The sequence below is a fragment of the Pleurodeles waltl genome, chromosome 7, assembly GCF_031143425.1.
Source record: "Pleurodeles waltl isolate 20211129_DDA chromosome 7, aPleWal1.hap1.20221129, whole genome shotgun sequence".
Lineage (NCBI taxonomy): Eukaryota > Metazoa > Chordata > Amphibia > Caudata > Salamandridae > Pleurodeles > Pleurodeles waltl.
The window spans coordinates 1302558570-1302680465 of NC_090446.1; the positions used below are offsets into that span (position 1 = coordinate 1302558570).

At 46.3% G+C, this 121896-nt stretch overlaps 1 protein-coding gene across 3 annotated transcripts; it reads left to right on the top strand.

Annotated features, from left to right (window-relative positions):
- The first annotated feature begins 59435 nt into the window (after positions 1–59435).
- ATG12 (autophagy related 12) lies at positions 59436–121620 on the top strand. 3 transcript variants are annotated; one of them, XM_069200604.1, is made up of 5 exons: positions 59436–59613; positions 72658–72794; positions 83858–83920; positions 85513–85543; positions 87071–87678. In XM_069200604.1, exons 1-4 carry the CDS (start codon positions 59475–59477, stop codon positions 85519–85521), a joined length of 348 nt encoding a protein of 115 aa, XP_069056705.1. In that variant the 5' UTR covers positions 59436–59474; the 3' UTR covers positions 85522–85543; positions 87071–87678. The 3 variants fall into 3 exon arrangements, with proteins under 3 accessions (XP_069056705.1, XP_069056704.1, XP_069056703.1); XM_069200603.1 differs by lacking the exons at positions 85513–85543; positions 87071–87678 and adding an exon at positions 120178–121620; XM_069200602.1 differs by lacking the exon at positions 85513–85543 and having other exon boundaries at positions 59438–59613.
- The last annotated feature ends 276 nt before the right edge of the window (positions 121621–121896 follow it).

The following is a 121896-nucleotide window of genomic DNA, read 5'->3' on the forward strand; positions in this document are numbered from 1 at the left end:
CCACCCACTGTAGAGACTTGTGAGACTGTGGCTTTGCACTCCCCAGGATTGATCAGTGGGCAAACCACCCACTGTAGAGACTTGAGAGATGTGGCTTTGCACTCCCCAGGATTGATCAGTGGGCAAACCACCCACTGTAGAGACTTGAGAGACTGTGGCTTTGCACTCCCCAGGATGCAGCAGTGCGCAAACCACCCACTGTAGAGACTTGTGAGACTGTGGTTTTGCACTCCCCAGGATTGATCAGCGGGCAAACCACCCACTGTAGAGACTTGAGAGACTGTGGCTTTGCACTCCCCAGGATACATCAATGGGCATGGAGGCCCCTCGTGGATCTGGCGTCGTGCACTCATCCGGCTGAGGTGCCCCCCCTTCCACCTGAGGTGCCTGCTGTATTTCTATCTGATGCCCCTGCAGCGTTCTCTCTGTTTTGATCTGGTATCGTGTGTGGGCCTCGATCATGCATTTTGGGACCAGTGGTCCATGGACTATGAACGGTGCAATACCTGGACTAATACTCTTGGTGTATATTTTGTTAATAGTGTATATATGTATATTTTTGCTTACTGATTTTTCATATATTACAATGGTTACACTCATTTCCTTTTGTCTTTGCATTCTTCCGGGGAGGTTGGGGGGTGTAACTATAATGTATAAATATGTATTAGTGTGTGTGTTGTCATGGGTGGGGGTGTTGCGTGTGTGTATCACTGTTTTTTCCCTCCCCTGTGTCGTAGGTGCAGTACTCACCGTGGTCTTCTCCACCGGCGTTGGTGCTCCTGGTACAAGAGCAGGAAGACAATCGCAGGGAGTATTTGGAGTTCCGGGTCCATGGTGTCCTTCTTCCTCGTGGAGTGTGTAGAGGTGAGCGTTTTCCCTTCGAAATTTCTGTTTCCGCCGTGTTTTTATCTGCGGTGTATCCGCCCCGGAAAAGGTGGCAGATTGGCCTGTCATAATAGTGTGGGCGGTACATTGTCCTCCGCCTATCTGTTGGTGGTGACCGCCGAACTGTTTGTTTGTACCGCTGTGGCGGTCAAAAGTGGCTGTCTTTGTTGGCGGTGTCCGCCACGGTCGTAATTGCAAAATGTTTACCGCCGGCCTCTTGGCGGTCTTACTGCCGCTTTAACACCGTCCGCCAGGGTTGTAATGACCACCTTTGTTTGCTTTTAAAAGACTTAAGACACTTTTTATCACTTTTCAATATCTCAACATATACTTATTGCATTTTAATCGTTTTGACCTGCATCTTATCAGATAAATATTATATATTCTTCCAAACACTGTGTGGTGTATTTTTGTGGTGCTATATGGTGTTAGGGTATGATTTATTGCACAAATACTTTACACATTGCCTTCTAAGTTAAGCCTGACTGCTCAGTGCCAAGCTACCAGAGGGTGGGCACAGGATAATTTGGATTGTGTGTGACTTACCCTGACTAGAGTGAGGGTCCTTGCTTGGACAGGGGGTAATCTGACTGCCAACCAAAGACCCCATTTCTAACAAGTCTCGAAATACATATGGTTCACAAAATTATCAGGCATATCATATGATGCAGTAGAATCATGGTACACAGCTCATACATATGGAAATAATGGCTTATTAGTGAAATCTCATCCCCTTCCCTCAGTTTTAACATGGAAATCTAAACGCATGCCTCAGCGAGTCTCTGTGATATTGACATCTGACTATGCTTGTCACTAAAAAGCCACAAAAACTATCCATCCAATTGCCAAGAAGGTGTTGACTGTGCCACTATATATTCCTTACTTTTATTTTATCAACATCACAAAATATCTCTTCATTCTGACAATTCATACATGGGTGGTCAATGCCAGCACTAAAACTATGCAATAGATATATTTCCCATCTTGTGATGCATCATTAAATAAACTTTTCCGAGCATCTAAGGGACTTGAAATGGCGACTTCCTGACCTCCTATAGGAAAACGACCCGCGACTGCCAGCAGAAGTCATCATGGCGGTAGGCGGATATTGCCATTGGAACACATTGCTGCCTTTGGCGGTCTCTGGCCAATGGCGATGGCCGTCGGCGGTGACGGTCTCTTATCTAGTGGATGTGTCTGCCATTGCATACTTCATCTCTCACTTGACTCCTGACACTGCTGCCAGCAAAACCTCCATGACCTGAGCTGCTGTGTATTGCTTCTGGGAGCAATCATGCCACATCCTACAGATGATAGGGCCCCTGCCTTCTCACACGAGAAGCTGGAGAAGCTGGTGGAGGAGGTCCTACCCCTGTATGAACAGCTCTATGGTGCACTAGAGGCGCAGGTAAGTACACCATGTGCACCTATGTGTCATTAGCTCGAATATTCTTTGATATGCTAAGCAAAGGCTGATGGGCAATGCTCCTGATTGTGTCCTTAAAGTTTTTTGGGTGCTAATGTTGTGCTAGAATAGGTGACTTCCTGGGTATGTACTTATGTTTGGTGAGAAAGAGTCCTGAGCCATTGTGGAGAGTGTGTAATGTATGTTTCCTGACCCACCTTGTGACTGTTGCACATGGTTACTGGAGGTTGTATGCCATAATCCGCCAGAAAAATCCCATATTCATGTATGTTTGGTGTCTGGTCATATGTGATAACATGACTGCTGGTGTTGTAGATGCATGTTGTCTGCCTGTTTCGAGCTCACATATGTCCTAACTGTATATACTCTTACATCAGTGGAGAGGATGTACAAGACAGTCTGTGTTTGGCTTGCTGTACTAAGTTGTTGATAAATCTGCCTATTTTTGTGTGCTACATATGGACATGACATTCTTTATTATCTATGTCATCCATGCAGGTCAACGCCTATCAGAAGAAGGGGATTTGGAGTGTCTTTGCCAAGAAAGTGCAGACCAGGGGGTCCACAGCCAGCGGAGTGCACACTGAGACGCTGGGCCCAGAAGACCACAGAGGCCGAGCTGGGGATGTCCTCCCAATGAGGATGGGGTGCCCCTCGGACCCTGACCCCCTAATGGCCTGCATTTTGGCAGTGGTCTACCCTGAGTTGGATGGGTGTTTGAAGACAGCACAGCAGCCACGGTGGGGGTAATTACAGAGAAACACATGTTTGCCCCTTTAGCAGGTGTTTGTAGGATGTAATACACAATCAACATGGTAGGTGCAAAGTGTCACAGATCTCCTGTGAACACACTGATGTACAGTAGACAGGTGTGCACATACAAATGTATTTTGAGACGTTACTCTACTATGTTGTCCCCTCAGTACAATGGCACATAATGGTGGATATATGACTGTGACATATGTGAACCAATACACAGCTTCTTCTTCCCTGGTGATTGTTACTTCTCACCAACAGGTCAATCCTCCCAGTGTCATAATGGTAAGGTGTGTAGGTCCTTGCTCTCTGTCCTCTGCAATGCCTCAAGATTCATGTCTCTATGCAACATAGAGTCAAACATATTGAAGTCATCTCTGGTCTTCTAAGGGTTTCTGAGAAGTGACAGCATCATGTGAGGCTGTGATGTCCATCTGACATGTCACATGTCATACAAGGTTGACATCTTCACACCTGTTGCAAGATAATCCCCCTTGGTAAGTGTGGGATGTGTATAGACATTTGTGATGTCTCATCAGAGTACACATAATGCATGTTGGATACCATTGGAGTGTTGCAACATTTCTCCAGACACACATATGTTGGTATCAGAGGTTGAAATGTAACTACCATGTTAATTTTCTGATGGTGGAAAGTGGCCACAAAGCTTTGTCTTTATGCATACTGTTGTAAGTATAATACATGGGCAATGGTGGCCTATTCACAGTTATGGCACAGGCAGTTATTTGTGGACATCATGTGTCAATGGAAAGGTTCAGTCATGATTCATCATCGGTATTTGTAATGTGTAACTGCTGTTGCTATGAAGGATATGTCAAATGAGGCAGGCTGATTTGGAACCTCATGTTTGCCATGACACCTATTTGGTGCAGTTGTGGTAGTTATATACACCTGTGAGAAGGTTGGTAAGTGTGTCCAGGCTGTTGGCTTGCATCATGGTTGGTTTAGCAGTTATGTTAGAATCACATTTGATTTTGCTCTAGGATTCCTCCATAGACAGATGTCAGGCTTGCCATGTCTGATGTGTGGGTAGTGATGTTGTCACTTGGTCAGTGGCCTGTTAATGGACTAATCGCTTAGTTATGTAGAACTGGTTCTCACCTTCCTGCACAGTACAGTACTCCATTTGTTACATACACATTATTGCCAACTTGTGATTGTGTGTGGGACAGTGGTCTGAGCTTACTTGGTCCTTACATGACTGATAATGTTCTTTTTCTGGAGACCAAAGTCCTAGATGCCTTGATCCACATTGTATTTTCACTTTTTGGTATATCACAATTGGTGCATGTGTGTGTGTGACATATGTTATTATTCTTTGAGCTAAATTTGACATGTGTGACAATTTGAGGTGCTACATGTTGGCATTTGTGCACAGTGTATGCTAGCAACAATGTGACATGAAGAAGGTATGACTTTTTTGCACAAGCTTGCTTGCTTTCACTTAACAACATGCCATTGCCTGGTACATAACATCAGGGTAAAGTATTTTTGTGTTAAATATGTGTTTAGGATTTGTGGTAAGCTATCTCACATTTCTGAACTGTTGCTGGATTGATGCTTGAATATGTTGTTCTGGATAGAGAACCTGTATCAAGGTGGCATAGTCACCTTGTAATGGTATGGTCAGTGTGATTGAGCAACTTAAATTACAGTATTGTAGGCGTCTGTTAGGTTCCTTTGCCGGTGTATCACAATGTACATTATGAGGGACACACATTACATTTTGTTGTGACATGTTGGCACTATACTGGCACTTCCTGAGGGTGTTAGTGAATAGGATGTTATGAGACTTATGTGTAATGTATGAAGGAAGTATTATCTTGTGAATGTGATGATCCAGGTTAACTATCTATTTCCAGCATCAGCACCAGCAGGCAAAGGAAAAGGGGGCACAGCCGAGTGGGGAAGCTTCTGGCCACAGGACCTCTAGTCATGACACCACTGACAGCGAGGGACCCAGTGGCCCGGAGGTCGGGGGAGTGCCACGGGGAGACTAGATCCACTACATCTTCTTTGGAATCTCTCTCCAGTGGCCACTCCCTAGTGGTGGCAGAGCCATCTGCGACCACCCCAGTACCATCTCTGTCTGCCATCCCCCTTTCTATCACCGCCCTCCCTGTAGCTCCCCACCCAGTTAGCCGTGCCCACCCATCCAGGAGGGTGGGCATCTCCTTTGCCGCAGGCACCTCTGCCCTAGCTCGTTAGCCCTACTGCCCTCAGTGAAGAGGCTATTGACCTCCTGAGGTCTATCTCTGTGGGTTAGACGGCCATCGTGAATGCCATCCAGGGACTGGCAATGCAGGTCCAACACAGCAATTTGTTCCTGGGGGGCATTCACGGTGCAATCTCTGGATTACAGAGATCATTTCAGGCTCCTCACTAACGGCAGCCAGCCACCCCTTGTCTATCGTCCCTCCTCCACCTTCCTCTTCCCAGTCCAAGTCCTACATTCCCTGACCCAGCCAAAGAACACAAACAGACAGGCATGCATCCAACTCAACATCCACGGGTAGCGCAGACAAACATAAGCACCACAAGACACACCAAGGGCACGCACACAGACAACATCCACCTGCAAACACAGCAATATTCACAACCTGCCTTGACATGCCCAACCCCCCAGCATCACAGACACAACACCTAACCCACCTGCAGACACCACACCAACATTCAGTGATCCAGGCACCACACCTATCCTACCTGCAGACAGCACCGCAGCAGAGCCTCAGACATCCACTGGTCACCACACCTGCAGACAGCAGAACCAGACACGCCTACATGCAGCACATCCACCATACCTGCAGTCACCACCCCAACAGACAGACACCCACCCACCACGGCATCCCCCACCACCTCCGCACCCCCCTCAGCCCAAGACACATAAACGCCCTCACTCACCTACCCAACACACACCCACCACACACAAGCACACCTCCCACGAACATGCATCCAAGACATCCACACATAAATGTCAAAAAACCACTGCCTCACCCTCCACACCCAAACATCTTCTGATGACCGTCCCAGTGTGTCAAAAAAAGTTTCTTTTCTGAGTTTGACTTTTCCCTACTCCTCCCTCCTGTGACACCCCTAAAATAACTGTTACCCTCACCAAGACCATCCCTTCAACTGCCAATGCTGCTTGTGCTTCATGTATTGTTACAGCAGTATGTGAGGTTGTGTGCAGTGCTCTGGACTCCCAGGGACAGGGTGTGTGTTGTGTGATGGGTTATGTATATGTTGAAAAATATGTTGTTGTCATGCTATTGTGTTGTATTTGTGTTGATATGTGTTTGTTGTCGTGCTGTGTGGCTTTGTGTGTTTTGACTGTTTGAGTCTGCATGTATCGTGCATGGAATGATGTGTTGTGTGTTATGTGTGTGTCAATTGCTATGTTGTCTGATGGTGTAATTGTGTGTGTTCCATAACAAATGGTTGTTCATTGTGTTGCATGTGTGTCAAGTTCTTGGCCAGTGTTGGTTGTGAGTGTGTGACATATGTTCATATTTGTGCAGTTGTAGTGTTGTTGTGACGTGTTAGTATGTTGTATGGGAAGGTGTGAGGCCAGGCCTGTGTTGTGTTGCCGTGCATAACTGCGTGTTATTGAAATGTGGTGTGTGTGTGTGTGTGTGCCAGCTGCAGTGTGCGTACTGTGTATGTGTGGGTGTCTTTGATGCAGCATGTGAGTGTCACTTTACTGTTACGTGTGTGTACAGCCTTTGCACCCGCCTATGGGTTATATTAAGTAACTGAACAGATTTTGACAATTTACAAATGTAACAGTTAAGTCTGTATATTTACGGTTGTTATCATCCTCGTCGGCAATGATTCCATTGTCTTTCGGTGAGCAGCGGGATGACGTCTAGTTGTGGTTTCATGGCAGCTCCGTATGTGTATGGCTTCCTGGAGGTGAGGGTCTCCTTTTATACTGTTCGTTTCCGCCTGGTGTTTGTGGTGCTTCGACCGCACAGTTATGTTAGTGGTGTGCAACGTCGTAATTATTCTGGCGGAAACAAGGTCTCAGTCTGACTGTTTGTGCTTCCATTCCACCGCAGTGGTCAGTACTGCCTGGGGGTGCCAGCAGTGCTGTGGCGGTCTTCTGTATGTACAGCAGCCAAAGTCATTATTTGGTGGTCTTCTCTGCTAGCCTGTTGGTGGACAGACTGCCACTGCCAACATGGCAGTCAGAGGACCGCCAAAGTCATAATGAGGCCCTAAATCCAAAGGTAAAACTTTAACCGAGGCCTCCTGCGCACTGTAGCCGAGCAGGGCTCCATCGCAGTCGGCCTCAAATTTTGACTTTGTCCCGGCCGAGTGCAACCAGATGTCCTGATTGGCGCTTTCAGTTTCTATGCGCTCAAATTAATTTTGGCCCTGATTTTGACTTTGGCGGTCTTTTTTAAAGACCACCAAAGCCACGGGTGCCAGAAGACCGTCAATGCTGGTGGTCTTCCACCCACCATAGTATGAGTACTGCTGGATTTCCACCACATTTTGGATGGAAATTCAGCAGTAGTTGTGCTGGCGGCAGGAGGAGCATGGGCGGTTCCACCACCGTCCCGCCCTACTAAAACGAAACCACCAGCCGCATTACTACCAGTAATACGGCCTGGAGGTGTCCTGATGGCGGGGCACTGCCGGTGGTGGAAGCGCCTGTTCCCATTTTCTGCCGGGCGACCTCCTCGTCAGATAAGGTAGGTCGGGCATCCGACAGGGGGCGGGGTGTTGTGTGTGCACTGGGTGTATGTCTGGGTGTGTGAATGTAAGTGTGTATGCGTGTGGGTATGGGTGTGTGCATGCATGGTTGAATGTGTGTATGAATGTTGAAGTGAATGAATGTATGGATGCATGTGAGTGAATGCGTGTATGTCAGTGTTTGTCAATGAGTGTATGCGGGGTGCTTGTGGGTGTCTGTGTGGGTGTGCATGTATGCGGGGGGCGCTGTACCTGAAGGGGGGGTGGAGGGTTCTAGTATGGAGGGGGGTTGGGGGATTTGTGCTTGATGGGGGGGTGGGGGAGTCGTCTGCCAGTGACAGGGAAGGAATTCCCTGTCACCGGTAGCCTTTCCGTCTGGGTTTTCGTGGCGGTGCTACCACCGCGGAAACCCTGGTGGAAGGCCGGCTCTAAATACCGCTGGCGGTCTTGTGTGGACCGCAGGGTCAGAGATGCTAATCTCCGGCCCGGCTGTCCAATTGCCCTGTCGGTATGAGTGGGGATGTGGCAGGTGGGCAGAGGCCAACCCGCCACACTCATAATGTGGCGTCTTCACTGCTAGCCTGTTGTCAGAAGACCTCCAGGGTCATCATGAGGGCCTTAATCTTTAAAAATTAATATCTTCGGGTCTCTTTACTGGAGTTTTGTCATTTTTGTGTCATTTGAAAGGTAAAAATATAATCTATTTTCATAAATTGGTGTTGGATGTTTATTGTGCTTTGTGTTATACTCATTTACTGTTTTGTGATTTTTAAATGATTTACACACCTATCTCCTAAATTAAGCCTAACTTCTTGTTGCCAAGCTACCAAGGGTTGAGCTTGGATTAATTTATTGTGATACCTAAAGGGGGTTAGTAGTCTATTGCTAAGTGTAGGTACCTACCTACTCTTACCAATAATCCACTTTCCAACACTTGTTAAACACTTGTCAATGAAAGACACCATGAATCCATGTCACAAACAGAACACCATCCGATCACTTGCTCTTTTTTAATCTCTGAAGGTATTGAGCTGACTGCAGCCCAAACTGACTGATTCGAGCTTCCTTAATTCAGCCCAAACTGACTGATTAGAGCTTCTTTAATTCAGTCATAGTTAATTTAATCAGCTACAGGCATTTTCTCATTTATTGCCACACTTTCTATGGGAAAGCAACTCATTAAAGAGACTGACTTAGGGCCTCATTATGAGTTTGGCAGTCTAATGACCGCTGCACTCCTTGTGGTTCGACTGCCAGATTACAACCCTGACGGCCGGATCACCATGGGACCTCTACCCCCACACCCAGGGATCATGCATCCTGACGGCGTAGCGGCGGTCGAGTCGTGGTCAGCCATGGGTGGTGCCCATGACAGCACTGCAATGCTGATCATGAGTCCACTTTCCGCCACCCTTTCCATGACGGTTTCACCACCAAGTACACTGAAGGGTGTTAGATATCGGGCTCTGGCCATGTCTATCAGCGCACCCACACAGCCTCTGCTGGAGAAGCCACAACGCCAGGGCCAGGGACGGTGCAGATGTGGGCACTGCTGGGACATTTTGTTACTGATGAGGTGACGAGGGCCCTACCTGGGCTGATGCAGATTTAGCCGGTGGTCAGGCTGACGCAGTATTAAAGGTAGCAGTCTCGATTGAACCAAAGGTAGGTGCATCAATGGTTAGGCCTGCAGCAGTCATGCAGTTGGACACATGGCAAACACACAGTTGTAGCCCTCATCAGGGCTTAAGACAATTATGCATTTGCAGTCCCAACTAGGCATATGGTGAGGATAATGTAGCAGTTTCCATTAGATGGAGGCCAGAGTGTCCTCCGGAACATGGGTCCTCCCTAGTTTGCTCTCAAGTAGTCTGCTTTAACTGAAAATACCACAGCCACCAGGGACATGCTGGCCTGCTCCCTGCCTCGGCAGTCTCTCCTCAAGTAGGGTCAGTCAGGTTCCTTCCCTCTCTCAGCAGGCAGGCATATTTGAAGGTGCTTCATGTCACATCGTCTGTTTCTCCAGTAGAGAATTCACACTTTGGCTGATGTACCCTAACCTCTGGGAGATTGGTTGTCAAAAATACACCAGCCCTGTACAGCAGTTTTCAGAGTACTCAGTAAAGCATCCCCCCTCTTTGGTGATAAAGGACCTGGAACTGGAACATAGTGGTGTGGTTTGGGTCCCACTTTTATATACAATTTACAGAGACGGCTGTGGATACAAACTGTATTACTGGCTTGGGGTGGTTCTCCTTTCAAGAGTCCTCCAAGGGCTGTTCTCAGGATACAGCCTTTGTGTAAAGTGATGTGTCTCATCGCAGGTATCACTAGAGCTCTCGCCCAGATCACCTGCATCACGGGCACAAATTGGTGTCAGGTTTCTGCACCTGGCTGTCATCAGCCCAACCGAACAAGTATTCAGACTAAGGGGTGGGTCTCACCTACAAATGTTCTCACCTCTCCCAACAGTCTGCAGCCCTACCCATCACAACTACCTTCTCAAAATGCCTGTGTTGAAGAGGACTTTTTGCAACTCTTTGCTATCGGAAAGGCCTCATAGAATTTCCAAATGTAGTCAAGTCCCATCCTCCTCACTTCTGAATATCCTCTCACCAGCTACAGGAATGCAGGTAATACACTCCCACTGTATGGGAGTCAAGTCCACACCCTCCATCTTGGGCTAGACCAGGCAAGGTATATTTAAAATAGATCCCACTAGCTTCCTTTACCAGGGATCACTGATACAGAGCTCGTCCCCAAGCCTGTGTTACACTGACTACACAAGCACACATAAGCCCAGCAGAAGGTTCTGGAAATACACCTAACAGCAGAACTTTACACATGTGAGCATTAATCCTCACCCCCAAACACAGAGATAAAAAGGTCTGGTCACACTATTGATTTCCTTTTCAACACATTATGGTGCCACCACCGTTTTATGTGCTATAATCATGACATGGACAGAGGTGAACGGAAAGGAATGGGGGGGCATGCTTGGTGTACCACTCAATGTCACAGGACAGACCCAGGTCTTCACGGTCAGAAACAGGGCTATGCCTCTGCACACATGCTTAGATTAGTTTGATAGCAGCCCCATTGGAAATGCAAAAACATTACTGCCCGTCCCAGTTGGTGTTAGCAAATGAGTGGACACTGTCATCTCAACAGGAGTCATCCCTAACAATTGATAGACATTGTTAGAAATGGGGTCTTTGGTTGGCAGTCAGGTTACCCCCTGTCCAAGCAAGGACCCTCACACTAGTCAGGGTAAGTCACACACAATCCAAATTATCCTGTGCCCACCCTCTTGTAGCTTGGCACTGAGCAATCAGGCTTAACTTAGAAGGCAATGTGTAAAGTATTTGTGCAATAAGTCATACAATAACACAATATAGCACCAAAAAAATACACCACACAGTGTTTAGAAAAATATATATTATTTATCTGGATATTTGCAGGTCAAAACGATAAAAGATGCAATATGAAATTGTAGAGATATCACTGAAAAGTGATATAAAGGGCCTCATTACAACATTGGCGGCCGGAAGCTGTAACCGCTGTGCGGCGCTCCCGCGGTGCCCATTTGGACATCCCCGCTGGGCCGGCGGGGATGTGGGCCGCAACATGGGAGCCGGCTCCAAATGGAGCCGGCGGTGTTGCGGCCGTGTGACGGGTGCAGTTGCACCCGTCGCGCTTTTCACTGTCTGCACAGCAGACAGTGAAAAGCCGCATGGGGCCCTCTCAGGGGGCCCCACGACTCCCCGTACCGCCAGCCTTTTCCTGGCGGTTCAGACCGCCAGAAAAAGGCTGGCAGTCGGGGACTCGTAATCCCCTGGGCAGCACTGCCCTGGCGGATTACATCCGCCGGGGCCATTGTGGTGGTAAACTGCCGGCCCCGGCGGTGAGACCGCGGCGTCAAAATATGCCGGGAGGCACCGCCAGCCTGTTGGTGGTGCTCCTGTCATTTTGGCCCTGCGGTTATAATACTGCCATGGTCATAATGACCACCAAAGTGTCTTAAGTCTTTAAAAAGCAAACAAAGTCTCTTTCAAGCACAAAGTACCTGGGTTGGAGTGGAAAATCTCCAGAAAGGGCCGCAGAGGAGGAGATGCGTGGAAAAATGGTGTGTGCGTCGGTTTCGCCCCTTCACACACGGACTTGCGTCGTTATTTTTCACGCGGGGAAGACGTGCGTCGTTTTCCGGCACGCGGACAGGTCTCCTCTGTGGGTCGCGGGATTCTCAGATGTCCTGGGGTCTGTGCATGGAATCCTGGGCTTGTTATCCGGCTGCGCGTCATTCCGGGGTGCTCTGCGTGGAATTTTCTCCCTCACGGCAGGTGTCTCGCCGATTTCCTCTCTGGAAGTCGGGCGGCGTTGTCCAGGCGGGCCGCGCGTCGAAGTTCCGGTCGCACTGCAGGCTCAGTGACGATCTTTTCCTTGCGGGGTCGAGCGGCGTCTTTCCTGGTCGGTGTGCGGTGAATTTTTCACCACGGAGCAAGCTGTACGTCGAATTTCTCCGCGCACAAGGAGTCCAGTTGAAAGATGGAAGTCCTTTTGGTCCTGAGACTTCAGGGAACAGGAGGCAAGCTCTATCCAAGCCCTTGGAGAGCACTTCTGCAGCAAGGCAAGAGTTCAGCAAAGCAGCAGGCCTACAGCAAGGCAGCAGTCCTTTGTAGAAAGCAGTCAGGTGAGTCCTTTGAGCAGCCAGGCAGTTCTTCTTGGTAGGATGCAGGTTCTGGTTCAGGTTTCTTCTCCAGCAAGTGTCTGAGGTGGTAGGGCAGAGGCCCTGTTTTATACTAAAATGTGCCTTTGAAGTGGGGGAGACTTCAAAGAGGGGCCTAGAAGTGCACCAGGTTCCCTTTCAGTTCAATCCTGTGTGCCAGGGTCCCAGTAGGGGGTGTGGCAGTCCTTTGTGTGAGAGCAGGCCCTCCACCCTCCCAGCCCAGGAAGACCCATTCAAAATGCAGATGTATGTAAGTGAGGCTGAGTACCCTGTGTTTGGGGTGTGTCTGAGTGAATGCACAAGGAGCTGTCAACTAAACCTAGCCAGATGTGGATTGTAAGGCACAGAAAGATTTAAGCGCCAAGAAAGGCTCTCTTTCTAAAAGTGGCATTTCTAGATTAGTAATATTAAATCCAACTTCACCAGTCAGCAGGATTTTGTATTACTATTCTGGCCATACTAAATATGACCTTCCTACTCCTTTCAGATCAGCAGCTACCACTTCGACAATGTATGAGGGCAGCCCCAATGTTAGCCTATGAAGGGAGCAGGCCTCACAGTAGTGTAAAAACGAATTTAGAAGTTTTACACTACCAGGACATATAAACTACACAGGTACATGTCCTGCCTTTTACCCACACAGCACCCTGCTCTAGGGGTTACATAGGGCACACAGGGGTGACTTATATGTAGAAAAAGGGGAGTTTTAGGCTTGGCAAGAGCTTTTAAATGCCAAGTCAAAGTGGCAGTGAAACTGCACACACAGGCCTTGCAATGGCAGGCCTGAGACAAGGTAAAGGGGCTTCTTAAGTGGGTGGCACAACCAGTGCTGCAGGCCCACTAGTAGCATTTAATCTACAGGCCCTAGGCACATATAGTGCACTCTACTAGGGTCTTACAAGTAAATTAAATAGTCAATCATGGATAAACCAATCAACAGTACAAATTACACAGAGAGCATATGCACTTTAGCACTGGTTAGCAGGGGTAAAGATCCAGAGTTCAAACGCCAACAACAACAGGTTAGAATAAATAGGAGGAAGGAGGCAAAAAGTTTGGGGATGACCCTTTAAAAAGGCCAGGTCCAACAGACATACAATGGGGTTGAGAGAATTCAGGAGCTGGCTATATGACATGGGCTCGGAGTATGACCTCCCATTACCTATGGCATCATTAATGCAAACATGAAAGAGGGCTACAAAACATATCACATGTGGGGATAAGGTGAAGGTGGAAACACAGCAGAGGAACAGAGAAATATAAAAGGAAGCAGGGAGGCAAACTGGCTTCGGAACATGGGATACAACAGGTATACCTAAAGTAGGCACTTGGGAAGGGAGGAAAATTAAACTGTTTGTGATGCTAGCGACAAAGTTCTTACTGCACCAATCACAACCTTGCAAATACTTATGAATGAAACACACTATGATGACATATAATAGCAAGCTGGCTGATATCCAAGAATGATCCATGCTAGGATACAGGGTCCTATCAGAATTACTCCTGAACAAGGTGGTATCCAGAATACAGAAAACACTAATCAATGACAAAGTCAGACATTTAGGGAAACTCAGAAACCGGTTTCTACTATGTTACAGTGTGGGAGAAGACGTGCTGTCATCTAACAGAAGTGGCAATAGAAGAAGGCTTCTGATTGGTATATCTGAAAATACTACACTGTGTGTGTGACACTTGCATGCAATTGGTTCAGTTTGGTGAGACACAGCCTGAGGAATCTGTTGGGTACTGAGAACTTTTTCACATTTCTGGTTGAACTCATGAGAGCAACGGGGATCACAGCCAAACTGACATGCAGGATGGTGTTACTGAGGATATACGTTGAAAACACTCCAGCAAGATATGTAAAATTATTATACAATATATGACTGGTAGGGGCAAAGAGAGACAAGGCAGGTTATGGGGTGCTAAAACAATGCCAAGCCTGAAGATGTGGAAAGATAATATCAATTGCTATATATTGGCCACAAAAAGGTGTACGAGGAAAACGGATGTCCAAGGAAGTTTGGGAAGATATGGGTAGATAGGGAGAAAGGGTTACAGATGATTCAGAGTCCTGAGCAGATGTATCCTCTCTGAGAAGTTATATGGCACAACCACACAGACCCCGAGAGTAGACTGAGAACTGGGAGTAGGATATAGGAATGCCAGTAGTAAGGAACTATAAAGTGCTAGCTAGAATGGGATAGTGTATTAATGCCTCCATTGTCCCTATGCTATGAACTGTGCGATGTGCTATATATGATGACTGCTAATACATTGTTTGGTTAGAGGTTCCAATAAACCAAATAAGAAATTCAAAAAACACTCTGAAGTTAGAATGGTCAGACCACTTCTTCACTCCTTTCAAAATCCTGACCTTAATACACCATTCCCATACTATATCGTAGATGGAAATGTTAAAACCTGTAGACCTCAAACACATGTATCACAAGAAGGAGTTTGACAGCAAACACTGCACTCCTGCAGTTTTGCCCCTGGGACATACAGATTGTAATGCATTAAGCAACAAAATACGCATGTTAATCCTCTTTTTCTGGGAAAAATCGTTATTGGACGTGATAACCTCCAACTGATCAGTGTTGGATTTTGTAAGGTTTAGTCAATATTGGTCCAAAAAACGCGCCATGAAGGCTAATGCAGAAATGCACAAACACAAACTGATTATTTGTGAAGGATTTATGTGCTACTTGTCTCTTTCTGTGCTCTGTTTTTTAATTCACCAAGCTTGCAGATAGGGCTGATAACCGACCAATATTCTACTGGCCTAGTCTGGATTTTCTTGGTAAAAAGGTGAGGAAAATCATGAAACCCAGTATTTTCCCTCTTTAATACACAAACTAAAAGCAGCAAACACTAGGTAGAACATATCAAGAGTTGCAATGCTGTCTAGGCTGTTCCTAAGTAACTTTGCAGAATTGCTATATTAAGAAAGAATATAAACTGTTATTGGAGTATCATCCAGTGGCCCTAAGAGAACAGCAAAACATGCACTTCATAGATTATCCCCAATGCTGGTATGTGTTGAAATGAAAGAACAACTAAGAAAACACGCATCCAAAATAATATTTAATATTTTTAGGGTTCTTTACATTTTTTTGTTATTAACATGGTTTCAGCGTCATCCACACCACCTCTTCAGTCTCTGATGTGAGGGATTGGGTGGAATTTTTCTTGTAAAAAAGCAGTAGTTTAAATAGAAATAAAGGGCAGGTCAGACTGCATGTTAGAAATGGGGTCTCTGGTTGGCAGTCAATCTGCACTCTGTCCAAGCAGGGACCCTCGCTCTAGTCAGGGCAAGGGAGATATTCACTTAAAATAACCCATGCTCACCCATTTGGTAGCTTGGCATAAGCAGTCAGGCTTATTTCAAAGGCAATGTGTAAAGTATTTGTACTAACACACACAGTAATGCAGTGAAAACACTGCAAAATGGACACCACACCAGTTTAGACAAATAGCCAATATTTATCAAAATCAAACAAGACCAAAATGACAAAAATCTAACATACACAAATCAAGATATAAATTTTCAAAAGCACTGATTCTTACTCCATAGAAAATAAGAGAAACGTTGTTGTTACACAAAGTACCTGCTTTGTGTCAAACATAAAGCCACACGGACAAGCATGCGTCGAAAATGTCAGTAATGTGTAGTTTTCTGACTCGCAAGTGAGGCTGTGTGACGTTTTCCGGACGGGACACCTCTGGTCTGCGCCGGTTCACGTTGATTTTGATGCCCAGCAACGATGCCTGCAAAATTCAGCCGTACGGTGATGGAAAACCGCACTGCATGGGGTTTGCATTGTTTTTGGCAGCCGCAAGCAAGTGTTGCATCGTTTCTCCAGCCACGATGCAGGTCATGCGTCGATTTCCTAGCCACGATGCCGTGAGTGAGTCGATTTCGTGGAGCAGGTGGTGCACCGTTTTTACATCTGCACTGCAGGAGGTGCGTCAAAGTTTTCCCTGCATGGCTTCCTGTGCGTGGATTTCAGTCCTTGTTCTACCAGCTACACCTTTCAAGGGCCCAGGGACTGGATAGGGCACCACTTGGCAGGGCAGGAGCCTCAGCAGAGAGTCCAGGTGCTGGCAGAGGAAGTCATTGATGGCCCTGAGAGTTCAAAACAGGAGGCAAACTCAATCAAAGCGTTTGGAGATTCTTCACAAGCAGGAATATATCACAAAGTCCAGTCTTTGTCCCCTTTCACAGGTAGAAGCAGCAACTGCAGGATAACCCAACAAAGCACAGTCACAGGCAGGGGCAGCATTCCTCCTCAGCTCTTTAGCTCTTCTCCTTGGCAGAGGTTTCTCTTGGTTACATAAGCAAATCAAAAAATCTTGGGTTGTGTGTCCACTACGTATACCCCTTTCTGCCTTTGAAGTAGGCAAACTTCAAAGGAAAGTCTCTGTTGTTCACAAGATCCTGCCTGGCCCAGGCCTAGCCCCATACACACACCAGAGGGTTGGAAACTGCATTGTGTGAGGGCAGGCACAGCCCATTCAGGTGTAAGTGACCACTCCTCCCTCCACTCTAGCCAAGATGGCTCATCAGGATATGCAGACTACACCCAAGCTCCCTTTGTGTCACTCTCTAGAGGGGATTCACAAACAGCCCAACTGTCAGTCTGACCCAGAAAGGGAATACACAAGCAGGCAGAGTCACAGAATGGTTTAAGCAATAAATGCCCACTTTCTAAAAGTGGCATTTTCAAACAGACAATTTAAAAACCAACTTTATTAATAGATGTATTTTTAAATTGTGAGTTTGGGTACCCCAAACTTCACATCCCTATCTTCTCTCAAAGGGAAACTAAACTTAAAAGATATTTAAAGGCAGCCCCCATGTTAACCTATGAGAGAGATAGCAACAGTGAAAACCAAGTTTAGCAGTATTTCACTGTTAGGACATGTAAACCACATCAATACATGCCCCACCTTTAACATACCTTAGGGGTGACTTACATGTATAAAAAGGGAAGGTTTGGGCCTGGCAAGTGGGTACACTTGCCAGGTCGAATTGGCAGTTTAAAACTGCACACACAGACACTGCAGTGGCAGGTCTGAGCCATGTTTACAGGGCTACTTGTGTGGGTGGCACAACCAGTGCTGCAGGCCCACTAGCAGCATTTGATTTATAGGCCATGGGCACTTCTAGTGCACTTTCCTAGGGACTTACTAGTAAATCAAATATGCCACTCATGGAAAAGCCATTTACACACACAATTTACACAAAGAGCATATGCACTTTAGCACTGGTTAGCAGTGGTAACGTGCCCAGGGCCCTAAAGCCAACAAAAACTGGTCAGAAAAAGTAAGAGGAAGGAGGCAAAAGGTTTGGGGATGACCCTGAAAAAGGGCCAGGTCCAACACTGCAGATTTCTGAAAACTCCAAATGTTGCAAGAAACAAAGCTGCTAGAACTGAAATTGGAAGGATTAAAAGTGTTGTGTCTTTTTAGACAGAGCAAAATTAATGCATCACCTAAGGAGAAGGAATCCCTACCCACAACAATGTGTTCCTCCTGTTATAATCGGGTTTGTACTATTAGCAAATATTAGCATGAGAGGAGATAATCGACAAAAACATGAAAGCCACAAATCTCAAATCCAACTCATCGCAAATGACACTCGGAGATATTGAACTCAGGTTGACTCTCAATTACAGCATACTAAATGTTACTCCTGCTGGGAAGGGCTAGAACCTAATCTCCAAATATAAATGGTCAGAGCTCTGCTCTTTGTACAGCAGCTCCTTGGAGCTGAAGCTTCGGGAAGTGACAGCTTCTTTTGACATGCTGTCAGGTTTTCAGTTTCCTTATGGGTGACATTTCCGGCTCTGCAATGTGATTATGTGAGACATTTCAAAACCTTATGAGTACCATTTTGAATGGCACTTTATCACATGTTGAAAAAAGCAGTTGTGTTCATGCCATAAGACTTATTTCAGAAATTAGTCCTGCATCACTGCTCATCGATTTGCCGCTACCATATGCATACCTCTACTTTGCCACAACTTATATGCTCATTGTAGTATCTAGCATGATTTAGAAAAAAAACTTTATGGCTCTACGAGGACGCCGTATCAGTGTGTGATGTAATCACTAAAACAGAATGCATGAGAGTGTACTTTAGAATGTTGGAGTTTATAGGTACACAAAGAGGAGTAAAGACAAGTGATTTACAGCTTCGCTTGTGTCCTAGTCACTCGGCGGGCACCAAGTTGGGGAACGCGCTATACTCATGATTACCTAAGTTACCCTGAATCATCTCAACCCTTCAGTGATTTTGTGGGAACCGTGAAAGTCAAACATTTATATCACTTATGTTCTGATGATGATGACCCTCAATTTAATAACAGGTTGGAACACCATTGACACTATGGGCAATTAGAATAGGAACATTTTGTTCCAGATCCGATTTGTGTTTGGGGCAGAATCAAATTGGCTTCACCAATGCCTCCCTCCCCACTTTTTATCTGTTGCCTATGTCCCCTGTGTACACATGTCTACTCATTTATACAGTGTCCCTGTGTGAAAACTTCAATACCAAGCACTTAGTCACACCTGTGTTGAAATGTTCTTTCCAATAATGTATAATTCATGCCAAAATTTATAACAATGTTAAATTTCCTTTTTTAAAGAACTCGCTACCTGGCTTAATATATTTTATTTTACAAATAATTCTCTATAGCATTGCTTGTGTATTTGTGTACAAGTAATATGTAAAATATATCATGAATCGATTGAAATGAATCAAATATAATTGTCTAGAAATATACCACAGTGAACCATTGGTGCTTAAGGTACAGACTTAAATGTGGGGTTAGACTCAGGGTGCATAATGCAGCTGGCCAGCTGTAACAATAAAGCATCTTGATTTCCTGTGACAGCACAACACAAAGGGGATGAATTACTTTTCACTGGCCTAGGCCAATTGAGTAACATTTCCGCTGCAAACATTACAACCTCAACTTTCCCGGACCCTTGGCCCTACCTAGGCATTGGCAGCAGAGTACAGACTGAAGGAAAATGAGTTCTGAGCTCAGCACAGGTAATAGTACACTGGTCAGGTAGCTGAGGGTGACGTGGGAGACACTGGAGATCTGAATTGCTGGCATAGAGCCAGATTACGACCTTTGCGGGTGGGATTTGTGACAGATATCCCGTCCGCCACATTACAAGTTCCATAGGATATAATGGAATTTGTAATACGGCGGGTGGGATTTCGGAGTAATCCCCTTCGCCAAGATCGTAATCAGGCCCATAATGTTTCTCTGCAGTAATGTGGGGACATCTATGAAAATGCATTGCTCTGTCGATGAATGACACTTGGTAAAACTGCAGAGTGGTGCTACTCTACTTTTGTAAACTATAGGTGGAGGTCCAGGCTTATTATATTCATTTTACATTCTCTTTTATCATTAAATTGAGCTGATTGAAATGCCTGGTATCCTTCCACTGTTCACTTTCAATGAACTACATTTTTTTCCTTTTGCCCTTACTACTCCAGGGGAATGCATATGTTTTCTTGCTCTCTGTCCCTGGTCTGTTGCTTCCCACTCCCTCTCCGTCTCACTTTTTTTAACATTTTTTAATGTAAACACCCACCTCTTCTGTCGCTTCCCCACCTTGTGCAGGAGCACTTCTCCACCTGCTCCACTGTTGCTGGCCCACCCCTTCCTGTCATGTATTTTTTAGGGGCTCCGACAGATGTACTTTGCTGCCAGGTGGCTCCTTTTTTAAAACACATGTACGTTATTTTTCTTTTACTGCTCAGAGATTGTAGTTCGCAGTAGGGCATGTCATGCTGTATGCAGTTATTTATGTCATCACACTTGGTCACCGTAGCGTTATGACGCATGTGTGCACGTGTGAGTACGTGTCTGCAAAGAAGCATTTTTTTCCAATGCTGAATTGCAATGGCAAAAAGCACTGGTGAAGCCGCTAGGTCTTCATTAGTAAAGCCAAAAGGTGAGACATGTTGGCTTTGCTACTGTATATTTGCACGGTGCTGTAGACGTGAAAAGAGGGTGACCCCACTCAGGTCTATGGAGGTATTTTGTTTGTCTAAAGTGTGTGAAAGGAGGGTGATACGCCCCCAGCCTTACCAAGTGCCAAACATCACGCGTTAGTATGGCGCAAACTGAAGTAATCTCTGCATATAATGTGATCAATCACGCATACCAACTCTCTGAACTGATACCATGCTGAATGTTTTTTTCCAAATAATTGTCTATCTACCTAAGTAATGAGAGCACGACAGACTGCATGTAGCAAGCAGCATTTTCTTTCCTTTCATTCGGTAGAGGGCACATTGCATATAGACAGAAATAATATATTAGCACTAACAAAACCAGAAAGAAAGAGGAACTCGGTGGTGCTGCCCAGCTCCTGCTTGTGATAATACAGGCTTTGGGAAAGAATGACGACACCACGACTTGTTTCATGTGTGTGTAAAATGCCGCTTTATTGGAACAGGTGCCCCTGACAACTACCCCCCTGGGCCTTTGCCTTACAAAACTAAAACCTCACTAGACATAGAATAACCTGTCCCCTGCCCCACCCCCTCCCTACTTTACCCTCCACCTCCCTACACTCGTTCTGTCTTTTCCTTCTCCTCTCATTTCCCTAATTTCCCCTGTTCTACCCGCTTCTTTTTGAACATGTCCGCTAATGAGCAGTCCCCTGCCTGTCCATGTCTAACTAATGCTCCTTCCCCCTCTAATACCTGAATTGCCCTGCCAACTCCGTCCTCCACCCGAGCTTTTAATAGCTGCCCTGCAGCTGTCACCGCCACCAGGAAAAGTCCCTGACTTTTTCTGCCCCCCCTCCCAGGGCTCCTTTAATAGTGTTTTCACCTGCTCCCTAAGCTGCAGCAAGTACAGCTACATCCCCACAAATGAGAGATGAACCCCATCGTCCCATAAGAACTCTGCATCCTCGAAAAATAAGTCCACATGCTCCAAAAAAGTCAAACCCCACTCCACGCAAAAGCCTTTCATCTCCTTATTCAATTTTCTCCTGGCCCTTTCTATAGCCCCCGGCTTCCTAGTCCCCCTCCAAACCTGACGCGGAACAAAGGCAGTGAAAATCACGTGACAGCCCCCCACCACTGTTCTACTAAATCTGTAAGTCCTTCTTCATAACTTTCAAGATGTTAAGCCCTGTGGTTACCACTAGATCATTTCCCCCTAAGTGAATACACAATAAATCCGGGCAATGGCCCTTCCCCTTAACGCCCGGTAAGCGCTGCAAAAGTTCGCTCCATTTCATCCCCCCTTTCCCAAACCAGCGGACACAGTATCTCCCTGGGTCCAGACCCAGATTGTCGCCAAGCGCAGTTCTCTGAGCTTGGCGCTGAGCCCATTTGATAAAGGAGTGGCCGATCACCCATATGGACAGATACTTCGCTTCAGGACCCAGGACCACACCTGAAAAAGAAAAAATAAGTGAAGCCACTTATCAAACTACACACCAATCCCCTCAAACTCAGAACCTCGCACATACCTCTGGAAACAATCAGATCGCCACCTCCCCAAAGCCATCAACTCCTCCCGACCCCAACCTTTACTTCCTGCTTCTGTCGCAACCCCTATATGAAACGAATGCGTACCAAATTGGGCGGGATCCAACCCCAGGTGAGACAAACCCCTGCGCAAGACGCCTAACAGCTGAGAAGCTGAAACCCGTGTCCCATCGGCGTGACAGAAAAACGGCCCGTCCACAGGCCCTGACTCTTTGCGTAATTGCCCTTCCAATAACCCCGGACAAATAGTCCTGATGGGGTAGCGGCGCAGAAAAACCGTTGTCCCCACTCCCCTCCGTTCCTTCTTCGACCTCCTGATGCCCAAAACCACTTCGTCCGCTACTGGCCGAACGTCACACCACTGAATTCCCGAGCGCCCTGGTAGTCCCAGCAACTCCGAAACCCGGAAGGCCCCAATAAATAACCAGGACATCAATGTCTGGAAAATTAGCACTTCCCGTGCATCGTGGCAGCTTTCCCCCAAAACCGGGAGCAGGTGCTTTAACAACGCCACCCATATTGGACGCCTCACCCGCCCAGTAGCCCCCAATTCTCTCGTCCACTCGTCGAGGATCCTGTGCCCCAATTCCCCCGCAGATGGCGGGTAGCCCCAAAAAAGTTTACCCATAAACGCCAGAGCCGCTAACTTACCCGCTATCATAACTCTTGTTTGACCTTTTTCGATCAAAACCATAATAAATTGAACTACGTCCTCCACGAACTCTTCCTGCCTCACCCGGCGCCGTGCCCCGGATCCCATGAACTCCTCCCAGGCTTTCGCATCTGCCCTCCTTGTGGACGGCGCCAAGGAATTCATAACCAGTCGTAGCATCCTGCCGTGCCTATTCCCCACGTCGTGGCGGGCATGCAAATCCTGCGCAGCGCCACACCGGTGGCTAATCCATGGAACCGCTCCCACTGAGAAAGAGACAAAGCATCGGCAATGTCATTATTAACGCCTGGCACGTGCCTCGCTCTGAAAAATATGTCATTCCGCGCTGCTTGCCGATTGACCATCTGCACCACCGCTAAGTTGTCCACGCGAAAAAGAACCCTCGAGTGCTGAAGCTCAGTACCCCACAAGCACACTGCCACAATCAAAGGAAAAAGCTCCAGGAAAGCAATACTGCGACCCCCATTTTTCCATTCACACGGCCACTCCTCCGCACACCAACACCCTTCCCAATAGAGACCAAATCCCTACGACCCCGCTCGTCGGAGAAAAGCTGCACATCTCATTCACAGTCACGCCACACTCTCAAGGGGATCCCGTTAAACGGTTCCAAGAACTTGGCCTACATTCGCAAATCCTCGCGCACCCCCGCACGTGATGATGGGGAAGCGCCCGACCCTAGAACACCAGCGCTAATCTTCTGCAAAACGTCCGTCCCGCTCTCACCACCCTACAGGCAAAATTGAGATGTCCCAACACCTGGACGTCCCGCACTGTGACCTTACACCTGCCCAACATGTCATTGATTCTGCGCACCATGTCCCGTTTCATGTCTGATGGCAACCTGGCCATACCCACCACCGTATCCAGTTCGATCCCCAAAAATGCGCTGTACATGGCTGTAGACGGGTGCTGTCCCCCGCGTCTCCACTTACCTGCGAGGGGCACCGCCCGCGTGCCTGGTCCGATCCTGTTCCGCGTCTCCAAGGAGACGCATGGAGACGGGACGCTATTTTGGCCCCGGATTTCCGGGTCGCCGAGGTGGCAGAAAAAGAGAAGACGGACGACCGTGAGAGGGAGGAGGAGACCGGAAGGAAAACGCGAGACGAGGAGACGCGCCGGGAAGAGGACGCAGGTCAAGGGAACACCGAGGAAGAGACAACCAGTCCGAGCCACGGGGCCGGGAGAGACCAGGACGGCAATAAACCCCGCCACGACCCAGGAGGGTCGTGGCTCTTCAAGACCCGCGGGGAGGAGCCGAGAATTCGTAGTCCGAAGACCTCACCACCTAGGAAAGACAGAACATTAAGGAGTCAAAGAACAGCAAGACCTTTACAGAAGCACCTCCAATAGTCAAAAGGACGCGTACAGACGACAACGATATTGCTATCCTGAATAACACCCTACCCCAATTAATTAAATAAATAAATACTATTTATATTTCCCTTTGGGAACTCACTTAAAATACGGGTCAGAGTCCTCTGTATCGCCTCGCCTTCCACAATGGCCCCACTGTCTTGTCGGGAGCCAAGGGCACACCTAGGTCTCCCATGATCGCCACAAATTGGTCCAGCAACGCCGCACAACGCGGGCTGGCCGCCGGTGCCACAAAAAAGAAGTCATTCAAGTAGTGTGTTACCCATTGGTGACCTGTTACTCTCACAAAGATCCACTGTAAAGCCGTACTGAAACATTCGAAGAGTGCGCAAGAGCTGGAGCATCCCATGGGAAGCACCTTATCCACGTACCAGTCCCCTTGAAACTGGATGCCCAGAAGCTCAAAATCTGCCGGATGGACGGGAAGCAGCCGAAAGGCAGACTTAGTGGCCGTTTTTGCCATCAATGCCCCTTGGCCACCATAGCAACCGCCACGTCCACGGATGCAGAGGACACCTTAGTGTACGCTTCTGGTATGAAATCATTAACCGACGCCCCCTCCGGCCACGACAGGTGATGTATCAGCCTGAACTGGCCACTCTCTTTTTTGGGCACAACTCCGATGGGTGACACAATGAGGTTCTGCATCGGCCAATCTAGAAAAGGGCCAGCCATTCGACCGTCCGTCACCTCCTTTGCCAACTTCTGCCGTACCATCTCCTCCTTACTGCGTACTGAATGCAGATTCTCTGCCTACCGACGCACCCAAGGGCCCTCATACCCCAGCCTAAAACCGTCGTGCAAACCCCGTAAGAGCAAGGCCGCGTCCTCAGGTCTGTCATTTTGTGCCAGATACGACTCAAGCCAATCCACGTTAACCAGAGTACGAGCCCTTTCCCTCAACCCCCTGCCACTGTCGCTGACCATCACTGCCCCCGTAGCTTAGAGTTTGCCCGCCGCTGCCATACTGCCCTTGGGCCCCACCTGTCCACTGCAGCTTCTAACCGGATGACATCCTGCGCAATTTGAGCACTCATGCCGGAACTTACAATATTTCCTAGTACACAGCCCTTTGTTGTAGTCCCAGCACGCCCCGGAGCAGCCTGACCCTGAATTGTTGGATCTCCCCGGGATAGAGCCCCCTGACCTCACCCCTTGGGTGGGGCGCTCTCGAAAGGGCCGATAAGTTATAGGCAAACCGCTAGCCGTGAAGACTGTCTTCCCAAATTTGGCCGGGCCCATAGTGTGTTGCCACAGGTCCGAATCAATCTCACCCCACTGTACCTCGGGGTCCGTGGCCATGCGCGCCCGGAACTCCTCGTCGTATTGCCTCCAAGCGTAACCCCCTTAATTGAGGTGAGCCTTCCTAATAATGTCCATATACTTAAACAAGGCCACCGCCCCCTCGGGAATGCGCTCACAGTAAACACTAGCAAAAATCAAGAAGGCGGCCGTCCAGTTTTCGATGTTCACCGGCACCTTAGGCCTTTTTGAAAGCTCCCACTCCTCTTCCTTGGAGCCCTCTTTCGCCCTCACCTCCCGGTGCAACAATTTTAGCACATCCACATATTCCCCTTTCCATATTTTCTCCTTTGTGGATTGCATCAAATGCGCCCCTAACAGTTTCGCCGTGCCCATGTAGGGCAACTTAACTCTTTTGGGGGCCGGCTCACCTTCGTTCTCTTCCTTCGCGCTCTTCGCCGTTTGTCCCATTCGCTGATCCCCACTACCCGCCGGCCCGTCATAACTTCCCTCCCCTTTTTCTGCGTCCTTTGCCAACTCCCCGTCGCCCCGGCCTCGGTGGCCACGCCCGTGTCTTGCACATACACACCTTTCACCAAGCGCACCGAATCCTCTCTCGCTTCGCACGCCACCAAAACCATAGAACACGATGACTCCTTACTTGGAGAGAGCAACGGTGGCCGCTCCTGAACTGACCGCGCCTCCACTCCAGCACGATCCTTCCTCCGTCCCCCGCGCTTCGCCACCTGTAATGACTTAGGAACAGGGTTAACATCCCCCAGCCCCTTCCCGCGCTCGCACCATTCTGACTCAATCTCGCTATTAACCAGCTCTCCCTCTTCCAAACTCGCGTCCGACTCCACCACATGCCAAGCAACCGCACCCTCAGCACCACCTTTACCACATCCATCGCAAACCGCACAGCCTGCCGCAGCAAATCTCTTCTGCCCCCGAATACCTGATGGGCCCGGACGTTGTCCCCCCCACCGGGCGGTGGGGTCGGGGGGCGCAAAACCCACTCCGCCACACCACCCCTAAGGAACTTCCGCAGCTTCCCGCCATCCTCCTCGCCGTCCTGCAGACGTTATCCGGCCGGCCGCTCCAGGCCCCACCTTCACTTCTTCCCAGGGTGACCGAGCCGCACATTGCTCACCTGGGTCCTCCTCTTCGAAATCCAACGTATCCTGCCCAATAAGGTCCGGTGTGCCATGGGGTGAAAAAACCTCCACTACCCCCTGCTCCAAAAAACCACCCTCCCCTAGGGGATAGCCGTCTCCCCCCGCCTTGCACCTGTCCCCTTTCTCGCCCTTACCCGGGCCCCCATAAGCCCGCCTGGGGCCCTCATGGGCCCTGCCCACTAAATATTCCTCGCCCGACCACTCACCCTCCTCTGGTTCCGGCCCCCCCTCCTCGTCACTGCTACTCCATTGTAGCATAGTTGGCCATTTCTTTGAAATAGGAACCCTCTGGTCCCTGGGGCCCTTTAGCTCCCCAGTAAAACCCTGCCCTCCATCCCCCTTTGCCTCCCCTGCTCCTGCCACCCGAGTTGCCCCAGCCCCCAGGGGTACCGGGGAAGAGATCCCCCTACTGCCCTCCCCAACTTCCCCCTCCCTGCTCCCCGTTCCACTCGTAGGCATTGAGAGCCCAGCCTTCCTGTTCCCCTTAGCCTTACTTTCCTTTTCAGCTGGGGGGCGCACCGATGCCTGCGCACCCCTCCCGCTGCGCTGTGCCGATCCTAATCTCTTGCCCTGCAAACGGGGCGCCCCACCCCCGGGGAAGCCCCTGAGACTCTGACGCCCCCTTCCCGCCTCCCGGCCCGCCCCATGCCCTCCCAGGCCGCACCCTCGAGTCTCGGGCCTCCCGCCCTCCTGCTGACACTCCTTACCTGTCCACACGTCGCTCCAGCGCGCGGAGGCGAACACGCCATTACCGCCGCTGCAACGTCGTCCGAGGCCCTGCGCGCCGGGTGCCTGGTCGCGAGGGCCTCTTCCCTCAATAAATCCATACGGCCGGCCTGCGGAAGCAGTGCCAAGGCCGCTTTCACTTTCTCTTCCTGAGACATCCTGCCGGAATGCTGGAAACGCCGCCTTGATACCTCCACCAACTACCAGTAAGCGAGCGCCGCGCACACACTAATCCCCCACCTTCACACACTGTTGAACTACCAACAGTATCCCACTCCTTAATTCCCCTTATTCTTTCTTTTTTTTTTTTTTTTTTGCTATAAAGCAAAAGCGCGCCAATCTCTACAAAAAGAAACCGGACCGACCACCCGCCCTGGCCACCAGGTTACCTTCTGTAAAATGGTGACCGTGGCCACAAAATGTCTGGCTTTATTGCCGGACCACCCACCCAGATTGACACCCCCGGCGCCCAACCGAGTCGCGGGTCAAACCATCTCTCCCAAAATTCCCTGGGGGGGGAACTCCTCGTTCCTCCTCCTCCCCCCCTGGGGCCCCCATTCTCTCAACAGCTCCAAGAGCTCGGTTGCCTCTGCCCATTACTTTACTGGCACTGGTTGCAGTCATTTGTCCTGCATTGAAAGGACAGCGTTCTTCCATATCCATCAGAGGAGGAGGAGCTAGGGTGATTCAAGGGTTAGTCACCATTGGTGCTTGACTGCTGCATTGGGTCTGCTTTACAAGCCTGACTAGAGGAAGTTTCAGTCTATGCAGCGTATTTCGCTCTGCTGAAGTCAGCAAGAGCACCTGAATGTCCGCAGTGTGCTACCACTTACACTATTTGACTCCTCCTAAAATTAGTTTTAACATTGTTGTGGGAATTGAAGGGGAGAGAAAGGACAGGGCAATACTGGTTGCTGAAAGCAGAGACATCACACTAAGTGGCGCAGGAAGAGACTTGTGACAAGTGGGTAAATGAATAGATGGCAAAGATATTCGCCATGCTTTCACATGAGGATGCATCAAAGATTTTAAAACATTCGTGTACCTAGAACGCTATTTAAAAAGAGTTATGTAATGGTTACCTTTAGTTCTTGTACTGCTGCGTTTATAGAGGGAAAATTAAAAAGCAAGTTCCAGAATACAAGGAAATAACAGCAGGATGAACTACTTGTATGTTGTATAAAGAAGCAACTTAAGACCTCCTCTGCAGGGTCTGCGCTCTTGGTTGTGCTGAGCAACTAGTGAAAGGGAACATTTTGAATTAAATCCATCTCCTGCAGTGTCAAAGGAAAATCATGATGATGCATCATTTTGGAACCATCAGTAAAGCCAGCTGCGAGGATAAGTCAGTGGAAAACTTTGGTGTGATTGTCTACGTGTGTTGTATCGGTATCATATGAGGTATCTGTTTAGAGGACGTCATGCTGCAATTAAATGACACTTTAGGCGCTGTATCATCTGGACAGAGAAAAACCATCAGCAAATAGGTTTTACCTTGATACTACTGAAGATCAGCTCAGCATCTTAACTAGAAACTGGAATGTGCCCTCTACTTATTCCTGGAGAATGGACTTGTGCTCTGGTGCTGTCTTTAAGAAGTCCTCACATCATATTGATGCAGGGGTTGTTAATAAGGATATCTTGGCTTGGTAAAGGACTAAGGGGGGGATTCCTGTGAGAGTTCCACAAACAAAACCCGTTATGGATGGCAGTAAGTGGGACTTAAATTGGGAGTGAGGCTTTATTTATGGGGGCTTCACAGAAAGCTGCAATAAGTTTGACATACGTCAAGGGCAGCACTGGCTAGCAGGGGTCACAAAAGTGCTTTACCCTGCAGTGCTCTCTGTTAGCGCATCTGACCTTCATAAGTAAACTTACAAGGGGGCGCAAATAGGTCGATGAACCTTTTGACTAGCATTTAAGATGTTTTTACCATAGCTCCAGTACATAATCAATAATCAATACACAATAATCAACATTAATAATCAAGGGAGTCAGTAATTGCCATGCACCATGACCTTTCAGTCATGAATAACCTGACCTTTTAGTGAAAGTTAGAATATTTATTTCCCTATATTAACAATGCTAAGGTCGTGTAGCTGAATCTCGAAATCAAATGAAACACATACAGAAACAATACTGGCTGTCCAAAGTGGCAGAAGAAACGTAATCTAATCAAAGCTTGAACTGCAACACATTCTAAAGTTATGGCGCAAATCAGTAACAAAGTCAACTGCGTCGAAGTAATTTTATACATTAGGTTTAGCTGAGAAATTCATCAAGAATTAATCCCTAGTAGCATATTTCATTAGTGAGGATCCTTAACTAACACCTGATTAGCATCAGCATGTTGGGCTTCATGCAAAACAATTTAGTAACACAAATTTGGAAAAACATCTAACTGTGACTCTATCAAACAATGCAGTTGGTACCTAGAAAGAAAAAGCAAATGCATAACAATCAACAGTCTAGGTCACAATACATATCCTCAGTGTGGATCAGCAAGCAGAGTCAGTCTTCGTCCTCAGGACGTCAGTCAATCAGCAAGGCATCAGGATTCAGCATCAAAGTTCAGAAAACGCAGAGCCTCTAAGCATTAAAGTTAAGCACGCCTCTTGTCAAGACGCACAAGAAATATTGACCTTACAGCCAGCAAGAAAATCGGCAATGGATCTGTGGCAAAATGGAATATGCTTAAGAAAAAATGCACAGGCAGAATGTCTGTCCCTTCTCAGTGTAGTCCTGTTAAGTCAAAACTGCTAAAACTACTTCCCAAATCCCTATTGGTCAGTTAATCACATGTTCACACTTTGTCCAATAAACCTGAAATCCCAAATCTATGAATTCTACTATTACTTCGTTCACATGTTGTTAATTGATTTGTCTTGCAATGTCCTCATCATCCGGCTTCTCAGATAACAATATTGTTGCAGCTTCCACTCTAGTCAGTATCTCGATTGTTCTTGTCCTGAGAAAGTCAGTCTCACACACATTACACATAAAATGTTACATTAACATGAACATCATCTTCGTTATTATTCTGCTGAGACAGTCAGTCTCACACACATTGCACATACCATGTAACATTAACATAATCTAGCAGTCGGTTCTCATAAGAAAGCTTCCATTATGAGCACATTTAAACAATTCAATAGAAATCACAGTTTAACTCTCTAGGACAGCCATTTTATTAAACGTTAAGAAATACAGCTTTTACATGACGCCTGGCAAGTAGGCCAAGACACTCGTTAAGTTAGGGCCTACAATTAAAAAAGCTAAAGCTTACTGCATAACCCTTAATATGGCATATTACTACATTAATCTAACAAATGCTCAATATTTAAAATTATTAAATCATTGATTAGTACATTTCGTTAACATTGAGGGCCATTCTTCGTGATCACATTTTCAAATGTGTGCATTATTTTTCTACGTTATTACATTTTCTACACAAACTTATTATTCAGAATAATAATAAGGCCCATGGCCCATCCACCAACCCCCCCCCCACATGAGGACTTCACACACACCACTCCATACATTCATGCCCCATGCATTTTGATCACAATGTACTCACCTGTTGGTCTGGAGGCCCATAGAGCAGTCCGTACTGGGGTGGACCCCATCCACTAGTCTCTCCAACTCCGCTGAGGTGAAGGCAGGGGCCCTTTATCCATTCACACGGGCCATGGAAGGTTCCAGACACAGGTCACAGCAGCACATGCAGGGTAGGTCCTCTCCTGTTGAAGGTCAAGTAGGGGTGCTGGCTTCCCTGTTCTCCTGTGCCACTGTCCCCTGAACTGTGTGCCCACTGCCACTGACCCCAGGTCCGTGATTGTCTTGGGTTTGTGGTATGCCCTGGGGTCCCTGTAGTGGTGGACACACTGGTGATTGACGTGTCCTGGGGACAGAGGCATGGGTACGCTGAGTGGGTGCTGTGGTGGTGTTTCCTGAGGGGAGGCTCTGTTGTGGTGTCTGACTGTGGCTGGGTAACCAACTGTCTGGAGGTCCCTGATGGGCCAGTTTGGGGCATCCATATCCAGGCGAGCAGAGTCACTGTCATCACTGTGGGCCTCTTCTGTGGGAGGACTGGATGTTGCTGGTGCCTCTTCTCCGGTGACATTGGCTGAGATATCTGTGAGGATGTAAATACAGTGTTATTGTTTCTGTGTGTGACATATTGTGCATGGATGATTTGCCCTCTATGGCTGTTTTTGCCCTGGCAGCTTTCACTTGTGGTCGTTGGGGTATGGTGGGATGATTAGTTCTCTCTAGTGTGCATGCTTTAGGGATAGGTGTCCATGCAGGTCTGTGAGTGGTGTCCATGCATTGGTGGTGCAAGCAGGGCTTGGCATTGGGATGAGTGAGATGTGATGGTGGGGTCTGTGTGAGGTGGTGGAGTGAAGGGAGCGAGGGTGAGGGTATGCGATACCACACATGTAGCGGTAGTAGTATAGAGTTGACTTACCAGAGTCCAGTCCTCCTGCTACTCCTGCCAGGCCCTCAGGGTGCATGATTGCCAAGACTTGCTCCTCCCATGTTGTTAATTGTGGGGGAGGAGGAAGAGGGTCCACTGCCAGTCCTCTGTACAGCAAGTTGGTGTCTTGCTGCAATGGAATGTACCTTCCCCCGTAGGTCGTTCCACCTCTTCCTGATGTCATCCCTTGTCCTGGGGTACTGTGCCAGGGCGTTGACCCTGTCCACGATCCTCCGCAATAGCTCCATCTTCCATCTATCTACTGCACCTGTGCTCCAAATAGCTGTGGCTCTACCCGGATGAGTTCCTCCACCATGACCCTTAGCTCCTCCTCAGAGAATCTGGGATGTCGTTGTGGTGCCATAGGTGTTGTGTGAGTATTGTAGGTGAGGGTGTGTAGGGTGGTGATGTGTTGGGGTGTGTGTTGTGAGGTGCGTGGGTGGTGTATAGGTGATGGTGGTATGTGGCTCTGGTTGTGTGAGTGGTCTTGCTGTCTCTCTCTGGTGGCAATTGTTTGTAATGGTAAAGGGTTGTGGGTAATGTGAGTGTCTGTTTTATAGGGGTGTGGTGTGTGTATGTGTGTCAGGTGTGTGTAGTTTGAATTGACCAATGTAGTGTTATTTTGTTTGAGTGTGTATTTTAAGTGCGGCGGTATATACTGCCAATGGTTTACCGCCATTGAATGACTGCTGTGGTGATTCGTGGGTCATAATGTTGTGGGCGCAGTTCTGTTGGCGTAATGGTGTGGGTTTGGATACCGCCAGTTTAAAACTGACCTTTGGTGTGACGAACTTGTGTCTGTGGCTGAATAGTGACAGATTGGTGTGTGTGTGTGTCATAATATGGTGAACGGATATCTGCCATGGCGGCAGTCAGCATGGCGGTAAGTGAGATTTACCGCCAATGTCATAATGAGGGCCAAGGTGTCAGTACGCAATTTAGGCCTATTTATACAAAGTGTCCCTACGTCTTGCACATCTAAAGCTAATTTCCCTAGCGTTTTAATTGCACTATAAGCATAATCATTCCTGTAAGTCCTTTTTGCTAAGCCTTTTTCTAATTTCTCCATTAATGCCTCTCTCCTGTCATCTGTGTGATCTAAGAAGCTTTTCTCTAAAGGTGTAAGCAAGCATGTCAGATTATTTCTATGTGCGTAAGCTGTGCCAAACATCAATGCAGGTTCAAAGAAACCTCTATTACTATGTCATTATCTCTAGCTATACTTCTCCAATACCTAATTATAGGAACAAATGAAAACACAACATCATAATTTGATGTAACTTGAGTAAAAGTACAGAACGTACTCCTGGTTATAAAATCTTGTTAATAGCAGACTACAACTTATTCCATAAATTAGTGGCAGACTATGGTATGTGACTCCTTCATTGACTGATAAAGGAATCTGTGTACACACATAATAATTCTTCGCATCCATTGTCTCAACATACTCACTCAACAAGCGAAAGAAAACATTAGAAGAAAGTTCTCCTTGTGCATTAGTATCGCCATGCAAATATTTCTCATCTAGCCTAAACGTCTCTATTGCCATTAGTGCAGTAGTCATCTCAAAAGCAGAAGTATGGTTGGCTTCACTCTTATCAAGAACAGACATACCCACAATCAAAACCACAAACAATATCACACACATAATCGCCAAACCAATGCTCATATATTTACAGCACCTAGCATTCCTACCCTGTTGACTCATGATCTTTAAAGAATCAGAAAGCAGAAGAAAATTCAGAAAAACTTGCAGCAAAAATCAAAAATAGGCAACTCTTCTTTCAGCAGTTATTTACATCTCTTAGGCCCTAATTCTAACCTTGGCGGACGGCGGAGGCCGTCCGCCAAGGTACCGCCGTCAGAACACCGCACCGCGGTCGAAAGACCGCTGCGGTGATTCTGACATTTGCCCTGGGCTGGCGGGCGGCCGCCAAAAGGCCGCCCGCCAGCCCAGGGCAAATCAACCTTCCCACTAGGATGCCGGCTCAGAATTGAGCCGGCGGAGTGGGAAGGTGCGACGGGTGCAGTTGCACCTGTCACGTATTTCAGTGTCTGCTAGGCAGACACTGAAATACTTTGTGGGGCCCTCTTATGGGGGCCCCGCGGCACCCCCTACCGCCATCCTGTTCCTGGCGGGCGAACCGCCAGGAACAGGATGGCGGTAGGGGGTGTCAGAATCCCCCATGGCGGCGCAGCAAGCTGCGCCGCCATGGGGGATTCTAAGGGCAGCGGTAAACCGGCGGGAGACCGCCGGTTTACCCTTTCTGGCCGCGGCTGAACCGCCGCGGTCAGAATGCCCTGCGGGGCACCGCCGGCCTGTCGGCGGTGCTCCCGCCGACCTTGGCCCCGGCGGTTAAGACCGCCGGGGTCAGAATGACCCCCTCAGTCTCACTTCCAGGATCCCTTGTCAAAATCGGTTAACAGCTTTGTCAAAATCAGGTTTCAAAAGTCAAATCAGGTTATCAATGTCTCTTTCGGTTACTTTCAACAGTCTCTTTCTCATTTACATCAACACTAAAAGCAATGCGTCAAGCCATTTCAAATTTGTGGACGCACACATCTTTGTAACTCTTGACTTCAAGGTACCATTCATCTGTTCCACTAGTCCTGATCCATCAGGGCGGTAACTACAATGCAACTTCTGCTCAATGTTCAATGCGGCACACAGTAATTTAATGACTTCATTGTTTAAGTGACTTCCCCTATGTGATTCTAAAGAAATCGGAAAACGTGGTATCAGTTCCCTAAGCAGTAGTTTCGCTACTATGAGACTATCATTTCTTAATGCAGGGTAAGCTTCAATCCAGTGACTAAAAATGCATACAATCACCAACACATATCTCAAACATCCACACACAGGCATCTCAATAAAATCCATCTGCATTCTACTGAATGGACCTCCCGCTCTTCCAATGTGGCTCAAATTAATCACTGCCCCTTTCCCTAAGTTCAGTTGTTGGCAAATGACACAACAATGGCAAACTGCTTCAGCAACTTGTCTAAACTTTGGGTTGAACCAACCATGTTTGAACAAACAAATCATTGCATCCCTCCCAATATGTGCTTGACCATGATAGTACCTCGTCATTTGAGACAACAGACTATTTGGCAAAACCAACTGACCTTCTTCTGAAACCCACAATTCATCTTGTCTTTGCACACATTTCTTTTTGCTCCATGAACACTTTTCTTCCCCGTCAACGTTATTTTGCAAAGTTTTTTATTCTTCCAAAGTGTCAATTATTTTCAATGCATAGCTTGTACAAGTTTCACCTTCTTCAGGTAACAGCTCCCACTTGTCTTTGAACGATATACAGTTCAATACGCAAAACCTTGCAACTTGATCCCCATATCCATTTCCCAAAGACACAAAGGGGGTCATTACAACATTGGCAGTATAAGGCGCATACCGCCGTGCAGAAGACCGCCAATACACCGCCGCGGCCGTGGTAGACCGCCACAGCTATTATGACACACATCACGGAATCCGCCGAAATTCAGACACCCACACAACTCTGCCACACCAAAGGTCAGCGATAAACATGCGGAAACAAATCCTCCACCTCCACTCCAACAGAAACACGCCCATGTTATTACGACCCACGAATCCACGCGGCGGTCTTTCAACCGCGGTATTCCATTGGCGGTACACACCGCCGCGCTCAAAATACACACACTTCCATAAAACACCTCCACATTGGACAATTCGAATTACACACACCTGATACACATACACACACCACTCCCACACACCCAACACAATATAAAATACACACCCACATCACCCACAAAACCCTACGACCAGCAATTCTGAGAGAAGGCCAGAGAGACAGCACAGCAATTGACAACCCCATCACACAGAGGCACACAACACCATCACCCACACAACATCCACGCACAAAACACCACACACCACTACACTCACCATACTCATCACCACATACACCACCCCACACCTCACCCACACCACCCCATGTCACGCCAAAGACACCCCCGCTTCTCAGAGGAGGAGCTCAGGGTCATGGTGGAGGAAATCGTCCGGGTAGGGCCACAGCTATTTGGCTCACAGGTACAGCACACATCAATAGCCAGGAAGATGGAATTATGGCGCAGAATAGTGGACAGGGTGAACGCCGTGGGACAGCACCCAAGAAATAGGGAGGACATCAGGAAGAGGTGGAACGACCTACGGGGGAAGGTGCGTTCCACGGTCTCCAGGCACAACATTGCGGTGCAGCGGACTGGCGGCGGACCCCCACCTCCTCCCCCACAACTAACAACATGGAAGGAGCAAGTCTTGACCATCTTGCATCCTGAGGGCCTCGGAGGAGTCGGTGGAGGATGGGACACTGGTAAGTCAAATCTTAACTATCATATCCCCCACCCTACCTGCATGCTATCACACACCCCCACCCTCACACCCTCCCCTATCACTCCAAATCCTCACTAATGTACCCATAACACAAACCATCCATCCCAACACCAAGCCCTGCATGACACAACTAAGCATGGTCACCCCTCACTAAAGCATGCTCACTGCACATACCCAGAACACCCCCCCAACCATCATCACACAAGCCCCCACACAGGAATGCTAGCACTGGGGTTCACGCACACCCACCCATTGCACACCATAACACACACACATGCAATAATCATGTTCTTATGCCCCTGCAGGAACCTGAAGGACCGTCACCACACCAGAGGGTCCAGACAACACCACTCCACCCCCAGAAGAGGCCCACAGTGACGAGAGCAGCTCTGCCCTACTGGATCTTGATGACCAGCCCGGAACATTGTGGGCCTCAGGTCAGTCGGTTCCCCTTGCACAAGCACAGCCCAACACTGACCTTCAACCCTCTGGTAACACCAGCACAGCACCCACCCAGCGGGCCCAAACCTCCCTACCCAGGACAGGTCAATCAGCTGTGTGTCCACCACTACAGGGCACCCAGGGTAACCCACCACCCCAACAACAACAGGGACCTGGGGGCAGTGGTAGTGGGCACACGGTCCAGGGGACGGAGGCACAGGAACATAGGGGAACTGGGAGGGCTGCTGTGCGACAGAGGGAGGACGGGCCAAGGGAACCAACTCTCCACGAGGCCCTCTCCTCCATCATGGGAGCATACCACCACTCCCAGGAGACGATGGCGACGGTCCTGGACAAGTTGCAGGAGACGCTGCGTCTGCAGGAGGAGCAGTATTTGGGGTTCAGGGAGGAGCTCAGGACCATCGGCTCCGCCCTGGGCACCATCGTAGGGGTGCTGAAGGACATACAGCAGACCTTGAGGGACACCGTGGCACTCCAAGGGGCCCCTGACACTAGCCACGACGATGAACTGCCCACCACCTCCGCCGGCGCTAGTGGACAGGACACCCCACCACAGGACCACCACACCAGCACCCCACCCCCTGCAGACGGACAACCACCACGCAAGCGGTCCCTGAGATCCAGGAACAGGACAGAGCAAGATGGCAAGACCCCCACCAGGAAATAAGACCACCCTGATTGTCCTCCCACTGTCCCACTTTGTTACCCTGTCCATATTCGAACTGCCCCAGCTCCACTTCCTATGCCCAGATGGGCAGTGCACCTGTGAGACTAATAGACTGGACTCTGCCATGGACATTCCTCCACCATCCCCCATCACCAGTTTACAACCCCCTTCATTTTTTGAGCACTTAAATAAACACCCTTGAAACACAAAAAAATCTGGAGTCAGTCTATGATTTGGTTCTTTGTATTATCAATTACAGTGTCATAATGGGTTACCCATTGTAAGGCTAACATACCTATGTCACACATCACAAGCCCTTGAAGGATGCAAGCAGTTGACACGTAGGTTACCACAATTGTGAAACTGAAAGGGTACAACTCAATTAACAAATAGTGATTGAAATGGAGGAACAGGATAGAGGTAGACGTGTGAAAGTTAATGTAATGTTAAACCAGAAAATGTTCTCACCTGTGTCTCACTGGAAATATTGCTGTATGACTGACTCCCTGTTGTCGTTTTCTTTTTCCTCAGCTTCATCCTCATCACTGTCCATAGGCTCCACAGACTCCAAAGCTGCTACAACACCGTCATCTGGATCATCCTCCTGCAGAAAAGGCACCTGGCGTCGCAATGCCAAATTATGGAGCAGGCGACGATGATGTTGCACACCTTCTTCGGTGAGTAGAATAGGGATCCACCTGTCATATGGAGGCACCTGAACCTGGCCTTCAGGAGGCCGAAGATGCGTTCGATCACCCTCCTAGTCCGCCCATGGGCATCATTGTAGCGTTCCTCTGCCCTGGTCCTGGGATTCCTCACTAGGGTCAATAGCCAGGAAAGGTTGGGGTAACCAGAGTCCCCCAATAGCCATACACGGTGCCTCTGGAGTTAACCCATCATATCAGGGATGCTGCTATTCCGCAGGATGTAGGCGTCATGCACAGAGCCAGGGAACATAGCATTTACCTGCGAGATGTACTGGTCTGCCAAACAGACCATCTGGACATTCATGGAATGATAACTCTTCCTGTTCCTGTACAGCTGTTCACTCCTGTGGGGGGGGGACCAGAGCTATATGGGTCCCATCAATGGCACCTATGACGTTGGGTATGTCCAAGGGCATAGAAGTCACCTTTCACTGTAGGCAAATCCTCCACCTGAGGGAAAATGATATATCTCCTTACGTGTTTCAGCAGGGCAGACAACACTCTGGACAAGACGTTGGAAAACATAGGCTGGGACATTCCTGATTCCATGGCCACAGTAGTCTGAAATGACCCACTTGCAAGGAAATGGAGCACTGACAGCACCTGCACGTCAGGGGGGATTCAAGTCGGATTGCGGATCGGTGACATCACGTCTGGCTCCAACTGGGTACATAGTTCCTGGATAGTGGCACGGTCAAACCGGTAGGTGACGATGACATGTCTTTCTTCCATTGTCAACAGGTCCACCAGCGGTCGGTACACCGGAGGATTCCGCCATCTTCTCATATGTCCCAGCTGACGGTGCCTACGAAGGACAACAGCGAAGAACCAGTCACTATTTCTCCAGGTATGTACCCACAGTTACACACAAGACTACACCAGACACAAAACCCTTCCTGTATGTGTGTTGAGTGTAGGCCTAGCTATGTGTGACGCAGTAGTAAATGAAGCCATGTGGGCCCCTGAAATGGCGGCTGCCTGACCTCTAAACTGGGACAATGGGATTGTGGGGTAACTGCGCTGGCATTGCACACCGTCGCGGTAGGCGGTCGTAGACCGCGGCACAATGCTGCATTGGTTAACATTGGACCCTATGGGTCCCAGGAGCCAATGAACAGGTGCGCCGGCGGTGATGATGCGCACCGCTGCGGACGTCACCAACATTTTCTATCTGTTCAATCACTAGATACCTTACCTTTGACAGGAGAGGACCTACACTGCTAGTGCTGCTGTGACCTCGGTCTGGAAGCGACGATGGCTGCTGCGTCTGGGGAAAGGGTCCCTGCCTTCACTGCACAGGAGTTGGAGAAACTTGTGGATGGGGTCCTCCCCCAGTACACGCTACTCTACGGTCCTCCAGACCAACAGGTTAGTACACAGGGAGCACGTTGTATGGGCTAGGCCTGGGTGGAGAAGGCTGGTTGGAAGAGGGAAGGGGGCAGAGTTCATAGAACATTAATGCATGGGAATGAATGGGCCACATGGCTAGAGTAGGGAGGGGGCCACTCACATTGACAGTGCAGTTGGTAATGACTGTTCCTCTTCCCTTGTGCATGTCATGTAGGTCAGCGCCCACCAGAAGAGGGACATTTGGCGTGCCATCGCCAAGGAGGTCCGGACCCTGGGGGCCCACCAGAGACGGGGCACCCACTGCCGTAAGAGATGGGAGGACATTTGCCGCTGCAGCAAAAAGACGGTGGAGGCTCAGCTGGGGATGGCCTCCCAACGTGGGAGGGGTGCCCGTCGCACCATGGCCCCCCTGATGTTCCGGATCCTAGCGGTGGCCTACCCGGAGTTGGATGGGCGCTTGAGGACATCACAGCAGACACAAGGGGGTGAGTACAACCTCATTCTGCGGACTTTGCGTGCAGTGGAGGTGTCTGGGTGGGGGAGGTGGGCTGTGGGTGTCCCTAGACCAGGGAGAGTTCGGTAGGCAAGGCCCCTCCGTAATGTAGGCTATGTGGCACTCTACCCCACCTCAGCAGAGTGCCAAGTCGAGGTATAGTTGCCCCTGTGGCATCCATGTGCGCAGATGTCCACCATTGCCATGTAGGCCATAAGCCAGAAATTGCGTGTGCAGAGTGCAGGAGCACGGCGTTATGCAGGGGGCTGCTGCGTCTGTCTTGTCCGCCAACGGTAGCGGAATGCCATGCACTAAAACTCTCTTTCTTCTGTCGCCCCCCCTTTTCCTGCTCTCCCTGTCCTTTTGTACATCAGCATCATCAGGCGGAGGTACAGTGGCACCGGAGCACGAGGGAGCTGCATCCCACATGGCCATGGAGGGCCACACCACGGACTCTGAATGCACCAGTGGGACGGAGGGCGAGGGGAGCTTCACGTCGGCCACCTGATCACCAACCAGCGAGACGGACTCGTCCGCCGATGGGAGCTCCCCTGTGGTGGCGGCACCATCTGTGCCCCCCACTTCAACAGGTACAGCCGTCACCTCCCCTACCAGCACCGCCCTCCCAGCAGCCCCTTCGCGTTCGCCCCGTGCCTGCTCACCCAGGAGGGTGGGCATCGCCTTCGCCCCAGGCACCTCAGGCCCTGCCCCAGTCACCCCTGCTGCCCTCAGTGAGGAAGCAATTGACCTCCTCAGGTCACTCACTGTTGGGCAGTCTACCACTGTGAATGCCATCCAGGGTGTAGAACGAGAGTTGCAACACGGTAATGCATTCCTGGAGGGCATTCATTCTGATCAGGCTGTCCTTCAGCGAAACCTGCAATCTCTGGCCTCAGCACTGATGGCAGCCATTGTCCCTGTGTCCAGCCTCCCCCCTCCAACTTCCTCCACCCAGACCCAATCCCCTGTACCCCAGCCCATCCTAAGCACACCGACAGACCAGCATGCACACAAATCAACACCCAAAAGTAGCTCAAGCAAACATAGGCACCACATATCCCACAGGCACTCACACAAGCATCACACCCATACAGACACAGAAACATCCACTGTCTCCACTGTGTCCCCCTCCTCCTCTTCTCCCTCCTCCGTCCCAGTCTCGTCTACACACACACCTGCATGCACCACATCTACAGGCACCATGAGTCGCACAAGGAGACCCAGCACCCCATGCCGCTCACCTGCACTCACCACCTCCACTGCCATTTACACGTCCTCTGTGTCCTCTCCAAGTGTATCTGTGACGCCCCCTCCCAAAGTACACAAACGCCGGCAATCACTCACCCAACATCCATCCACCTCACGACAGCCTCCAGTACCTGCACCTGCACCCAAAACAGCTAAAGTGACACCTCCGACAACCACCTCCTCTTCCTCCACTCCCAGACCCCCTCCAGCTACTCATCCCAGTGTTCGTCAGAAACTGTCCCTCTGTCAAATTGACCTTTTTGCACCCACCCCCCCTCCAATTCATCAGTCCCGTCGTAGCGCCTCAGCCAAAAAGCCTCCAATACCAGTGGTGCGTGTTCAAGGCTTGTGGAGTGCACTGGCCACTAGGGCAGGCAGTAGGACCCGGAGCCAAGGCACTGGCAGCACACCCCCGTAAAGGCTCTAAAATTGGAGAGTGGACGACGGGACCGTGTTAAGACTCCTGGTGGGAAAACAACTGACATGGGTTCGAAGGGGATTGGTGAGTCAGCTGTAACTCCAACAAAGGTGGGGAAGGTCCAGAGGAAGTCTGCCCAGCCTGTTGTGAGTGTCACGGCGGAGAAGTGCGCCATCATTTCCGGCGGTCTAGACTCAACCGCCAGCACAGTCGTCACTGGTCCAGAGACCACCGCCGGAGTCACAGCCCAGGAGGGCTCAAGTATCGTCACTGGTCAGGAGACCACAGCCAGAGTCACAGCCCAGGAGGGCCCAAGCATCGTCACTGGTCCAGAGACCACCGCCGGAGTCACAGCCCAGGAGGGCCCAAGTATCGTCACTGGTCAGGAGACCACCGCCGGAGTCACAGCCCAGGAGGGCCCAAGTATCATCACTGGTCAGGAGACCACCGCCGGAGTCAAAGCCCACGAGGGCCCAAGTATCGTCACTGGTCGGGAGACCACCGCCGGAGTCACAGCCCAGGAGGGCACAAGTATTGTCACTGGTCAGGAGACCACCGCCGGAGTCATAGCCCAGGAGGGCCCAAGTATCGTCACTGGTCAGGAGACCACCGCCAGAGTCACAGCCCAGGAGGGCACAAGTATCGTCACTGGTCAGGAGACTACCGCCGGAGTCATAGCCCAGGAGGGTCCAAGTATCATCATTGGTCCAGAGACCACCGCCGGAGTCACAGCTTAGGAGTGCCCCGGCTGCCACAGCCCCACTGGGCAATGATGGAACGTCATGCCACACACCAATGCCCAGTGTAGAGAACGTCATGCCACACACCAATGCCCAGTGTAGAGATCGTCATGCCACACACCAATGCCCGTATCAGAACTGCCATGGCAAAGCACCGCTGAACAGGGCAAAGACCGCCATGGCAAAGCACCGCTGAACAGGACAAAGACCGCCATGGCAAAGCACCGCTGAACAGGGCAAATACCGCCATGGCAAAGCACCGCTGAACAGTCCAGTACCGCCATGGCAAAGCACCGCTGAACAGGGCAAAGACCGCCATGGCAAAGCACCGCTGAACAGTCCAGTACCGTCATGGCAACGCACCGCTGAACAGGGCACAGACCGCCATGGCAAAGCACCGCTGAACAGTCCAGAGACCGCCATGTCCAAGCACCGCTGAACAGGGCAAAGACCGCCATGTCAAAGCACCGCTGAACAGGGCAAAGACCGCCATGTCAAAGCACCGCTGAACAGGGCAAACACTGCCATGGCAAAGCACTGCTGAACAGTCCAGTACCGCCATGGCAAAGCACCGCGGAACAGGGCAAAGACCGCTATGGCAAAGCACCGCTGAACAGTCCAGTACCGCCATGGCAAAGCACCGCTGAACAGGGCAAAGACCGCCATGGCAAAGCACCGCTGAACATTCCAGAGACCGCTATGTCAAAGCACTGCTGAACAGGGCAAAGACCGCCATGTCAAAGCACCGCTGAACAGGGCAAAGACCGCCATGTCAAAGCACCGCTGAACAGGGCAAAGACCGTGTAGGAATGAAAAGGCCGCCACATCAGGCATCCTTATCCCATGTGGAGCTGGGACAGTGACAGGACATGAACTTTCACGGGGTGACTCATCCAGTCTGGGCACCAGTCCCACCCAGTACCAGTAGAGAACTGCATCTACTTGAAAGACTGTGGCTTTGCACTCCCCAGGATGGCACAGTGGGCAAACCACCCACTGTAGAGACTTGAGAGACTGTGGCTTTGCACTCCCCAGGATGGCACAGTGGGCAAACCACCCACTGTAGAGACTTGAGAGACTGTGGCTTTGCACTCCCCAGGATACATCAATGGGTATGGAGCCCCGTCGTGGATCTGGCTTCGCATTCATCTGGCTGAGGTGCCCCCCCTTCCCTTCCCCCTGAGGTGCCTGTAGTATTTCGATCTGATGCCCCGGCAGTGTTCTCTCCGATTGTGCTCAGGTATCGTTTGTGGGCCTCGCCCATGCGTTTTTGGACTGTTGGTGCACGGACATTGTTGTGTACATATCTGCACTACTTCTCGGATTGTATATATAATTATGAGTGATTTTGAAATATATATCTGTATATTTTTGTATGACATGTATATTGGCACATTACAATGTTTGACCGAATATCGCATTGTCTTTGCATTCTTCCGGGGGGGTTGTGGGTTGTTACTGTGATTTTTGTGACTGCATTGGTGTGTATGTTGTAATATGCGAGGGTGGGTGTGTTTGGTGGGTGTCCCCCTAACTTTTGCCTCCCCCCTCCCCTGTGTCGTAGGTGCAGTACTCACCGGTATTTTGCGCCTACGTAGCTGTTGGTCGTAGAGGAGCAGAAAGACAAGGGCAGGGAGTATTTGGAGTTCCGGCTCCATGGTGTCCTCCTTCCTCATGGGATGTGTTCAGGTGAGCGTTTTCCCATAGCAAAAGCTGTTTCCGCCGTGCTTTTATCCACGGTGAATCCGCCCCGGAAAAGGTGGCGGATTGGCGGGTTGTAATACTGTGAGCGGTACATTGTCTCCCGCCTGTCTGTTGGAGGTAACCGCCGCGCTGCTTGTCTGTACCGCCGTGGCAGGCGGTGTGTTAAAGTGGTTGTCTTAGTTGGCGGTTTCCGCGAGGGTCATAATTCCCTTTTTTTGTCCGCCGGCCTGTTTGATGTATTTCCGCAGCTTTAACACCGTCCGCCAGGGTTGTAATGACCACCAAAATCCTGTGACTTCAGATGTGCACTGCATTTCACCATGGCAATCTTTTCAAGCATTTGAAAAGCATGTAACAATTCTTTAATTCTCTCATCATTTTTCACTGGTGAACCAGAAGAGGTCAGGAAACCTCTCTGTCACCACAACTGGCCAAAATCATGGACTATTCCAAATCCATACTCGCTATCCGTATAGATTGTAACTTTCAACTGAGCAGAAACATGGCATGGTCTAGTAAGGGCTACCAGTTCCGCTACTTGGGCAGAATACACTCCTCAAAGCCAGGAATCTTCCAAGGTACCTGTAATTGTGCACACAGCATATCCTGCTCTCAGTGTCCCTGTATTGTCCCTCAGACAAGAACCACCGACAAAGATAATTTGGTCATTTTCTTCAAATCGGGTATCTCTAATATCAGGTCTCGGTTTTGTGCACAAGTGAGTTACTTCAAGACAATCATGCTCAACTTCTTCCATTTTCTCAATTTCGACATTTTAATTTGTAAGTAATGTTGCTGGGTTCAGCACTGTACATCTTTTGAATGACAAATTTGGTGACCCTAGAATACTCGTTTCATATCTGGTCAACCTCGCACCAGTTAGATATTGGGTTTTCGTCCTTGTAAGTAAAATCTCAATAGAGTGAGGGACCATTACAGTCTGGGGATGTCCCATCACAACATCCTCACACTGCGTAAGGCTATGACCAACTGCTGTAACTGCACGCAAGCAACCCAGTAAGGCTGCTGCAACTGGGTCCAAAGAAGCTGAAAAATATGCTACCGGGCGATTTACACCTCCATGGACCTGGGTCAAGACAGACAAAGAACATGCATTCACATTCATGACAAAACAATGTGAAAGGTTTCGTGTAATCAGACATGCACAACGCTGGAGCCCTGCACCGACTCTCTCGTAATTCAGTGAATGCTTTAATTTCAGCCTGGTCTAACACTATGGGATCAGTAACTTCCTTATGAGTCAGCTTCTGCAATGGTCTCGAAATGACTGAAAAATTTGGAATCCATTGGCGACAATAAACTACGATCCCTAAAAACATCTCTCTGTGTGGTCGGGGGATTTATCTGTAATATGGTTGTAATCCTTTCTCTGGATCTTTCTCAATGTGATGACCCAAATATTTCACTACTTTCTGACAGTACTGCAATTTAATCAGAGACACTTTGTAACCATTCTTTCCCAAATGGTTCAACAGAGCAATCGTATCATACTTACACTCGTCTCTTGTTTTGGACGCATTCAGCAAGTCATCAATGTACTGCACCAAGGTCGATTGGAAAGGCAATTCCAATGACTCCAAATTCTTTTTCAAGATCTGATTGACTATGGAAGGTGACTCGGAAAACCCTTGAGGAATCCTGCACCAGCAATAAACTCGATCCAGGAATTTGAAACAAAAGAGAAATTTACTATCCTCATGAAGAGGCACAGAAAAGAAAGCTTGCGACAAATTAATGACAGTAAACCACTCAGCATCACATAGAATCTGGAACATTATCACAGCTGGATTTGGCACCACTAGGGCAACATTTGACCACAATCTCATTAATTTTTCTCAAATCCTGAACAATTCGAACGTTACCACATGGCTTTTTCAAACCCATTATTGGTGAATTACATGGACTGCTCAATACTTCTTTCAGAACCCCGTGTTTTACGAAGTCTGCAATTATCTGGGCTACTTTCATAAGGACATCTTGTGGCATGGGGCACTGTGGAAGTTGAGGGAAAACTGAATTCGGCTTCACAATAACTTTAACTGGCTCAAATCCCTTTATCAAAACTACTTCTTTTCCTGTCAAACCCCACAGTTTCTCTTTAACCGTTCCCTGCAAATCAGGATGAAGCTCTTTCATTGAAAACATTGGGAAAATTAAATTAGAGAGTATTCCTCATTTGTAGTTGCACTTTGTCTCTGGGGCATGGTCATCTTCATCATAACTATTCATCTGAATCTCAATTCCATCATTTGAACAAGTAATCAAACACCTCGTTTTTCACAGCAAGTGTCTTCCCAGTAGGACTACCGGACTTGAATCACAGACTACAAATGTATGCAATCCCTGGAAGTTGCCAATTTCAACTTGCACCGGATCTGTAATCGGGTTTGTCATTACTGGCTTGCTACTCCCACAACCTGAACTGTTCTACCTGAAAGGGGCAAATTTGGAAATTTAGCAGTTCTGACAGTAGAGCGTGTGGCTCCTGTGTCAACCAAAAATGAAATTCTGTGACCTATAACGTTTCCCTTCACATAGGGACCTCTTTGATCTACTTCTAAGGAGGTTGCAAGCACACACGGCTCCTCGTCTGAATTGTCACTCGTCTATTCATCATTTATTCCATTCTCACTGTGTAACGGGAATTGGTGCACTGTGTTACTACTTCAGTTATGCCTCTGACCTGTGACCTGGTGAGAAAGCATTATCTGTTGCTGTTCCATCAAGGCTTGAGGTATTTTAATCTGTTGTCTAGGTACCATGGGAACATGCTGTTGCATCAGCTGCAACTGTGACATTTGTGCACGTGTCATTTGCACCTAATGCATGGGTTGAAATCTTTTCGCTTGATTCACATTATTCTGAAAATGTGGATTAGGTCCTCTCACTCTTGGTCCTCTCACATTCTGGAATCAATTGATGTCATTACTCTCCTGAACGACACCTTCCCGCACCATCATTGGACACCCCTGTTTCCAATGTCCAACAGCTCTGAAAATGTGACATGGCAATAACTTCTTCATTCCCTGCACATCATTCTGAACCACTACAGTATTCAAGTCTGGACCACGATTCATATTTCCTCCATGACCGCTACCTCTCATCTGAGGCTGAAACATCATGTTTCCCTGCTGCTGCGGCAACTGCTGTGGAAAATTCCCTTGCACCAGTGTTTGAGCTGTTTTATTCTGCATCACCATCGCCTTCTCTTTCAACTTTTTCTGCTTCAGCTCAATTTCATAACTAAAGTATTTTGCATACTGCAACACTTCATCAATTGGCTTTGCTTGCCAGCAAATAAAATGACTCTTAATCTGGCTAATTTCAGGTCTCAATCCTTCCTGAAATCTGAACACAAAATAAATCATGTCTTTTGCCTCAATTGTCTCTGTACCACTGTAATGCTTGAATGCCTGCAGCAATCTCTTTTAGTACGCATGTATTGACTCCGTTGCCTCCTGGGCTGCCCTGTCAATCCTCCGCCAATCGATATTCTTAGGCGAAATTCTCATTTTCAAAAATTCAATCACCTTACAGTAATATTTCATTACCTCAGGAGACGGTGCACCTGTATTCTTGTCCCTCTATGGTTCACTTGTTGGCCAATCTACACTCCTCTTACACTCGATTCACAGATCAGCTGGAACCACTATCTGTATTAATGTGTTCAAATCTTTCCACAAACACTTTGCAAGTTTCACAAATCTGTCTGTCTGCTGATACCAACTACTGGCATTTCTCTCAACTCTGGATAATGATTTGTGAATGACAGAATGCCACTTCTGCTCAACGGAACATGAACAAAATTCCCCCCTGGAATCTTCCTCATTGGTAAAAATTTTACTGTATCTTTATCCTGCTGCACATTTGCAGTCAGCTCCAAAGAATCCATTTTTCTATTGTCCCTTTTCTTTACCCATCTGCCTTCCCATTTGTCTAATGCTCCCCAGGTCTGAGCACTTTGAAGCAATTCCTTAAGGTGTGCCTTCATTCCGGCAGATCTCATGTGCTCAAAATCTTTACCCTAAAAATCTAATCTGTAACTTCTTTTCAAATGCTTAATTTTCTCTATTTCTATGCCGTATTTCTCTGCCAAGTGTGCTACTTTCTGATGCACATTGCTCACTTCTCTCGTAATCTTCGGGCACAAATATCTCAACTCTGCCTCTGTGTAGGATTCTAACCTATTCACCCCCATAGTTCCCTCAATGAGTTCACCCGCTTCCATGCTTAGCCTGGTATAATTCAAATGCTCCTCTCCTATAGGAGCACTCTGTGGGGTATTCAGTTTGTGTAACCATTCAATCGACTGCTGAGCTGTCAATCCTTGTAACAAAATGTTACTCACTTGGACCAGTGGCACCTGCTGTGCCACTAAATTTGGGGTCTGCGGTGTCAGTAATTTTAAATTCTGATTAACGTTTGGCCCTGGCACAGTATCTCAAAGGGTTACAAAGGGACTAAGGTCTAGTAATGATCTTGATCCGTCAGAAGTCTGTCCCACAGGAGATACTACCTGAACATTTTCATTATGTCCTCCCCTCATTATATTCTGGGACATTGCTCCCTGTTCACCTACAGTAGGTTTCTTCTGTGCAAATAATGGTACAGCTAGACCAACAGTAATAAGTAGCAATATAGCATCTGGGGCTATTCTAGCACTTACGCTCTGTGGGAGAGTAATTCTCATATTTTGATTCATCAGACTCATATCTGACTGTGTCCCTGTTACTGGAGTAAATCTTAGCGTTACCTGCGGCTGCACTTGAGGCAGTAAAATTGGAGTTGGTTTAGTCTGAACCAATATCAGTCTTGGGTAAACCTGTTCCATTGGCACCATTAAGTTCGAAGTTGTTTCCATAATGGGCACATCAGGATAAATTCTCTGAACCTGTGGGGGTTGCATCTGGTTCTGCACTACAGGAGTGGTAGGCACATTAAGACCACTCTGCATTGCGTTCTGTGTCAGGGTAGCATTAACCTGCACCGGACTCATTGTCTCAATAACCTGTGTTGGAGCTGCGGGATCAGCACTGGTACCTGGACCACTCTCATGTACTGTGTGTGGTGGTGGGCGATCTCTAAATAATTGTGTAATAAGCGTATCATCGTCCAATTCCTCCTCCACTGTTGAAGACTTTCTAGCCTCCCTACTCTCGGATGGACTTTTGTTAGTCTTTCTAGTAGCTTTCCTTCCTTCTTTCTCATTGTCTTGCCTAATTGACGGAAACAACTTAATTCCATGCAAAGTCTCCATCCTCCAGACTTTTTGAACATAGTCCCATCTAGCCTCTGCTAGAGTCTTTTCTGCCTTTCTCATCCTCCTCTCGAATTTCTGTTGCTGTTGCTGTCTGGCTACTAACTCCCAAATTGCTAATGCCTCAAACTGTACTGGTCTCGGAAGGGGCTTCGATTCATATAGCACCATCCTTAAATGCTCCTAAACCCTCAAATTGAACATCCCATTTGTAGGAAATGCTAAGTTCCCGTCCTTTTCTGTCAATTTGCACAACTGCTTTAGACAAAGACATGGCATGACACCTTTCTCTTCCATTACAATGTAAGCCGGTGTACCTTCTGGCGGTGTAGCCTCGCCTACACTTGTTGGAATATACGTATCTCCCCTTAGGGCACTTTTTAATGCTTTGAAGAATTTAATCTTTTCTATCTTTTTGTTATTCAAATCAAATCAGGAAGTGACTTTTAATCCCAAGATTCATTTCACCTGCGTTCTCAACCAATTGCCTCTCACAGACGGTTTCCAATCCGTGCGCGACCCTTCCCACTTTCTGATCTATCCCAGCGTGGCTCCAATGACATTACACTCACACGTCCTGTGGCTGACAAAGTCTTGCGGCTTGTCTTCCCAAACTCTGATTCACACAAACTAATGCAAAAATTGCGAGCACTAATCAAAAATCAAAAACAAATCTGCTGGCTTACTACAGGAAAGGTAACAGAATCACTTCAGAAACTTTAAGGATTTTCACTGTTTGCTCGTCCTGCACTTCTAATTGCTCCTTCTTTCTCGGTCTCCCAAATTCGCAAACAGAATTCGACCTGCAAATTTTATTCTCAACTAATCAATGGGTCTGTCCTGGTGCACATAGGACTCGCCAAATCTCAGTCGAAGTTTTTCTTTCACTCACTTTACTCACACTCTGACTCGTTGACCACGCCAGATCAACCTACTAAACCAAACAGATTACAACATAAAACATTAGCATAATTGAAAAATAAAATCCAAATCTCAATAATAATGAATTCTACTACCACCTCTGGGACCTTCAATCCTGCTACTATTTATGTTACAAGCTTTCCAGGAGATAAACCATAACTTCCCTAGTCTCTGGTCAACTATTATTCAATACCGAACATCTATGGTAAGCTCTTAAGGAAATGAACCATCAATCTCTTACCATCACCGATAACACCTGTCACTCTGTACCGGACGTCTATGGCAAGCTCTTAAGGAGACTATTTATTACCTGCTACCATCTCTTTTAGCGTGTCTGACCTTAATAAGTAAACTTACAAGGGGATGTGAATAGGTTGATGAACCTTTTGACTCGCATTTAAGATGTTGTTACCATAGCTCCAGTAAATAATCAATAAGAAATACACAATAATCAACATTAATCAATAACAATAATAATCAATGAAGTCAGTAATTGTCACGCACCATGACCTTTCAATCATGAATAACCACACCTTTTAGTGAAAGCTAGAATATTTATTTCCCTATATTAACAATGCTAAGGTCATGTAGCTTAATCTCAAAATCAAATGAAACACATACAGAAACAATACTGGCTGCCCAAAAAGGTGGAAGAAACATAATCTAATCAAAGCTTGAACTACAACACATTCTAAAGTTATGGTGCAAATCAATAACAAAGTCAACTGCGTCAAAGTAATTTCATACATTAAGTTTAGCAGAGAAATTCATCAAGCATTAATCCCTAGTAGCATGATTTAATTAGTGAGGATCCTTAACTAACACCTGATTAGCATCAGCATGTTGGGCTTCATGCAAAACAATTTAGTAACACAAATTTGGAAAAACATCTAACTATGGCTCTATCAAACAATGCAGTTGGTACCTAGAAAGAAAAAGCAAATGCATAACAACCAACAGTTTAGGTCATAATACCTATCCTCAGTGTGGATCAGCAAGCAGTCTTCGTCCTCAGGACCTCAGTCGATCGGCAAGGCATCAGGAATCAGCATCAACGTTCAGAAAATGCAGACTATCTAAGCATTTAAGTTGAGCACACCTCTTGTCAAGACGCACAAGAAATATTGACCTTGACCTTACGGCAAGCAAGAAAATGGACAATGGATCTATGGCAAAATGCAATATGCTTAAGGCAAAGTGCACAGGCAGAATGTCTGTCCCTTTTCAGTGTAGTAGCATTAAGTCAAAACTACTAAAACTAATTCTCAAATCCCTATTGGTCAGTTAATCACATGTTCACACTTTGTCCAATAAAACTAAAATCCCAAATCTATGAATTCTACTATTACTTCATTCACAAGTTGTTGATTGGTTTGTCTTGCAATGTCCTCATCATCCAGCTTGTCAGGTAACAATATTGTTGCAGCTTCTACTCTAGTCAGTATCTCCATTATTATTCTGCTGAGAAAGTCAGTCTCACACACATTACACATAACATGTAACATTAACATAATCTAGCAGTCGGTTCTCAGGAGAAAGATTTCGTTCTGAGCACATTGAAACGATCCAATAGAAATCACAGTTTAACTCTCTAAGACAGCCATTTTATTAAATGTTAAGAAATATAGCTTTTACATGAGGCCTGGCAAGTAGGCCAAGACACTCGCTAAGTTAAGGCCTACAATTAATGAAGCTAAAGATTACTGCATAACCCTTAGTATGACATATTTCTACATTAATCTAACAAATGCTCAATATTTCATATTATTAAATCATTGATTAGTACATTTCGTTAACATTGGTGGCCGTTCTTCGTGATCATATTTTCAAATGCGTGCATTATTTTTCTACGTTATTACATTGTAGGAAGTTGCCTCTGTATATACTATTTCAAAGTAAGAAATAGCATGCACAGAGTCCAAGGGTTCCCCTTAGAGGTAAGATAGTGGCAAAAAGAGATAATTCTAATGCTCTATTTTGTGGTAGTGTGGTCGAGCAGTAGGCTTATCAGAAGGTAGTGTTAAGCATTTGTTGTACACACACAGGCAATAAATGAGGAACACACACTCAAAGACAATTCCAGGCCAATAGGTTTTTGTATAGAAAAATATATTTTATTAGTTTATTTTAAGAACCACAGGTTCAAGATTTAAAAACAATACTTTAAATGAAAGGTATTTCACTTAGGAACTTTGAATTAGCAAAATAGCATATACAGTTTTCACACAAATGGCAATAAGCTATTTTAAAACTGGACACTGCAATTTTCAACAGATCCTGGGGGAGGTACGTGTTTGTTAGTTTTGCAGGTAAGTAAACCACCTACAGGGTTCAAAGTTGGGTCCAAGGTAGCCCACCGTTGGGGGTTCAGGGCAACTCCAAAGTTACCACATCAGCAGCTCAGGGACGGTCAGGTGCAGAGGTCAAAGTGGTGCCCAAAACACATAGGCTTCAATGGAGAAGGGGGTGACCCGGTTCCAGTCTGCCAGCAGGTAAGTACCCGCGTCTTCGTAGGGCAGACCAGGGGGGTTTTGTAGGGCACCGGGGGGGACACAAGTCAACACAAAAAGTACACCCTCAGCAGCACGGGGCGGACGGGTGCAGTGTGCAAACAGGCGTCGGGTTTGCAATAGGATTCAATGGGAGACCCAGGGGTCTCTTCAGCGAAGCAGGCAGGCAAGGAGGGGGCTCCTCGGGGTAGCCACCACCTGGGCAAGGGAGAGGGCCACCTGGGGGTCGCTTCTGCACTGGAGGTCGGATCCTTCAGGTCCTGGGGCTGCGGGTGCAGTGTCTTTACCAGGCATCGAGTTCTTTGAAGCAGGCAGTCGCGGTCGGGGGGAGCCTCTGGATTCCCTCTGAAGGTGTTGCTGTGGGGGTTCAGGGGGGTCAACTCTGGCTACTCACGGGCACGCAGTCGCCGGGGAGTCCTCCCTGTAGTGTTGATTCTCCACAAGTCGAGTCGCGGGTGTCGGGGGCAGAGTGCAAAGTCTCACACTTCCGGCAGGAAACGTGTGTTCTTTAAACGTTGCTTCTTTGTTGCAAAGATGTTTCTTCTTTGGACCAGAGCCGCTGTCCTCTGGAGTTCTTGGTCCTTTTAGATGCAGGGTCGACCTCTGAGGCTTCAGAGGTCGCTGGACCCTGTGGAACACGTCGCTGTTGCAGTTTTTCTTGAAGTGGGGAGACAGGCCGGTAGAGCTGGGGCCAAAGCAGTTGGTGTCTCTGTCTTCTCTGCAGGGTTTTCAGGTCAGCAGTCCTTCTTCGTCTTAGGTTGCAGGAATCTATCTTCCTCGGTTCTGGGAACCCCTAAATACTGAATTTAGGGGTGTGTTTAGGTCTGGGAGGGCAGTAGCCAATGGCTACTGTCCTTGAGGGTGGCTACACCCTCCTGGTGCCTCCTCCCTGAGGGGAGGGGGGCACATCCCTATTCCTATTGGGGAATCCTCCAAAATCAAGATGGAGGATTTCTAAAGGCAGGGGTCACCTCAGCTTAGGGGCTGTCCTGACTGGTGGGTGACTCCTCCTTGTTTTTCTCATTATCTCCCTTGGCCTTGCCGCCAAAAGTGTTGGCTGGGTCCAGGGGGCGGGCATCTCCACTAGCTGGAGGGCCCTGGGGCATTGTAACACGAAGCCTGAGCCTTTGAGGCTCAGGGGTAGGTGTTACAGTTCCTGCAGGGGGAGGTGTAAAGCACCTCCACCCAGAGCAGGCTTTTGTTTCTGTCCTCAGAGAGCACAAAGGCCCTCACCACATGGGGTCAGAAACTCGTCTCTCAGCAGCAGGCTGGCACAGACCAGTCAGTCCTGCACTGAACAATTGGGTAAAATACAGGGGGCATCTCTAAGATGCCCTCTGTGTGCATTTTTTAATAAATCCAACACTGGCATCAGTGTGGGTTTATTATTCTGAGATGTTTGATACCAAACTTCACAGTATTCTGAGTAGCCATTATGGAGCTGTGAAGTTCGTTTTTGACAAACTCCCAGACCATATACTTAATATGGCCACAACTGTACTTACAATGTTTAAGAATAGACTTAGACACTGTAGGGGCATATTGCTCATGCAGCTATGCCCTCACCTGTGGTATAGTGCACCCTGCCTTAGGGCTGTAAGGCCTGCTAGAGGGGTGACTTACCTATGCTACAGGCAGTATTTTGTGTGCATGGCATCCTGAGGGGGATGCCATGTCGACTTTGCCTTTATCTCCCCACCAACACACACAATCTGCAATGGCAGTGTGCATGTGTTATGTGAGGGGTCCCTTAGGGTGGCACAACATATGCTGCAGCCCTTAGGGACCTACCCTGGTCACAGGGCCCTTGGTACCACTGGTACCTTTTACAAGGGACTTATCTGTGTGCCAGGGGTGTGCCAATTGTGGAAACAATGGTACATTTTAGGTAAAAGAACACTAGTGCTGGGGCCTGGTTAGCATGGTCCCAGCACACTTCTCAGTCGTCAGCATCAGTATCAGGCAAAAAGTGGGGGGGTAACTGCAACAGGGAGCCATTTCCTTACATACATTTTCTACACAAACTTATTATTTAGAGTACAACAATTCTCATTAATACATTTTATTAATGCACCTGCGCTAGCTCTCTTGAAAAAAGTACTGAGGCATTGCTATTATACAGTTTACTTTGGACACGTTGCTTATTGCTTGCAACATACATATTATATATCTCAAACATAACTAATGGCATCATTAAAAAAACACATTGAAAACAGAACAAACATTTGCAATTATTAGTGGAACATTCAATATGCAGTTGGGTGTTAATGTTACACTTTGCTGCATAAATGTCACACATGAACACACTGCAAATACGAAAATGTTACACACGGGCAATCCAAAAACTTGTCAGCCAGGTGCACCAACTCTGGGTGTTGAAAGGTATGTCCTACCATAACCTTAATCTTGCTCATTTGGAGGTAAGGGTGAGCTCTCACTCACAAAAAGCTAAATGCCACACTTGCAAACAAAATATAGAACCTAAACTCTATATGTGATTCTATTCAGTGTTGTGGTGTATGCGGAAGAACTTTTTAGAGTTGCAAATGTTTCCGGAAGCCATTCCATCAAAACTGGAGCCCTTTCATAGACCCCACTCCTAAACTCTAATTGTGACTGTATTCAGTGCTGTGGTGTAAGTAGAGGAACTTTCTAGATTTGCAAATGTTTTTGGAAGCCATTCCACCACAGGGGGAGCCCTTCCACAGACGAAACTCCTAAACTCTAAATATCACTCTATTCAGTGCTGTGGTGTATGTAGAAGAACCTTTTGGAGTTGCAAATGTTTCTGGAAGTCAATCCACCACAAGGGGTGTCCTTCCACATACCCCACTACAAGAATTCTGTAGTGATGTTTTGTGGATATTTTATTTACTGTTTGTTTTCATTCTTCTTGTATTGTTTTATAGTAAATTATTATTTCAGTGATGGAATACATGTTGTATTCATTAATTTAACTGTCTCACATAACTTTATATGATGTAGCTAGATCAGCTGTCTCCAACCATTCAATGATCCCGAGCTACCAGAAGCTCTCTGACACCATCAGAGGAGGTCACAGTCTTGACTTCATTTTTAAATAAGCATAGCATCACATCTCCTTTTACACCTGAGGGAAGGCTGCGCTTATTTTCCATTATTATCTTTGGGCTGCAGATAGCAGGGCCTGATAATAAGCCTCATTTATGACCCAAGGCACAGAGGTAAGGAACTGAGCACATAGGCATTTAACTCTTAAATAAAAGTCCTTGTCAACTCAATATTGGAACCTGAGAACAAAATTATATTCTGAATGTTTTAAATGGGTTAAAATGCAAATGAAACGTTACCTTTATGAATAATGCTTCATTTTATTTTTTCCCATTTGAAACTTTTGCATTTACAAGCAGCAGGCATTTTGCTCCCAGTGGCCAGCAGATACTGTGCCATGTTTATACCTTTAAACTACTGTTGTTTTGTTTTTTTAATTGGGAGAAATTTAAAGTGGTGACAAATATTTCTATGAAACATTAAGTAAACATGTGTACACATATTTGCAAATGTTAACAATTTGAGGCTATGTATAACACTCCCAGAATGCTCTCTGATTAGATGCAAATATTTTCGGAAGCTTGAAAACAAGACTGATGACTGCTTTAAAAATAAAATGTTTACAGCAAAATATAACTGGAAAAATATGTGTTGCCAAACTACTGTGCAATGTTAGGTTCCATTTCTTTGAAGCATCATTTAGTAATATGTGCTGATGTGGGCTAGTATTTCCAAACTATATTCATAATGGAAAGTCAGTGTGACCAGTTTCAACAACATTATAGGAAACATGAAAATAGACAAGCGCTGATAAAGCCAATAGGTCCGACGTTGGTGGTCATTCTTTTGCTTTTATCAATGTGTGTCTGGTTTTGACATGGCTTTTGTAAACCTTTATTGCTGTGGGAGGTGCTGGATCCTCACTATTGAACAAACATTGGAAACAAGCAAATATATTTTTGGTCTAAAAAGGCACACTTAACAACAGTAGTTCCTAGCACTGGACTAAACTATATTGTGTTCCTTGTGAAAGAGTAGATTGTGATTATTCATATTGAAGCCAGCCAATAGAGAGAAGAATTTTAAAAAAAAATAAAGGTATTGATTATTGCCAGACCTAATTTGGGGCTTAATTCTTAAAGACAGTCACAAAAGTGCACCCATGGTGTTTGTCTTTGCATTAGTGCAGATTTACATATTTCATGAATTCACAAGAATTTACTGAAGTATACCAGAAAATTGTTCTTCTGGAAAATATTTGTGAATTGTATTTAAGCACAAGCAAATATGCATGTATAGATTTACTCATGTGAAAGTCTGTTGAGAGTTTACAAGTCCACTTTTCCTCCAACCACTTTTTTCCAACCCTGGAAGAAGTTTAACTTCTGCCCCTTGTCAGGAGTAAATTTCAAACCTTTCTCAGTATGGGAAAAGATTAGAGAAGAGTTGGTGAAACCCTTAAAACATACATGTTAGTAGGCTTGCACAGACTCAAAAGGACATTCTAACCCTGGAACTACTGCTTCCAGGTACCTCTAGCCCCAGTACTTATATCTGCAGAAAGGCAGCATAATAAGGAAATTGCTAGTATTCGAGCCCTTCTATAGTATTGGCTCTGGTATAATTAGAGAGGATATTATCAAAGCGCTTATATAAGATTGATGCACTACATGGAACTAAAGGGACAAGTAGAATTTTTTGGCAGAAAAGTAGAATTATGAAGCAACCATCCCATCAACTAGTAGATATTTTATTAAATTCCACACCCCTGAGTGAAGCATGTTTCTTTACTAATCTCACTTAAACAAATGGATGTATTTTTCTGTTACAAATAGGGCAACCTTCCTACAGACCACTGGGAGCAAGATGCCTGGTGTTAGTAAATGTGACACTTCTAAATAGGAGACAATGTAAATGAGAAGTTTTATCCATCTAAATATGAAGTTAACTCTTCAGTTTAATGTTCTCCCATTTTAAAGTGTTACCTTCACAAATAGCTGCCATCTTCCTCCCAGTGGCTGGTAGACACAGTGCTGTATTCATAACTGAGAAATACAGCCATTCTTTTAAGTGGGAGAATTTTAAAATGCAGAAAAATGTTGCATATTATGAACATTTGTGTAGAACATTTTTCTGCACTTTAAAGTTCTTCCATTGGAAAAAAATGGTTGTGTGCTTGTGTTAAACATGTAACGGTGCCACATATGGCAAAAGGTATGTCCTATGCCACAAGTACATATGTAACAGGCTCTCAGTCGCTCATACGCATATATCCCATTTATGCACACACATGTTCATACATCCTCAAAGATCATGGTCTCACATACACACATGGCAGCTCTGTCGTAGCGCCCCTAGTCAAAGTATGTGCTTAAAACCAGAGTTTCTTGTTCTACAGACATTAGGTTTAAAATTAATTAAGCTACGTGTGGGGCTGTCTAGTAAAAATGTGAGTTTCTTAGCCTTCAGTAGCTTTCACAAAAGTAGCTATCACTACAGAAAAGATTGGAGACCCCTGTGATAGATTCTCCAAAAAAAATGTTCACAACCTGAGAATTTACAAAAATGTGAGCACTCTTGAGCCGGCCTCTCCATGGAAAGCAGCAGGGTCAGATTGGGAAGGCAGGCAGTCGGACACTGGGTGGTGCGTCAGGGTTCTCTGTGGGCTGGTTTTCAGGGCCTCTGTAAACCAGCCCAAGAAATGTACTTTCTTCCCCGGTCCTCGCGAGGGCACTTTAACGTGGTGCCAGTATCTTGGTCACTCCCCTGCCATGCTGTGAACTGAGGCTGTGGGCCAAGTGTTGGTTTCCCTGAGGACATTATCACCTTGGCACTTTGCCTCATGTAGCCTTCCCGGACAGAAACAATGTCATCCACTGCTGGGCCATCGCGTTTAGGCCACGGTGTGGGGAGCATAGAAGTATGCAGGGGCCCCCTGGAGCAGCAATGCATTTTTTTTTACACCTCCCAGGCCAGGTCATTGCCTTTAGGCTAAAGAGGGCTGGGGAGAGGAAGAGAGAAATGGCCTCCCTAGCTGCCAGGTGTTGTCACCTCAACCCCAGTATCTTTTAGGCTTTGCTGTTAGGAAGGAGAGGATTGCATAAATTTGGATGTAGCGCTATGGCCAGAGCTGAGATGCTGGAACTAGGTTCAAGTCCCAGTGCAAGCTCAACATCCTGGGCAAATCACTTAATCTCTCTGTACCCGAATTAAAAATGAATTTGAACTTGTGTATGTAATACGCATGTATAGTGCTCCGGTGCCTTTGGGACAAGTTCATACTTTATAAAACTATAAAAAAAATAAAAATCAACGGCCAAATTCCAATTAGACTAACCAGATGCTGATCCATGAAAGGGACGATGAGGGAATGTGGGCCACTTCTTTGGGACTGCCCGAGCCTAACTGTCAACCCAGAAAACCCCAAGAAAATCACGGGCTGTTCAATGGATCGCTAGCTGCATCTATTGTTGAAAAGATCTATTCTGGTTGGTTATCTGCAGTGCTTGAAATGGAAAAATTAAAGTGCAGGTACTCTGTGCCAGAGTACCTGCTTGTTTCTGGGTATTACGTTTTTCTTGCCATGTGCCGGTACTCCCCCTCTCAAAATAAAAAAGCGCCGGTACTCAGTACCGGCCCGTTTAAAGCACTGGTTATCTGCCAAGGTTTTAAAATAATTATACTACAGCATGAGGGCTACGAAAGGTAGGAAACCGGAATTCTAAATATGGGCGGGAATATCTACAGCCAACAATTTGATGCTAGAAACGGAAATACGTTTTTCGCCATCTTGGATGCTGGCGGCAGGGACGATTGGTCCCGCCTACCTTTTGCCAAATGCCAAGATGGCCGAAGCAGCGAAGAACCTGGAACTTTCACCTGGAGAGGTACCAGCTGACGCTCCTGAGGCGACAGTGGAGCCTCCGACAAGCGCTGCACTGTCGCCCACCACCGAGGAAACCGTCAGTGAGACTAAGAAGAAAAGTAAGTGTGCGGTGATGATCGCGTAGGAACCGCAGTGATGAGCGCTCCACTTCCTGGTTCGCTACAGGGAAGGCGGGGCTTAGGTTTTAGATTGGCAGTGTTAGTAGCCAATGCCAATGGATGCTAAGGCTTTTAAACTACTTGGTGGGTAAATGCAGAAGAACGAAATATACAAAGAAGGGTCGAGATAGAAGAAGGACACAGTATACGTGAGACGCGCACAGCTACCATTAAAGGATTTGGACTATTCTTGGAAACACTTTTTATAACTGATTTCCGAGAATAATTTATTTAACAAGATAGAAGACGATGGGCTACTGGAAACATGTAATGAAGGTGCGATAGGTGCTCAAAACGATACCGTAATAAGTAGATTTGTCTTCTAGAACCAGAAAGCGAACAGTACATTTATTTAGTTATTGCACAGGTAGACTAATTATTGGGTAGATTAATTAGAATTGAATAATGACTTGGAACAAGTCACAGACTTAAAAGAATGAATAGAGAGGTATCACAATAATTAGAATAATGCCTGAGCAGGTAATTTACGTGGAATATTTCGCATCCTAGCTGTCCTTTAGCTAGAGGAATGACTGACCCTTCAAACATTCAAGCTAAAATGTGTATAATAAGATTCCATGAGCAAAAATGACCAAGCAGATAATACTAGCATACATTCAATAAATGTACAGTTTACATAGACTTAGTTAATGCCTTGGTAACAGACGTAGAAGAGTGACAAGATATGTTACAAACTACTTAGAATGACTAAGCAGCTTGCATAGAGGTAAGCGTATACGTGTACACAACATATCGGAAAATGCAGAGATGCGATTGAAATGCTAAAGTTGGATTATTTGAAATGATAAATAGAAATAGTACCATGGACAGATGGCACACATGTCGACAAATTATTGGTTGATGCATGTAGACAGGTTCATTACTGGAAAAGGATTGTCAACCTACACATTATATACCTAGAAGGAGCCTAGCCGTGGAATCCCTAGTACAGTGTATATAATCTGGAACGGTTGAAAAATGAGAGTGCCTACCGAGTTAAAGAGCACTAGACTATTTTTTTGCATGAATCTTTTTATTGTTATGTTTGTCTACATTAGCAGAACATTACATTGCATTCATGTTGTTCCCCATAGCATGACAACACATTAGTCACATCTCATGAGATACTCAATGAGTAGTATAATAAACCGTGTCTAGAATGAAAAACAGTTATGTTGGTTACCAAAGTGTGCGAACTACATATTGGAACCAGTAGTGCCTGTGGAGGCCTTAGTAGTGGTAACTGATGCATTGACTGATTGACTACGTGGGTTGAAGAATATATATATTGAAATATCTAGTAACTCTGTTGCTCTGCTAAATGGCAGCGTGACTATGGATTTGTATATAAATGCGGACTCTACGGCAATGATAAGCAAAACCATGAAATACAATAACAAGGAAATACAATTGTACATGGAGCCCAAAACAATTGTCTCAATACCCCCTTAGGCAAGGAGTTGCCCGGCATAATTACAGAAATGCCCATACATACAATAATTAGCTTGTGCCTAAATATAAATTGCCACCAATAAATCATCCTGGATCTTTGTATAGAAGTGGTATAAGTGAGTAATTTACCAATGACACTCAAAACACACTAAAACATTCTATGACTGCAGTGCTGCTGTGAGTAATTGAGTTGTTGTAGTGGGGACAATATCTGCCTCTGGATCACACAAAGATGCCAACATCACCCCCCAGCTATCAGATAGGGGATACTTACTTAGGCCTAGTGTATCCTCCCGCCTCAGTGCCACCCCTTCAGCCTCCGCCCATGTCAGAAAGGAGTGTTTTCAAGCTAACGCAGATGGTGCCTCAGCAGCTTTCCATCTCAAGGTTATCAAACGTTTGGCTGTTAAAAGCCCGAGGTCTAGGAATCGGATGGTGGCCTTGCAGTCTGTGCTTCTAGGAAATAGGCCTAGCACGCAGGTTTCCCAGTTGTGTGGCATCGAACGCAACGTGCATGTCGACAAACATGTCATGATAGTGCTCCAGTACCTATGTAAGGAGGGGCAGGACCACAACATATGGTGAACATCCACATTTATTTGTTTACAACGGGGGCAGGCTGCGTCAGCACAGTGGAAATATCTATGAATGCAGGCTGCGTAAGGTATACTCTATGGATGATATAAAATTGGATGAGACGGAATCTGGAGTTGCAGGGGATAGTTGTATGGCTGGACAGGACTGATCTCCACTGAGCATCTGTAAAGGGAATTCAGGAATCTCCCTCCCATGCAGCGTACTGTGATCGTGTTGTGTATGAGTTCGAAGCCCGTCTGTGAATCATCTAATCAGATGTCTGCCCTGTCCCATGACCTGAATATATTGTATTAGTAAATGAGTTCGAGGTGCGATTGTCAGGTCCACCCACCTGTTTGATAATTACCTCAGCAATGTATTATATAACAGGAACTGCCCTGCCGGAAGGCCCGTTTCAGCCACCAGTGCAGGAAATGGAGTCAGTTTGTTATTGTTACAGAGATCGCCCAACGTGTATAAGTCCTCAGCATGCCAAGATCTGAGTTCGATGGCAGATGTGACTCCCAGGCCACAAGGTGTAAGCAGAGGCGCCAAAGCCGGAGCAAAAGGGATGGTCCCCTTCGTAAGGTGTAGGCGCCTGCGGTAACAGCGATAGGCTACATTAAGTAAGAGCCCCTCAGGTGGCACAGAGTGTGTGAGTGGGTGGAAAAGGTACGTTAGTTGCACAAGTGTCCAGGGCTTGGAGGTGGTCGACGTGTCAGAAAGCTGAAGTTCCGGTAGCCACCGGGACACCCACTGAAGCTGCGAGGCCAGATAGTAATGCTCCAGATTCAGCGTCGAAAGGCTGTCGTGCTCCAAAGGCGAGTAGGGTTTTTTTCAATGCCACTCTACAACAACCCTTATTCCAGAGAAATAGAAATTCTCGTATTCTGGGCTCCAGTTCCCTAAAAAAGCTGACTGGGAAATAGTATGGTAGGTTAGAGAAGTAGTATAATAAACGCGGTAGCACTATTATATTCATAAGGGCGATTCAACCCGCAACTGAAAGTGGCAGCTATTGCCAAAAGGACATTTGGGAGCGGCTGGATGTCACTGCCCTTCTAAGATTTCCGTCATGTAGATCCTCTCTTCAATGATTTTTTTTAGGTGCCTAGATAATGGAATGTCCGTGGTTGTCAAGGGACTTCAACACCGGAAAGACACAGCTCCGGATTCGGAAGCTCTGGGTCGAAGGGGAAAAGGCATCATTTTGCCCAGTTGACTCGCAGGCCCAAGAGAGCTGCAAAACGCAAGAGCACTAGACTCTTATGAGTAATTCAAAATGTTAGATTGTGGATCCTATCCTAATTTTTCTAAATGCCAGTTAAAAACATAAATATACATTTCCAGGTTTTCTGTTTTAGAATGGACTTGTAAACAAGATGCATTCTCATTGCATCAATCCTGCTCGATGGTATTTCATAAGGTGAAGTGTCATATTTAGATGTCTATAGTCTGTTTTGCTTCCAGAGCTCATGGTCAGACTTGTAGTTTGCCAGGATTATTAAACCGACATGCATTCTTCTGTTTGGGGGTCAGACACTGTCAGAGCTACAGTTTTACATTTAGAAAATGCTTGGAATTTTTGTGGAGGTGAACCGTGTCTTTAACCAGGATTCTGAGAGGTCTAAGAGAAACATATTTTATTTATAGACTACTAGTTCTAAAATTCTTATTCAATATTGTCTATGTCTAACTGGATCAATGTTTTTTTTTTTTATTTATAATTGTAAGACTTGTTCCATTGCTGTTGCCTAGATCCCACTCTTCATATTTGGAGAGGATGGCCTTCAGATTAGCTACCTGTTCGGCCCTGCTTTTTTATTTAGAAACAAAAAGCCATCTATACCGATAAAGTAAGTTTGGTTACTTTCGATACTATAGTAGTGAAGGCTGTGAAAGGAAATAACTTCCAGGTAATTTCTTTTTAGATTTCTCCTCTTAAGGTATAGTAAGGTCACATTTCTGCAGGGAACCTAAGGTGCTTAATGTTATCAGTGGAAGAAATCTGATTTTTTTTTAAACATGCATATATAACAGACATCAATTCAGTTAATTTCTCAGCCAATTACCTTAAATTCTAGGGCAGGCAGTTCCATTATGCTTCTTTACCTCCAATTCAATACCTTTTTAGGTCTCTCTTACAAAATATATTGTATTCAGCAATGGGATTGGAGCCCTCTTATCACTGAACATGTGTTGGCTTCATTGTCACTCTTATTTGCTGCCTTCTGATTGGCTAGTCAATACCAGATTCACATACTGGAGAATGTACCAAATACTGATTGATTCAGCTTGATTGCTGTCTTTCTGCTGATTGTGCTGTGATTGCAGTGCTACTTATATTTTATTCTTCCCTGTCGTCCTTGTTGAACCTCTTGCCATTTGTGGCCATGTTTTACTATGCAACGCACACCTCGGATAAGCCAATTTCTCCTTGAAAATAGATGTTTATTGTCACAACAGCTGTTATCTGCTTTTATTATGAAAACAGATGTTATCTCCTTCCAAATGCATTTTTACTAAGACAAGGACATAGTCTTGATTGTATTCTTTATTTGATAGAATGTTTTGCCAAATGTCATATCTTTTTCATGCATGAGGAGATTAACTGTTGTTCTCAGAATTACGGGGGCGTTGTGCATGAGACCTAAAAAGCATTGGTAAACCCAAGGGGTCTTGCCTTCGAGAATATTGGCTCTATCATTTCAGTATGTTAATGCAGTACAGCATGGGCATTGCCAGGTTTGGCAATGATTTGTAGTCATGCTACATGGCAGCTGTGTAGCATGGTTAAAATAATAAGAGAAGGGCTATGATGCATCAAGTGCTAATGTATTATTTTTAAAAAAACAGTGCTGGCTGTGTCATAGTGCTTTTTAAAATTAGTTTTAGCCACACTGAAAAGCATGGCTACAAAGCACTGCCAAAGCCAGTAGCTCTCATAGGTGAGACCTATTGGCTTTGCCAATGCTTGTTTAATGTTAATTGAAGCTTTACTTTTAGGCAGTGCTTAATTTGTGCCGATGGTTGGCTCTAACACTTGTTCTGGGTTCTGGGACATATTTGGCCCATCACATGGTGTCTCTACCTGCATGCTGCTAAGTGCATTCTATGTGTACCCCTATTCTCTTCCCAGTGGTGCTCGCTGTAGATGGAAGGAGAGGCACACACGTCTCTACCCGTTATCCAGCCCAGAAAAATATCCTTTGGATCCTTTCCTTATTCAACCAGAAGAGAATGGAGACTTAAGCTCCTCCTAGACTAATAACTGAGTGCCTCTCAAATGAGGTCCAGGTCGAAGCTTTGCCACATTAATCAATCATAATGTGTTATTACTTTCAGCAGGTTTTGTTAACTCACTTAGACACAATAGGGGTTTAATTAAACAATGACTTTTTTTTTATTTTTATAGTCGTCCGATTTACAGTGGTGCTAGGAACTCCAATGTGTACAAACTGCACTTTATTGTTTGGCCGTGTTCAGAGCCATTAGGAGCATCTAGAGTCACCTGCTATGTTGACGTGCTAGTCTTTATACTGTACTCCATCTTGTTGGAATTAGAGGTCGTGCTCAGGTTTAATTACAAGCGCCATTTTGGTGCGCTCCAGGCTTTTTCCTCACCCGGCTGGCCCGGTATTTAATGTAGGCTGTAGCGCAGATGTGCCGCTGGCATGCCAAAGGAAAGCCAGTCCGCATCCAGGGGCCACAACAATTACCTCTCTATGATCAGCTCGCCTTACTTTTTCAGTAGAGCAACTAAAATTGCTTACCCCTCCATTAAATCATATCTGCAAGTACTCAAACCCTGGGGGTATGCGAGCATTGTAACTGGAACAGTAGAAAATATGGACAAATTACAGCCGTGGGTGGGTCTAACCCTTCCTCTGCAACAAGCACTGAGCTCCGTATAATGTTGCTTAATTGCAAGTCCACTCCTAAACACAGTCTAGAGTTGGTCACTTTGTTAGAAATGGAAAACAAAGTGGGGGGGCGATCTGGGTTGGGGGGTGGCGGGGGGGCAAATTTATTTTAGGCCATTTCTGCCCCCCTGGGGCCGGCTGAGCTAGAGGCCAAAATCCACAGATAGGCACTTTGCAAAAAGCACCTCTGTTTTCTGTGAAACAATGTGATGTGTCCACATTGTGTTTTAGGCCATTTCCTTTTGTGGGCGCTAGGCCTACCCACACAAGTGAGGTACCATTTTTATCGGGAGACTTGGGGGAACGCTGGATGGAAGGAAAATTGTGGCTCCTCTCAGATTCCAGAACTTTCTGTCACCGAAATGAGAGTAAAAAGTGATTTTTGGGCTAAATTTTGAGGTTTGCAAAGGATTCTGGGTAACAGAACCTGGTCAGAGCCCCACAAGTCACCCCATCTTGGATTCCCCTAGGTTTCTAGTTTTAAAAAATGCACTGGTTTGCTAGGTTTCCCCAGGTGCTGGCTGAGCTAGAGGCCAAAATCCACCGGTAGGCACTGTTTTCTGTGAAAAAATGTGATGTGTCCACGTTGTGTCTTGGGCCATTTCCTTTTGTGGGCGCTAGGCCTACCCACATAAGTGAGGTACCATTTTTATCGGGAGACTTGGGGGAACGCTGGATGGAAGGAAATTTGTGGCTCCTCTCAGATTCCATAACTTTCTGTCACCGCAATCAGTGGAAAACGTGTTTTTTTAGCCAAATTTTTAGGTTTGCAAAGGATTCTGGGTAACAGAACCTGGTCAGAGCCCCACAAGTCACCCCATCTTGGATTCCCCTAGGTCTCTAGTTTTTAAAAATGCACAGGTTTGGTAAGTTTCCCTAGATGCCGGCTGAGCTAGAGGCCAAAATCCACCGGTAGGCACTGTTTTCTGTGAAAAAATGTGATGTGTCCACGTTGTGTCTTGGGCCATTTCCTTTTGTGGGCGCTAGGCCTACCCACATAAGTGAGGTACCATTTTTATCGGGAGACTTGGGGGAACGCTGGATGGAAGGAAATTTGTGGCTCCTCTCAGATTCCAGAACTTTCTGTCACCGCAATCAGTGGAAAACGTGTTTTTTTAGCCAAATTTTGAGGTTTGTAAAGGATTCTGGGTAACAGAACCTGGTCAGAGCCCCACAAGTCACCCCATCTTGGATTCCCCTAGGTCTCTAGTTTTTAAAAATGCACAGGTTTGGTAAGTTTCCCTAGATGCCGGCTGAGCTAGAGGCCAAAATCTACACGTAGACACTTTGCAAAAAACACCTTTGTTTTCTGTCAAAAAATGTGATGTGTCCACGTTGTGTTTTGGGGCAGTTCCTGTCACGGGCGCTAGGCCTACCCACACAAGTGAGGTATCATTTTTATCGGGAGACTTGGGGGAACATAGAATAGCAAAACAAGTGTTATTGCCCCTTGTCTTTCTCTACATTTTTTTCCTTCCAAATATAAGAGAGTGTGTAAAAAAGACGTCTATTTGAGAAATGCCCTGTAATTCACATGCTAGTATGGTCACCCCGGAATTCAGAGATGTGCAATTAACCACTGCTCCTCAACACCTTATCTTGTGCCCATTTTGGAAATACAAAGGGTTTCTTGATAGCTATTTTTCACTCTTTATATTTCAGCAAATGAATTGCTGTATACCCAGCATAGAATGAAAAAGCACTGCAGGGTGCAGCTCATTTATTGGCTCTGGGTACCTAGGGTTCTTGATGAACCTACAAGCCCTATACATCCCCGCAACCAGAAGAGTCCAGCAGACGTAACCGTATATTGCTTTCAAAAATCTGAAATTGCAGGAAAAAGTTACAGAGTAAAACGTAGAGAAAAATTGCTGTTTTTTTCACCTCAATTTCAATATTTTTCTTTTTCAGTTGTTATTTTCTGTAGGAAACCCTTGTAGGATCTACACAAATTACCCCTTGCTGAATTCAGAATGTTGTCTACTTTTCAGAAATGTTTAGGTTTCTGGGATCCCGCATTGGTTTCACGCCCATTTCTGTCACTGACTGGAAGGAGGCTGAAAGCATAAAACAAACGTAAAAATGGGGTATGTCCCAGTAAAATGCCAAGTTTGTGTTGAAAAATTGTGTTTTCTGATTCAAGTCTGCCTGTTCCTGAAAGCTGGGAAGCTGGTGATTTTAGCACCGCAAACCCTTTGTTGATGCCATTTTCAGGGAAAAAAACACAAGCCGCCTTCTGCAGCCACTTTTTCCCATTTTTTTGGAGAAAAAAAAAAATTCACTGTATTTTGGCTAATTTCTTGGCCTCCTTCAGGGGAACCCACAAAGTCTGGGTATCTCTAGAATCCCTAGGATGTTGAAAAAATTGGATGCAAATTTGGCTTGGCTAGCTTATGTGGACAAAAAGTTATGAGGGCCTAAGCGCAAACTGCCCCAAATAGCCAAAAAAAAGGCCTGGCACAGGAGGGGGAAAAGGCCTGGCAACGAAGGGGTTAAAGCTTCCTTTGATGAGGTGATTCCCCCATGAAAATGATGGGAACGTCTCACCCCAGAAGTGTCTGCCCATTGTTATTCCAGCAAGCTCAGGGATTTAAAGATGGAAGCAAAGATAGCCAAAAGACAATGGAGAAAAGACTACAGTGTGCAAAGAAATAAAGTATATAAAAAAGCAATAAAGACATATCAGTACAACATTAGAGAGGCAATGATATCTCATCTCAATGAAAAGATAGAAAATGCATCCAATACGCCTAAGGAATTGTTTAAAGTAGTGAACAATTTCATGAAACTAGTAAAAGTCCATAAGGTTCCAGTTCCTTCCGTGGAGTGGTGCAACACCTTAGCCAGTTTCTTTGTGGATAAGGTGAATAACATTATTTTCACTCCCCCTTCTGATGTTAAGAAGGATCCTTTTAATGATATCATGATTTGTACTCGTGCTAATCCGCCACTCGCCACTTTTTCCCCATTACATACAGAAAGAGCCAAGGAGATTCTTAACTCAGTTAAATCTGGCTCTCAAAAGGACATTGCGCCTCCCGAAATAGTAAAAAATGGAGGTGAACTGTTATTAGCTGTATTTACAAATATCCTGAGCTGCTCTCTGGAAATGAGCTTGGTCCTACAGGCATGGAAACACGCAGCAGTAAAACCTCTTTTGAAAAAGCAATGTTGAATCCTTTGCTGGTAGAGAGCTATCTTTCCATTTCCCTTCTCTCTGGAGTCAGTAAAATCCTTGAAAAATATGTGAACAAACTTCTCACCAATTATTTGGAGACTCATTCAGTTTTGCATCCCACTCAGACAGGTTTTAGACCAGGTAACAGTACAGAAACAGCACTTTTAGTTGCCACAGAAGAACTAAAATCAGCAACTTGTTTTCGGCTCTTGCGTGCTTTCAGAAAATTCCTTTGCTGGCTTCCCGTCACCCTGCGCAGAGCTGTAGTCCAGGCCTTTATCAGCTTGCTCCCGGACTATGGTAATTCTCTCTATCTAGGCAGTCCTAAATCAAACGTCTCCAGGTAAGAGAGGCGGCAGGTACTCTTTGTAAAATCTCTGAAAGTGCCTCAGCAGCCCCTACTCTAACAGCGCTGCATTGGCTGCCAGTCCAGAAAATAATTTATTTTAAAACCTTGTGTCTGGTTCATAAGGCGGTACAGAGGAAAGGACCAATGCCGATTCAACTGACGCTTGTTCCTTATGTTCCAAAACGGACGCTACGGTCTCAGGGTCAATACCTGCTCAAGGTTCCCAGGTTTACTAGAGTGAGAAGAGGAGGCAGCTCCTTCACATATGTGGCCCCAAAGCTTTGGAATGAGCTTCCTCTACATATTAGTAAGGAATAATCAGAGTTGACCTTTAGGAAATTACTTAAAACATATCTATATTAATGTTAACAAATAGGTTTTATTGAGACTCACCAGTGCTGGGACGTCCGTAGGGTAGCCATGCGCTGTATAAAAACCGGTAAATAGAAAAAATAGCTTTCCACTTTCACTGTATTCCATGGGGAGGTAAAAACAAAAACACTGAACCTCATTGTATTGCTGTTTTTATCTATCCCTGAGACAATATGCTTAGAGTTGAAAGGAAGGGTGCAGGTGCCTATCCATTAGGAGTTCTAGTTTGACAAACATGCAGTACTGCGCCTAAAATGCTGTAATTTGCGGCCACGGTGATGCTGAGACTTCTCGGTGCAGTTCAAATTCATGTTGTATGTTCCATGTCCACCTACGAGGGGTGTGAATAAGGACACGGACACAGTTTGGTGAGTATATTTGTTCTTTTTTTGGGTGCAACCTAAATTATATACCTGTTTGTCTGTGAACTAGGGAACTTGCCTCATGCTGTGCTGCCCTTCGCCTACGTCTCCCTAGAACTGCCCTTCAGCCCTCCTCTTCCTTCTCTTCACTCTGGTCACTACCTGTCCATACTGTCAGGAAGTGGTAATTTTACTAAGGCCTGTCTGTGTTAAGCTGGTCTTACTGTCCCTAAATCTGTTGCGTTGCTGTATTGCTCTTTAGTAGCATGCTGCTGTGTTGTGCACAAAAGGCCTGACCTGCTAAAGCTAAACCAGGTTTTCAAGTTGCAGCAGCCTTCAATTTCTGCACCTCCTGTCACCTGGGTTTGGAAGAGAGGCAACACATCATCCTAGCCAGCAAGGTAATTACTGACAATAAAAAAAAACAAAAAACAACAAGGTGGTGGACTGAATGCTTGAATTAATCCCAGCCACTGACAGTCACTCAGGTCGCAACCAAATACATTGTTTTTCATCCATCATGCCATTTCAGTTTGGGCCCAGAAATATGCAAGTCAGTTTTCACCCTTCTTCTTATGGGAATAGCCCAGCCCCAAACTGCCAGACCAGGTCCCCCCTGAACCTGAACACAAGCAACCCAGGACTGGTTTCACCATTATTAGGACTCGTTACCCAGGGATAGCCTGGTTTCACAGTGGTTACAGTCAGGAGGTCTAGACTGCTAAGTTGTTACTAGCAAACTATTTAATACAGATGACTCAGTCTGCTTTTGAAATTGTGTTTTTTTGCAAATACAGTACATTGCCTCAGAGCTACAGGGGAGGGGGTTGTGTGTGTAACTTTGACCTCTGAGCTATGATGTATGATAGCAGTATCTGATTTTGATTGGGATGTCAAAGCTGAATTGTGTTCCTGTGGTCTAAATTGGAGTGTTCTCCAGTACTATCTGAGAACAGTATAATCAAAGGACCTCTTGAAGTATTTGCTTAACGTGATTAAGGGCCACATGTACAAAGCTTTTTTTTCTCATCGCAAATGGCCCGATTTGCAGAATTGGGCCGTTTGCTATGAGAAAAAAGCATTTTGGATTGTACAGACCCATTTTTGCAATTCGGTAATCTATTTAACGAAGCGCAAAAATGGTTTGTGAGTCGCAACTAGGAAGGGGTGTTCCCTTCCTAATTATGAGTCGCACTGCTATCTATGATTGTTTTGTGACCTTGAATACCCATTCGCAAATGGGAAGGGGTCCCCACAAGACCCCTTCCCCTTTGTGAATGGTAGCAAAAATATTTTTTCAGAGCAGGCAGTGGTCCCACAGACCTCTGCCTGCCCTGAAAAATTGAAAAGAAAACTTTTCATTTTTGTTTTTGAAATGCATCCCGTTTTCCTTCAGGGAAAACGGGCTGCATTAAAAAAAAAAAACAAAACAAAAAAAATGCTGCTTTATTTAAAAGCAGTCACAGACATGGTGGTCTGCTGTCCCCAGCAGGTTACCATCCCTGTGAGTACCGCCATTCCCAATGGGGTCGCAAATTGCGACCCACCTCATGAATATTTATGAGGTAGGCCATTTGCAACCCCATTGGGAATCACAAACCGTGTCAAGGACACTGTTGTACATCAGGTTTTGCGAGTCGCTAAGACTCGCAATTTGCGAGTCGCAAAACCTGATATTTGTACATGTGTCCCTAAGTCTTTAAAATGAGTTGCTTGGTCAACAACAAGCCAATCATTAACATATTACATGACATACAATAATTTTTCATTCAGTAATTGAACTGTGTAGATATGACTATACAGAACAGCATACACTGTGTCGTTATAAAAAAAATTAACTAATTTTAATAAAGCAAAACTATTTTTTTTTTTTTTTTTTTCAACAATAATTTACTCATATGTTTTTGTTTATTCCATATTTTGTTTTGTCAATACTAAATAGCATCCATGTACCAGTATTTAAGCAGACAGTACATGGGTCACAACAGAAAGTACACACCAACAAGGTAACAGTAATTGGTATGATGCTCTTGTTCATCTGGGCCTTGAGTGATATAATTGCCACTTACCCATATTTCAAGCGCTGATGTTGAAGCGTTCTCGAGGTTTGGTCTCCCAAAGTAATCAACCCTGGAAATAATATTCAGGACAATATGTCAGAGAACAATAATGGTGGGTGTTTAGTTACAGGGAACTCGCAGGTGTCATAGTGTGACAAATAAATGGAGAGGTCCTTACCACGAGCAGACAAGTGAATTCTAGAAAAGGGAATTACTCTGAAAAATACAGGCAGGTTGCGATAAATCTTCGTAATGGGTTGAAAGAATGCCAGTAGGGGAATGCATCTGATGCAAAAAGGAGTGGTAGGGATAATACTATATCTGACATAGTTCAATAGCATGGGTGGATAAATTGCCTATAAAAGCACCTATAAATGAAACTATTTCATTCCGATTATTTCCCTTTTCTAGAATCTGATAACTAATCCACTGACAATCTAGCTGTATTTTCTTTTGGAACCAGCCAGGGAATATAGACCAATCAGTATCAAATGTGGGGTTAGATGCGCCATATCTTGTCCCCACAGAGAAAACATCTAGTCATGAAGCCTAGTTCTTGTGGTCAATAGTTATACATTCTGGGGGCAGCTGCTGCTAAGGCAGCCTCTTTTCAGGTCTTGATGTAAGACACTGGTTTAAGTTTAACATGCTGTTATTATTGTTCGATTCTTTCCTGGGCCTACCTTTCATGTATGTTCTGTGTTTTTTGCAGTCAGCGTTTTGTTGAAAGCTGTGGGTGACACACCAATCATGAAGACCAAGAAGTGGACAATAGAGCCTTCACGGCGTATCCAATGGCTCATGGATTTCATCAAGAAGTTCCTCAAACTAGAGCCATCTGAGCAGCTAGTAAGTTACCCGACCCTTATGGCTTCTCATTTGTTTAATTTTGTGTTTTTTCTACTTCCCTTCTCTCCCTTCGTTGTGCCAGTACATGGTTCACTCTGATGCCCTTCTTCTATCGCATTGACACACAAGCCCTGCTAGATACGGTGGCTGTATTGTGGAAACGTAAATGTGAGTAGCATGTTACTTGATGCTAGCTAATGTTAAGGCTTTTGGAGTGCTGCAGTGTGCAGGTTGTCAAACTCCCAAAGACAATGAAAATGCCCTATAGGGTTCTCAGAGTCAAGGTGCTATTCTTGGTGTCAATCATCTGCCACCCAACTCATGTTCCAGGAAATGTTACCCAGTAGTTCTATTGAAGAGGAAAGCTGGGATATGTTGGTTTCTAATCACTGAGGCCCTCATTTTGACTTCCGCTGACGCTGCTGCAGCCAACAGACTGCCAGTGCTGGCGGGTCTGCTGACCGCCATATTAGGAGTCATTGGAGGGCTTCCGCCTATTTATGGGCGGAAGTCCGACTCTGAAGAGGCGGTTGTATCGCCAGCACCGTCACAGCAGCAAGACGCCACCTGCCATATTACGAGCTGTAATATGGCTTGGCGGAGTCTTGCTGGTGTGGTGGTGCTGGTGATGCAAGACCGCCAGGACCAAACCCCTCCTGGATGAACTCCTTGACGGAGAAGGTAAGTGATCGTCCGAAGGGGGCTGGAGTGTTGGGTTCATGTGTGTGGTGTGTGCATGCGAATGGGGGTGTATCAGTGCATGTATGTATGCAAATGAGGGTGTATGAGTGCATGTGTGTGAGTGAGTAGGGATGTCTGTGCAAGTGTGCGGATGGGGGTGCGTATGTGTGAGTTTGGGTGTGTAAATGGATGTGTACGGTTGGGGGGGTGTTTGTGGGTGCGTGTATGCAGTGAAGGGGGGTGTCTGTCTGCGAGTATGCAGTGGGGGTGTAGTATAGAGTGCGAGTATGCAGAGGGGATGTAGTATGAGTGCGAGTATGGTGAGTGCTGGTGGATGTGTGCATGTATGTTATTGAATGTATGTGTGTGTGTGTGCGCGTGAATGGGGGGGTGTGTCTGCATGTATGCAAGTGAGTGGGGGTGTGTCTGCATGTATGCGACTGAATTTGGGGTGTGTGTCTGCATGTATGCGATTGAGTGGGGGTGTCTGTGTGAATGTATGCACATGCCGAGGGGTGTAAGTGTGTGGATGGGTCAGGGGATGCCTGCATGTGTGTGGGGGTGCATGTGCCGTCAACAGGAATGGGGATTCTAGTTGGCTGGTGCGTTTTTGCCAGGGCTTTCATGGCAGGGTGACCGCCACGGAAAGGCTGGCGGTCTGCAGCCTTGTAATCCGGCCAGCAGGCTGAGGCCTGCCAGCGGGGTGTAGGTGCTCCGCGGCGGTGCGACCGCATTGGCGGGCCAGGCAGTGTCGTGGAGGTTTGGCATCTGCCAAACCCCACAACTTGTGATGCAATGGTCTTTACTGTGGATCTGCGGCGGTAAAACCGCCACGGCGAGGCTGGCAGTCTGATGACCTCCAGCCTCGTAATGAGGCCCTAATTGTTCGGTTACCAATTAGACGGCAATTTTTGTAAGATCAGCTTTATTTCCTATGTTTCTCTGCTATCACCTATTAATATTTGATGGTAAGTCAGTTGCTGCTGTTACTGGGCACTTTTCTGGAATAAACTATTTGCCCTCTTTGTGTACTCTCCATCTCTGTTCTTCTGTGTTTTTTTTATTGTATATATATATTTTTTTTGCAATGGCAAAGGATCAAAGTATAGATTAACATTTGAAAGTTAACTCAAAGATGCAGTATACATTTTACCTTCTGGTCTTACTTGACTCCCACATGAGCATAAGAGATAGTGATATGCATAAACAAATATTATAATGTACAAAAATAGCCCAAAAGCTGTTTTACCACCAAAACACTTAATTCAGTTGGCCTTCAGATGATCTCATCTGTGTGCAGTACCCCTCCTCTCAATACAGGTATTTTTTGTCTCCAGTTCTTTGTAATAAGTTGTGAATGTCTGGGCACCATATCTCTTCAAATATATATGTAGTTGATTATTGTGCAGTGCCATTATCAACTTGGCTTCCATACAGTTCTTTCAGTGTTGGAGGAAAGTTTAATTTTCAGTGATGTTGTTTGCGTGTTTTAGTGACGCTAGTGCTGAATCAAGCCATCTTTCCTTGTCCTTGTTAATGCCCACAATTTCTTGTATATCGTGAAAGAGTGCAAGTTCCAATGAAGGGGGTAATTTGTAGGTCACTTGAAATCTGTAACTGGTACCAGACAGATTTCCAGTGGGTGTTCAGTATCAGATATTGCCAAACAATATGAATTGTGTGTCCTCCCAGCATACCTCAACAATTGCAACTGCTTTCACAAAAATTCCAGACACCTCAGCTCATCTGGATTCCCACTAGCACAAATCCCACACATACAGAAAATCAAATTCAGCGGTCGACCCTTCTCCTGTATCTGTCCGAAAGCATGAAATGACCTCCCACTACACATAAGAGCCACCTCATCACTTCTTGAATCCTGCAAGAAGCTGAAGACCTGGCTTTTCGAGTAGTCCCACAAGGCCCTAGATGTGCCTAGTCTCCCACTTGCTAAGGGCCCGGATACCCTCCTGGGTGACAGTGCACACTACAAATCAACATAACATAACCTGATTAATGATATCTGCAAAAGTTAGAAGTATGTGTAAGTTTAGCACTTTGAAATTTATAGGGGTACCAGTATCAGTTTTGAATGATCTTGAAAAAACTGGATTTTAAGAGATTCTCATTGCCCCCGTCATACTCATACATGAATTCAGACCATTTTTTGATTAGTGTGTTTTTTTTAATCTTCATTTGTTCAATAGAGGTCTTACAGTAGGTTTAGAATACAGTTCGTCAGTCATGGTGTCATAAAGACTCAACACCATCTTTTAAAAACTTCTCCAGCATTATAGATATGTATTTAAGGTAAGGCTAGTCTAATTCAGGGGTCTCCAACCTTTTCTGTAATGCGAGCTACTTCTGGTCAGTGAAAATCATTGTGAGCTACTAAAGGCCAAGCAACTCGCACATTTTTCCGAGAGACTCCCCCACGTCACCTGCAGGAAGCACAGGCCTCTGCTCCAAGCGCTATCACCAGCTCCTCGTAGGGGCGTAGCTTCAGGGGGGTGTTTGGGGTGTTACACCTCCCCCAATAAATGTATTTTCTGAAGACTAGATGGTTACAGTTGGATATGGTGAGGTGTCTGTCCGATTTCACCTGGCATTTATGCACACACACAGACAAATATACACTCTCTCTCATCTCTGTTTTGAGAGACCGAAAAAAGTTTCATTATTTTGTAGATAAGAAAAGTTATTGTGTTTCACTCACTTAGCCTTCCTACCAATTTGTATACCTCTCCCTTTCCACTGCCTCTTAAGCCCCTTTCATGCGTCCTGCTTGTCATATAATGTATTTTAACATTATATGCCAACGTGATTGTGTGGAAATCTGCAGGTCACACCCCCTCCCCTGTCTTACTGACTAAGCATTGCCCCTGGCTTCTCACTTCCAGCAGGGCACAGGGTGGCTCTGAAGTACACCCAGGCCTTGTGAGGAGCAAGCAGCAGCACTGGGCGCAGGCCTCTCACCTCTGCCATGGATATAAAAAAAACACTCTTTGTACCCCTGGCATGCGTGACAATAATTCATATGAAATACTGGCCTCAATGCTGCTGATGCTTACAGAAGTTTACTACGCTCTTTGTGGCCCTGGCACGGGGCGTGAAAATAATGATTATTGTCACGCCGTGTGCCAGGGCCACAAAATAGGTTTATTTTTTATTATCCATGGAACACGTATAATTTATCAGATAATAAACGATACGCGTTCCATGGATATTAAAAAGAAAACACTCTTTGTACTCCTAGCGCGGTAACAATAATTCAGATGACATACTGACCCCAATGCTGCTGATGCTTACAGGAGTTAATCTCCTGTAAGCATCAGCATCATTGGGGCCAGTATTTCATATGAATTATTGTCACGCATGCCAGGGGTACAAAGAGTGTTTTTAATATCCATGGAACACGTATCGTTATCTGATAAATGATTTGCGTTCCATGGATATAAAAACAACAAGCACTCTTTGTGGACATGGCACGCGTCGTGAAAATAATGATTATTGTCATGGCGCGTGCCAGGGCCACAAAAAGTGTTTGTTTTTTATATCCATGGAGCGAGTATCGTTTTATCTCCTATAAGCATCAGCAGCACTGGGGCCAGTATTTTATATGATTATTGAATAATCATTTAAAATACTGGCCCCAATTCTGCTGATGCTTACAGCTGATTAGAAATGAGCTGCCTCGCCTTATACACAACTAGGCCAGGGCCGGGTCTCGATACGGGAGCAGAGCTTATCTGAGTAGCACAGGGCTGCTTTAAACTTTACCTGCTGGTCCGATCAGTGGCAGGCTGAACAAGGCAAGTGGCGTGGGCCCTGGTAGCAGTTCAATACTGCTTGCGCCACCTACACTTTCCTGCTCCGTCTACTCTGCTCTGCCAAACCTGCTCACACTGGCACTCTCACACAGGATGAAAAGTGCTGTGCTAGGGTGTGAAAGGCAGGCGGTGCAGAGACGGGGCCAGAGAGGAAAACGTCATCCTCTTCAGCCTGCCCCGCCCCGCCCCAGCTAACCTCAGTTAAGCCAATCTGAGCAGCTGGTTTGGGTGAGGGCGGCCAATGTCGCCTAAAAAAAGCCTATATGTTTTAATACTGTTAATGGGCTACCAAATTGAGGCGCTTCTGCGCGAGCTACTCAAGGCGTCTCGGCGAGCTACCGGTTGGAGACACCTGGTCTAATTGAATGGTAATGTGCCTAGTTTACTTTTCAAACAGTTTTCAATATGTAGGAAATAGCAGAATTGGTTAGGGTCAATTTGGTATTCTCCACACATTTTCTCAAAGATTTTTAAAGAGCCATCAAGTATTAAATGGTTTATACATCTGAAACGTTTTGGTTAGCATGCAGGCCAGTTAAAGATTTAACCTTTAATATGCAACTCTGAATTGTTAAAGATGAGAACTTGTAGATTGAGGAATCCATTTTGCCTGAAGATGTTGTGACTGTCTGACTATATTTTGATAGAGCTTGTTATTATTGGATTTTCTTCAGTCCTCTTTTGCTGGACATTTATAGATTGCTTGTCGACCACATGTACCTCCATGTAAATTATTGTCCAATCTGACCCAATCAGGTGTTCTCCATTTCAGGACTAAAGTGATAGGCCAGTTGTGAAAGATGTTGCGCCGCATGATACATTTTTGTTTTAAGCAGGCATAATCCTTCAGAAGTTGCCTTGTGTAGCATAGACCTGGCAAGCCTCAGTTTATCTTAATGCAACACGTTCCTTGATCTGGCAATCTGTATTTTTTAGTATAGAGCAATGGGGTTTAATCTGTATCTTGACACATAGAATTAAAACGCAACACTACTACTTCTTGATTGGTTGCATTCCGCCCCATAAAAAGAGATGTTGTTTCTCCCATTGTACAAATCTCTCTGTAGTTGTTCTTTCAAGATTTTCAGATTGTCTGTCACCATGGTGTAAATATTGCCACTCCTAACATTCCTAAATACTTAATTTTAGCTAGAGCCCGTTTTACAAGTTGCCTCAAAGGGCTTGACATGTTGGCTGTGTTGTAATCAGCATTGCTTTGTGTTTTGTTCCCAGAAAACTGTGAAAAATCATAAATTATCATTATTACAGCTGGTATAGGGGAAGCAATTGAGGCTACTGTCATCAAGTATTGTCTGCATTTAACAGCAGCCCAAGGTTACCTGCTGATATAAAAATACCTGTGATTTCTTTAGAGCGATGAATGGTGTTAGCTAAGGGCTCTAGCACCAACAGAAAGAGAAGGACTGAAACGGGCACCCATTTCATGACTCTCCTAATCGCAGTTTTCTCAGACAGTATGTTACTACAGTTTATTATAGTGGTAGAAGTTTGTCATTGCAATACATTTCGGCCTTAGATCTAGGCTTGACAATGAGTCATAACATGTGGATGTAAAATGAGAATGAAAATGACTAAGACTTGTAAATACACCTAAATATACACACAATCTAGCTTTTTGCTTTGATGTAGCTTAGTCAGTGGCATTTGGAGGTGTGAGTCTGAGATTTCCTGACAATCAAGGTCCTTGCAGATCTGTGGGATAAATCTGCCACCTGCTTTCTACTGTCCTTAGCATTGCCTTCATAATGGTACCTTATCACATTTTCCCCTAATGTGGTGCCCGTTTTTTAATTGGTTTAAGGCTCTTCTTTGTCCATTACCTCTATAAATTCACTAAACAAGGTCATCTGGGCGCCTTTGAGTGTTTCCCTTAAGTTCTATCTTCTTAAAGTTTGTTTCTTTATTCATATTCTATTTATATAGTTTTTGTAACAAAAACCTGGTTAAACAAAACCTCTACTCTGGACTTTTTCCTTGCTATTTTGCCAGGTTATAATTTGTTCCATAAGGACTGTATTAATAAAAGAGGCAGTGGCTTGACTATAGCAGTTAAGAAGCCTGTCGTATCTCCATCTGTGACAATAATTTTTCAAGCAGCTGAATCGCTTCTGTTTACCATTTCTTTTTAATCCCATTTTTCATTTTCTACACTTTTTTTTTTCTATCAATTTCCATGCCCTCTACCAATTTTGTGTCTTTACTAGCAGACTTTGTGATTCCCTATATATTGAAATTTGCTAATTTGGTGATCTTAGTAGTCTTAAACTTGTGTATGGACGACATTAACCGCCCTGGCGTGTCTTGATTCTTTTACCACTTTGGAGGTGAAACTACAGATAAATTTGTTTACACATATGGCTGGACACTTTTTGGATCCTATTTTTACTTCTAGTGAGTACTTCGCCATTCCAATTAACATTACAGTTCTCTTCACAAAATTTTGTTAGTCAAACCAAATTTACCCCCTTTAGTTAGGTCCTGGCTAAATCTACTACGAAGAATTTTGCAGTAGCTCTTTTACAGGCTAGTTCCTGTTGTCCAAATAGTCTGCCCAATGGTGAAGTTACATAAGTATGCAAAACAGTGATGGAATTAGTCTCAGCCACTCTTAATCACTTGGGCCGCATTCTAATCCATTGTTATTTTGCACACCATGCCACTTCAGTTGTGGCCCAGCTATATGCATATCAGTCTTGACCCTGCTCCAATAAGAGCAGTCCAGCCTGAAATGCCAAGCCAAGTCCTCCCTCAACCGGAACACAAGCAACCCAGGACTGATTTTGCCCTAGTTATGGGCCCACAAGCTGGGTATACCTTGGTTCTAGTGACAGTGTGCACAGGACCCATGCCTGGGCATACCCATCCTGCTTGGGGTGACATATAAATATACCGAACATTGATGGATGGAATGCTTGAATTATTCTCAGCCATTGGTAATCACTCTAGGCCACATCGGAATCCATTGTTATATTGCACACCATGCCTACTCAGTTTGAACTCAGCTATGCGCAAATCAATCTTGACCCTGATCCAATAGGAGCCGTCCAGCCTGAAAAGCCAAGCCATATCCTCCCTGAAGATGGTGAAGTTACAGCAGCAGGATTTAAGGATTGAATTATAGTCACACTAGATATTTTTACTCCACTGAAGAAGTCTAGACGCTCTTCTCCTTTTGCTCCCTGATTTCCCTTGGAGTTGGCCATTTGCTGCTTTACATCATGGCTACAATCCAGTGCATAAAATCATATGCATGGAGGCTCTGAAGCAATATTAAAAAAACGATTAAGATGCTTGTACTATTATAAAATATATTACATCATCCAAGAATTCCTCCCATGAGATTTTTGTGTTCACAATTTTTTTTGATCCTTCTTATATTGAGGTCAGTATTGCTCCATTCCAATTGCTCTATGATGCACTGTCATCCATTTTTTATTAGACCTGTAAAGTCACTACTCAATTTACTTCTTTTAAGCCAGTCACCCAGATGATCAGTCTCCCAAACTGTAATTGAAATGAGCCCTGATAAGGTGCTAGTCATAGAATTCACTTCTATATCAGTTGGTAGAACTATACAAATCTTCTTTCAAATTAACTCTTGCTAGCCTCCTGATCCCTGTCCTCCTCAAGCTCGTCCGGAAGATTGTAATGAAATTGCACCTGTTTTGGCTGATGTCGGTAAATTGTCTTTTGGCTCTCAGTTCATTCTCTCCTGATAAGAACATGCCCTAAAGCCATCTGCTGACCCTATTATGCTTAGTAATCTCTGCCAAGCAGCTAGACGGGCTGTACAAGGATAGAGCTCTCTGTGAGACTTCTGCCTGTGACCAGGATAAGGGGCCAAAGACTGCTAGTCTCCCTTCTGGGTGACGGGCATCACCCCGGGAACCAAAACCACCTGCCCTGGAGCCACAGCACCTGCCTGCTTTCCAGGACCAGTGGAGGAAGAGGACAGCATTGAATGGTGCAAGGTCCAGTGGGTATTCCTACCGAGAGGACTCTCTGAGTGCGGTGTGAGGAAAACGGTTGTGCACTGATCAGGTTTTTGTCTGTGTGCAAGAATGTTATGGTGGCCCCCGTATGCCAGGAGAAGGCTACTGTGATGTGAGCCATGTAAGGAGCGCTGTGTAGAAAGCGCCAGGCCTGCACCGCCTCATTGCGGAGAGTACCCCTTAAACAAAATGCTAAAACTGGGGGGAAAAAAGATTTTTCTTTTTTACAACTCTGCTTGTTCCTGAAATCTGGGAAAAGGGTGATCTTGGCACAGCACACCCTTTGTTGATGTCATTTCCCTCAAAACAAAAGTTCACTTCGTCTGCATCAGTGCTCCTGGGGTTATCAGAGCACCCTCCTCCCCCCCCCCCCCCCCCCCCCCCCAACCCCCCACGAGCACAGATCTAGACGGGTGAGCTATCTTTGGAAAGGGGACAATCTCCCATTTCCAATGATACCCTTCCCTAATGGATTCCTGCTTTCCTGCTTGGGGATCGCCGAAGGAGAACGATCTCCAATTGAAGATCCACTCCACTAGACCCCAGGGAGGGGGAGTGGCCCCTTGGACAAGGTCCTTTGCTCCTTTTGTATAAATTCAGTCTTTCTGTCCCCCCAGGGAGGCAGAAAGCTCACTAGGACACCAGGGATTTTTATTTAATTAATTGGTATAGGGGTGGGGGTGGGTCATGATGGCTCTGTCAATGCCCCCCCCCCCCCCCCAAAAATGAAATGGGCACAGTCTTTCTGCCCTCCCCCTCTTCTCTTGGGTGCAGATGGGGGTAGTAGTGCCCGATGTGATCCCCCCGCAGAAAGCCCATTAGGCACTTAGTGTAGGGGTGGGGACTGCCCAGTATGGGCATGGCAGTGCCCCCACCCTAAACAAATAATGGGCCCAGTCTTTCTGCCCCCAGGGAGAAGGGGGGGGGGCAAAAGCATATTGGGTACCAAGGACTATTAGGGGTGGGGACTTCCCAGAATGGGCATGGAAATGCCCCAAGCCCCAAAAATAGGCACAGTCTTTCTGCCCCCCTTGCTGACTAAAACATTTCATCAGAAAGGCAAGGGAAAGGAAATTTGACTCTTTTCAGTCTTGATTTCATTTATGGGCCAGCAGAGCTTGGCTAACTTCCAATATCGTACCACTTGCAGTGGTGAGCAGCTGCACTTTTTGGGCTTGGGTAGGCTGCTATCTGGAAAAACCTACAAGACGCAGTCACTTCTGAAAAGTAGACATTCTGGGAAGTCCAGAGTGGTGTTCTTCAAATGCACCCCCACACCATTTTCTTACCCACAATGCCCTACGAAACTCCAATTTTGCCTGAAATCACGCATTTTCCCTACATTTCAGTGATGGAAACTTGCGGAATCTGCAGGATTCCAGACAATTCCTACCACCCAGCATTGCCCCAACTGTGGTGATAAAAACTCTGCCCCACTTGTTTTTCACCATCTTGAAACTTGTGAGTCTGCTCTGAGTCACAAGTTTATCCCAATGCATAGAATGTTCAAGGTACCCCAAGAAAATTGCACTAAATACTGCGCATTGCTCACGAGTCATAGCTGACTCAAGAGGTCACCAGTGCCCATATTAGGTTTTCAATTTTTAACCATTTTGAGCGTTTCAAGAAGCGTAAAAAAAAAAAAGAAACTTATATGCAAATCCAAACACTAAAAGGAGTGTATGGTTTTTCTTGGAAGGCAAGATGCAGAGAACAGGGCCTGGCTATAGGCTACTGACTTTGCACAACTCCTGCTAAGCTCACCCACTTGAGGATGGTCGTGGTCATCCAAAGACCCTGCGAATCATGAGTTTGGTGGCCAAGGCAGGCTGGGCACAGAGCCTGGTGCCAGCCAGGCTCAATACCAAATCCCAACCATGCACTGTCAAATGCGGTGGCACAGACACTACAAAAACCTAATGGAACAGCATGGTGGGCCCAGGAAGTTGTAGTGTCTTGTGTAAATTCATAACCATAACTGGTGAATTTCTGTGGTTTTACGCTTTTAAGACAAAACTCTCCATCCATCTGTGTGAATGGAAAAGAGAAGAAAAAGCAAGAAGAGTTCCAAGATTTCTATTATTGAGCAACTAATTGCTGGAAATGTGTTTTTTTCTATATATTTTTAAAGAAATGTAAACGTTCGTATGTTTCCATCTGTGGATAAACTGAGCTTCATTTTCACCTGTGGAAAATGTTGACTGTTGAATAAAGGCTATTTAATTTCTTCTTTTTGTGTCGAGTGAATTGCAGTGTGATTCAGCACCATCATGTTCTTGCTTTGTATTGTAAACTAAGATGTTAATGGCAGAACCAGGAATTGTGTTCTGACTGACCTTGACATTAGGTTTCTGCTTGTAATTCCAGTGCTTCTTTGTGATGTAAGTGAAAGTGAGACTTAGTAGAGTGGTTAGTGCTGCAGCAGACACAGATTCATGTAGGCTTGATGGGCAACCATTCACCTCACTCAGTGTCCATGTAGGTATTGATATCTGCTGTAAGCATCCCTGGCCTGACTAATATTTTTTTTCTCTTACAGTTCATATATGTGAACCAGTCTTTCGCTCCTTCTCCGGACCAGGAAGTGGGCACCCTCTTTGAGGTATGACCTTCTACTAAATAGGTGCAGACACATTGCCTTTGGTTTGGACTTGAGGTTTCTTTCAGGTAGCTGCTTCAATTATATATTAGCTGGATATGTCTTGAGTGTACTGAGAGAGCCCTAGGTTGACAAAGTAATTAAATGTACAATTTTTATGTCGGCAGTAGTAGACACAATGCCTGAATGTGGGCTACATTTGGAAACTTTAAAACATCCTTTATTCACGGAAGTAAATACAAAAACGTTGACAACTAAAAAGATCCACTGATTCTGTTTGTTTATCGTCCTCTTTACAAGCATTTCCTCTAAGATCTCAAACTTTATTCAGGCGGCTGGTGCATGAGGGTCCCCTTTCGAAAATCACGAGGACTGCCAGCCTGTCTTCAGGCTACATTTTAAAAGTCCAGCGCCCTGATTACAAATAGTCGTAATTATGATGTGGCCAGTAAAAACAGTTACCGGTTGTATCGGATCCACAGATCTGTTTATTTTCTCATGAGAAAAAAACAGGGAAAAATAAGGAATTACTGTGGAATCAGGCCTGGAATTGCCAATTCCTCTGGTAATTCCTCATAGCTGAAGAGACCAGATTTTACTCCCGTTATCGATAACTCTGAGTGTGTTGAAAATCTGGGCCTTTTTCCAGGCCATCATAAACGGGGCCTACTTTTTTAGAGTCAGATTTACTCCCGACACGACATCCATCAAAAAGTGACGAATGTCCAGTCTGCTAAAATGAGTGCATTGATGTCATTGGCACTCTAAGTAAGATGGGTGGGTTATATGGCACTTTTGGGTGGATGTCCCAGTCCAGCAGCTCTAACTAAGGCCCTAAGTAGAATATTTCTGCTTTTAAAGAAGATTTAGGATACTAACAGCAAGCACGGCAGGCAAGCTACAAGCTCAGGTACGTGGCAGATATTTTTATGATTTATTTGAAAGGGCACCTTTGCTACAGATTACTTTGGAATGAGTGCACCACATGTACAACGTGGAGCTGGATTGGTGGCCCTATTGTATTATCACAGACTTTCATAACCTCAGAAATTAGGTGCAAGTGTTAACCATACTGGAGGATTCTAATGGACCATACACAGAAAGCAACAATATATAATGCCATGTGCAGCCAGACAGCTCATATCACTGGTTCTCACTAACCTATTATGGACATTTTAGAAGAGCTGTGCACAAAGGATGGCAAAAGAGGATTTCCCCCTTTTGAATGTGTTTCTCCATTATGTTTGGTTGCCATGGCATCAGCAGGATATTAACATTGGTGGTTAACGCTGACTAGATCTTCGCTAGGTTAAGTCCTTTGCCCTCCTTGCAGTCCCAGATTCTAAGAACTGGCGCCGAGCATGAAACGGTAATAGGTAACAAGCATCAGCAAAGCCCATTGGGCTCGCCTATTGGCTTTCTAAGTGTTTTTTTGCCATTGTAACCAGCATCCATGAGGTTGCTAAAGACAGCAAACAAAAAAAGGCCCTGTGATGCAGTGCCTACAAAATGACGCAAGCGCATTTATAATTTATTGAGTTGGGTTGGTAAATTAAAAACATTTTAACACAAAAGTGTTTTGGTTTTTTTTTCAGCTCTGGTAGGGGGAAGCAACACAGGTTGCCGGTGAGTAGAAGCATTAAAATAGACAATGGTGGGAGCAAGCATCACAAAGGGTGCTGGTAAGGGGAAGCATCACAAAGGAAAAAGGAGGGTGCAGGTTTTGGGAAGCAACATGAAGGAGTGGGGAACAAAAACAACATAGGCCACGGGGGCAGGTGGAAGAAGCAGTGAGCTAGAGAGAGCAACGTGTGGGGGGGAAGTGCACGGGTAAAAGAGCAACACGGAGTGTAGTAGTTCAAGAGGGCAAGTGCAAACATGCACATGGGCGACCGAGCGAGGCCGGGGCAGAGAACTACAGGAGGGAGACAGCTGGAAAACAAATGCACTCTCATACAGTGCTAAACACAAAAGGAAAAAAAATAGTACTTCAAAAGCAAACAGAGGAAGGACACAAATAATACATCCATGCCCCGGGGGCGGAACAAAAATAAGAGGAAAGAAAGCCCGCACAGCTAGCAAATGAGAAGCTAGCCAATGAGAGTGAAAGCAATGCTGATCATTGGTAAGCTGTAGTCACGCTCTAAGGCCACTGTAAGCTAACAATAGGTCTTTTCACCAACAAACAGCTTTTGTTGTTTGTTAGGCGAGACCTACTAATGCCACCCAGCAAGCAGTGTGCTTTTTGCTGCCTATCACCCTTATCTTCCCTAAGGAATGTCAGCGTTTTGAGATTATGGAATGCTTGCTAGGTCAATCGCTAATCATTTGAAAGTTTTTTTTTTTTCGTTTTTTTTTCTCATTTCTTTCTTGTTTTTGGTTTGTTATTGTGCTCTTCTTGTCCTCTCTTCTATGTGATCTAATTTCCACCTCCTCTGTGCATCTTACCACTTCACTTTCTCTGTCTTGGTCACATTTCACTGTCAGTATCTTGTGTTTTTTATTTCTTTCGTATATCTGTTTTCTTTTCCATGCCTTCTGTTTTCAGTCTATCTCTTTGTCCTCATCATTGCACTCTCTCTTAAATGCTCATTTTTTAATTGCATTTGTTACTCTACGTTCTTTCTCACACTTCCCCTTGTGATATCTTCTCACCTATTTCTCCTCCTTTGTGGTCGCACACACTTTTTCTGTATGTGTCTTTCAATTTCCTATCCATTTTCATCTCGCTCACTTTCACTCTCGTTGTTTCTCACTTAGTTACACTCGCTGTCCACACTGTTTTTTCGTTCTCTCCAGCTCTCCCTATATATAGCTAATTATTGCAGTCCTTCTCTGTTTGCAAATCCATATGTCGCTCCTACTCCCTCTTTTATCCCTTCCTCTTTCTATTTTACATCCATATTATTCACAACTTAAACGTTTTATTTTCTTCCGTTCTTTTTTTTGTCCCGACTGCAAACACACACCTTTCACAGTTTCTAAATTGTATGTTTTGCTCTCTCACTCTGTCTCGCTTTGTACTCCACCATTCTCTTTCCTTTTCCTTGTTAGATCACCTATTTCTGAATGTCTCGTCTTTCGATGTCAACCACTCCTGTTTTACCCACTCTTCCTCTTTTTTTGTCTCTCATCCTTTCTCTTTTTTTACAGTGCTTTGGCAGCGATGGGAAACTTATCCTTCATTACTGTAAATCTCAGGCATGGGGTTGAACACCCCGGTTGGAGACACAGCAGCCCACTAAATGTTATTTCAGGCAAGGACACTCCGAGGGCCCTGCCACCATCCCTGGACATGTACTGGAGCCTGACTTTTCTTTGTCCTCACAGTCTGCAGCTGCTGGAACCATATTTCCTTGGCTTGGAGATCTGGCTGTGGATGGATGTTTGGTAAAGAAGTCCCCCTCTTAGGTTCTTGTGCTCTTGCCTTTTGAAGACTTGAAAACTTTCTCTCTCTTCTAAGGGTCAGATGAAGGACCCCTGTTCCAGTTGTGACAAATATGCACTGTGAACGAAGTACGAAGGTAAAAGTGTATGGATCTGCGATGAATGCGAGCATACTGCTCACCAAATGCAGAAAAATGGAGAGTCAAACTGAAGTATGCATGCCAGTAAAACATGCTTTAACAGTATATTAGCAGGTTGGTAATAAAATGCCTTCAAACCTGACGAAGGAATCCTGTAGTACATCATTGAGGTTTTGTGTGGTGGTCAAACATCAGGCATAGCTGATTTAATAAAGTTTATTGTGGCATATGCTACCCTGAATTGATTTTCACTTGAATGGAGATGTAATGCTATATGTCCGCTCAGTATTTACACAGAGAAGAGTGGTCATGTCTGAGCCCCATATTCTAGCTGTGATCTATAACAGAACACTGATATCAAGATTTGTTTCTCAACTGAGAGGTGAAACACTATGTTTGGTCTTTCTAAACTGATCATGTATGGTACACTCTGTATTCGCTCCTTCTTTCAACATTTTTGCAACACAGACAGACCAGCACAAATCGGTTCCCAAACACGCGGCCACATGGATGGTAGATTAATTGTCCTAGCACGCACAGAGGGAAATCAACCACTTCTTTGAAAAGACATGTCTTCAATGCAGGCAGATAAACAGTAAGGTTTATTCACCAAAACATACAGTGTAGTTCTGTTAGCCCCTTTCAGGCAGCAAGTGCCAGATAAGGAATCTTAATGGCTAATAATCAGAAATCGAACATCTCCCATGCAGTAAGGAGCATTCCACTTGACACTTAAAAAAAGAGCAAGGTAAGGGAGCAATTCTAAGTAAGAATCACAGCGGTACAAGACAGTCACATACTGACATCTTGGATATTTGTCTACTTGAACAACGTCATTCATCACTTTGGCTTTCACTCATTTCAACGCTTTTGCCCTGTACACTTTGACCTTCTTTTCCCAACTTCCTACACACCATCTCCCATTTTCAGCAGACACTACCAGCAACATACTTTTATTTCACATCTTTCCATCACTCATTACTACAGCTGCAACTCCTACTTCAATCATTGTTGGGTCCTGACTGCCACCTTCCATCCTACTATCTTCTTTGCTCGCAAATTGTCCCTAGTCTAAAGCTTCACCTTCCTTCCCTTTGCACTTCAATCGCCAACCTTCAACAATAATCCAGGCATCAACACTATGCTAAGCGTAACAGTTTCAAAGATTTGACATGAGGCACTGTGCACATTGACCTCTGCATATCTGTCAATATCTGTTATCAGTTTACTGCATTGACCAAGGTCAGTTGTAGTTGATCCTCCATCACCACTTAAACCACTCAAATAATGGTAAATGGAACTTTTGGTATGCCACTTAATCACAGAATCAAAATAAGTTTCCATTTCTTGTGACGCTAATTCCTCCCATTAAACTCATCCTTCAAAAACTCAGTCCTGCTTCTTGGGCTAGCAATCACAATTTCTCAAAGAATCTGTCTTCTCACCTCTACTCAGTACATTCTCTTATCACAAATGCATGTTTTGGCAACCGAAGCAAGACCCCCAAGAGACCTAAAATATCCAATGTTTGTTTGAAGGTTGGATGGAAACATACGCTAGACCTCAATCGTTCTCGAACTGTTGCTATGTATTAGGTCATCTAATGTGGTTATGCTGCAAGAGAGCCATTTGATTCAGTTGATCAAGACACCAGCTTTATTAAGATTGGTGGCTGGCTATGTATGAATTCCCAGCTGCCTATGCACTAGAGACCAGGAAGCCAGTGTTTCTTCAATAATGGTTGTCTCATGGAGTACAAACTATTAATCCCCAGTTAATTACCAGGCACAAGCTTTCTATTCTGTCCCATAATGGTGGTTATGGGTTAGATACACCGCTACCATTTTTATACCCTTCCCTAAATAGATAAATGCAAAGAAAGCCGTCAAGCAAATTCACAGTCCATTTCAGCCATTTGCAGTTATAGATTGTTTGGAACCGTGTCCACCAGAGCTCTAGTAACCAGAATTCTTCATATCCTTTTACTGTATTTTAGAATTGCCTAAATAACCCTTATTTAAGTTTTCAAACTTCCAGTGATCACCATCTATGCTAGATATTGTAATGTCCTTTTATATACAGTGCAGCATGTTCAATACCGCTAGTGTTCCAGTATGGGTTCTTCTGTGGACAGTAGTTTTTCCTGAATCTTGGACTTACTCGCTGCTGCCAGGCACCTCATTGCAGCCATGTATGCAATGACCAGTTCACCAGAAGAACTTGTGTAGCCTCTTAAAGACCCTGTGCCACTCCAAAACAACACTGCACCAAGGAGTAAATCTTTTATCGAACATATTAATTACAGTGGAGTACTCATCCTTCACTTCCATTTCACCCCCTTCTCATTCTCTCTCTTCTCTTTGCAAACATTCCTGCTGTCTGGACCCAAATAGTGACCTGAAAGCGTAGATCTCAGTTTTGTTTCAAATATATTATCCTTAATGATTTTGAGATCAACAACAAATCCTCTTTACATTTTTCTCTATTTAATAGTGTTCGAGCTACAGGCATGGAAAGTTCTGTTGGCATTGCACCTTGCATTGTCTCATACAGATAATTTATTTTCATAGAGTAATAGTGGAATCATATTTATTGGGGAACTTTTTGCATGTGGAATTGATGAGTTGCTCCCTTTCTACCATCTTCAAAGTAGGTGTACTTGTTTTACATTGAATGCATGTTTTTCTAACCCAAATTGATGGCTCACAAATGAACTGATTGTCATACTTCACATGGTACATTGGTGTGCCTCGCAGTGCAATGCCGAGTGTTGTCTGCCCCTTGTCATCAGCACTAAAAGCATTAAATGTGCCACCTCAATGAGAAGCACTTCCTAGTGTGGCCCTATAGGCTTGTGCATTCGCTTGTGGTACAGCAGGCAACCTCCACTCAACAATGCTGCACTCTTCAAAAGCCTTCTGTTGTCTCACATCAAATTGGAAGCCGTGCTTGACGAGGCTGTGCTTCACGCATTTGATGGAAGTTTACACGGCATGTTGCGGGTGCACTGCCTGGCCACGATGCAATTTCTGGGGCCTCGCTCCAAACTATCATGCCAACGCAACATGTGGCCCTTCACACATGTGCTGGCATGGAAGTATACAACATTATTAAATACTAAAGAGAGCGCATTGCTTGCTGGCCGAGGCTGGGGATAAAAGAAAATTGAGGGTTATTGAGAGTCAGTAAGGATCGTATATTTCCGCAAATCTGTGTTTCCAGCCAAGCAAAGGCTGAAGTAGAGGTGGACTTTCCATTCGAAAAGTAATGGCTATCCTAACAGGCAAAGTGCCTTTGAACAGCTGATGAGTCTTTGGAAGAGTCAATTATGTGCAACATCCAATCTTCTCATGTTACTTTCTTGATTCCTCTGTCATTCTGGCTTAATCGTCTTCATTTTACTAATCCCTTTTCGCTAATTGTCAGTTTCTGCAGATCTGGCACACGTTCTAGGGTAATCTGGGATCACTGTGTTCATCAGATGAGGTGTGGGATCAAAAGGTAAAATGAGAAATTATCGCTCACTGGCTGTCTGTTGCTGGTCTCACTAATTATTTAGATGCCTGATTTACCACTGGTTGGCTATGGACATAGCCAGCCGGCGAGGAGCTGAGTTACCGCTCCTAGATAAAAGTATTATGTTGAGGTAGTGCATGCAGACGGTTATTTGCGCTAAAACCGCATAGTGGGAAATAAGCTACTTTCTTGTTCATATATTTGGTTTTTGGTGGCATTAGCGGATTTGAGAGTATTTCCTGAAGCTGTGTATTGGACTGCCTGTGGCATTTCGACAATCCTGAGACAAAAATTAAGATATTGTCTAACCTATGAGCATGATGCTTTTTATCGTCTAGTTTCATTCATTGCTCATCATAAGTTAATGATAGCCATCTCAGCTAAGCACGTAATGTTTTTCACTGTGTGCATAGCTCCCACCGGCCACTGCGGTATCCAACAGCACACATTAGACAGAACATTTCATGCTACAGCCAACATCGCCAGGTAAGCTCACTAGCTGGCTATGGCATGGGACAAAACATTTACAAAAACCACCAAGAAACAACACACACAAAATTACATCAGAACACATTAGGATGATGAACTTTAATACATCCAACACAGCCCAGGTAAGCCATGAAGCCAGCAATAATGCTCCTTGCAATAGTAGTAACCGTTTGTAAACAACATTCACAATCCTCTAACAGGCCACATTAGACAGGCGCATGACATGCATCAAACAGAGCGCAGATATGCATATATAGCTGGTTCTTGCCTAGTTCATAACACTACAATTCAGCCATGACACACCATGAACTTCCTCCAAATAGAATTCATCATTCAGAACTCCTCGCATATACCAAACAGTCCCTAAGTAGTCCATTTATTTGGCAGTCATTGCATTCAGCAGCATACAACACCAACAAAGTATCCTCCTAGCTTACGCAGATAGGCCAGGGTCTGCTTAGTATTTCACAAATTCTCGTGAACCCAGTTTCGCTCACCAACTACAGATGGACCTCCCTCTACCATACACAGCAAAGATCCTTGAGTAGCTCATCAACAAGCACCCCATTAACGACCTTATCAACTACACGCTTCTCTACACCACACAGTCCTGTTTTAGACACAACCACAGTACACAAACAGCACTTATCGCTGCCACAGATGACAGCCACATGATCCTGGACAGAGGAGATACACCTCATCATCATCAGATGTCCTCGCAAGATTGGCAGTCAAGGACCTGCTCTCCGATGGCTATGCTCCTTCTCGAGGGACAGACCAAAAGCCATCTTCATAGCATTATACTCCTAAAATGCCCGTAAACTCTTCTGTTGGGTGTTTTAAGGTTTGTGCCTCAGACAGACCCTTTTCAACGCTTAAATAACCCATCTGGCCAATCATCTGCGCATATGACATCAACATCCTATCCTATAGAAGGAGGGGTGGGAGTACATTCCCTAATCCCAGCACTCAATTTGCCCAAATGTTTCATGGTAAATGCAGCATATGATGACCCTTACTTCAGTAGTAGTTCTTAATTTTTCACCCTTGTTATAGCAGCCTGTGCTGTGTAACTCTGAAACATGTTTGTGGATTTATTCCTTCATCAGTAGAGAGCAACAAGTTATTGTAGGGGTGCTGAAAATGCTACCCAAAGCCTTCCTAGGCCTTCATACCACTCATTAGGCACAGGAGCAGCAACACAAGCTTGTCGGCTCAGTAGCTCATGGGAGCCTTTCCAAACAGAAGGGGAGGGAGCACAATGCCTCACATCCCAGCACTCAGTTTGCTCCAATGCATCATCGTAAATGCAGCGCATGATAACAGTTACTTCGATAGTAGTGCTTAATTTATTTACCCTTGAGGGTGCACCATGTGCTGTGTAACTCTAGACGTGTTTCTTGATTTATTTCTTCATCATTAGAGAGAAACAGGCCATTTTGGGGGTGCTGGAAATGCTGCCCCTCCTGCGATGATGACAGAGAGCTCATACTCGCCCTCTCGGACAACTAGTTCACCACCTGCATAACCGATGTTGCCATCTGGATTAAGGCCAACTGTCTCCAGCTCAACACTGACACGACAGAAGTAATCATCTTTGGGAAAAACACCTCACCATGGGACGCCACCTAGTGACTGGCTGACCTTGGACCCACATCTAGCCCCAGCCACCAACTCAAGAACCTCTGTTTCATCATTGACAGCACGCTGTTACTGCATCCTGCTTCCACACCCTGAAGATGCTGTGGAAAATCTTCAAATAGCACTCCTACAACACCAGAAAAACGTCTACTCACACCCTCCAAGCTGGACTATGTTAACACTCTATCTGCTGGAATAACCAAGCAACTCACCAGAATGCCACTAACCCTCCAGAACTCAGCAGCTAGACCCATCCTCGACCTCCCTTGCAGAACACACATCACACCTCACCTCACAGAGCTCCACTAGCTCCCAGTAAACAAACACACTCACTTCAAACTCCTCACTCACACATTAAAGGCACTACTAAACATATACCCTGCCTCTTCTTCCATCAATCTGAACATCCACATCTCTTTCCATCAACCTCTCAGACACTTCCACTCTGACTTGCACACATCTGGGCATCCACAGAAACAAGTCCATAGGCCGACCTTTTTTTTTAAATCGCTGCTAAAGTGAGGAACAAGCTCCCACTATACATTGGAGCCTCCTTCTCCCTTCTTGAGTTCCGCACAAAGACCTGGCTTTTCAAATAATATCCTGTCCTTGGTGAGGCTAGGCGCACAAACCTTCCCAGCGCCAGGATATGCTCACAAGTGATTGTATGCTTTACAAATAAATGTAACTTAAAAGGGCACAGCATTATCTACTAGGCTATTAAATACTTTATAAAGATTTGCACCACATGCTAGAGATATGCCATTAGTTGGCTAACACTAGATTACCTTCAGTACTATTCAATAGCATATTATACCACTATGGTTATTAACTGTATTGTTTCATTGTAAAAGTTTGACTGTATTAGTTGCAGAGTGAGATGCACTGGAATTGTTGCACTAATCTCAAAACAGGTTTTCTCAAGACCTTACCCGAGGCAACTCCATTAACTAAGCAGGGATTGCCATTAACTAAGCAGGCATTGCTAAATCATATTGTCCTTAAGTGGGAAGGCAGTTATTGTAGATTACTTGTCACTAAGGTGTTAGACAGACGTTTCACCCTGTCCCTACGGTGAGGAGATGCCCCTCTCCTGCAAATTAAGAAATATCTACACTTTATTAGGCATAGTCATCTTCAGGTGGGTGGGGTATAGCATAGTAGGTGGTATTCCACGCTTATGCAATTTTCATTTCACTGGCATAAAACTGTGCCTCACCTTCTGAACAATAACAGTAAAGTCTAGGTATATGAAAATGCAGCTTCTCTCCTATGGTAACTTCTTTGGGCAGTCTCAGCTTTGGCGAATAGTTTAATTTATAGATATCAGTGGTAGTTGGCACACTTGTTATAGCTACTTCAGAAGACCACCGCCCCTGCCTGCTGTTTCATTCAATCTTTCAGGATGGAGGGAATACAGGGCTTCCTGTTTAGCGGATCATGATGGATGTTTTGCCCCAGTCCACAGAGACTCACTACGATTCAGCCATCTGTGAGTACTGTTTTCTGGTGCCCCAGAAATATATGTTTGGCTGTAGATACACATGCACTGCATACTCCTGCCATTTAGTGTTGGTTCTGGATTTGTGGAAGTTGCTTTTCTCCGAAAAAGTCTTTTGAGTCACACGGTCGAGTGACTACTCCACTCTGTGATAATGCACATGGGCATCAACTCTATTGTTAGATTGTTTGCTCTCCGCCATTGGGTTCGGACATGTGTGCCTTCGCTCTGTACTTCGACCTCATTTCGGTTCAATTCTACTGGTTTCTTTTCTATCTTCAACGGTATTGTTCTCGTTCGCGATTTTCCATCTTGGCGCCCACTCGAAAAATTCCACCAGATCGACTGTCTTAGACTGAGAGCCCTTCAGGGCCTACCTTCCACGTTCATGCAGCCTCTCTGAAAATGTGTTTCTGTTGATGGAGCGCACACCATTTCAGTTTTGCCCGCATTGCAACACGAAATACCCGCACACATAGCAGCACTCAGGGTGCAATTTGTGCCTCTCCCTGGACCACAGAGAAGCCAACTGTGCGGCCTGTAAATCTTTCAGGTTGAAGAAAATGCTCCGGGACCACAGGGCTTGTTGCCTCGAAATGTCTCAAAAGGTCGCAGACAACACTCTCAATATCTTCGGAGAGGAACATGCGCAAGAGCAGTCTACGGTTGAAGAAGGGGAGGCCTTCTCTCTTGACGACTGCTCCGGCGCCGACACACAGGTACACCTTGAGATGCAGGAAGTTCTATCCCTGCAGCCCTTGCCCACATACCTCCATCTAAGCCAACCAAAAAAATCTTCGGCACCAAAATATCCACCTGAGGTCACCGGTCCACCACTGCTCCCCAGCCTTGGTCGGATCTGGAAAACTACCTAGTAAGCCTCGTGCCTGGTGGCAAAAAGCCATACCGAGGCCAATCCTTTGGCATCAACCCCTTCTGACCAAGAGCAATCCTCTGCACTACTCGACCTTCGGTGTCAGCTTGGCAGTCGACTCCCTCCACCTCGCCGGCGACAAAGTCTCACCCATCAATGCCGAAATCCTCAGTTCCGCAACCTTCAAAGCTAAAAGACACTAAAGCTTCATCAGCTTCAACATCAAGACTATTTACAAAAAGCTGGACCTTCAGCAGTGAAAAATCCAAATCCAAGTGGGGAATGGCCAGATTATTGTTACACCTTACTCTCCTCCACCACTAAAGAGGAAATTGACATTTGAGAAGGAACTGGATGTACTGCTTCTCCCCCCAGGAAGAAAACCAAGGGCACTAGCCCTGCCTTTTTTTCGAGTTCCTTCCACCCCCTACCCAACCACCTTCACTACCACCTCCAACCACCCCAGATTCTCCTCAACCATTGTCTCCACCCAAGTGACCCTCTGGGCATTTCACCTCAGGGGTCACCACAGTCTGACACTGGTGGGGGGGGGGGGGGGGGAAGATCCTGACCCATGGGACACGTACTGCACAGATCCCACTACCCCAAATGATCCAGATCGTCCTTCCCCAGCTGAGGATGGAACCTCTTTCCAGAAGGTCATTGCGAGAGCAGCAGCTTTCCATAATGTAGAGCTAAACAAGGAACCACTTGAACAGGATTTCCTATTTGACACTTTAGCTACTACACACAGAGACACACAGAATCTTCCTGTGTTAAAGGACATGATGAGACACACAGGTGACATCTTTAAGGACCCTGTTAGGGCCAAGATCATCACCCCTAGGGTAGATAAGAAACATAAGGCAGCACGATCAGACCCTATATTCATTCGGGCCAAGTGCCACCAGATTCCATTGTCTCCACTACAGCACGTAAGAGGGCCAATTCTGAAGCTACTGGGGATACCCCCCCAGAGAAAGAGAGCAAGCACATAGATGCTGCTGGGAAGAGGTTTGCAGCTCAGGCTGCCAACCATTGGCGTATCACCAATTCACAGGCCCACTTGGCCGTTATGACAGAGCCCACTGGGACGAAATAGAGCAGCTCCTCCAGTACCTCCCAGAAGAACACAGAAAAAGGGGCCAACAAATTGCTACAGCGGGTCAAACCATCACCAACACTTCTATTTGCTGCACCCTTGATGCAGCAGATACTGCAGCTTGGGGAGTTAACACAGGCGTTCTTCTTAGGTGACACGCTTGGCTGAGGTGTTCCTGTTTTAAGCAAGAGGTCCAACAGGCTAATCTTAACATGCCTTTCAACAAGGATGATCTCTTTGGTCCACAGGCAGATTCTACTTTAGAAAAATGAAAAAAGAAACTGATATAGCCAAAGCTATGGGATCATTGCAAACCCCTACTCCCTGGGGCACTTTTTGTCACCCATGTTACGGAGGTACCTACAAGTCCACCCCCACAGAGGCTTTCATCTCACATCAGAAGCAGCCCCAGCCCTCATACACTAAGAGTTACCAGAGAGGCTCATTCAGAGGCAACAATAATAAGGGTAGGGGTTAAGAGTGCCTTCTGTCGCGGAGCAACATCCTCCGCCATCCTCCCCTGACCATACAATACCCGTCCGGGGCAGACTACAATTTTTCCACCCAGTCTTGGATGTCTAGCTTGTCAGTGGTCTCAGTCACAAGGTCAGCTGGAGGATATAGTTCTATGCACTGGTGGAACACTAACAATCTGTTGAAAGTGCGTTCATTTGTCAACCCGGTTTCCCACATAACTCTCACAACAGATGCATCAGAGACTGGATAAGGTGCACTCCTACTATACCGAACAGTTCAGGGTCTGGGATGCCAAACACCAGAATTTCCACATCAACTGCTTAGACCTTCAAGCTATTTGCCTAGCATTGAAAGCATTTCTTCCTCACCTCACTCCCAACGTTGTCTTAGTCTGGACGTACAATATGACAACCATGTATTACCTACAGAAACAAGGAGGGACACGGTCTCCACAACTATCTCTCCTGTCGCAGACCATTTGGAAGTGGGCTTTTTTTTTTTTTTTTAATTCAATTTTGTATACAGAACAAAAACATTCAATAATACAAAACAAGTCCCTCGACGGGAAAAATCAGAGAGAGAAGAGAAACATTGCAAACCATACAGCTTCAATAATATACCACGTCATAAGAGGCTCTCAGCTAAAGTCTCTACCTATATGCTACAATATCGAGGGATCCATCTTCAAAAATCCTCTGCACCGGCGGAGCGAGGAATCCACAGCCCCGGTGCAGGGGAAAAACTTACACATCAGAGGTCATAACTAACATAGGAAGGAACTACAGGAGAAAACAATTTGCTAGACTACAAAAAAGGCAGGTGGAGCACGCAGTCACATCGCGCAGGCTTATCTTATACCATAGTAACACACATGATCCATGGGGGGGTGAACCTCGCGGTTGGGAGCCACCAATCACACAGCACCCTCCTTCCGGGCCGCCAAGTATTCATTCAGAGGGGCCCAAATATCCTTAGGACGGGATCCCTCTGGCATAAGTCCCCAGAATACTGACAACTGATCATGACAAAAGGCCGCATCTCGCAGCCACTCAGACCGGCGAGGAGCCCTCCCCCGACCCCAGCACATAGCAACCCTGCACTTAGCCAACAGCATAAGGAGGCCTACTAGACGCCTATGCTGTCCCTGAATCTCATCCATACATCCCAACAGTGCAATCTTAGGGGAGAGAGGAAGCTCCAGCTCTACCATTTCAGCAAGCGACTGCCATACCTCCCCCCAAAAATTATATACCTCCGCACACTCCCACGCCAGATGTAAAAAAACGGCGTCCTGAGTCCCGCAGCGAGCGCAGTGTGTATCCTCCAGCAGCCCCATGGAGGGAAGACTCTTGGGCGTATAATATAGTCGATGCAAAAACTTAAAGTGCAACGATCGTAACCTATAATTCGGGGACAATGCTTTCATGTGAGCGCAACAACTGCGCCACATTGCCTCCGGGATAGGCTCTCCCACATCTCTCTCCCATGCAGTTCTAGAGGACACCCCGGGGCCACTCCCCTGCTCCTGCATAGAATTGTACAGCTTTGTTATCAAGCGCGCCGCTATCATCTTTGCAAGAATTTTATTATCGATGTTTATCATGGAGAGTGGGTGATAAGAATCACATCGTGTCGGGTCCTTCCCGGGCTTCAAAACTGTTACTATTAAAGCCTCCCGAAGGGAGGCTGGGAGCGACCCAGTCTCTAGAGATTCCTCATACACTTCTAGCAAACACGGAGCAAGGATATCAACATATTCTTTATAAAACGCAGGGGTCAATCCATCGACGCCTGGAGACTTATCCCCAGGTAAAATTAGAATCGCCGCTGCCACCTCCTCTACTGTAAACGACATATCCAAATTCGCCCTGTGTGCCTCCTCAAACCACACCAGCGCAATATTCTCAAAGTACTCCTGCATATCTACCTCCTTCAGACCTACCGGGGCCGCATATAGCTGTGTGAAATATTCTGTAAATACTTACAACACACCACTCGATCCGGTCACCCTGCCGCCCTCAGCGTTTTGTCACCTCGTGACATAATTACTGGCCCAGGGTCTACGAAGTAATCCCGCTAACGTTCTCCCGGCTCTCTCGCCCTCCCCATACCTACGAGCCTGTGCATGTCTCCCAAGGAAACAAACTTCCCTTAGGGAGACCTCCTCATACAGGGACACCTCACGTCTGATCTCCGCAAGGACCTCACTTGACCATGTCGCCGCCAAGCGTCGTTCCAGCTCACCAAGCCTCCCTTCAATATCGGCCATCTCCCGTCTTAAAGCTTTCACAATCCCATGCTGCTTCGTGAGACAAACCCCGCAAATAACCACTTTAAATGCCTCCCAAACGGTGCCGGGAGACCCCACCGATCCTCGATTCTCAGCAAAAAAAAAACGGATCGCATCCCGTACTTCCTCCCGAAAGATCTCGTCTCGGAGTGCTCCGCTGGGCAATCGCCACATAACCATCGGTTGCAGCTCACTAGGGATCGCCAATTCTAATAACACCGGCGAGTGGTCCGATAGCGTACGGGGGAGATGGTCAACCGCTCTAGTCCAAGCCTCCACATCTCTGGTGCCCAACCATCGATCAATGCGAGACCAGCTGCTATGGAAGTAATTCAAGCAGGTGCCCTCACGCACACCTACATGCCTCTGCCTCCATAAGTCCACCAGAGCTCTATTATTCATCACTGCCGCCAGCGATCTCGCCGAAGAGGCATGCTGCACTCTGGCCACACTTTCGCGGTCCAACTTAGCATCTAGGACTACATTAAAATCTCCGCCCCAGATCACAGCTCCGGCACCCAACGACTCCACAAGACGCCACACCTCCAGGAAAAACTCCAGGTCATCAATATTCGGTCCATACACAGCCACAAGTCGACAAGCCCTGTCCAGCAACGTTCCGCTCAGTAGCACATACCTGCCGTTGGGATCAATAATAGTTTCGCGCGAACGCCACTGCAATCCTTTGCGGATAATAATTGCTACCCCGCGCGTGTAGCTAGAATATGTAGAGCAATGAGCCTCCCCAACCCAACCAACTTTCAGTCTGCCAACAGCAGACGCCATCAGATGCGTCTCTTGTATCATACAGATGTCAATACCATGTCGCTTAACATAAGCAGTCACCAAGGGAACCTTCCGATTATCATTGAGCCCCCGCACATTCCATGTCAAGCATCTAACAGCAGAGGTAGCTTCACCCTTCATCCAGAACAACAGCCGCACAGCACTGCATGCAACCACACCTCTCCACCTGCCTAGAACCTGCCTAGAACTTAACAAAAAAGCAACCTGAAACATTCCCAAATGGACCCAAGCCCCCCACCGCCCACACAGGCCCCCAATCGGACCCTCGCAGTTACCCTCCCACCCAACCCCAAAGCCCACCCAGGGAACTTAAAGTGAACTTAAATCCTAGGGGCAGAAGCCTGCCAGGCAGCTCTCCACCCAGAATATTCTAGGGAAGAGGGGCCATTGGGCCAAGCAACAGCTACACAGCAGGGGCCCGATCACGGAGCAGACCAGCACGTCCCCTCAGCCCCAAACAAGCAGTAATCCATACACGCCGGTTAATCATTGTCACTAAGAGCGGCATCCTCTGCACCCGCCCCTCCAGGTCCCGCAGCCCCCGGCTGTCGTGGTAGTCGTCTAGCAAACTTAATCGCCTACTTTGGATCCGAGAAATACAGCATCTTGCCCTCATGCCGCACCCTCAGTCTGGCCGGGTATAACAGGGCGAACCCAACTCCAGCCTGGCTCAGTAGACGCTTCGTCGGCAGAAAGGCCCGCCTCTGGGCCTGCACACCTGGGGTGTAATCAGGGAAAAAGTTTATTTCGGAGTTCTTGTATACTAGAGGCCTTCTCTCCCTAGCCAAACGGAGGACAGCGTCTCGGTCCCTGTAATTCAGTAGACGCGCAATAATTGGACGAGGAGGTGTACCCGGTGGGGGCCGAGGCCCCAAGGACCGATGGGCTCTTTCAATCACCAACATCCGTGAGAGCTCGCCAGCAAACAGCTCCTGCAACATATTCTCCACGAAGTCTTCCATACAACCCATATCAGTTGCCTCCGGCAGCCCCACAATGCGTATGTTATTGCACCGGGACCGAGCCTCCAAGTCCTCGTTCTTATTCCGTATCACCTCTAGGAGACGCTCCATTTGCGCAATCTGTTCTCTGTCACCACTACGCGCATCCTCTATTTCAGACGTACGTGACTCCAGAACCTCAAACCTGGCATCATGGTCATCGACCCGGGCTCTTATGCGATCAAGCCGTTCCGACACATGGTCCAGCTTGGCATCAATGCCTGCCAAGCTAGTCTTAAGTTCCAAGAACATGGACCGCACAGACATCTCTGGAGACTCGTCCTCGATCTCTGCGTCTCCAGGCTGGGAGGCGGAGGGAGCGCCGCGCTTTCCTTCACCCGCGAAGGTGAGTTTGGCTTGTCGCTTATCTGCCTTGCCCATCATTCAATACGATACAGGTAATTGCAGCTAGCGCCAGCTCTGGAAGAAGAAATGAATACTGCAGGTCCACACCTTCGAAAATCATCCAGCTGGCAGCTCAGTTCTGCTCGCAGGACCACAAACAGCTTCCAGGCGCTGTAGCTCGCCGCCCAGCCACTCCAAACCCAACCAGCCTCCTTTATGGGAGCACCGCCGACCCAGCCAGCAGCAAAGCAATCCACGCAGCACAAGAGGGGGGAGGAAAGACCCAGGGCAGACTCCAAACGCCAGGGCCAGGGTATTCCGCTGCCCCAAGCCACCAGGAGACCCCACAAAAGTACTCCTCTGCGCCAGTCCTGGCCTCTGCCCCCCGTCTCACCGACTGCACCAGTGTCCACTCGGTCCTCCAGTCAGGGGCGGTTCAGGCCCTCCAGTGCGGCATTTAGGCCTCCCCCAGCAGGATCCACAGATGAACACCTCAGGACCAAGTCGCAGCCCTCTCCGGCCGTCCTTTCACCAAAGCGTAAAGGTCCAGACCATCACTCCTCTCCGGCCGTCTCTTCGTCCGGGAGGCCGGAAAGCTCCTCTCCTCCGGCGCGTTCTCCACTCGCCTCGGCCGTCTAGGCTAAATCCCGGCAGCAGCACACACCAGCGGGAGCACGCGGGCCGGAAGGCCCAGGCAAGTCCTCCGGCAGCAGGGCAATAGGGGCCCAAGGGGTCAAATATCATCAGCCGCGATATACACCAGGGAGGGAGAAGGGGGGGGGGGGGGGGGGGGTGCGGCTCGATGTAGCCGCCGAATAGGCCCTCCGAAATCCCCCGAGAGCAGTCTCAGCGCCTCCCCCCCCCCCCCCTCGCGCGCAATCAGCGTCCGCGCGTGCGCGGGGAGCCGCCGGCGCCAAACCCGCTCAAACGGACCCGGCCTCCCCGCGTCCGTCCCGGCCGCTCCCCGGTCCACCAAAGAGTCGCCGGGGACTCCGGACAACTCCCAAAGGGTCTGCACTCACCGTAGCCACCTGGAGGATAAATTAAATAGGATCAGTAGCCCGGGGCCCGGCAGAGCCTCACGCCGTGTCGGCCATCTTGCCCGGCGGCTAGGCCACGCCCCCTGGAAGTGGGCTTTTTATCACAACATTCACCCGTTAGCGGAAAACCTTCCGGGAACAGACGACTACTTTGCAGACCTACTCAGCAGGTTGCTGCAACAAGTCCACAAGTGGGAACTCCGCCCACAAGTCCTCCAGTCATACTTCCAAAAGTGTTGGTTCCCTAAAATAGACCTTTTCGCCACAGCAGGAAACGCGAAACGCCCAAACTTTGCCTTCAGGTTTCTTCACCCTTTGTCCAAGGGCAACACACTGGATGAGTTGGTCAGAGATATTTGCCTGCGCTTTTCCACCACTCCCTCTCCTTCCATTTATGGTTTGGAAGCTCAGGCAGACATCTCTCACAATAATCTTAGTAGCTCCCATATGGGCCCATCAGCCATGGTTCACAACACTTTTCGATCTCTCAGTAGTTCCACACAAAAAGCTCCCCAGCAGGCCAGACCTTCTCCTCGGAATCAAGGACAAATCAAACACTCAGGCCCCAGAACTCGCAACCTAGCAATTTGGCTCCTGAGGTCATAGAGTTTGGCTCCCTTAACTTGCCACAAGAATGTATGAACAATCTTAAAGAAGCATGCAAACCCACCACTAGAGCATGTTATGCTGCAAAATGGAAATATTTTGGGGGTCATTCTGACCCTGGCGGTAGACTACCGCCAGGGCCAACGACCGCGGATGCACCGCCAACAGGCTGGCGGTGCATCCCAGGGCATTCTGACCGCGGCGGTACAGCCGCGGTCAGAAACTGAAAACCGGCGGTGTCCTGCCGGTTTCCCGCTGCCCTGAGGAATCCTCCATGGCGGCGCTGCAGGCAGCGCCGCCATGGGGATTCCGATCCCCTTACCGCCAGCCTGGTTCTGGCGGTTTTGACCACCAGAACCTGGCTGGCGGTAACGGGTGTCGTGGGGCCCCTGGGGGCCCCTGCAGTGCCCATGCCAATGGCATGGGCACTGCAGGGGCCCCCTAACAGGGCCCCACTAAGATTTTCAGTGTCTGCATAGCAGACACTGAAAATCGCGACGGGTGCAACTGCACCCGTCGCACCCTTCCCACTCCGCCAGCTCCATTCGGAGCCGGCATCCTCGTGGGAAGGGGTTTCCCGCTGGGCTGGCGGGCGGCCTTCTGGCGGTCGCCCGCCAGCCCAGCGGGAAACTCAGAATTACGGCGGCAGTCTTCTGACCGCGTAGCGGTATTCTGCCGGTGGAACTTTGGCGGGCGGCGGGGAATCACCCCCTTTGTTTGCTATTGTGATTCAAAACACATAGGCCCTCATTACGACCCTGGCGGTATAGAACCGCCAGGGCTGCGGCACGCGGGAGCACCGCCGACAAGCCGGCGGTGCTCCAATGGGCATTCCGACCGCGGCGGTAAAGCCGCGGTCGGACCGGCAACACTGGCGGTCTCCCGCCAGTGTACCGCCGCCCATTGGAATCCTCCAAGGCGGCGCAGCTAGCTGCGCCGCCGAGGGGATTCCGACCCCCCCTACCGCCATCCAGTTCCCGGCGGTTTTCCCGCCGGGAACCGGATGGCGGTAGGGGGGTCGCGGGGCCCCTGGGGGGCCAATGGCATGGGCACTGCAGGGGCCCCCGTAAGAGGGCCCCGCTAGTATTTCACTGTCTGCATAGCAGACAGTGAAATACGCGACGGGTGCTGTAGCATCCGTCGCACCTTCCCACTCCGCCGGCTCGATTACGAGCCGGCTTCATGGTGGGAAGGTCGTTTTCCCCTGGGCTGGCGGGCGGCCTTTCGGCGGCCGCCCGTCAGCCCAGGGGAAAAGTCAAAATACCCGCCGCGGTCTTGCGACCGCGGTACGGTATTTTGACGGCGGGACTTTGGCGGGCTGCCTCCGCCGCCCGCCAAGGTCCGAATGAGGGCCATAGACTCTATCAAAGCCACAGCACAAGACATTGTCTGCTACCTACTTCACTTACAGAAGGCAAACTTAGCTTACACTTCTATACTGTTGCATCTTGCGGCAATAGCTGCTTACCTACAAAATAGGCAGCACCTTTCTCTTTTCAAAATTCAGGTCATCAAAGCCTTCATGGAAGGGCTTAAATGAGCGATTCCACTAAGGAGGACCCCTACACCTTCTTGGAATCTTAATATAGCAATTACAAGACTCATGGGTTCCCCATTTGAACCTCTACACTCATGCCCTCTTCAATTTTTATCCGGAAAGTGGCACTTAGTCACCACCACTTCACTTAGTGAGCTCCAGGCTTTAACCTTAGAAGAGCCTTTCTTCAAAATGCACACAGATAAGATGATTCTTCATACCAACCCTAAACTCCAACCTAAGGTTGTATCTCAGTTTTATCTCAACCAATCCATCGAATTGCCAGTTTTTTCTTCCCTCAAGCAGACTGTTGCATAAAGAGTTCTTCACACACTAGATGTTAAAAAAACACTTATGTTTTAAATTGATAGAACTAAAACTTTTTCAAAGTCTAAACAACTTTCTGTCACATTTTCACCGCCTCACAAAGACAACCCTGTATCAAAATCAGGCATAGCCAAGTAGATAATAAAATGCATCCAAACTTGCTATACCAATGCCAAAAGACCTTTACCTGTTCCTCCTATAGCACACTCTACTCGCAAAATGGGAGCAACAATGGCCTTTTTATGAAATATTCCTGTATCTGACAAATGTAATGCAGCTACATGGTCCACACCACACACTTTCATCAAACATTATTGTGTAGATGTATTTGCCTGCCATCAAGCCACTGTAGGATAGGCAGTGCTTTGTAACCTTTTTCAAAGCCCTGCAACACTCACACGTTAGCCACTGCTTCTAGGGAGGGGCTGTGTAAAATACTGGGGGGCATCTCTAAGATCACCTCTGTGTGCATTTTACAATAAATCCAACACTGGTATCAATGTGGGTTTAATGTGCTGAGACGTTGATACCAAACTTCCCAGTCTTCAGGAAACCATCATATAGCTGTGGAGTTTGTAATGACAATTCCCAGCCCATGTACTCTATATGGCCACACTGCACTTACAATTTCTAAGAATGAACTTAGACCCTGTAGGGGCATATTGCCCATGCAGCTATGCCCTCACCTGTGATATAGTGCACCCTGCCTTAGGGCTGTAAGGCCTGCTAGAGGGAGGTGACAAGTGGTTTGTGAGCATGGCTCCCTGAGAGGGATGCCATGTCGACTTCGTGTTTCCCCCCACTAGCACACACAATCTGCAATGGCAGTGGGCATGTGTTTGGTGAGGGGTCCCTTAGGGTGGAACAATACATGCTGCAGTCCTTAGGGACCCTCCCTGGTCACAGAGCCCTTGGTACCACTGGCACCTTTTACAGGGACCTAGCTGTGTGCCAGGGTTGTGCTAATTGTGAAAACAATGGTACAGTTTCAGGAAAGAACACTGGTGCAGGGGCTTGTTTAGCAGGATCCCAGCACACACTCGGTTATCATCAATATCAGGCAAAAAGTGGGAGGGCTAACCATACCAAAAGGGGCACTTGCCTACACCAGTACACAATTAAAGAGGAGATGTTCAGGCTGCAAATAGGAGGTTCACTCAGAGGTCTTCAAAACACAGGGGGATGGTCTCCGGGGCCAACCGTTAGACTCTGAGGTGCCCAGCCCTCCCAGACTAATGTTAGAATGTTGAATCAATATTGCCAATATTGCTAAATTCAGCACCTCCAGATTGGAGAGGCTCAGTCAAGGCATGTTGACTCGACCCGCTCTCGACACTTCATGTTGTACACAACAAGTTACCAGGTCCGTGCTACTGGTCTGGAGACACCCTATCTGGTGCCTGTGCACTTCCAGTTGCCCCAGACCGGTTTGATCCAATGTAGAAAGTGCACAGTGCCCAGCCCCTTCAAAAAGAGGATACTGTCAGGGATCCATAGATGTGGGGTTCCCGGACAGCACAAGGTTTCTTCAACCAAGTCCTAGAGTTGTACCCCCTAGACAACAGGCACTAGTCTGGTGCGTGATGATTTGATCCGCACCAGACTTTCCAGTTTCACTCAGGACTTGGTTTCTGTACTCCTATGGATTGAGGCACTCTGCCCAGTACGCTATGACCGTAGCTTTACGGGGCTCTAGACCCAAGTTCCGTCGTACAATGCTAGGCCAAGTAAAGCACTCCTCAGGTGTACCCACATCTCCAAGAGTTCCAACCTATGAAAAGGCAAAGCACACAATGAGCATGCAGCCAAGGGTCACACAAGAGAAATGCTTCCCACGCAATCAGGCCCCAGCATGATCCGTTCACTACAAAAACCATCTCTGGGTACAGCGAACCCCACCAAGAAGGGCCAAACACCAGTAGTGTGAGCAGTACGTTGCTACCCCACACCTGGTGCTCCCAGACTCCAGGCTCAGTTCTTGGTCCACATGCACACCGTTCCCACCTGGTGGAGTCTGGCACGATGCACGTGCAAACAGAGGGCACCGCTCTTCAGATACTACTGATCACGAGGTAGGTCCCTCTCCGGAGGTCTTTGATGTCCCTGAGACCTCTGCAGAGAACAGAGGGCAAGCCACCCTGCCTGGGAGTGCCACTTCAGGATGCCACAGAGCAGCAGGCAATCAGCCTCAGGTCCTTCTCTATTCAGGGAGGGTGCATGGATCCCTCTGCTTAGACAGTTATTCTCCGGGGCACCCAAATCCCTCTGACAGTGCGCCGACGCGGTCCAGCCGCATTGGTCCTGCATATCCATCGGTTGTACGCAAAGTTGTAGACATCGAGTACCCCTATTTATACAAGGTAAAACCTTTGAAGTGGGGGTTAGTTCGAAGGGTATTCGTTTGAATCACAGATGTCTCCCCTAAATTTCCTCATTGTCTGCCCTGGGGTCCTGGAATGCAGATCTTTATTTTTATGGGTGCCAGGTTCTTACTCCGGGAGGCCAAGTGTTGCAACCTCTCTCCCTATTTAACCAGTCACCAAATGGCAGGGATCTATCGTTATGGATGTCCGAGTTTTATAGCGATCATCTGGGAATGTGCAGCTGTGTTTTTTGCTCGGGACCTATGGAATGAAGCCTAATTTACAGGGCACCAGAAGCAATTCCAGCACCTAGAATTGCCCACTTGGTAGAAGTGGCATTTCCTGGGTAGTGATGACAAAACTACTGTTGCCAACGGCTCTGGTTTGTCATCCTGAGATCAACTATACCAAACATTATGAGGCTGCTCCTATGTAACCCATTATTGCAACTGGATTTAATAAGCCCCGGCATCCCATATCACCTTATGGGCAGAGCAGCTCTCAAGCTTAGTGTGATCACACGTGGGGGTTCAGTACTTCCCCGGTACTTATGCCCTTATGCACGCACCAACTTTCCAAGGCAGGTGACACTTTGGCTACAGCCACAGTGCTCGTGCGCCTTGTTTGGCTTGAGCCCTCAGGCTCCGTTCCCATCATGAAATACTCGTGCATAAATATGTTCACTGTGGTTACTTTGGCCATGTGCGTATTCACATAGGAACCAACCCACCTGGTCGTAGACATGGACGCCCGGGTCAGCGAGTCCACTCCTCATCCATACCTGGCTCATCCCAGGTACTCAAACCCGCAAACGGGTAGAGGTGCCAGTTTCCAAATCACAGGGATGGCTTGGACACTTTCACTCTGCATTGGTAGAGAGAAAGTGCTTGGAGCGCCTACGCTCTTGAATCGTATGGTGCCCAGATGTGGTTATGCACCTTCCGGGCCACTGCGTCAGCGCACCACACAGGGGGTCCCTGGCACGTGGGTATGCCGGTACAAGCCGGCTGTGCCGGCCCCGTACTTTACCCAACCCGCTAGGCCTAAGGCACACTCCGGGTCCAACCTTAGCTGGTCCCACACACGCTGGCCAGCACGATGTCCCCACTTGGGAGCACTTGCACATGCATCTCTACCCTGCCTGCACAGGGGGTTGATGCTCATTGCCCATGGCCACGCATCAGGGAACCGGCTCTCCACCTTTTGATCTGGCCGGGTCTCGTCCAGTAGGGTCCCGCCATTTGAGGGGTCCTCCTCCACAAAGGCACATCCTCTGGAATATACCTGCCTGGCTCCATGCTGACCACCGACCCCTCTACTGGGGCCCTCCGGAGATGGCGTAGAGCCTACTCAGGCCCAGTTACCTTCAAGGGGTCCCTCCTCAGCTCAGGCACCCGCAGGCCTACTCAATCAGGACTCAGACGTGGCCCACTGGGTTGTCAATGGGGACAGTACATGCACTAGAATTCCCCTTGGCAACCAGGGCCGCAACACCCACCTCATCCTAGTATCTAGTACACCTATTGAATGGGGCTAGCCGGGGTGCAGCACTCGAGCCACGTCCTTCCCTACCTCCAGCAGGACGGGGTGCTCACTTCCCCTCTGCCAGACAGCGGGGAAGCGTCCAGAGTCCAGCGGTCTGGCACGGGGAGACAGCATTGGCTGGGAGGAAAAAGCAATACGTTTCAGGATTTTTCCCTAAAGAGAGCCATATCCAACAATATGTATCTACAGCACACATGCCATGGAAAATAAATTGGTTACTTATCCAGTAAGCATCTGTTCGTGGCATGTAGTGCTGTAGATTCACATGCGACCACCCTCCTCCCTGGACACCTGTGACCATTGCAATCTTTCTTTCCATGTATACATTTAGCATTGTCATCACATTACTTACACAAACTTTACACTCTTTTCTCCCTGCCTGTGGGAAAACATTCTAAAAATGGAGTTGATGCCCATACTGAGAGAAGGAGTCACTCAACCTTGTGACTCAACTTCAAACAATTTACACAACTCCAGACCCAACACTAGATGGCAGGATTATGCAAAGCATGTTATTCTACAGCACTACATGCCACAAACATCTCAATAAATTCTCAAAGCATATGTGTCAGAACCCCATTAAGAGGGTCTGAGCAATTGCGCGAATGCATTGAAATAAAAAAATGAAAACACGAGCGGCTCAAAACACGACCACCTGTGTTCTAGCTAGAAACCAAACAAAAATATAGTTTGCTGACACTAACAGAAATGCACACAAGAGAACTAATATGTTTAACAGGGCCAGTAGCCATTGGCAGGAACAACACACTAAAAGGAGGGACAAATGTGAACATTTGACCACAGAAATGAAAGGAATTTGGAAAGGCACACAGACGAACCAATGAAAAGTGATGAGCATGCTGAAATCCCACAGAGGAGATAGAGCATATCTTGAGAGACCGTGCATGCGCTGCCTAGGCGCAACCTAAAAAGGAGTATTTAGACTAATACAAACCAAAATAGTGCATTCACAAACTTTGTCCACAATCACCCGAGGTACAGCTTCAAGGTATCTGCCTGGTATGATCCGCCACAACCAAGATATACTTGTTGCCTAACTGGTTGAGAGGTGGGTTTCAAATTCCATTATGTCTTTGCCCCTTCCACCCCTCGATGAAATGCACCAACACCTGCAACTGATAGAGGCACTACCTGTTCCTTTCTCTTCCCTCCGTCTTACAACTCATCTGGCAAGCAGGACAGCCTTTGCACAAACTCTCTATCTCTCTTCACATCCCTGGCCAGTAGAACCAAGGGTCCAACCTATTCTGGGTTTTTATAATGCCCAAATGTCCTGCGCGGGCACCTCATGGGCCAGTGACAACAGAAACTTCCTGTGCTCTAACGGAACCACTAGCCTCTTACTAGTTCCTGGCTCAGGATTCACTAGCTCTCTATAAAGGAGGTCATCCTCCCAGGCAACATAGTGTTTCCCAACCACTCCTTTGCTAACCTGTTCTGGGCTTCCTTCCGAAGTCCCAAAAGCACAGGAAACTTCCTGTGACTTGTGGAAATCTTCTCGGTTAGGCCCTCTAGAAGCTAACAAACCCTGCAGGTGTGAAGGTGACCCAGATTCCATACCTGTTCTCCTTCAGAAGCCTCATCCTCCACTTCTGGGGCAGAATTGATGATCTCCACGACCACTGTCTGTCCTGCAAACTGACCTGTAAATCAGGAATGTCCCCAGTCCCACTGTGAGACTGATGTGCAGCCTGTGCTCTGGTCAACACAGCTGATGTGGTCCAAGCCATAAAGGCTTCCGGGCCTTCCACTAAGTCCGGGGCAATCAAGACATTGCCCAAGAGACTTTCAGCACCTTGCTTTTCCCTTCGCCTGACATAAACCGTAGCTGCCTTGCCACTGAACTCAATCTGAACACTGGCAAGTTGATTCCCCAATATTTCCAACTGGCTACTGAACAGGTATCCTTGGTACCGGGGAGCATCTCCTCAGACTTAAGGTTCTTCCTCTTAACCATAGTGTGGAAGGTTCCAGTATCCTTCAGGGTATGCACTTTCTTCCCATTGATACTAACTTCCTGTACAAACCTCATTGTTTTAGGATTAATTTGCTTCAGAGCATCTAGGTCCCTCTTTCAGATCTCCATAGCTACTACGTTGAGTGCAACAGGCCCTCTCGGATCCCTTCCCCCACTTGTATCATGCTTGCTATCACAGTTGCTGCTGGGTCAGGATCCATCACCTGACAATCCCTCTTGAGGCTTCACGCTTGGCAGCACTTGTAGGAAGTCACCACCATGAACTTGGAAGAATTTTGATGTTCTCTGTTTTCATGATTCTGTTTCCCAGACACACCATTACCATTTCGCCTGGGGCCCTTCTTGGGTCCCATGGGAATTACCCTGGCCCTTACCCTCCGGTTTGAAAATAGTCTCTGAAGACTTCCTCTCCCTCTTTGGCTTTGAACTGTGCTGCTCTAGCCCTTTGTGAAACCTGTTAGCTTACCACTAATCTGCCAACACTTCACGCTTCTCTGGAACTGTCTCTGTTAGATCAGACAGATATTGCCAAAGTAGGGTAGAGCACTTCTCCTTGAATAGCCCTGTCACAATAAACTAGTTAAGGAACTGAAAGTCCTTGGCCCCCATCCCTCTTACCAACTCATTCCAGTCACACAATACACCATGAATCCAAGTCTCAAACGGAACAATCTGCTATCTTGCAGTCCAGGACTCTCTAAAGGTACTGAGGTGGGTTTAGTCCAAACCATCTAATCAGGGTCTTCTTCGTTTACTTTTCTCTTTGTTTTTCTACCCTCTCTCACACTGTCTCTTCCTAGGCTGATTCCTCCTGCCTATTCCGTATCTTTTCCTGTTGTTCCCAGTGAGCTTGGTTTAGCTTCTCCCTCTACAACTTTCTGGCCTTCTCGTCTTCCTCAGCCTTAGTTTTTTGAAGAGACAACTGAAAGCTCAGAGTCTCTGCTAGACTCAACCTATCCAAGGAATTACTTCTGGAATTGGTGACGCTGGTGCTCTAGAAATTTGAGGTGGCGTACATAACTGGGGCCTTCTAGAAACTAAAGGTGGTGAGTGTCTTTGGGAAACTATTGAAAATGCATTAGGAGGACACACTTTGTGTATCTCTGGGATAGATCAGTCCTAAGGGGATCCTAGAGCCTGAATCCACAGTGCTCTCTTCCTGGGCTCCTAACATGGTTCCCTCCGCACAGTCAACTATAGCCTAATGCCATTCACTCAGTTTCTCAAACTGGTCCTGTTACAGGAAATGTACAATATATATGCAAAATATAGTGCAACAACAGACATTGGCAGAGCGCTACAATATATGAAATAAAAGAACATTGCAGGCCCAAATCCAATGCTGCCCAAAATAAGGTGAAGAGTTCACTCGAGAAAGCTTGAGCAACAGAGCTTGAAAGAATACAATTTCAGGGAATGCATGGACAACTAGACCCACTGAGGGTATTTTGTGAAGCTATGAGAGGACTGATACTACCGGATAGATCAGTACAGCAAATGAGTATTCAGTCAGCTTTCCACAGTACAGACCTCACCCCTAGTGAGTTAGTTCCAAAAGGAGAGAATAGCTGGCACAGTGTTGTGCCATCTGTAGAGAATTTAGTGGAATGGACGGGATGACTAACATCACAGATATGAATCCATGGCCACAAGCAGGATCTTTTGATCCACACGATATGGCGAATGCAGAAGATTGCATTGTTTATCTGGCAAGGAGACCCAGACTAGGATTATCATACATGTGGAAATGTTTGCGTGTATGGCAGAAATATGCTAGAAGCATAATCCCCAACATTCTAGTACTTCCTCATATTAGATGCTCCTGATACGTATGGGACCTGAGGCACCTCATTATGTTCATTGGTCACAAATGGACAAGGAAAATCTTATTAAATTGTTGCTGCTGCTTACAGAGGGAGCAGGTAAATGGATTAGAGCTTTTGAAAAACAAACTGCAGGTGTCACCTTAGCAGTAGGGTATATAGTTCTAGTTCTTTTATTTAATTGCGTGATTACTTAAAATCATTGCAACAAGGAAGAAACACAGTATAAATATGAGAGAGATAGAAAAAGTGAGAATGTTAAAATAGTGTTGCACAAACAGACAATCGTCCCTGTAAAGTTCTGTGCATGTAAAAATTTGTTAAAAATCGTTAATGGAGCTTTGCCTGAGTGCAAATCGTGATGGTACAGAAGTCCATAAGAGAATTAAAGCTAAGATTCATGGAAACGTATTTAGTTTAAAAAATAAAATGACACCGTTTAAAAAAAAAAAAAAATCTAAATACTTGTCAGACAATTGTTCAAGTGTGCTTACAGCAGGATGGTGAACTTCCCAAATTTGGCCAGGTCCGCTGGTTCCTTTAGAGAAAACACCGGTGATCTGGACTCAATACAGGTTCTTATGCCATGGCGACGAAAGTGTTGTCTTAATAAAGTGCATCGTGGATTCTGCAGAGATGGGCAGCAACAAAATAGATGGATAAAAGACTTAAATTTGACTTTTCAGAGCCTGCAGCCTTTTGTGTTGGCTAAGGAAGTCCTTTTCAGATTTAGCTCCTTTTATCTTTAAGTCCGGAAGTCTTGCAAAGGCAATTTGCGATAGCAGGCTTTCCTGATGGTACTTTTGAGGTATAATTGTGGAGCCAAATATTGAGTGGTATTTGTGTATGACTGCACCAGCGCTGCCTGCACTGGGGAGCTGTTCAGTTTTCCCAGGTCTGTTGCTTGAGAGAGAATTTTTTATCTGTCTTTTCAATGTGGGTTAAATGTCTACTTGTAACTGTGCTAATTTAATCAATGCTGCCAGGACAATTTGTAGTTTCTTTAGAGCTATTTCGAGATATTGCGACCAGGGATTTGTTTTTGTTCAAAAAATAAAACGCAAAACTGGTTTCAAAGTGTAGGGGATATAAAAAGTCTGCTTAGTTCAGAAAGTAGGCCAGGGTTGGGGGATAACAGAAGGAAACACTATATTATTTTTATTTTATCTTGTGAAAAAGGGTTACCCTCTGATGTACAGGATAGCCTAGATAATATAGTGGCATTAGAAGCCGAACGTTGGACAGACAGACAAGTGCACAGAATCAAATTTTGCAAAAAAAACACAGGAGAAAAAAAAGGAACAAACAGGAAATGATAGATAAAACAGCAGCCAAACTCGTGCAGCAGAAGCTGGCTAAGAAAGGAGCAGTAGAATTAACTGTAGCACCAGATTCGACACAGATGACTGCAATGGGTGTGAGATCGGTCCCAGGGACCACTCAACAACAATACCCACAGCAACAGGACAATAGAAGGATATAGGGAAGTAGTAGAGGATGACGTGGAGGAATAAGAAAAGGAAGGATGGGTTCTCAAAAATTGGATTAAATATGTCATTATTATTAGAGGTATGGACATTTTGAGAATGTATGATTAAGAGATGCTATGAGCAAAGCGGAAGGGTAACCGTTTATAATTAGCCAGGGAATGTAGTGGTGCAGTCACAACCTAATCCTCAAATTATACATGTACCTCAGGTGCTATCACAGAATGTGCAGCCACCAGTAATACCACAAGCACAATTATCAAACACCCACAACGATAATTCCATCTCAAAGTGGACAGGGAGGTGTAGTTGTGAGAGAGGGAATCTTTTTCAGATTAATTCTGTTGGAGGATATGCACAACAAAGGTGTCCACAGAGCATTTCTCTGTGTCCAGTATTGTCAGTGACGCACAGGCCAGACGAGGAACCCTCTGTGATGGTAGCTATCAATGATAAAAGGTATGCATTCCTCATAGATACAGGAGCAACTGGATCCTGTATTAAAAAGGGCACCCTCTGATTTCTAACAGATCAGTAGACACACAGGGATTCTCTGGGGAAGTAATGAGAGTTACATGAAGGTTCCTTTTACTAAACCAGTGGAGATGGAAGTAGGAGGGAGATATATTGATGACTGTTTACTATTTTCTCAACCTGCCCCAGCTAACTTATTAGGAAGAGATCCTATGACCAAATTAAATATGACTATTCATTTTAAAACTGATGGTACCATGATTTGTTCAACCCCTGGAGTTTCACCTTCCAGGGTGATGACAGTAACAGTAGATTCCTCCACTAGCGACCAAATCAGAGCACGATCTGTTGATATGGAGCATTTGCAACAGCAGTGTATACAATCATAGCAGAGACACCAGAGATATTATGAAAGGAGTTTCAGTTACCTAAAGAATGTCTTTTTTGGAGGCAAGTGCAAGACTCTTGGATTACTGTTACTAGCCTGACATTGCAAATAGAGGCCTTAGAGATAACACTAATCTTTGGCGCTCTGATAGCCAGCAACTATAATCATGTCTTATGGGCATGTGTTATTTTTATAGACCCAGGAAAAATGATTAGAGACATATTGGATGACCAGCTGTTTTTTGATAAGTTTAAAAAAACAGTTGTCGTTTTTCAAAGTTACATACCATTGAGGACAGTGTTGGTAGTAAGGACACGTACACCAGGAAGAGCATTCATTTCTGTTAGGGAAGTCGATTTGTCCCAAGTACAAGACATTTTATGGACTAAGGGTCCTCACGATGTAGGGCTTGTTTGTACTGCTACACCATTTCGAATTACAATAAAGGAAGGTGCTATTTTACCCAGAGTGAGACAGTTTCCTCTTTCTGAGGAAGTAGCAACGGCATTGCCCCTACCATACAGGCTTTGTTAGAGCAAGGGGTAATTTACCCTGGAGTGTCTTCTTGCAAAACCCCAACTTACCCGATTAAGAAGTCCAAGGGTAGTACTTGCCGCGTGGGGCAAGACCTGTGCCCCCTGAATGATGTAGTGATACCAGAATTTCCAATTGTTCCTGATCCAGCTAGCGTTTTGACAAATATTCCTCAGGATGCTCAGTTTTTTTTCTGTTATTAATCTGAAGAATGCTTTCTTTAGCATCCCCTTGCATCCAGACAGTCACTAGTTGACAGCATTCTCATAAGGTGGAACTCAATATTTGTATTCTTGTTTGCCCCAAGAGTATTGTGAGTCCTCGAGTATTTGTAACAGAGTGGTAAGTGACGATTTGTCAAATTTTCAGTGTTACAGCACCTTGTTGCAATATGTCGATGACATACTGATTTGCAGTCTTACCAAGCAACAGTGTAGAAAAGACACTATGGGGGACATTATGACCCTGGCATTCTTCTGAGCGCCAGGGTAAAGGTGACGGTCCCACCGCAAACAGGCTGGCGGTTCAGACCGCCACATTATGAGTGTGATCTCCATTCATACTGCCATGGCGGTCGGAACTGCCGGGCCGGAGATGATCATCTCCAACCCGGCAGTCCACAGCGGTATTAGGAGCCGCCTTACCACCAGGGTTTCCGCAGCAGTAGCACCGCAACAAAAACCATGGCAGAAAGGCTACTGGTGACAGGGAATTTCTTCCCTGTCACCAGCCGATGATTCCCCACCCCCCCAAGCAAGCACAATACCCCCTGCCCTCCTCCATACCAGAACCCCCCCACCAGTACAGCACTCCCCTCCCCACACTCCCTTCTAGTGCAGCGTTTCCCACCCCCCACCTAAGCAAGCACAATACCCCCACCCTTCCATAAACAGCGCCCCTCCTCGCATACATGCACACACACACAGGCTCCCAAATGCACCACACATACACTCATTCACTTCAACATTCATACACGCATTCACTCACGTTCATCCATACTCGCATTCACCTCAGCACTCATACACCCATCCAAACATGCATACTCTTACGCAGACAAACACGCATTCACCACAACACTCACACTCGCAATTATCATGTCACGACTCAACTACGGCAACAGTCTGTTTCTTGGCTCCCCTAAATATGTGGTTAGGAAATTGCAGGTGGTCCAGAATGCCGCAGCACTCCTTCTACTAGACATCCCAAGGCATACCTCAGCAAAACCGGCCTTGTCCTCTCTCCACTGGCTTCCAGTGGAACAGCGTATAAAATTTAAAACCCAATGCATCATCCACAGGTCATAACATAATAAGTACCTAATTTGCTAAAAACCCTGGCTACTTTTTATAAACCCACCAGAGCCCTTAGATCTGCATCAACAGCATTGGCTGTACTACCCAAAATTAAAAAAGCCAGATGGGGCGGTGCTACGATGGCATACCTGGGGGCCAAATTGTGGAACTCCTTTCCCCTCAGTATTCAACTAACCAGCCATGAACTTAATTTCCGAAAGGCAATCAAATCCTGGCTTTTTTAGACCTAGCCGTCCCTTCCTTATTGCTCTTGTTGTCCTTTCAGCGCTGCGAGGCCTTCGGGTAGTCTGGCGCTTTATAAGTGCAATTAACATAACATAACTCGCATACACACACTCATACAAACATGCATACACGTACTCACTTCAACATTCAGACACGCATACACACATTCATGCACACACGCAACACCCCAGTTGTCTTGGTAAAAGACCGCCAAAGTCATCATGAGGGCCTATATCTCTTTTAGTTACTCTTACACAAAGGGAATGCAAAGTAGAGAAAGAAAAAATACAGTATTGTCAGGAGGAAGTTCAGTACTTAGGACAATTGTTGTCAGCTTCTGGTCAACGAGTAACCCCTGAAAGAACAGCATTTGTTTGTCAGATGACAGAACCAGAAACTGTTTCAGGAATGCAGAAGTTTCTTAGTCTCTAATTACGTGAGACAATCGTATTTTGACTACAGTACTTTAATTGAGCCTTTGTTAGCTTTCATCAAACAGGCCAAAGGCAAAAATGACAAGATAACGTGGGCCTCAGAAATGAAGGAGACTTTTCAGAAATTAAAGACCAAAAAATAACAAATGCTTCAGTCTTGGGAACTCCTGATTATACCAAGGAATTTTATTTAGTTTGCCATTGCAATGGTAAGGTGATGACAGCCGTCCTTACACAGGAATATCCTTTGGGACATAAGCCCATTGCATATTTCAGTGAATTGTTAGAATCAATGATGAAATTACATTATCTCTGAGAGCAGGTGGTGGCATTTGTGAAATGCGCTGCACATACTAGTGGACAGGATTTTGTGACTCCGGTAATGCACTAGCAGATTGGGCAGTTAAAGATACAGATAGACACACACCTCCGCTTAGGCCTTGGGCATCACAACATGTCCATCTTGCTAGTTGAGGCTGCTTTACCGCCTGAGTTTGAGTCAAGCTGTATTACAGACAATGATACACCACATTTGATTGAAACAGCATGTATACATATGCGCGAATTACAGGAAGCTGCTCCTCAACATGAAAAACAGTTATGGGAGGATAGAGGATGTACCCAGTCAGGGAATGACCTAATACAACAACAGTCTACAGGTAAACCAGTGATGCCACAGGCTTTACTTATGATAGCTCTTGATCAGTTGCACTTACCAGCTCATACTTCAAGAGATCACTTATCTATGCAAACACAACAAAATTGGTTTGTTCCTAAACAGCTCGATATACTTACTATGCACCTTCATAACTGCATTGTCTGCCACCAGTTTTCTCTTAATTCCACATTGAAAGTAGTGAACTCCACCATTCCATGACCACACGGTCCCTTTAAGGCTCTTCATATGGACTTTGTGGATATGATTGATAGGTGCAGCAACTATAGGTATCTTCTAGTTGTGGCCAGCCATTTTTCCCAATGGATTGAAGCGCGATCATGGATTCATTGTGATGCTAAATTGCAGCTACTTTTCTAATTCACGAAATAATTCAATGATGGGGTATTCCTGAGGGAATAAGGTCCGACAATGGGACTCATTTTGTTAATGCAATATTTATGCACATTACAACACAGGGATAAAGCATAAGTTACCCTCCGCATACCACCCTCAAAGTAATGATGTTGTAGAGTGCCTAAATGGGCTTTTGAACAGTAAGCTATGTGCTACATTGCATAAGAAACAGCTGTATTGTCTACCACTGGCACTCTTTTCCCTTAGGAATACTCCTAGTTCTGATCATCACGTAACGCCCCATCAGATAGTGACACAGAGACTTATGAATACACAAGTCCCCACCACCAGAAGTAGCGTACAGGAGGAAAGCTCTGCAGAAATCCTAAACAATGAATTGCATGTGTATTTTTCTGAATTAATGAAAGTTAATTTCTAAGCAGGTGACTAAGGAAACGGAAAAGTGTACCAATGCTGAGGTTGACCTCCTAGTTGTGCACATAGGAGAAACTCTTTGTGCGGAATTTCCTCCAGAAATGGAAGGAGCCATGCTAGGATGGACCATACACGGTGAACATAGTGACTTGTACCGCCCTCACAGTGGATGGCAGAAAACCATGGAATCACTGCACCCACACTCGTCTAATTCCAGCATCTCATTAAGACTTATGAACATGGAACAAGAGAGGGGGAAAAAAACTGCCATCGTAAAAATACCCCCCCCCCCCCCCCCCACCTCTACATTTGGACAATACATATGTGAAAGAACAACACACATTTTTTTTTTCTTATCCTTTGTGTTGTGATTCTATCTTTTCTATTTTTCCCCAAAAATGATTTTTTTAGTTATAATATTTTATATGTATGAAGAGAACTTTCTTATCATAATAATGTGACCTGTAATCCTAATACTCATTTGTTAGAAAATATGTGGTATTGGCAAATGTTAGACATAAGTTGGAGAATTCAAATGAGTCTTATTTTGTGTGCTCCCTAATTCCTCATGCCACTGGATCAGATAGGGTATATTTAACAAGAGAAATGCCCCAAGTTCAGCGTTATGTTTATTGCATTTTTATTTATGCAGGATCAAGGCCCAAATGCTGTTAATACATGTTAAAGTAGCACGTTTTTAAGTCAACGCAACAAAATATGTTTCCTTAGCGGAAGTATTGTACATTGTTATAGACCGGATACTAAAGAAGAGATATTGCGCATGAAGAAGTCAGGTTGTCCTATTACTGCAGATTATAGTCAAATGGTTCTAGATTAAGATTTTTCTAGGAGTAACGCATCCGCCCACTGAGTGTAACCGTTACTTATTAGATACTTTACCCAGCAGATTGTGTCTGTTGACCAGAATTTAGAGTCACCGTATCAGTTTTTGCACATGGTCAGTGGCATCCTGATACTGAATTTTCTTGTAAGGTCATATCTTTATGGAAAGGTATTGATGTTAGTCAGGAGGCAATAGGGACGTGTACACATATCTGGGATTAAAACATTTCACGTTGCACTTGGATAGATAGCATAGTAAATCCTCATACTGTCATAAGACTAACTTCTGTTTCTTTATGTTTTAGAGGAAATGGCACTGTTGATGTGTGCCGAAATATTGGTTGTAAGACTACAATAGAAAACGCTGAAATGCAGGGGGACATGTCCAACCTCATGGAATATTATTGACAGTGTGGAGAAATACTGTATGCCCAGTTGCCACCAAACTGGGATGGGCTCTGTTCCATTGTGACTTTGCACGCTCCGGTTTTGGTTATTCCTGGAATTAATTTGACGGCTTTTCATGAACACCCTATGAGCCGTCCAACAACCTTGCAGCATCATAATCCAAGGAGAAGAACTGCAGAGTATCATGGTACGAGTACTTGGAGTGGCATTCCTTAAGAGTACCATTTGTTCAATGATTCACAGCTATTCTTCGGAAGTATTCAGCTGTTTGTTCAGGCCAAAGCAACAGCTGGTTGTAGATAGCTCAATGGGAACTTATTAAAACTAGAAAAACTAACAAGGATGGGTTCAAAGCGGTTAAGAGATAGCTGTGTGTGATGAGAATAATGGTGATGCAGCACCGCTATGTACTGGACCTTATGACGGTCATCTGTAAACTGATTGGGACAGTGTGTTGTGCTTTCATTCTAGCAAATGATGCAGATAATGGAACTTTATCAGAAGCTATACAGGCACTGCATAATCTACAAAAGACAATGGTAGATGAAGGAGGTGCCCAGATAATTGGTTTAGTGAGTGGTTGTGATTATTTCCACCCTGGATGTCAGGACTGTTGAGAGCTTTGGTTCCATATATTGTAAGATTATTATTAATATAATGTGTCCTGCAGTTGATTCTGGCATCTTGTAGAAGAGTAGGTGCTAAGGCGGAAGGGATGTTTCCAGCTAGGACACCAACACCTGCGGTAGATTCTCAGGGTAATGTGTATCACTTAGTGCCAAATGAAGACAAAGGCTTAGATTCAGTGGTTGACAGGTCAACTAGCGGGGTAATATTACACGAAATGTAGAGAATGTATGTGAAAAAATAGCCCAAAAACAGATTTTGATAGCAAGCACTACAATATATATATATAAAAAAAAAGAACCCATATCCAAAGCTGACCAAAATAAGGTGAAGAGTTCACTGAAGGACAAGATTGCAGTTAAAAGCTAAGTCATTTTTGTTAGAAATGGGGTCTTTGGTTGGCAGTCAGGTTACCCCCTGTCCAAGCAAGGACCCTCTCTTTAGTCAGGGTAAGTCGCACACAGTCCAAATTATCCTGTGCCCACCCTCTGGTAGCTTGACACTGAGCAGTCAGGTTTAACTTAGAAGGCAATGTGTAAAGTATTTGTGCAATAAATCATGCAATAACACAGTATAAACATCACAAAAATACACCACACAGGTTTAGAAAAATATAGATTATTTATCTGGATAAAATAAGGTCAAAACGATCAAGATTTGATAAGTACACGTTGAAATATCACTTTTGAGAAATGTTAAAAAGAGTCCTAAGTTCTTAAAAGCAATAAGGGGGTCATTCTGACCCCGGCCGGCGGCGGAAGCCGCCGGCCTGGCTGGGACCGCCAGAATACCGCTGCGCGGTCAAAAGACCGCCGCAGGTATTCTGGGTTTCCCGCTGGGCTGGCGGGCGACCGCCAGAAGGCCGCCCGCCAGCCCAGCGGGAAACACCCTTCCATGAGGATGCCGGCTCCGAATGGAGCCGGCGGAGTGGAAGGGGTGCGACGGGTGCAGTTGCACCCGTCGCGATTTTCAGTGTCTGCATGGCAGAC

Excerpts from the sequence above, each read along its gene's own strand:
- ATG12 (XM_069200602.1), top strand. The coding sequence starts at position 59,475 with ATGGCCGAAGCAGCGAAGAACCTGGAACTTTCACCTGGAGAGGTACCA. Across the intron at positions 59,614-72,657 it reads CAGTGAGACTAAGAAGAAAA|TCAGCGTTTTGTTGAAAGCT; the intron begins GTAAGTGTGCGG and ends TGTTTTTTGCAG. Across the intron at positions 72,795-83,857 it reads TAGAGCCATCTGAGCAGCTA|TTCATATATGTGAACCAGTC; the intron begins GTAAGTTACCCG and ends TTTCTCTTACAG.